General features: G+C 40.3%; 3 protein-coding genes and 1 long non-coding RNA gene across 9 annotated transcripts; 3 read left to right on the top strand and 1 right to left on the bottom strand.

Moving 5' to 3' along the window:
- Nucleotides 1-49291: 49291 nt before the first annotated feature.
- Nucleotides 49292-54057, top strand: CALHM4 (calcium homeostasis modulator family member 4). Its single transcript, XM_046004361.1, has 2 exons — nt 49292-49849; nt 53671-54057. The coding sequence occupies exons 1-2, from the start codon at nt 49292-49294 to the stop codon at nt 54055-54057; spliced, it is 945 nt and encodes a 314-aa protein (XP_045860317.1).
- Nucleotides 54058-63964: 9907 nt separating this feature from the next.
- On the top strand, nt 63965-89805 carry RWDD1 (RWD domain containing 1). Of its 5 annotated transcripts, XM_046006200.1 has the most exons (9): nt 63965-65060; nt 66269-66396; nt 71733-71832; nt 72718-72783; nt 78394-78524; nt 83008-83151; nt 83473-83605; nt 84124-84186; nt 87956-89805. In XM_046006200.1, exons 2-9 carry the CDS (start codon nt 66361-66363, stop codon nt 88075-88077), a joined length of 795 nt encoding a protein of 264 aa, XP_045862156.1. In that variant the 5' UTR covers nt 63965-65060; nt 66269-66360; the 3' UTR covers nt 88078-89805. The 5 variants fall into 5 exon arrangements, with proteins under 5 accessions (XP_045862156.1, XP_045862155.1, XP_045862158.1 ...); XM_046006199.1 differs by lacking the exon at nt 66269-66396 and having other exon boundaries at nt 63967-65060; XM_046006202.1 differs by lacking the exons at nt 66269-66396; nt 71733-71832 and adding an exon at nt 67500-67613 and having other exon boundaries at nt 64002-65060.
- Nucleotides 89806-103031: 13226 nt separating this feature from the next.
- LOC123942627 (amine sulfotransferase-like) lies at nt 103032-120136 on the top strand. Of its 2 annotated transcripts, XM_046006687.1 has the most exons (7): nt 103032-103051; nt 105650-105802; nt 110553-110761; nt 115111-115234; nt 116226-116320; nt 117826-118009; nt 119759-120136. In XM_046006687.1, exons 2-7 carry the CDS (start codon nt 105661-105663, stop codon nt 119878-119880), a joined length of 876 nt encoding a protein of 291 aa, XP_045862643.1. In that variant the 5' UTR covers nt 103032-103051; nt 105650-105660; the 3' UTR covers nt 119881-120136. The 2 variants fall into 2 exon arrangements, with proteins under 2 accessions (XP_045862643.1, XP_045862644.1); XM_046006688.1 differs by lacking the exon at nt 103032-103051 and having other exon boundaries at nt 115111-115192.
- LOC123942628 lies at nt 119795-143250 on the bottom strand. The gene is made up of 3 exons (XR_006818443.1): nt 143208-143250; nt 126101-126113; nt 119795-119915 (listed from the first exon to the last, which is right to left on the bottom strand). It is a non-coding gene; the product is annotated as an uncharacterized LOC123942628 (long non-coding RNA).
- Nucleotides 143251-144179: the final 929 nt, after the last annotated feature.

Below are 144179 nucleotides of genomic sequence, written 5' to 3'. Positions count from 1 at the left end.
AAATTAGATCTCAATAAAGCTGTTTCAAGAAAAAAAAAAGGTTTCTTTTTGGCATGACCGTTAAAGGTAGCAAAGAAGAGCATTGCTTGATATCCAAGGACAGGCTGGCAATTTAAAAACCTACATTAATGTGTCACACTGTTTCCGTTTCTTCGCCCCATTCTTTTTTTCCTCTTTTTTAAGATTTTATATATTTATTTTAGAAAGAGAGAGAGCACACACGAGTGGGGAGAGTGACAGGGGGATAGGGTTAGAGAGAATCCCAAACAGACTCCAAGCGGAATATGCATACTGACTCGGGACTCCATGCCAAGACTCTGAGATCATGACCAGACCCAAAATCAAGAGTCACATGCTTAACCCATTGAGTCACCAGGGTGCCCCCCACTCCATTCTTCTTAAGCATCACGGGACTTCTGTTTCTCCAGCTTAGGTTAAAGGGGGAAGGATTTATGGTGCCTTTGAAGAGAGGCAGCCACCTGAGCTGGGATTACCATTGTGATCTGGTGATTCTGTATCAACAGTATTTAAGAACAACAGTGCCAATTTCATTCTGATTTTCATCCTGTTCTTTATCCACCACCTGAACAGTTGACTCACCTAAACCAATTTTTTTTTCCATTTCTTTCATCATCATTTTTATGTTTCTGTTAGCCTTCTTTGTTCTTTGGAATGGTTTCTCATTACTAAAACAATACATGGCAGATATAGTAGCAAGAGGTTGTTTCCTACGTGGTTTCTTGCCCTCTGAACATGAGGTTGAAATACAGTGGCCCAGGCAGAAGGAACTGACTTTATCACAAGGTATGTGGTTGTTTGAACCAGAGGCACATTATTTTGCCTGGGTGATTGCTTGTTATCGTAAAACCAAATCTCACCTTGCTTGTACATGTAATATTTTAAGGGCTTCAGGGGATATTTCATTATTTAAAGAAGGCAAGACAATCAAGGGGTAAAATTTTCAGCATAAACTTGCTCAATTCATGACTTCATTTATTCCAAATTGGTCAATTCAATTACGTCTAAATTCTGGAGAATTTTCTGTGTGTTGAGTTCTGCTGGGACTCAGCCTGACTGGACCATTCTGTTTAATTATGTCTACCATGAAATTGTAAGTCTCCTGACCATTTAACTAACAAATCTGAGAGAATGAAGATTTATCAGGGACTTGCTAATATTTTCAAACAAAGTGTCACACTCCTTTGAACTCTATTCACAGCCTTCTATGCTCGCCTCTCTCCTGTGTCAAATGCCTGGGAGAATGGCTAGTGACTAATGACCATATCTGAATAAAATCATAACTGATTATAGTATTTCTTAAATTCCCAACAGAATCTTCATTGTACAATAACACTTTTTTTCAGTTGTCTGTCTTACTTACTATGATTGAGTCTTTTCCACTGTTTTCAGCAATTCTACTTACACTAAAAATCAATTAAGTACTAACCCAGTTATACTCCTTCTCGGTCTCCTCCTCTCAATCGTTCTTTCCTTATGAATTTATTTTGCAGTTCAATAGGAGTCAAAACTTTTCACTCATAAATAATAAGCAAACATACAAACAAATCTCTACCATAGAAGTTTTGCTGCTTCATACTGAGAGTGGGTCAGTGACTGTCCCGGCATTGAAACCTGAGCTCTTTCTTCCCTAGTCCTTGCCTAACCACAAAGTACCCTTGCCATATTGAGTTGTAGGTCTGAAAATCCTCTTCAAGATGCCAGCCTGCAAAATCTACAGTGATTAAATAGCAGCAGTGGCCTTGGGTTCTGATTGATAATCAAACTCACAAAGCACAATAGCCTTCACAAAGCACCAAGTTCATTAGCTTTCATGAAGGTTAAAGGTAAGGGAACAACATTCACAGTGGCCTAAGAGCAATTGTCTCTTGACTCTCAGAACCAGCTTCTGAATATTCCCTAAATTCCATATTAAGATTTTGGCTGAGATTTGATATTGGATTTTAAAAAAAAAATTTGTATTTATTTATTTATTTCTGTGTGCACATGAGAGGGAAAAACAGAGAGAGAGAGAGAGTGCGCAGAAGCCAGGAAAGAGGGAGAGGAAAACGGAGAAGCAGACTCCATGCTCAGTAGGGAGCCTAACGTAGGGCTCCATCCCAGGACCCTGGGATCATGACCTGAGTGGAAGGCAGATGCTTAACTGATTGAGGCACCCAGGCGCCCTGATACTGGATTGAGTAACATGGAGGCTGACTGGTTACTCTGACAAAAAAGTTCTGGTGTTATCATGGGGGTGGAAACCTGATTAGAGAGGGTTAATGAGAAATACAGGGGGCAGCATAGGCAGAAACGATAGATAACACTCTCAGCGAGATGTGCAACAGTGGAATGGGCAGAGACTTGAAGCAAAGGTCAAGTCAGAAACGGCTTTGAAATGGAAGCATTTGCTGATGGTGATAAACCAGTAGAGTAGGAAAAATAAAATACACAGAAGGAAGAGGGAAGCATCACCAGAATGATGTACTTGTGTAGGCAACAATTGAGTACTGTCCATTGTTGGAGCACTCGGAATATTTCCAGATTGTTCTCGTGTGTCATTATGCTACTTACTGTCATTTTAGGCTTCAGAAGAGATAAATAAATGCTAGCAACTCTTTGTTTTACCGCTAGGACTTTTGGTTCCTTTTTGAACATTTAGTGTTATAATTTCTTGTTGAAATGCTTTAGGGTGAATTTTCGTTCAGAGAAATGGGGAAATCCACTAACCATGTTCCTATTCCATTGTCCTGTGAAGAAATGTTTCCCAAGATTTTAATTGCTCAGAAAAAACTAACTCAGAAAAAAACTAATAAAATCAAAATCAGTGTAAAGGATCCACACATAGCTGAGATTTCCTAGGCACTTAGGCAGGAAAAAAATTGGAGCTCACACAACAATGGCACTGTAGTCAATGATTTCGGCTGAACTCTTTGCAGAGCATTCACTGGGATTGCAAGTGTGTTTAATATGCAGGAGACGGATGCAATCAGACAAATAAGGGGAAGGCCTTGCAAATAGGAGGAATGCTCTGCTCTGCTCTGGTGTGTGGTCCCCATTGTGCTAATGGTGTTGATGGAGTTTTATTTCTCCCATTTGATCTTGCCTTTGTTGTTGATGATATTAATATATTTTTTGGAGCCAAACATCCAGGGATAACCAGAGAGATGTAGCTCATATCATGCACTACTAGGTTGACAGCAGAGGTATCATTAGCTGAAAATCTGCTCTCTCAGTACAAGACCAGTGGTGGTGTGTACTAAGGAGGGCACGTATTGCATGGAGCACTGGGTGTGGTGCATAAACAGTGAGTCTTGGAACACTGAAAAAGGTAAAATTAAATTAAGATGTTAAAGAAATAAATTTAAAGGATTAAAAAATAAAAATAAATAAAAAATAAAGCAATGCAAAACGAAACAAAACAAAACAAAACATGGAAGCCATTCTTTTCATTTTCTGTTATTTGCTTACCAGCAGTCTTGTTCTTGCCTCTAACCAGATTTCTTTAAGACCAGAGCTATTTAAACATAGCCGTATTTCTTATCCTAGACACTCAAATTTGGCCTTTTCTGTTTTTAAGCCATTATATGCGAGTAAATAAATGACTGAGAGTTTTACTGATTTTAAGTTAGAGCAGAAGCAATCTGGCCACAGCTACCAGCATCTGGTATTTAAGGGAAGGGTTTGACTCCAGCATTATGTTCTTTCACTTTCCCATCACCTAGCTTAGATTTGGCTGCATGTAGCCACAGCAATGTGCATGTGACCCAATTTGAAACACACCTTTCAAGCAACTTTGACTTTCTTAGCACTCTTGCGTTCCCCAGTGATTTAAAGATAATGCTTTCCAACATGTTATTGGTAGTAACAAAATGAAATCTAATTCCAATATATATTTACCATCTTTTTGAGATTACAATCTTGTTTTCCAAATAAAAGTGAAATAAATTACAGTTTGCAATGTATCTCTCAAGATGAAATTCTGCCAGAATAGAATGTTCCGTAATTCATATGATTAGTACTGTTTTGCCATTTCTTTTCTTTGTGGCTCATTTTACAGATGATAACGTGAGGCCCAGGCCAGCTAATTGATCTCAGTGCACAGAGGTTATGGAGCATCCTGTCCTATTAATGCTTCTACACAGCTACCAGGAAAAGGCAGCATGACCAAAAAATGCCATGGAACATGAGGTCTTCTAAAAAAACCCACTGTAATTTTTCAAATTGCTGCCCAATGTCTTCTTCAGAACAGTAGCGAATGTCAGGTTTTCGTTCAGGGTAGAACCACTGTTGTTCAAACAGCAAGAGAAAAATAGGCCAGTTGCTCTCTGGTGTGGAAGAGAGGAAGAAAGAAGGGCCATTGATTCTACCAATTATTTTGGAGACAATATATCTCTTCTCTGAACTAGAAGATCAGTGTGGCATTGGCTTTGTCTAAACTAGGCTATTAGTGTGATGACAGAATTTAACAGTATGTGAGATTCTTAACTATTATCATAAAAGTGGCAGTGAGTATTACCTTGCTACCATCTGAGTAAAACAGCCTGTACCATCAGCCTTTACTGGCAGTGACAGCCCCTTTCCTTGGCAATGTTTAAATGCCTCACAGAATTCAAAAAGGAGACAAGAACTTGGATGTCTGGTTGACTTATCTGCATGCTTGTCTGGACATCATCTCATAGAAATAGTAGAACCTATGTGTTTGGAGAAAACTTTGATTTTGTGGTGGGTGCTCCGATATAAGGATCAAAAAGAAGTTTAGATCTTTTCTGTTTTTAATCATCTTTATAATTTATACAAAAATGTTCAAGACACTGATGCAAGGGTTGGGGGTAATATATAAGCAAAGGACTCAGTGCTGGTCCAAAGAGAAGAAATAGGTTCTTTTGTCTGATCTCTTCAAATGCTTCCTGGGCCCCAAATGATGGAATCTTAGGTTACACCATGAATGAAAATCACAAATATTATTATCTCTTAGTAATCTTTTTCAACCTCTGCAGACTGAGATGAAAACTGTTTCTTTTAAAACCGCGGTTTAATAGAGAGGAGAGGAGAATACAACAAAACCACACCTCCCACCTGCTTGTGGTGCCTCGTCCCACTGATCTCACTTGAGTTTTTCCAGAGCAGCAATCCCTACCTGGTACTTTACGTGATTGTTTCTCTAGTGTCTCTCTCTCTCTCTCTCTCTCTCCAAGAATCGAAGTGCCAAATGGGCACAAATTTAGTTTTGTTCACTTTAGTGTCCCCAGTAAAACTAGCATGTAATATACCCTCAGTGAACATCAGCCAAGTGAATGAATAAAGGCAGAAAAGATTATTGAGTGCCAAGAAGTGGTGGAGAAAAACACCGAACAATGAAGGCTAGAAATTATAAAGAGAAAAATGGACCTTGGTGGTTTTGTTTTACCCCTTAGACTTCTCTCAGTTTGGTAGAGAATACTGATATGGCTGTGCATATAACATATATACATATCTGTCAAATATAATTTTGGAAAGGTTTATATTGTGAGAATAAATATACATAGAATGAGAGGAAAAGGAAGATGCAAGAATACAAGACAAGTGACATAAAAAGAAAAGAAGAAGCTTTCTGCATCCAAATCCATTTTCTGCCCAACTCTTTTGCCCTCCAAGACACTGTGATTTACTAACCATCTCCTTAACTTCCTGGGGGTGGAGACCCTTCCTTGTCTTTCTGATATGCAGGTCACTATAGTAACTGTGGTTCCTTGGCTTCTGGAAGTTATAAACTCTCACCTCTTCACTGTTGCTTCAGTGTTCCATCTTTTCTATTGCTCTAAAGCCAAACTCTGTGATCGTCTTTCTTACCATCGGCCCTGGCCTACAAAAGAAAGTCTCTACAGTACAAAATGGTAGCAGTACCCCTTTCGCCGGTGGTATTCCTGGTGGCTTTGGTAAATGGATGTGCCCTCTGGGCATTCTTACAGAATATAATCCTCCATGGAGTGGTCTGGTCTCACAGAATATATTCCCTCCTGCAAAGGCACTTTTCTGAGCCATTTTGACTCCTTCTAGAACTGTATCCCACGGAAACTCAGGCATTCCCACTTTGTTTGGTGTGGACAACCATTCTCTCCAGGCTTTTAAGGGCCACTCCAGGAGTGAATTGTTCTATTTTCTGGGTCTTCACTGGTTGTTAAACTCTAAATTGGAAAAGTGTCCCCAAATCTATGAATTCTTGTTTATACAGCCTCAAGTTCTGTCCCTCTCTGCCATGAGACCCTTAAGCACCATCGTACTCCTGCTGGTACATATTAGCTCATCCCAGCACCTCCTTTGGAATGCTCATGACCAATGACTAAAGTTCTTGAGTAGTTTCAAAACATGCTTATTCTTGTTTATGCAATCCTTGTTTCCCTTATCTGTACACTCTTTCAACTTCTAACCTGGTTTGACTCTAAAGCATTATAAAGTAGAACAAAGAGGTGGAAGAAAATCATGCTCTATTTCTAATAACCAGCTGACAAGGAAGACTCATTGAGACATTTTCAGACTTACAAAGAGAAACATAATGCATGCATTAACACAGGGAGATAGCTTGCTTAAAATGGATAGAGTTACTATTTGTTTTATTTTAAAAGGGAGGCTTCATCAAATGAACAGATAGAAAGCTGATGTAGTTTTTAAAAAAATATATATTCACTTTAATTACATTCATTTGTCTTGGAGGAAAATCCTTACCCTTTTAGATAGAAGGTGAAATGAAATATCATCTTTAGGAAGAAATACAATGTTTAGAGGTAACATAGTTATGAACTAGAGGAGTCTAATAAATGGAGATTTTCTATTGATAGTATTTCAACAAAAATATTACTGAATGTTGACCTTTAAATTTTCTCTTCAGTATTGCTTTGAATTTGAGTTGCTAGCATTCTTTACTTGTAATATTATTAGAAATGTACATAAATTTTGGAAAGTTGAAAGAGAACCCTGCCCCTGTTGAAACACTCATGCTTTGCTTTCTCATTTGGAAACAGTAAATTGCAAAACACATTGAAGCAGCTAATTTCCTGCTTGAAAATACTAAATCACTTTTTCTGATTTCCACTTTGTGCTTTGCTAAAAGGAACTTTTATCTTGTGCTCTAGTAATGACAAAGTTGATACTTTGTGTATTTCTGTTAGGTCCTCTCATTAACATCACTTATAACCTTATATAACAAAGACCATCACCCACAAGACAAAACAGATTGGAAGAATGAAAAACAACATGTGGGGTGTCTGGGTGGCTCAGTGGGTTAAGCCTCTGCCTTCGGCTCAGGTCATGATCCCAGGGTCCTGGAATAGAGCCCCACATCGGGCTCTCTGCTCAGCAGGGAACCTGCTTCCTCCTCTCTCTCCCTCTCTGTGATCTCTGTCTGTCAAATAAGTTAATTAAAAAATCTTAAAAAAAATGAAAAACAACATGAAATTTTCAAAATACATACATATATACATACATACATACATACAAAAACTTATTGTCAGCCAGCCCTGAGTGATGGTACCAATTACCCAATGCAAATGGCATACATTCAGGCTTTAGTTTTTAGAGCAATCTTGTCAAAATTTTGTTATTGTTTCATAAAAATCTTTTTTTTTTACTTGTATATGTGCTACTTGTTTTATGTAGCCTGCTGGTTTTGTATAATCACTTTTAAGTACTTTATATTAAATATTTTTGGTCTATATATAAATACTTGAATATATGGATGAACAAATTAAAAAAAGATATAATTATTCTAATCACCATGTTCTATGAATGAGAGATTTATTTTATTATTTAATCATGCCCCATAAGATACTCTCCAAAGGTTTTCTACCTTTTTTCTTGGAGAGGGGAGGGGTTGATAAGGTTGTTCAGTTGACATAACAATAGATTTATGGCAGCTATAATCCACTTAAATGATGTCATAATCTCTCCTTACCAAAAGGCATCTGAAGTTTTTGATGTCATTTCTTCAATAAACCGTCCTATAGTTTGGAGTTTTGGAGAGTAGTGATGTGAATTTAAAAATATTTTTAATGAATACAATGTATTTTTTCTCAAGCTGGAAGCTCAATCTGCCCTTTTAGCTTTAAGTATCTTTCCTAGCTCATCAGTATGAGGTAAGATTGAAAACCATAGTGTATAAACTGAAACGCATCATTAAATAAAAAACAGAAAGTAAGTCAACGATTACCTTCCCTGTTGTATAAATATGTGAAGAAACATATTGAGCACACATCAGTCCCATCAACAATATCATTGAGTAATCTCTACCTGTATGTTTACCCAAATATTTTATATATTTAACTTATCATACTTTGATTTAATTTGAAGTACAATGACTGACTCTCCCCCAAAGAATAAAAGAAAGTCTGTGATAATCTTAATTTCAACATGTCAAGTCCTGTTTATTGATAATCTTGAAATTTTAGCTTATGTTCTAATAGCAAAAATGCATTATTTATAAGGTGAATTTGTAATTAATTTCCCAAACAAGGAAAATTCAAGAATAAAAGAAGACCTATTAATTGTAATAAAAGAAGCCCTATTAATTGTAATAAAAGAAGAGAGGGAATAATCCAGGACAATCCTGATCCCTACTGTAGAGTCTAATTTAGACAAAATAGAATGAAGTTGAACAGCAAAGAGTCTGTACCCAGACTGCATTAGTTCCTCAGTTCTTCCACTTACTATTTGTGATGTCTGGGGAAATTTACCTAAACTCTCAATGACTTATTTTCTTTACCTTTAAGTGGCATTGAAGATTTCAGTAAATATTTCATATACTTGTGAGGACTGATTAGGATATAAGATATTTAAAACTGTGCCTAGCACATAGTAAATGATCAATAAATATAAATCACTGTTATTGGTTGAAATATACTACAGTCAGTGCTGTATATAAAAATCGGAGGGGAGGAAGCCCAAATTGTATTTTCTTATTATATTATCTTACTTTTCATAAACAGAAGAATTAATGGTAAATTAAGTATATACAATGAAGAATGAAGTTTTGGTGACTAGATATGAGGAAGAATCTCAATTTTGCTCCAGCTTACATCCCTGCAGATTTGTGTGTGCACATTGTAAGAGATTATTTATTTCCAAAGAATTTTTAAATTGCTTTTTAAAAAATTAACATATAATGTATTATTTGCCCCAGGGAAATCTGTCTGTGGATCATCAGGTTTACACATTTCACAGCACTGACCATAGCACATACCCTCCCTAGTGTCCATTACCCAGCCACTCTATCCTACCCCCCACCTCCCAGCAACCTTCAGTTTGTTTTGTGAGATTAAGAGTCTTATAGTTTGTCTCCCTCCCGATCCCATCTTGTTTCATTTTTTCCCTCCCTACCCCCGAGATCCCCTGACCTGCCTCTCAAATTTGTCATATGAGAGAGGGCATATGATGATTGTCTTTCTCTGACTGACTTATTTCACTCAGCATAATACCTGTAGTTCCATCCACGACTTTGCAAATGGCAAGATTTCAGGGTTTTTGATGGCTTCATAGTATTCCATTGTATATATGTACCACATCTTCTTTATCCATCCATCTGTTGATGGACATCTAGGTTCTTTCCATAGTTCGACTATTGTGGACATTGCTGCTATAAACATTTGGATGCAGTGCCCCTTTGGATCCCTACATTCGTATCTTTAGGGTAAATACCCAGTAGTGCAATTGCTGGGTCGTAGGGTAGCTCTATTTTCAACTTTTTGAGGAACCTCCATGCTCTTTTCCAGAGTGGCTGCACCAGCTTGCATATTACACCAACAGTGTAGGAGGGTTCCCCTTTCTCCACATCCTTGCCAACATCTGTCATTTCTTGACTTGTTAATTTTAGCCATTCTGACTATTGTGAGGTGGTATCTTACTGTGGTTTTGATTTGTATTTCCCTGATGCCAAGAGATGTTGAACACTTTTTCATGTGTCTGTTGGCCATTTGGATGTCTTCTTTGCTGAAATGTCTGTTCATGTCTTAGGCCTATTTCTTGATTGGATTATTTGTTCTGTGGGTATTGAGTTTGGTAAGTTCTTTCTAGATTTTGGATATGAGCTCTTTATCTGATATGTCATTTGAAAATATCTTCTCTCATTCTTTTTGTTGTCTTTTGGTTTTGTTGACTATTTCTTTTGCTGTGTAAAAACTTGTTATCTTGATGAAATCCCAACACTTCATTTTTGCTTTTATTTCCCTCACCTTTGGAGACATGTGTAGCAAGAAGTTGCTGTGGCTGAAGTCAAAGAGGTTGCTGGCTCTGTTCTCCTCAAGGATCTGGATGAATTCCTGTATCACACTGAGATCTTTCAACCAGTCGGAGTCTATATTTTGTGTATGGCATAAGGAAATGGTCCAGTTTCATTATTCTGCATATGGCTGTCCCGAGTTCCCAGCACCATTTATTGAAGACACTTTTTTTTTTTTCCAATTGGATATTCCTTCCGCCTTTGAGGAAGATTAGTTGGCCCTAGAGTTGAGGGTCCATTTTTGGTTTCTCTATATTGTTCCATTGATCTGTGTGTCTGTTTTTGTGCCAGGACCATACTGTCTTGATATTACAGCTTGAAGTCTGCAATTGCATTGCCATCAGTATTGGTTTTCTTTTTCAACATCCCTTTGGATATTCAGGGTCTCTTCTGTTTCCATACAAATTTGGGGATTATTCAATCCAGTTCTGTGAAAAATGTGGATGGTATTTTGATAGGGATTGCATTGAATCTGTGGATTGTTCTGGGTAGAGTGATACTTTCACAATATTTGTTATTCCAATGACCATGGAACATTTTTCCATTTCTTTGTGTCTTCCTCCATTTCGTTCATGACTATGGTATGGTTTTCTGAGCACAAATCCTTTGCCTGTTTGGTTAGATGGAGTCCTAAGTATCTTATGGTTTGGGGTAGGATTATACATAAAATGGACTCCTGAGTTCCTCTTTCTTCTGTTGCATTTTGCTGCAGACAAATGCAAGTGATTTCTGTGTACTGATTTTATATCCTGCCGCTTTACGGAATTCCTGGATGAGTTCTAGCAATTTTGGGGTGGAGTCTTTGCGTTTTCCATAGAAAGCATCCTATTGTCTGCAAAGGGTGAGAGTTTGACTTCTTTGCCAAATCAGATGCCTTTTCTTCTTTTTGTTGTCTGATGGTTGAGGCTAAGAATTCTAATACTATGTTGAACATAGTGATGAGAAAGGGCATCCCTATCATGTTCCTGACCTGAAGAGAAAAGCTCTCAGTTTTTCTGCATTGGGAATGATATTCTCTGTGGGTTTCCCATAGATAGCCTTTATGATGTAGAGCTACCCTCTATCCTTCCACGGTGAAGAGTTTTGATTAAGAAGGGATGCATTAATTTGTTGAATGCTTCTTTTGCATCTATTGAGAGGATCCTATGGTTCTTGTTCTTTCTTCTTTTTTTTTTTTAATTTCTTTTCAGTGTAACAGTATTCATTGTTTTTGCACCACACCCAGTGCTCCATGCAATATGTGCCCTCCCTAATACTCACCACCTGGTTCCCCCAACCTCCCACCCCTGCCCCTTCAAAATCCTCAGGTTGTTTTTCAGAGTCCATAGTCTCTCATGGTTCATCTCCCCTTCCAATTTCCCTCAACTCCCTTCTCCTCTCCATCTCCCCATGTCCTCCATGTTTGTTATGCTCCACAAATAAGTGAAACCATATAATTGACTCTCTCTGCTTGACTTATTTCACTCAGCATAATCTCTTCCAGTCCCGTCCATGTTGCTACAAAAGTTGGGTATTCACCCTTTCTGATGGAGGCATAATACTCCATCGTGTGCATGGACCACATCTTCCTTATCCATTCATCCATTGAGGGCATCTTGATTCTTTCCATAGTTTGGCGACCATGGCCATTGCTGCTATAAACTTTGGGGTACAGATGGCTCTTCTTTTCACTACATCTGTATCTTTGGGGTATATGCCCAGTAGTGCAATTGCAGGGTCATAGAGAAGCTCTATTTTTAATTTCTTGAGGAATCTCCACACTATTTTCCCAAGTGCCTGCACCAACTTGCATTCCCACAAACAGTGTAAGAGGGTTCCCCTTTCCCCACATCCTCTCCAACACACGTTGTTTCCTGTCTTGCTAATTTTGGCCGTTCTAACAGGTGTAAGGTGGTATCTCAATGTGGTTTCAATTTGAATCTCCCTGATGGCTAGTGATGATGAACATTTTTTCATGTGTCTGATAGCCATTTGTATGTCTTCATTGGAGAAGTGTCTGTTCATATCTTCTGCCCATTTTTTGATATGATTATCTGTTTTGTGTGTGTTGAGTTTGAGGAGTTCTTTATAGATCCTGGATATCAATCTTTTGTTTGTACTGTCATTTGCAAATATCTTCTCCCATTCCATGGGTTGCCTCTTTGTTTGTTGACTGTTTCCTTTGCTGTACAGAAGCTTTTGATCTTGATGGTCCCAAAAGTTCATTTTTGCTTTTGTTTCCTTGGCCTTTGGAGACATATCTTGAAAGAATTTGCTGTGGCTGATATCAAAGAGGTTACTGCCTATGTTCTCCTCTAGGATTCTGAAGGTTACCTGTCTCACGTTGAGGTCTTTTATCAATTTTGAGTTTATCTTTGTGTACGGTGTAAGAGAATGGTCAAGTTTCATTCTTCTACATATAGCTGTCCAATTTTCCCAGCACCATTTATTGAAGAGACTGTTTTTTTTCCATTGTATATTTTTTCCTGTTTTGTCGAAGATTATTTGACCATAGAGTTGAAGGTCCATATCTGGGATCTCTACTCTGTTCCACTGGTCTACGTGTCTGTTTTTATGCCAGTACCATGCTGTCTTGGTGATCACAGCTTTGTAGTAAAGCTTGAAATCGGGTAACGTGATGCCGCCAGTTTTGTTTTTGTTTTTCAACATTTCCTTAGCAATTCGGGGTCTCTTCTGATTCCATACAAATTTTAGGATTATTTGCTCCAGCTCTTTGAAAAATATCGGTGGGGGGCGCCTGGGTGGCTCAGTGGATTAGGCCGCTGCCTTCGGCTCAGGTCGTGGTCTCGGGGTCCTGGGATCGAGCCCCGCGTCGGGCTCTCTGCTCCGCAGGGAGCCTGCTTCCTCCTCTCTCTCTGCCTGCCTCTCTGCCTACTTGTGATCTCTCTCTCTCACTGTCAAATAAATAAAATAAAATCTTTAAAAAAAAAAAAAAAGAAAAATATCGGTGGAATTTTGATCGGAATGGCATTAAAAGTATAGATTGCTCTAGGCAGTATAGACATTTTAACAATGTTTATTCTTCCAATCCAAGAGCATGGAATGGTCTTCCATCTTTTTGTGTCTTCTTCAATTTCTTTCATGAGTGTTCTGTAGTTCCTCGAGTACAGGTCCTTTACTTCTTTGGTTAGGTTTATGCCCAGGTATCTTATGGTTCTTGGTGCTATGGTAAGTGGAATTGATTCTCTAATTTCCCTTTCTGTATTTTCATTGTTAGTGTATAAGAAAGCCACTGATTTCTGTACATTGACTTTGTATCCTGCCACGTTACTGAATTGCTGTATGAGTTCTAGTAGTTTGGGGGTGGAGTCTTTGGGGTTTTCCATATAAAGAATCATGTCATCTGTGAAGAGAGAGAGAGTCTGACTTCTTCCTTGCCAATTTGGATACCTTTTATTTCTCTTTGTTGTCTGATTGCTGTTGCTAGGACTTCTAATACTATGTTGAACAAGAGTGGTGAGAGTGGGCATCCTTGTCGTGTTCCTGATCTCAACGGGAAGGCTGCAAGCTTTTTCCCATTGAGGATGATATTTGCTGTGGGTCTTTCATAGATAGATTTTATGAAGTTCAGGAATGTTCCCTCTATCCCTATACTTTGAAGCGTTTTCATCAGGAACGGATGCTGGATTTTGTCAAATGCTTTTTCTGCATCAATTGAGAGGACCATGTGGTTCTTCTTTCTTCTCTTATTGATTTGTTCTATCACATTGATTGATTTGCGAATGTTGAGACATCCTTGTAACCCAGGGATGAATCCCACCTGGTCATGGTGGATAATCTTTTTAATGTGCTGCTGGATCCCGTTTGCTAGGATCTTGTTGAGAATCTTTGCATCCATATTCATCAGTGAAATTGGTCTGAAATTCTCCTTTTTGGTAGGGTCTTTGCCTGGTTTGAGGATCAGGGTAATGCTGGCTTCATAAAAAGAGTCTGGAAGTTTTCCTTCTGCTTCAATTTTTTGAAACAGCTTCAGGAGAATTGGTGTTATTTCTTCTTTGAAAGTTTGGTAGAATTCCCTGGGGAATCCATCAGGTCCTGGGCTCTTGTTTTTTGGGAGGTTTTTGATCACTGCTTCAATCTCGTTACTAGATATTGGTCTATTCAGGTTGTCAGTTTCTTCCTGCTTCAATTTTGGGAGTTTATAGTTTTCCAGAAATGCATCCATTTCATCTAAGTTGCTTAGCTTATTCGCATATAACTGTTGATAATAACTTCTGATGATTGTTTCTATTTCCTTGGTGTTAGTTGTGATCTCTCCCTTTTCATTCATAATTTTATTAATTTGGGCTTTCTCTCTTTTCTTTTGGATTAGTGTGGCCAGTGTTTTATCGATCTTATTGATTCTTTCAAAAAACCAGCTTCTAGTTTCATTGATACATTCTACTGTATCTCTGGTTCCTACCTCACTGATCTCTGCTCTAATCTTGATTATTTCCCTTCTTTTTTTTTTTTTTTAAAGATTTTATTTATTTATTTGACGGAGAGAAATCACAAGAGAGGCAGGCAGAGAGAGAGGAAGGGAAGCAGGCTCTCCGCCGAGCAGAGAGCCAGATGCGGGACTCGATCCCAGGACCCTGAGATCACGACCCGAGCTGAAGGCAGCGGCTTAACCCACTGAGCCACCCAGGCGCCCCTTGATTATTTCCCTTCTTATGTGTGGATTTGGTTTGGTTTGTTGTTCATTCTCCAGTTCTTTAAGGTGTAGAGACAGCTGGTGTATTCTGGATTTTTCAATTTTTTTGAGGGAGGCTTGGATGGCTATGAATTTCCCCCTTAGAACCACCTTTGCTGTATCCCATAGGTTTTGGACCAAAGTGTCTTCATTCTCATTGGTTTCCATGAATTGTTTAAGTTCTTCTTTGATCTCCTGGTTGATCCAAGCATTCTTAAGCAAGGTGGTCTTTAGCTTCCAGGTATTTGAGTTCCTTCCAAGCTTTTCCTTGTGACTGAGCTCCAGTTTCAAAGCACTGGGGTCTGAGAATATGCAGGGAATAATATCAGTCTTTTGTAATCGGTTGAGTCCTGCTTTTTGACTGAGTATGTGGTCTATTCTGGAAAAGGTTCTGTGTGCATTTGAGAAGAATGAGTATTCTGTTGTTTTACGATGGAATGTTCTGTATATATCTATGGGGTCCATCTGGTCCAATGTTTCATTCAATGCTCTTGTTTCTTTTTTTTTTTTTTTTAATTTGCTTAGAAGTCAGTCGGGCAGGTTTAATAATATTTAAAAATATTATTGCTAATAATATTACCAATTAAAATAGTTACGATTTTTGCATAACTATTTTCATGATTTTTTTTGGTTTTTTTTTGGTTTTGTTTTGTTTTTTTTTTTTAATTTATTTTTATTTGTTTATTTCCAGCATAACAGTGTTCATTGTTTTGGCATCACACCCAGTGCTCCATGCAGTATGTGCCCTCCCTATTACCCACCACCTGGTTCCTCAACCTCCCACCCCCCCCACCCCCCCGCCACCCCTTCATAACCCTCTGGTTGTTTTTCAGAGTCCATAGTCTCTCATGGTTCATCTCCCCTTCCAGTTTCCCTCAACTCCCTCTCCTCTCCATCTCCCCATGTCCTCCATGTTCTTTGTTATGCTCCACAAATAAGTGAGACCATATGATACTTGACTCTCTCTGCTTGACTTATTTCGCTCAGCATAATTTCTTCCAGTCCCGTCCATGTTGCTACAAAAGTTGGGTATTCGTCCTTTCTGATGGAGGCATAATACTCCATTGTGTATATGGACCACATCTTCCTTATCCATTCATCCGTTGAAGGGCATCTTGGTTCTTTCCACAGTTTGGCGACCGTAGCCATTGCTGCAATAAACATTGGGGTACAAATGGCCCTTCTTTTCACTACATCTGTATCTTTGGGGTAAATACCCAGCAGCACAATTGCAGGGTCATAGGGAAGCTCTATTTTTAATTTCTTCAGGAATCTCCACACTGTTCTCCAAAGTGGCTGCACTAACTTGCATTCCCACCAACAGTGTAAGAGGGTTCCCCTTTCTCCACATCCTCTCCAACACACGTTGTTTCCTGTCTTGCTCATTTTGGCCATTCTAACTGGTGTTAGGTGGTATCTCAATGTTGTTTTAATTTGAATCTCCCTGATGGCTAGTGATGATGAACATTTTTTCATGTGTCTGATAGCCATTTGTATGTCTTCGTTGGAGAAGTGTCTGTTCATATCTTCTGCCCATTTTTGATATGATTATCTGTTTTGCATGTGTTGAGTTTGAGAAGTTCTTTATAGATCCTGGATATCAATCTTTTGTCTGTACTGTCATTTGCAAATATCTTCTCCCATTCCGTGGGTTGCCTCTTTGTTTTGTTGACTGTTTCCTTTGCTGTGCAGAAGCTTTTGATCTTGATGAAGTCCCAAAAGTTCATTTTTGCTTTTGTTTCCTTGGCCTTTGGAGACATATCTTGAAAGAAGTTGCTGTGGCTGATATTGAAGAGGTTACTGCCTATGTTCTCCTCTAGGATTCTGATAGATTCCTGTCTCACGTTGAGGTCTTTTATCCATTTCGAGTTTATCTTTGTGTGTGGTGTAAGAGAATGGTCGAGTTTCATTCTTCTACATATCGCTGTCCAGTTTTCCCAGCACCATTTATTGAAGAGACTGTCTTTTTTCCATTGAATATTTTTTCCTGTTTTGTCGAAGATTATTTGACCATAGAGTTGAGGGTCCATATCTAGGCTCTCCACTCTGTTCCACTGTTCTATGTGTCTGTTTTTATGCCAGTACCACGCTGTCTTGGTGATCACAGCTTTGTAGTAAAGCTTGAAATCGGGTAACGTGATGCCGCCAGTTTTGTTTTTGTTTTTCAACATTTCCTTAGCAATTCGGGGTCTCTTCTGATTCCATACAAATTTTAGGATTATTTGCTCCAGCTCTTTGAAAAATATCGGTGGAATTTTGATCGGAATGGCATTAAAAGTATAGATTGCTCTAGGCAGTATAGACATTTTAACAATGTTTATTCTTCCAATCCAAGAGCATGGAATGGTCTTCCATCTTTTTGTGTCTTCTTCAATTTCTTTCATGAGTGTTCTGTAGTTCCTCGAGTACAGGTCCTTTACTTCTTTGGTTAGGTTTATGCCCAGGTATCTTATGGTTCTTGGTGCTATGGTAAGTGGAATTGATTCTCTAATTTCCCTTTCTGTATTTTCATTGTTAGTGTATAAGAAAGCCACTGATTTCTGTACATTGACTTTGTATCCTGCCACGTTACTGAATTGCTGTATGAGTTCTAGTAGTTTGGGGGTGGAGTCTTTGGGGTTTTCCATATAAAGAATCATGTCATCTGTGAAGAGAGAGAGAGTCTGACTTCTTCCTTGCCAATTTGGATACCTTTTATTTCTCTTTGTTGTCTGATTGCTGTTGCTAGGACTTCTAATACTATGTTGAACAAGAGTGGTGAGAGTGGGCATCCTTGTCGTGTTCCTGATCTCAACGGGAAGGCTGCAAGCTTTTTCCCATTGAGGATGATATTTGCTGTGGGTCTTTCATAGATAGATTTTATGAAGTTCAGGAATGTTCCCTCTATCCCTATACTTTGAAGCGTTTTCATCAGGAACGGATGCTGGATTTTGTCAAATGCTTTTTCTGCATCAATTGAGAGGACCATGTGGTTCTTCTCTCTTCTCTTATTGATGTGTTCTATCACATTGATTGATTTGCGAATGTTGAGACATCCTTGTAACCCAGGGATGAATCCCACCTGGTCATGGTGGATAATCTTTTTAATGTGCTGCTAGATCCTGTTTGCTAGGATCTTGTTGAGAATCTTTGCATCCATATTCATCAGTGATATTGGTCTGAAATTCTACTTTTTGGTAGGGTCTTTGCCTGGTTTGGGGATCAGGGTAATGCTGGCTTCATAAAAAGAGTCTGGAAGTTTTCCTTCTGCTTCAATTTTTTGAAACAGCTTCAGGAGAATTGGTGTTATTTCTTCTTTGAAAGTTTGGTAGAATTCCCCAGGGAATCCGTCAGGTCCTGGGCTCTTGTTTTTTGGGAGGTTTTTGATCACTGCTTCAATCTCATTACTAGATATCGGTCTATTCAGGTTGTCAATTTCTTCCTGGTTCAATTTTGGGAGTTTGTACCTTTCCAGGAATGCATCCATTTCATCTAGGTTGCTTAGCTTATTGGCATATAACTGTTGGTAATAATTTCTGATGATTGTTTCTATTTCCTTGGTGTTAGTTGTGATCTCTCCCTTTTCATTCATAATTTTATTAATTTGGGCTTTCTCTCTTTTCTTTTGGATTAGTGTGGCCAATGGTTTATCGATCTTATTGATTCTTTCAAAAAACCAGCTTCTAGTTTCATTGATACGTTCTACTGTATCTCTGGTTTCTAACTCATTGATCTGTGCTCTAATCTTGATTATTTCCCTTCTTGCATGTGGAGTTGGTTTGATTTGTTGTTGATTCTCCAGTTCTTTAAGGTGTAGAGACAGCTGGTGTATTCTGTGTTTTTCAATGTTTTTGAGGGAGGCTTGGATGGCTATGTATTTCCCCCTTAGAACCGCCTTTGCTGTATCCCATAGGTTTTGGACCGAGGTGTCTTCATTCTCATTGGTTTCCATGAATTGTTTAAGTTCGTCTTTGATCTCCTGGTTGATCCAAGCATTCTTAAGCAAGGTGGTCTTTAGCTTCCAGGTGTTTGAGTTCCTTCTGAACTTTTCCTTGTGATTGAGCTCCAGTTTCAAAGCATTGTGATCAGAGAATATGCAGGGAATAATGTCAGTCTTTTGGTATTGGTTGAGTCCTGCTTTGTGACCCAGTATGTGGTCTATTCTGGAGAAGGTTCCATGTGCACTTGAGAAGAATGAGTATTCTGTTGTTTTAGGGTGGAATGTTCTGTATATGTCAATGAGGTCCATCTGGTCCAATGTTTCATTCAATGCTCTTATTTCTTTATTAATTTTCTGCTTCGATGATCTGTCTATTTCTGAGAGAGGCGTATTAAGATCTCCTACTATTATTGTATTTGTATCAATATGACTCTTTATCTTGATTAATAGTTTTCTTATGTAATTGGGTGCTCCCATATTGGGGGCATAGATATTCACAATTGTTAGATCGTCTTGCCGGATAGTCCCTTTAAGAATTATGTAGTGTCCTTCTGTATCTCTGACTACAGTCATAGTTTAAAATCTAATTTATCTGATATGAGAATCGCTACTCCGGCCTTCTTTTGAGGCCCATTGGCATGAAAGATGCTTCTCCATCCCTTCACTTTCAGTCTGGGTGTATCCTTAGGTTCAAAATGGGTCTCTTGTAGACAACATATGGATGGGTCCTGTCGTTTTATCCAATCTGCAACCCTGTGTCGTTTTATGGGCGCATTTAGGCCATTCACATTGAGAGTGATTATTGAGAGATAGGTTTTTATTGACATCGTGTTGCCTTTGAAGTCTTTCTGTCTATAGATTGTTTCTATATTTCTGTTCAATGATATTCTTAGGATTTTTTCTCTCTTATAGGACCCCCCTTAATATTTCCTGCAGTGTTGGCTTGGTGGTTGCATAGTCTTTTAAGCCTTACCGGTCTTGGAAACTCTTTACCTCTCCATCCATTTTAAATGTCAGTCTTGCTGGATAGAGTATTCTTGGTTGCATGTTCTTCTCATTTAGTACTCTGAATATATTTTTCCAGCCCTTCCCGGCTTTCCAGGTCTCTATGGAAAGGTCTGACGTTATTCTAATGGGCTTTCCTCTGTATGTAAGAAGCTTCTTTGTCCTAGCTGCTTTTAAAAGGGTCTCTCTTGAAACAAAATTCCCCATTCTAACGATAAGGTGCCGTGAGGACTTTCGAGAATCTAAAATCTTGGGAGGAAATCTTTCTGCCTCTAGTACATGAACGTTGTTTCCATTCGTGAGATTGGGAAAATTTTCATAGACAACTTCTTCCACTATATCTTCTAGACTTCTTTCTTTTTCTTCCCCTTCAGGGATTCCAATAATTCTGACGTTGGAACGTTTCATGGCATCATTTATTTCCCTGATTCTGTTTTCGTGGCTTCTGAGCTGTTTGTTCCAGGCTTCCTCCTGATCCTTTCTCTCTATCTGTTTGTCCTCCAGATCACTAATTCTATCTTCTGTCTCAGTTACCCTAGCTTTTAGAGAATTTAGATTGGATTGGAACTCATTGAGAGCATTTTGAACATCATCCCTGGTGGCTTTCAGTTCTGCCCTAACATTGTGAACATCATCCCTGGTGGCTTTCAGTTCTGCCCTAATCAATTCTGTTTGGTCATCCATGGCTTTCTCCAACCTAGCTATTGCCTGGATAATTGTTAGTCTGAATTCCTTTTCTGACATATTGTCTATGTCGATAGCCATTAGCTCTGTTGCAGAAGGCCCATCCTCTGTATTTTTCTTCTGTTGGGTATTCCTCCTCCTAGTCATTTTGGTAAGAGATGACTAAACAGATGCAGCTGGACTTATCGATTGTGGTGCAGTCAATGTGCACCTTGGAACGCTTCTGTGCAATCAGGATTCCCCACCCAAATGAGAGAAAAAAGAAAAGAAAAAGAAATAGAGAAGAAGAAAGAAAAAAAAAGGGGGGAAAGAAAAAAGGAAAAAAAAAGAGAGAGAGAGAGATAGGAAAAAAAGGGAAGATAAAAGAGAAGGCTCAGCCCAAATGGGCCACAAGGTAAGATTTGTGGAGTATATAAACAAAAACAGACAGACAAAAAGAGTGATAAAAGTATATGACAAGAGAAAAAAATATGTATATATAAGCAAAAAAAAAAAGAGGGAAGAACCTCATCAGAAAGAACCCCAAGTATAAGGTTATATATTATCAGGACAAACACAAATTCACAGAAACACTGACAGAAGGAAAATTGGGAGAATGGTTATAGATTCTCAGTGTGGGTGAGGAAGGTTATTTTGATTCTTCCTGAAGGTATCTTGATGTTTTTGTTAAGGGACTCAACTTTCCTAAGTTACAGGGGGATTAGAAACTGGTTTGCCTATAGGGGTAGCATTGATTGGGGAAAGGGGATTACCTTGAAGTTTAACTCTATATGTATAGTAGAAAATAAAAATTATAAAAGAATAAACTAGACTAAACTAAGTTAAAATTAAAAAGAATTAAAAAATAGAAAAACAAAAGAAAAACACGGGTATATGTATCAAAAAGTTCAGGTTAGAAGGTTATTAAAGAATCTGATGTACTGGACATCTCAGTGTGATGGTAAATAGGTTAAAAAATTATCTGTATGTATAAAAAAAAAGAACCAGAATATTGGTAGAGAGTTAAAAATAAAAGTTGTATTTATGAAGTAGTGGTGATTGTTCTCTTGTAGTCTTTTTTTTTTTTCCTTCCTTCCTGGTTGGTTTTCTGGGGGAGGGGCCTGCCACGTGGGTTTTCAGACAATGATGTTCCCTGAGTTAGGTCCTCCCGCTCCCCTCAAGGGGGTGAGCTCTTTTTTTTCCCAGGAAACTGTTTTTTTCAGCCTTTTGTTCTCTGGGGGTTTTTATGTCCTTTCATCTGCTTTCTCTCGCCTTGACAGCTTTTGATGGTTTTTGGAGGTTTAGAGGAGAGCAAACAGCACCCCAACCTCCCTCTCAGAGAGAAACCTCAGACTGTTTTGCAAAAGCTGCTGGCAGAGTCGGTTCTGAGTCACTGTCCCTGGGGATGAAGGAGCTCCTCGTTGTACCCAAAACCAGGGCAGCAGTGGCTGTCTAGGCAGCTCCCGACTGCCAGAGAGGTTCCAAGCAGAGATCGCACACTGAGATTTTCCCGCTGTCCCGGGCTGGGAATGTCTGGTTTTTCTGGCTGCCAGAGCTCCAGGCTAGCGCCTATGAGCACCTATCTCAAGGGAGGGTGTGGGACATGCGCGTTTCAGGATTGCCGTCTGGCCAGGCTCCCAGCCCCTCACAGGAGCCAGACCCCACTCGTTCTCGGGCGCGCTGGCGGGTCAGGTGCACTGGTGGCTCAGGGACGGAGACCTGATTTCTCCGCCGCACTCTCTCTGGCTCCGCGCCAGGGGAGGCTGTCCTGGGTCTGGGGACTTAGGTCCCTGACCCTAACCGCCCAGGTTCCCACTATTACCCCCCATGATCCTTTGCTGTTTGTTTTTTGAGTGCTTTCAACCAGACTCCAAGTTAATGCTGGTCCCCAGACGCAGAGCACTCTCGTGTTGGGGTGTTACTTTCCGATCTGTCACCTCTGGTGGCTCCCTCCCACTTTTGTTTATCTTCCGATATCAGTCGGACGTTCCCAGTCTGCTTTACCTGCCACTGGCATCTTCTGCTCCTGTAGAGATCCAGACGTGTATAATTCTGATCTCAGGCTGATTTCATGGGTGGTCGGAGTTCTTTGGTAGGTAATTAGCTCACTTTAGGGTACAGGTTGAAATGGTGCCTCCTCCTACTTCCCCGCCATCTTGACTCCCCCCAATGCTCTTGTTTCTTTATTGATTTTCTGCTTTGATGATCTGTCTACTACTGAGAGAGGTGTGTTAGGATCTCCTACTATTAATGTATTCATATCAATATGACTCTTTATCTTGATTAATAGTTTTCTTATGTAATTGGTTGTTCTCATATTGGGGCCATAGATATTTACAATTGTTAGATCATCTTGGTGGATAGTCCCTTTAAGAATGATGTAGTGTCCTTCTGTATCTCTGACTACAGTCTTTAGTTTAAAATCTAATTTATCTGATATGAGAATTGCTACCCTGGCTTTCTTTTGAGGCCCATTGGCATGAAAGATGCTTCTCCATCCCTTTACTTTCAGTCTGGGTGTATCTTTAGGTTCAAAATGGGTCTCTTGCAGACAACATATGGATGGGTCCTGTCGTTTTATCCAATCTGCAACCCTGTGTCATTTTATGGGCGCATTTAGGCCTTTCACATTGAGAGTGATTATTGAGAGAGACATTTTTATTGACATCGTGTTACCTTTGAAGTCTTTCTTTCTGTAGATTGTCTCTATATTTCGGTTCAATGGTATTTTTAGGATTTTTTTCTCTTTTATAAAACCCCCTTTAATATTTCCTGCAGTGTCGCTTGGTGGTTGCATAGTCTTTTAAGCCTTGCTGATCTTGGAAACTCTTTATCTCTCCATCCATTCTGAACATCAGTCTTGCTGGATAGAGTATTCTTGGCTGCATGTTCTTCTCATTTAGTGCCCTGAATATATCTTGCCTGCCCTTTCTGGCTTGCCAGGTCTCTGTGGACAGTTTGACGTTATTCTGATGGACTTTCCTCTGTACGTAAGGAGCTTCTTTGTCCTAGCTGCTTTCAAGAGGGTCTGCATACAATTATAATTCTTCATTCTTACTATTAGGTGTCTCAAGGACTTTCAAGAATCTATAATTGGGGGGAAACCGTTCTGCTTCTAGTACTTGAATGCTGGTTTCATTCGTGAGATTGGGAAAATTTTCATGGACAAGTTGTTCCACTATATCTTCTAGACTTCTTTCTTTCTCCTCCCCTTCAGGGATTCCAACTATTCTGATGTTGGAACGTTTCATGATATCATTTATTTCCCTGGTTCTGTTTATGGCTTCTAAGCTGTTTTTTCCAGGCTTCCTCCTGATCCTTTTTCTCTATCTGTTTGTCCTCCAGATCACTAATTCTATCTTTTGTCTCAGTTACCCTAGTTTTTAGAGAATTTAGATTAGATTGGAACTCACTGAGAGCATTTTGAACATCATCCCTGGTGGCTTATGTTCTGCCCTAATCAATTCGGTTTGGTTATCCATGGCTTTCTCCAACCTAGCTATTGCCTGGATCATTGTTAGCCTGAATTTCCTTTCTGACATATCGTCTATGTCAATAGCCATTAGCTCTGTTGTAGAAAGCCCATCCTCTGTATTTTTCTTCTGTTGGGCATTCCTTCTCCTAGTCATTTTGGTGAGAGATGACTGAACGGTCGTAGCTGGATGTATCAACCATGGTGCAGTCAAGGTGTACCCTGGAACACTTATGAGCAATCAGGATTCCCCACCCAAATGAGAGAAAAAAGAAAAGAAAAAGAAAAAAGAGAGAGAGAGGAAAAAAAGGGAAGTTAAAAGAGAAAGCTCAGCCCAAATGGGCCCCAAGGTAAGATTTATGAAGTATACAAACAAAAACAGACAAACAAAAAGACTGATAAAAGTATATGACAAGGGGAAAAAAATATATATATATAAAAGCAAAAAAAGGAAGAACCTCATCAAAAAGAACCCCAAGTATAAGATTTATATACTATCAGGACAAACACAAATACACAGAAACACTGGCAGATGAAAACGATGGGAGAGTGGTTATAAATTCTCAGTGTGGGTGAGGAAGGTCATTTTGATTCTTCCTGGATGTATCTTGATATCTTTGTTAAAGGAGTCAACTTTCCCAAGATAAAGGGGGATTAAAAATTGGTTTACCTATATGGGTAGCATTGATTGGGGGAAGGGGATTACCTTGAAGTTTAACTCTATATGAATATTAGAAAATAAAAATAAAGAATAATCTAACTAAACTAAATTAAAAAAATTTAAAAAATAGAATAGCAAAAGAAAAACATGGGTGTATGTATCAAAAAGTTCAGGTTAGAAGGTTATTATGGAATTTGATGTACTGGACATCTCACTGTGATGGTAAATAGGTTAAAAAATTATCTATATATAAAAAAAGAATCAGTATAGTGGGAACGAGTTAAAAATAAAAGTTGTATCTATGAAGGAGTGGTGGTTGTTCTCTTGTTGTCTTTTTTTTTTTTTTTCTTTCCTGGCTGGTTTTCTGGGAGAGGCCTGCCACGTGGGTTTTCAGTCAATGATGTTCTCTGAGTTATGTCCTCCCACCACCCTCAAGGGGGTGGGCTCTGAGGAAACCAGTTTTTCAAGCTTTTGTTCTCTGGAGGTTTTTATGTTTGTTCATTTGTTTTCTCTCGCCTTGACAGCTTTTGATGGTTTTTGGAGGTTTAGAGGAAAGCAAACTGCACTCCGACCTCCCTCTCAGAGAGAAGCCTCAGTCTGCTCCCCTGTGGGTGCTGCAGAGCACATAAGTTCCCCCTCGGCTGCTGGTAGAGCAGGTTCCGAGTCGGAGTCCCTGGGGATGCAGCATCTCCTGCTTGTACCTAAAACCATGGCAGCGGTCACTGTCTGGGTAGCTCCGGACCGCCAGAGAGGTTCCAACCAGTGATTGCACACTGAGATTTTCCCACTGGCCAGGGCTGGGAGTGCCTGGTCTTTCCAGTCTGAGAGCACTGGGCTGGCGCCTGTGCGCACCTCTCCCAGGGGAGTGTGTGGGGCATGCGCATCTCAGGCTCTGATAGCATGGTGTGGCATTCTGCTGGTTGGCTAGGCTCCCAGCCCCTCACAGGAGCTGACACCCAGGCATTCTCGGGCGCGCTGGTGGCTCAGGGACCAAGACCTGTTTTCTCCACCACACTTTCTCTGGCTCAACACCAAGAGAGGCTGTCCTGGGTCCGGGGACTTAAGCCTCTGTCCCTAACCGCCCCAATTCCCACAATTTCCCCTAACAAACCTTTGCTCTTTTTGAGTGCTTTCAACCAGACTCCAAGTTAATGCTGGTCCCCAGATGCAGGGCACTCTCGTATTGGGCTATTACTTTCCAATCGGTCGCATCTGGTGGCTTCCTTCCCCTTTTGTTTATCTTCTGATATCAGTCCGTTGTTTCCACTCCGCTTTACCTGCCCACTGGCGTCTTCTGCCCCTGTAGGGATCCAGACATGTATAATTCTGATCTCAGGCTGATTTCATGGCTGATCAGAGTTCTTTGGTAGGTAATCAGCTCACTTTAGGGTACAGGTTGAAATGGTGCCTCCTCCTACGTCCCCGCCATCTTGTATCCCATCTTGTTCTTTCTTCTATTAAGGCAGTGGATTCCATTGATTGATTTGCAGTTGATGAACCACCCTTGCAGCCCAGGAATAAATTTGACTTGGTCATGGTAAATATATTTGGTAAATATGACCATATAATTGGGCTGTTGGATTCTATTGGCTAATATGTTGGTGAGAATTTTTCCATCCATATTCATCAGGGATAGTGGTCCATAATTCTCCTTTGGGTGGGGTTGTTGTCCGGTTTTAGGATCAAGGTAATGGTGGCCTTATCAAAAGGATTTGGAAGTTATCCTTCCAGTTCTATTGTTTGGAAAAGTTTCAGAAGAAGAGGTATTAAATTTTCTTTAAATGTTTAGAAGAATTCCCCTGGGAAGCCATCTGGTGCTGGGCTCTTATTTCCTGGAGGATTTTTGATGACTGCTTCAATTTTATTGCTGATTATGAGTCTCTTCAGTTTTCCTTTTCTTCCCAGTTCAGTTTTGGTCATTTTGTTTCTGGGAATGTGTCCATTTTTTCAAGACTGCCTGGTTGGTTGACATAGGGCTGGCATCCCATGTTCCTATACTTGTTTGTATTTCCTTGGTGTTGGGTGTGATCTCTCCTTCTTGATTCATGATTTTATTTATTTGGGTCCTTTCTGTGTTCTTTTTGAGAAATTTGACCAAGGGTGTATCAATCTTATTAATTCTCCCAATGAAGCAGCTCCTAGTTTCACTGATGTGTTCTACTGTTCTTTTGGTTTCTACTTCATTGATTTCTGCTCTGATCTTTATTATTTCTCTTCTTCTTCTGGATTTAGGCTTTTGATGCTCCTCTTTCTCCAGCTCCTTTAGGTGTAGGGTTAGGTTGTATACTTGAGACATTTCTTGGTTCTTGAGAAACGCTTGTAGTGCTAATATACTTCCCTCCTAGGACCGCTTTTGCTGCTTCCCAAAGATATTGAACAGTTCTGTTTTCATTCTCTTGTGTTTCCATGAATTTTTAAAATTCATCTTTAATTGACTGGTTGACCCATATATTCTTTAGTAGAATGCTCTCTAGTCTCCATGAATGCTCTCTAGCCTCCATGTATTTGAGTTCTTTCTACCTTTCCTCTTGTGATTGAGTTTCATTTTCAAAGCATTGTGTTTTGAAAATATGCCAGGAATGGTCCCAATGTTTTGGGATGAGAATGAACATGGCGGCCTACCTATCTCTGGGCCCAGAGCTGAGAGCTCGGGGCCCCACTCCCCAGTGCGCCCTCACAGAAAAACAGTCAATCCTCTGTTTCTCTCTGGTCTCTGTCCACACTCTGTGCTCACCAGACCTGTGACCAGGCATTTCTGCCTCTGGCACACCACCCTGTTTGAAGTCTCCAAACCCAGGAGACTCCTGCAGCATACTAGGGCACCACTCCTCCTGGGGGAGGAAGGGGGATCTGTCTAGGTGTGCCGCTCTTGGGCCCCTTCTCAAAAAGGAGTGTCCAGACTGTGCTGTGGATCACAGCTTATGGCAACCCCCAGCTTAGAGCCCACTCCTGGGCTCACTTTTTGCAGCTGTCTTCCCTGCTCCAATACCAGGGAGCTCTGCTGCCCTCAATAGCCCCTGGTCTTTCTGGGACCCCGAGGATCCTGAGACCACACTGTCCCATCGACTGTTTCACCCCCTGCCTAGCTGCCAGAGCGACATCCCCTACCAGAGCAGACTTCTAAAAGCTCTGATTTTGTGCTCTGTTGCCCCTAGCACTTGACAGTAGCTGGCTGACAGAGGCTCTCTCCCCCCAGGTTTTATATTCCTGCCTATCAGCTTAGACTCACTTTTCTCTACTTTCTACCTTGTGGAAAGTGGTCGCTTTTTTGTTTGTAGCATTGCTGTTATTTTCTTGGATCTATGCTTGAATTTGCAGGTGTTAGAATGGTTTGATAGTTATCTAGCTAAATTCCTTGTGCCAGATGAAATGAAGTTGTCCTACACCTCTGTCATCTTAGACTCTCTCTCTCTTCTATGATTAAGAGTCTCTGATGTGGGGCGCCTGGGTGACTGAGTGGGTTAAAGCCTCTCCTTTGACTCAGGTCGTGATCCCAGGTTCCTGGGATCAAGCCCTGCATTGGGCTATCTGCTCAGCAGGGAGCCTGCTTCCTCCTCTCTCTCTGCCTGCCTCTCTGCCTACTTGTGATCTCTGTCTGTCAAATAAATAAATAAAATCTTTAAAAAAAGAGTTTCTGATGGTTTGTCTCCCTCTCTGATTTCTTCCCATTCAGTTTTCTCTCCCTTCCCCTGTGGTCCTCCACACTATTCTTTGTGTTCCACATATGAGTGACACCATATGATTATTGTCGTTCTCGGCTTGATTGATTTCACTTAGCATAACCCCCTCCAATTCCATCCATGTTGATGCAAATGGTGGGCCATCGTCCTTTCTGATGGCTGAGTAAAATTCTATGATATGTATATACCACATCTTCTTTATCCATTCATCTGTTGAAGGACATCTCAGCTCCTCCCACAGTTTGGCTCTTGTGAACATTGCTGCTATGAACATTGGAGAGCATGTGCCCCTTCATTTCACTGCATCTGTATCTTTGGGGTAGATACCCAGGAATGCAGTTGCTGGGTCATAGGGTAGCTCTACTTTTAACTTTTTAGGGACCTCCATGCTGTTTTCCAGAGTGACAGCACCAGCTTGCTTTCCACCAACAGTGTAAGAGGATTCTTCTTTCTCCACATCCTTAACAACTGTTGTTCTTTCCTGTCCTGTTAATTTTAGCCATCCTAACTGCTGGAAGGTGGTAGCTCATTGTGGTATTGAATTCCCTGATGACAATTGATGTGGAGCATTTTTTCATGGACTGTTGGCCATTTATGTGTCTTCTTTGGAGAAGTGTCTCTTTCTGTCTTCTGCCCATTTCTTGAGTGATTTCTTTGTTTCTTGGGTGTTGAATTTGAACAGTTCTTTGTAGGTCTGGGATACCAGACCTTTATCTGTCATGCCATTTGCAAATATCTTCTCCCATTCTGTAGGTTGCCTTTAGTTTTGTTAATTGTTTCCTTTGCTGTGCATAAGCTTTTTACCTGATGAAGTCCCAATAGTTCATTTTTGCTTTTGTTTCCCTGGCCTTTAGAGACATGTCTTGCAAGAAGTTGTAGTGCCCAGGTTGAAGAGGTTGTTGTCTGTGTTCTCCTCTAGGATTTTGATGTGAAACAGGATTCAGTGATCTTTCTTTCCTCATTATATATATATTTTTAAAAAAGATTTATTTATTTATTTGACAGAGAGAGATCACAAGTAGGCAGAGAGGCAGGCAGAGGGGAGGGGGGAAGCAGGCCCTCCGCTGAGCAGAGAGCCCAATGCGGGGCTCGATCCCAGGACCGTGAGATCATGACCTGAACCGAAGGCAGAGGCTTAACACACTGAGCCACCCAGGTGCCTCTTTCCTTATTATATTTGAGCCCTCTCATTTTCTAGCTAAAAGTATGTCAGTTGGGTTTAACTTTCCAAAAAAGGCAGCTCATATTTTCATTGATCTTTTGTCTTTTTCGTCTCCATTGGATTTATTTCCACTTTCCTTTTTGTTAGTTCCTTCTATCTACCGATTTGTGGCTTTGCTTATTATTTTTTTCCACTTCTTTCCCGTGTATATTAGGTTGGTTATTGGAGAGTTTTCAGGTGGACTGAGATGGATTTTCTGAGAGGAGACCATGACTTCCATGGGGACAGAGGAAGTTTTTGTAGGACTGGGGGTGGGGAAGGTGGTCCATCCACCCTTCTTAGAATTTTTGATTACTACCATGCCAGCTGTGTACCACTCTTCACACTGTAGCCCTGGTGGACAAGTACTTCCTTAGAAACATTTTCCAGGAGGTGCAGGGTGGCCTTCTCTAACAGAAAGGTGCTATGTGGGCTCATGGCATGGCCCCAGGTCATAAACCAGGATGTAGAGTGAATTGGGGCAACAGAATCCATCGTTCTGTTGGAAGTGACAGGAACAGGGCATGGTGAGTTTCATGACAATAGCCAAGGTCCTGAGTGACTCACTGGGTGTTGGTAGTGGGTGGGGAAGTGGGGCCTGTGGTCTGTCTCATTAGAACCTGTGGAATTCAGGGACACCCTCCTGTCTGTTGAGTTGTGTGGAGAAAGGTAGACAGCAGTCTCTGGCCATGCACGAGGGTCACACCGGGGGGGTGGGCAGGTATAATGGGAGCCAGTGTTCTGCTTCCATGAAAACCAATTGGGATCTGGTGACTGCGATTCCTAGCAGCAGCACTGGGAGAGGAGGGTGGTGGTGGTGCCCACTTCCTAGGGTTGTGGACAGCACTAACCTGGAGTCCACTGATGTGAACCGTGCCTGGCACAGAAGGCACACAGTCACTGTAGCCATGGGCATTGTGCCCATGGCACTTTCATGCCAGGGGCTCCCATGCTGCTGCTTCCTACTTTTCATCATCTTCATGGTCATGGGCCTCTGCTCTTGCCCCATGTCCCCCCAGGGTACTGCCCTCCCTCCATCTGGCCCTCATCCTTTGCCTTGTGCAAGCCCTCTCAAGAGGCAGCTCTGTCAGTCTCCTGATGGAACTTCCATTGGTCCCCTGTGAGGTGAGGACAATGCCCTACCCTTCCATGGAAGGAAGCTGCAGGTGCCCAATTAGGAGACCCACATCTTCCTTTTCAGCCTGGCCTGCCCTCCCTTCCCCTCAGTCCTCCTCAGGGAAACTGTCATACTTCCTCAGGTAACAGCTGTGACCTTAAAAACCAATACTGCTTTGTGTTTCTCCGTTCCTTAGTTCATCCATGGCATGTCTTTCAAACCTCTCCATGGGTTTTCAGCAGTCCTTCAGGGCTGTCTGCTCAAAGAGGGGATGACCTTGGAGGGCCAGCCTTTCCTGCCAATGCCCTCTGCTTGGCCCTGAGCCCTGGAGCCAGCCCATCCTGAGCCCAGGTTGTGTCAGCAGTGTAGACTGATGTGTGTCAGGAGTGGTGGGCAGGTGTCATGGGTCAGGGGCAGGCAGTTTCTCTCTCTTACTCCTTCCCCCCTCCCTCCCAGAGGTAGCGCAGAGCAGCTTCTATGCCCCACATCATGAAATGCCTTGACCTGTGCCTTCTGCATTCAGCTGGTGAGCCTGGTGGCTTCCCGTTGCTTCTGTCTCCCATACCAGCACCCATGGCAGTTCCTGGATCAGGGGAGGGATCGTACCCTTGTCTGTACTTGACCCTCTTTCTATCCCGCATGGAGCCCACCCACCTTTGTGTCTTCCATGGATGCACCTGGAAGCAAGCTCATCCACAGGAAATCTAGTAGCCAAAAGGATCCAAGTCATGACCACTGAATTAGTGATCTAGGATAGAGAACAAACCAGCTCTGGAACCTGTCCCACACTCTGTGACCATCTCGTACGAAAACAGACACAGTAATAGCTTTCTGGATTATGACATGGCATCTTTCTCTACTTATACTCTCTTGAATGCATGGATGCTGATCCTGGATGAAAGGGACCATGGCTCCTGTGGGCTAGGATTAACAGGTAAAGTATAAGAATTTACTGAAATTTGAATTGGAGGCATAGAATGAATGAATAAATATTGATGAGAAAATACTCCCAAGTAGGGCATATGAACATTGTGTATCAAAGCTTTTTCAGATAGGTTACTGAAAGAAAAATCTTTTTTATTTTTTATTTTAATTCCAGTTGAGCTAGCATACAGTGTTATATTAGTTTCAGGTGTGCAATAGCATGAGTCAGTAATTCTATATATTACTCATTGCTCATCAAGAGAAGTGTACTCTTAGTCCCCTTCATCGATTTTACTCATCTCTCCACCCACATCCTCTTTGGTAACCATCAGTTTGTTCTCTGCTGTTAAGAATCTGTATTTTGGTTTGTCTCTTTTTTCTCCTTTATTTATGTGTGTTTGTTTCTTCAATCCTACACAAGAATGACATCATATGGTATTGTCTTTCTCTGACTGACTGATTTCACTTAGGGTAATCCTCTCTAGATCCACCCATGTGGCTGCAAATGGCAAGATTTCATTTTTTTTATGGCTGAGTAAATTTCCATTTTGTGTGTGTGTGTGTGTACATCTCTCAGCTCATTTAGCACTTTATCAATGGACACTTGGGTTGCTTCCATATTGTGATCTTATAAATAACGCTGCAAGAAATATAGGGGTGCATGTATGTTTTTGTGTTATTGTTTTTGTATACTTTGGGTAAATACCCAGTAGTGTGGTTGCTGGATCCTAGGGTAGCTCTACTTGTAACGTCTGGAGGACTCTCCATACTGATTTCCAGAGTGGATGCAGCAGGTTGCTTTCCCACCAACAGTGCACGAGGGTCCCCTTTTTCCACACCCTCCCATCACCTGCTGTTCCTTATGCTGTTGATGGGAGCCATTCTGGCAGTATGTGCTAATATCTCATTACACTTCTGATTTGCATTTTCCTGAGCTTAGGTGATGGTGAATATCTTTTCCTGGGACCATTGGCCATCTGTATTTCTCCTTTGGAGAAATGTCTGTTCGTGTCTTTGGACTATTTTTTAAATGGATTGTTTGTTTTTTGGTGTTGAGTTGTATCCATTCCACATATTTTGGACACCATACCTTTACTGCATAGGATATTTGCAAATATCATCTCCCTTTTAGTAGGTTGTCTTATTATTATTACTTCTTTGTTTCTAGTTCTTCTGCTGTGTGGAAACTTTTTTTTTTTTAATATAGTCCCAGTTGTTCATTTTTGCTTTTATTTCCTTTGCCTCAGGAGACAGTCTAGAAAAATGTTGCTTTGGTCCATGTCAAGAAGTTACTGTCTGTGCCCTCTTGTAGGATTTTATGGTTTTAGGTCTTCTACTGAGGTTTTGAAACTATTTTGAGTTTATGGGTCTATATGGCATAAGGAAGCAGAGTAATTGCATTCTTCTCTGAGTACATGTCCAGTTTTCCCAGCACTGTTTGTTGGAGAGACTGTCCTTTTCCTTTTCAATATTCTCGCTTGCTTTGTGGGAGACTAATTGGCCACACCATTGCGGGTTTATATCTGAGCTTCTCTCCTGTTCCCTAGGTCACTGTGTGTATTTCTGTGCCAGTGCCATGCTGTTAGAATGACTACAGCTTTGTAGTATAACTTGAAATCTGGATATTTCAAGCTGGAGGAGTTATTGTGACTTCTCCAGCTTTTTCTTTCTCAACATTGCTTTGGCTGTTCAGTATGTTTGGTGGTTCCCCACAGATTTTTAGGAGTGTTTGCTTGAATACTTTTTGTTTAACTGAACATCAATGAACCAACCTATACTACATCATTAGTTTCAGATGTAGTGTTCAATAATAGATCAGGTGTGTATAACCCCCAGTGCTCATTGCACCATGTGCCCTTCCTAATGCCCATGACCCAGTTACCTCATCCCCCATCCACCTACCCTCCAGCACCCCTCAGTTTTTTTCTCGTGGTTTTTCTCTCTCTCTGATGACTTCCCATTCAGTTTTCCCTCCCTTACCCTCTGATCCTCTGTGGTGTTTCTCCTGTTTCACAGATGAATGAACCCATGTCCCAATTGTCTTTCTCTGATAGACTTATTTCACTGACCATAATACCCTCCAGTTCCAGCCAGGTGGATGTGATAGTTAGTCTTCATCCTCTCTGATGGATGAATAATATTCCATTGTAGATATGAACCACATCTTCTTTATCCATTCATCTGTCCATGAACACCTGGGCTCTTTCCATAGTTGGCTAGAGTGGATAATACTGCACTGAACATGGTGTGGGGGGGCAGGTGTCACTACTTTTCACTCAGTCTGTATCTTTGGGGTAAATACCTAGGAGTGCGAATGCTGGGTCATAGGGTAGCACTATTTTTAAATGTTTTTAAGTTCTGGGCAGTCTCCACGATAGATTCTATCTCAGGAGTTCTGACTCTCATCGGCCCTGCTCCTATAGAGTTCCCCCATTGGACACAAAGGCTGTTCCATGGAGATTCCCCAGGGAAACACTGGACTAGCCAGTGTCTTCAGGGTGTGCCCACCCCCAAGCCATCTGATGTGGCTGAGGGGCCATGAGCAATTCTGAACCCAAACCAAGGTTTTGGCTGTGCTGCCTTAGTTGCACACAACATAGCAGTGCCTGGGGCAGGCTTCACTGCAACCACTGAGCCAGCTTAGTGAGGACCTTGCCCAGAACAGTAGCCCCATGACACTGTGAGGCCACTCGGAGTCCACAGTGAAGTCATGCAATGCGACAAGGGATTCTACGTCAGGGTAGATGATGAAAGGTATCGTTTCCCACCAAACAATCCAAAAAACATTTAAATGACACAATAGTAAGTAGTTCAATGTACTCTGTATAATGGCTGTGATGGGAAAAGTGAATGATGGCATCAAAAAGGGGAATGGGAGTTCTAAGAAGCAGGTGGAGTTGTCAAGGGGTAAGCGGTGTCTTGTGGAAGAAGGGACAAGAAGACTTTCATGGGTTCCAACAGGGTGTGCGCTCTGCGGGGGAAACTGGGACATTCCAGCCCCAGAGGATCTACAGAAATGCAAATTGGCCTGAGCAGAGACTTCCTGGTTTCTCTTCTTTGTTCCTGGGTATGGTTCTTTCTCTGCTTCTGGAGGCTGTTGATTCTCCTTTGTTTTCCTCTGAGCTGCACTATTTTGTGTGAACTCAGTGCTGTTAGTTGACACAAATTCTTCCTGCAGAGAAGTGGAGTAGAAGCTATCTTTGTTTCCTAAGTAGACCTGAAGAGATTCCATAGTTATAGCTCTTTCACAGGCCCCTTGGCTTTCATGTGCCCTCGAAGTCTGAGATTTTGGAAAACATCTTCTATTCTTAACAGGTTGAAAGAATTAGTTCAGTTTTTAAAAAATTCAACAAAGTCACACTTTTTATCATCTCTACCATGATCTGTAAACATTGAATGAACAAGGTTTGACATGATGAAGGAAAAATGGGCTTTGCAGTGTGGGGTTTGGGACACTGTTGCCCCCGTGTGGCCACTCTGCAGATAGCACATGGCCGGATGGGTTCTGATTAACTGGATTCAAGGGAGAATAAGACCAAAGAAGGTTGGTCCCTGAATTCCTTAGCTCCTAAAAACCATCCTCTAATTTATGAGCAGTATTCTAAATCGGGTATCTCTTAGCTAGGTATTAGGATTAGGGTCAGGGTCAAGTTACGTACATTAATTATAGGACAGCTTGTATGTCAATCTTACCTGTCTGAGGTGTTTTTAAAGAATACAATAAGAGAAAATATAGTTACCAAAGCACTGAGCACATGACCTGTCCCCAGAAATAAGTCACTAAACACAATGATTATTTCATCTTAGCTGAGGACCAGGAGATGGGCCTATAGGTCCTTGGCAGGTAGCATTTGTGGCCAGCTGGCCATCTCCCCCAGACAGCCACATGCAGCTCAGCCCATCCTCTGCTCTGCTCAAGGGCAGCAAACAAAGGGACCAGTTGCAGGTGGGACTCCCTCCGGTCAGGCATGGCTTGCTTCCAACTGGTAGAGAAGTGGGCCAGCTCCCATGCACATGACGTGTTCCCTTGGTTCCTTGCTATTGGCTTCCCCTTCTGTCACCCTGGTCTTGAAACTTTCGCTCCTGTGAGAACTTGGGTTTGCAGATTTCTGCTGACTTTTCAAAGTGTAGATCTGTGTTGCCTTTGTTCCCTGTCCTGGGTTTGGAGATGAAGGTGGGAAAAGTCGTCCTACTCTGAAAGCAGCTAAAAGAAAAATCAAATGTGCTCTGCCCCTGGAACCTCAGGTTTGAAAGCCATGGCCCACTACGTACTTCATGTTCTACACAATCAGCTTTAGGGACTCACAGATGCATGTGACATGAGATCTCACTTAAAGAAATCTCGTTAGTTAATTTTGCCTTGCAGGAGATAGTTTAGGGACACTGCCCCTCGCCTGCACTATCATTTCCGGTCTGGCCAATGCCCAGTCACACTGACATGTGTAGCCACACAAGGGCACAGCTGTGACATCCTCCTGGAACACCCCTGGTCTCCCTGCCCACTGGTCTGGCCAACCCTGCACACCCCAGTCCTCCTGAGTGTCCTCGGTCATGGCACTTGTCACACAAGGCTGTCATTTATTGTCTTTCGGTCTGTCCTTTCTCCTTGGTTGGATGACAGGTGGATGAATGGTTTTGGGATCTTTTGTCCTGGAATAGCAGGTGTCCTTTAAAACCCCAGTGGGCAGGGGGAGTCTCTGTCCCTTTGTGTGCCCCCAGCCTTGGTGGATAGTGTCAAGGACAAGGGATTTGAGAGTCCTCACAGAAGAAATTTCTTCTACGAAGGTGGCTTCCTTCTGAGATCACTCTGCAGCCACATTGCGTGCTGTTCCTGTAGAACAGAAAGCACACAACTCTGTTTATTCTTCTTGCACACTGTGGCTACCAAAGAGGAAAAACACACTCACTCTCACAAGTTCACCCTTACACCTCCGTTTCTGAGCAATCACTACCATGGAAACGACAGTGAATTCCCATTGGGCTGCAGACCTGCAGACGTGCCATTCAAGGTGTCAGTAGAGGAGGACAGAGATGGCGCTATGGCTAGAAGGATGGAAGTTCTTGCCTCTGGAGGTGAAGAAATTAAATTTGACCCAGAAGGCGCTACGTTCTGCTCAAAGAAGGGACATGATCCTAGGATCTTTGAGACCAGGGATCAGCACAGACTTTTCCGGAAAGTCTTCTGTAGAGATTTTCTGTTAGATCTTGCAGTCCATGTGGTGTTTGTGACAATGATTCCACTCTTGCATTATGGCTTGAAAGCAGCCACAGACCATCCATAACTACTGTTCCAGACACACTTGATTGCAAGAATATAGGGGGAGGTCCATTTGGTCCATGGGTGGTAGTTTCCCACACCCCAGATCTGCAAAGCAATGGATGATGGGAGAGAGGGCTCTTCTTTTCCAGTGGCAGAGTGGGAAGACATTGGGATCTATCCTACCTGACCCCAGCCCCTGCACGTGAAAGGAAAAAAAATGATAGTGAGATTGGCCAACACCTAAGGCCTCAGGAATCCCCCCCCCCGCCCCATGTCTCCGGAGGACTTGAGCTTCCCACAACACATTTGTCTGTGGTTAAATTCCATGTAGGTATTGATTGGCTGAGTTCATCCCCATTGCCTGGTGGTATATCTTATGGGTTGCATACCACACAGATGCTCATCTTATTCAGACTAATACCATGAGCACAGGTAGAGTTCTCCTGAGGAAGCAGAAGATCCAGCATGTATGGGCTTCAGGATGAGTCTGATTTAGCCCTCAGCAATGTTATGGAGCACCTGGCTTCCTGGGCCCTGTGTGGCACTGGCATGGACCTGGCCTAGGTCACTTGTGCAGTCACGATGGAAAAGCCTAGCTTTTTCCATCTTCCTCTACCCTCTATCAACATGGTTTTGCACACAAACTCTGAGATGGCCCATGGCTTGGGACTCCATTGACATCACAGAATCTCATTATAACCAGTGTCAGAGGTTTCCGTGGCCCTGATATGAACTTTGTTGTCAGAATATGCCCCATGAAGAGTCCCATGAGAGTCTGGGAGTACAGGAAAGATCAGCGAGTGCTGAGGGTCACCAGGGGTCTGAGTGGTCAAAGTAGTCAAAATGGCAGGTTTGTGGCAAGGGGGCAGCCGAATTTGGTGGTGGCCTCGGGGGGCATGCTGTTTCTCCCATTCTGAGGGTTCTGCACAGTTCCAAATGGCTCGGTTTCCTCCTGGGGGGCAGGCTGTCTCCTAGGGTGTGGCTCTCGGGCCCCCAATGTGGGGGGCTTCAGGGTTAAGACTCTATGGATGGAAGCATGGGAACCTAACCCAGGGTTGGGGTTTGGGCCTAGGGGTCTGGCAGGGCTCACCTGCCGCCACTGAAGCAGGCTCCCTTTGGGGGTCAAGAGGCTGAGTGGAGGGCGTGTTTGGCCAGCATTTAGAGGCTACTGGGGCCACATGTGAACCCGCCCTTTAGAGGGCTTTCTCATAGGCTTAGGGTGACACTGTGTGGGACCCCAGGCTGGGCTCAGGTGCCTCCCACGAAGGTCTCACCGCAGGAAGCAAGTTTGCCGGGGCTTTCTGGTCAATTCTCAAGAGCTTTATGGCCAAATCGACATTGATTTGGTCATAAAGTTTGTGAGAATTGGCTGGCGTTGGGTGGTGACTCAGGCCATACACTGGCCCGTGCTGAGTGCTTTCTTGCTAGGTGCGTATTGTGGCTCTGTGAGAGTGCGAGCTGGGCCCATGGGGCTCCTGGAGGCCCCCTGCATAGGCAAGCTCCCTGGGGTGCAGAGGTGAGTTAGGGTGTGAGCCTGAGCCTCAGGCTCTGGCTTTTTTTTTGCAGAAGGAGGCACAGAAGGTGAGGGAGGCCCGAGGTGGGCATACTGGTTTCTCCTGCTCTGAGTGTTTCGCGCAGCTCCCAACAGCACAGTTTCCTCCTGGGTGGCCGGCAGGCGGAGTCCTGCGGTGTGGCTCAGGGGTCCCCAATCCGGAGGGCTTGAGGGCCAGGTCTCTGGGATCAGAAGACCGAGAACCCAACCTAGAGTTAGGGTTCAGGCCAAGGGCATGGCATACCCCACCTGCAGGAGCTGAAGCCGGCTCCCTGGGGAGCTGAGTAGAGGGCGGGTTTGGCTGGCATGGCATTTGGAGGTGACCAGGGCCACGGGTGCACACGCTCTTTAGAGCACTTTCCCGTAGGCTTCTGGCAACACCACGTGGAATCCCGGGCTGGGCCCAGGTGGCTCCAGGAAAGGCCCCCGCCACGGGATGCGAGTTCACCAGGGCTTTCTGGCCAGTTCTCAGGAGATTTCTGCCCAAATCAACATTGACAAGTATATTTCTTTAATCAGATAGAATATTTGTTATAACTAAGTAAGTTTTAAATGGATAGAATCTAAATAGTTATTGTCACAAAAGTAGGTCCACATGTGGACATCATTTATGTTGAAAATATAAATCAAAATGTGTGTGCAGAATGTACATTAGATACACTAACTGACATTACATTAAGGACTAATCTAGATGAGTCAGGTACAGGAAAATAACAAGTACATTAATATTTCTACTAGAAAACAAGAAATGTAAAGCAAGTGATTTTAACAAAAATATTGATAAGTCACTAAAGGGTGATGATGCATTCAATTTTAATTCCGTTCTTATTTAACTCAGAAAACTGAACCATACACTGCAAGAAATGTCTGTAAATTATATGGAAATATCTTCTCAACATATATGGAGCCAGCACAAAAGATAAATTACTGTTCTGTGGTAACAGCATAGCATAAAAATAAGCAACGGTTGAAGGAGAGAGACCGAAAGAACAATGTGGTTGTTGCTAATAAACAAAAACCGAAGAATTTGAAAAAGAGATAAGGTGGTGGGTAATAGGGAGGGCACGTACTACATGGAGCACTGGGTGTGATGCCAAAACAATGAACACTGTTATGCTGTAAATAAACAAACAAACAAACAAAAGAGATAAAAGGAAATGAAATTATACCTTCTTTAATATGTCAGAGCTTCAGCATTGTGCCCATTTGGCCAAACTGAAATCATGGTATTTTTTTCTTCCTCTTTCTCTCTTATTCTGATGGATGAATATTAACTACAGTTTACTTGTAGCTGAGTTTCAAGTTCAATACCCATGAGGGTCAGTTTTCTCCATTCTGAGTTCTCTGTACTTTTCCCAGTAGGTCTCAAATCTATACTATCAGTCACAGAAAATGTCAACATAAAAGTTATTCTCCACAATTTCTAAAACAATAAAAACAGTTATTTTCACATATGAAAAATAGGACACCATTAGTTATTCGAGGCTTTGGATACATTGGGATGAAAAGTGTGTGTGTGTGTGTGTGTGTTTTAAAGATTTTATTTATTTATTTGACAGACAGAGATCACAGGTAGGCACTGAGAGAGAGGGAAGCAGGCTCCCTATTGAGCAGAGAGCCCGATGCAGGACTTGATCCCAGGACCCTGAGATCATGACCTGAGCTGAAGGCAGAGGCTTAACCCACTGAGCCACCCAGGCGCCCCTGAAAAGTGTGTTTTAACTGACACCTAAATGAAGAGATTGAGAGGCAGGATGAACTCAGCAATATCCTTTAGTATTTCAGAGCCCCACATAAAAATAAATCAAGATCCCAAAATGCCAGATGGGCCATCTGCAGACATTCCCAACCGGGGTGTGACAGTTAATCATACAATTCCAAGTACCCATAACTGAAATTACTTAATTTTCTTCAATGTTTATCAATTCCCTGAAATAATTAAAAGAGCTTTAAATGTAACAATAGATTTTTCACACCTGTAACTTCTAATGAGAGGTTGAAAGAAGAATATTTATCCAAAGTTAATCTGCAAATAATTAAATTTTGAAAATAACTCTGAGCTTGGAATATATAGAAAGGATAATAGCACATACCAAATTATAATAATAGATACTTACATTTAAGACAAGGAAATATATTTCTAAAGGCAATCTTTTTTTTTTTTGTAAAAAAAAAGATTTTTATTTATTTATTTGACAGAGATCACAAGTAGGCAGAGAAGCAGGCAGAAAGAGGAGGAAGCAGGCTCCCCACTGAGCAGAGAGCCCTATGTGGTCTGGATCCCAGGACCCTGGGATCATGACCTGAGTCGAAGGCAGAGGCTTTAACCCACTGAGCCACCCAGGTGCTCCTAAAGGTAATCTTTTAATGCTGAGTTTTTGCCGATCTATCCCCATTAATTTAACACATAATCACTATTATATATATATATATTTATATACATTTCATTTCCTAGTTCATGAAGTACGAAATGTAAAGAGTTACAAGTATGAAATACAAAGAATTGCTTAATCTTTTCGTATTTTCTGTCAGACACAAGAGACAAATTTGACACTTTATGGATCTAATTAGTCACAGAAGAAAACCCTAAAATATGTATAAAGACTCAATTATTCTGTTACAGTGTGTTAGAGATCATTGCACTATTCCCAGGGGTGTGATTTCTGATCCACTCAACACTCCCTTGCTCCACTGAAAAGAAAAGTCTATGTATAGTGCCACCTTTTGAAATAAATCAGAATTTACTCAAGAAAACATTTCCTTTGAAGCAGAAGAAAGACCTCTTCGAGAATATGCTTATAAAAAGATCTTACGATTTTATGGTATTCTGGTCTTCTGTGCGCAGGGAGTGACATGGTGCTTGAGAGATGAAGAATGTGGTCTTTGATTTCTTTTAATTGGCTTTTACCTTAGAGGTGTATCCATCTCTGTCCTTCTGTTTTTGCACGTTCCTTCTTGCTTTGAGACAAGAGTGCTACTTCTGCACTCTCCTGCTGTTGTTCCTTGCTGAGTTGAAGAGGAAAGCAGTTCTGAGCAGGACAGTCTTCATGGGCACGTACCTAGCCCCAGATCAAATACTGCTTCACTTGGGAGTACAACTTGTAATCTAGAAGCATAAAAGCTAATGGGAAGTAATCTAGAGGCATAAAAGATAATGGGAAGTCAGATCAGAAGCATCAGCTACTGAAAATTCTTTAGCCCAAGGGAGTATAAGAGTGGTGTTTTGCTTTCATGCCAAGGCATTGTTCTAAAATCACAAACAGAAACCTTCATAATCCAATAGATCTAAATGTTAGCATTATTCTGTCTTTGTATTGATTGTTGTGTGAATTGGAGACAGGATCAGCAATCTGTAGGTACTACATATTGGGTTCAAACCTAATCAACAACTCTAATGGGTATCGCAGACCCCCATTTTGAGTGATTACAAAATTCAAATATATTTGATACTCTTGTTTTCATAAGCAGCAGTTTTAAGGAATGATGGATTTGGGGTGTTGGTATTTTTTTTCATAAAACTGTTGCTCAGAATGGGTGTTCTACAGTTTAATAATGTATAATGATTCTAGCAGAGAAAGCAAGTCCTTAGCTTTGTCTGGATAGTCCCTGAGATGTTAGTTATTGAAGCTTCTCTTTATTTTGGAGTATAGATATTCAAAGTTAAAATGAGAAACTCCCCCATCTTGACAACTTGCAGGATGTGGAGGATCAGAACTGTTCCAGAAATAGAAGCCTATGACTCAATTTAAGAAAGTAATTTCCTGCTTCTTGCCATCTGAGTCAATTAGCTCTGCGTGTTCTAGAAATTTCTTGCTATAAAGTGACAGACTACTTGCTACTTTGAAAGAGTGTGGTGTAGTTGAAAGAGCATAGGAGAATTTGGAAGTCTCAGACTGAGCTGCAGTTCTACCATTTACTGGCTGTGTGACTTTGGACAAGTCATTTTATTGTTCTATGACTCAGTTTCCACATTTGCAAACTGGCAAAAACAATACCCACCTCACAAAATAATTGTGAGTATCAAAGAGATAATGTGTGCTATAAAACACATTATAATGCACTATAGAAACATTAATTACTGTGGATTTTTCTCATAAGTGAGTATGTTGAATGAGGTTCTACAATATTTAGGGTATCCCTATTCGTGCCTATGTTCCATGACTCTATTCCCAGGAAAAGTCAGTTTTGCTGGGTGGTGGTGTGTATGGGGGTTGTTTTCAGTGGTTGATTAACAACACCTTATGTTTATGTAAAGTTTAAAATTTACAATATAGTTTTTATTTTATCTCACTTTAATTCAATTACCATCTGTCAAATAGTACTGTAATCACTAATCATTACCATTTCCTAGGATGAGAATCTAAAAGTCATGTTAAGAAATTTGTTCAAAGTTGCTGGATAGTCAGCAACAAAGGGGGATTTGGGCTCAAGTCGCTGACTCCAAACATTTTTTTTTTCTACTGTACACACTCTATGTTAGAGCAAAATATTTCAGAGGTAGACTCCCCATAGCTGCTAAGGTATGGTGAGAACATGTCACCGAGCCTAGTGTGGGGCAATGTTGGGTTCTGAGAAAAACAAAGAAAAGGCTTGTGTCCTTGGTAGGTGAGGAATGGTGATACTGGAATCAATTTCACTAAACTCCAGTGGCTGTGCTGTGGTGACATCAGGGCCACCATGTGGATTCAGGACATCCCGGATACTATAGGAAAAGCCAGCTCTTCCATTGGATTGACAGGCCTCCCCCTCTCTCCTGCCCCTTTATCCAGGACCATGGGGCTTAAGGAAGGAGTCCCTGCCTGGCATTCCCTCCCAAGAGCACAGCCTGCATGAAAGCAACAGCAGGTAGTGGCATGGGACCCCAGACTGTGAAACCCGCCAGCCTTCAGCAGCTCTTGGGATCTAAGGAAGTCTGCTCTGCCCCAGGCTCGCTCACTCCTTCACCTAAATAGAAGAAAATACAGAGGAAGGGATGTTTCAAACAGGTAGCTGATAGATAATATCTCTTCTGGCAGCAGACTAGGAAGATGAATGGTTTCACAATAATGCAGAATTTTGCTATTTTATTAGGAGTTCTTTCGGTAGCCTAGGCTGGAATTTGGAGCCGAAGGAAATGATGAACTGGGCCGCTCCCTGAGAGTGGTCCCCTGGCAGGTATCTGGCAGCTGCGTAGGGACCTGGGAGGTGCTAACAGAGGCCAACACCTGCTGATGTGTCAGCCCTGTTACCGTGATCTGAGAGCACCCACAAGCTCTCAGATGTGGTCATCACATCACGTCTGCACCGGGAACCTGTTCTCTCTTTGCAACTTCCCTTGTAAGGCTGCTTTTGTGTTTATTTTAACCAAACTTCTTTATGTAGAACGAGTGATGATACGCTCAGCACCCCAACCCTCTGAGGACTGCTCCAGCTGTCAGCTCTGATTTCCCCGTTGGTGCGCCAGCGTGTCCTCTGCGAATGAGCTGCTGGATGGGTCTCCGCTGACGAACAGACATTTTATATGTTGGGTAGACAGGTGACAGCAAGCTCTTTTTACAAAACCCAGGAGGAAGTTGATTAGTCAGAGGTAATCCTTGACAATCACTGATAAGTTACACACAGGTATCCCTGAGGAAGCCACTCGTTCTTTTTACCGTAAACAACAATAAACACTCCAGAATTTGTGATCAACAAATGCTTTTATGGCAAGACTTTGATGCCCCGTAGTGACTTCTCATCAATCAATGCTCCATCCTTTCCTGCCTTGTTCCCTGAGTGGCCTACAGTTTCCTTCTCTGCTTCCTCACTTCCTATGTGTTCCATGAAATGGACATTTAAAATATGAAATTATAAGCATAAGGAAGATGTGGTTCTTATTACCAAGCTCTACTGAACGAGCTGCTAGATCTTTCAGGCTCTGCTCTAAGCAATAAAGCAGTACTGACACAAGTGAGTTAGCCAGCCCCCTCCTTAATTTTAGTCTGTCCTCCTCAGTGGTCACTGCTGTTTTTATTTTATTTTATTTTATTATTTTTAAAGATTTTATTTATTTATTTGACAGAGAGAGAGAGAGATCACAAGTAGGGAGAGAGGCAGGTGGGGGGGGTGGAGAAGCTGGCTCCCTGCTGAGCAGAGAGCCGGATGTGGGGCTCAATCTCAGGACCCTGAGATCATGACCTGAGTTGAAGGCAGAGGCTTAACCCACTAAGTTACCCAGGCGCCCCCCTATTCTTGTTTTTAAATTCTACATATGTTAGTAACCACAAAGAATATGTAATTCGTTTTGTTCCAAAAACTTTACATAATTGGTCATACTGTACCTATCCTACAGCTTGCATTTTTCCTTCTTAGTTCTTTGTTACAATTTATCCATATAAATAGCTGTCACTCTAGCTAGTTTATTTTCACAGCCCCTAAAGTGGAGGTCAGCCAACTTCTTCTGTAAAGGGCCAGAGAGGAGATATTTTAAATTTTATGGACATAGGGACTCTGTCACAACCACTCAACTCTGCTATTGTGGTGGGAAAGCAGCCATAGACAATTTAGGAACAGGTGTGTCTATATGTGTTTATATGTTTATATGTGCCAATAAAACTTTATTTGTTAACATAGAGACTTGAGTTTCATGTAATTTCACGTGTTATAAAATACTGAAAAAATTTTTTCCAACCGTGTTAAGACATAAAAACCATTTTTAGCTCACAAGCCACAGAAAACCGGCAGTGGGCCAGTTTAGTCTATGAGCCCTATATGGTGCACCCCTAGTCTATAGCATTCTATTTCTGTGGCTTATTAATCTGTTTCTTTGTTATTGGATATTACTAATGAAATGGAATGGAAATACTATGATGGACTACTACTTATACTGTAGATAAAGCTTGTTTGTTGTTCATATCCTTTATATCCTAATGTTTACTTAATCATTTCTGATAAAGATATGGTTAAAATCTCTGATTATAAGAAGTCTCCTTATAACTTGACCAGATATTGCTTTATATATTTCAGAGTGATGCCGTCACAGACATATGAGCTGACAATGGCTATAGCTTCCTAATGGATTGTTCCTTTTATTATAATGGAATGTTCCAAATTAGCCCTTTTGACACTTTTTGTCTTTAGTTAAGTTTTGCCTTATTTTAATTTTATTATTCTCAGTTAAATATATTCTAATACCTTTATTTTTCAAGCTTTGTGTGTGGTCTAGTTTTAGGTGTGTCCTTTGTAGGCAGTATGACTCTATTTTTAATCACTCTGGAGGTAAGTTTACTCCAGCTTTGGTGTGATGGTGAAATGTGTGTGCCAGACAATTGGGCTCCTAATCCTGATTTTTCCAGCATCTCTGTATGACCCTGTGCAATTTCCTCTATCTCTCCACGCCTCAGTTTTCTCATATGTAAAGAAGTTGAGGATAATATTAGTATCTAATCATAGTTCTTAGAACAGTGCCTGGCATGTCATGACTTGCGGTAATTGTTAGGTATTTAAAATTTTTTGTGTGTGTGATTACTGATGTGTTTGGTCCCATTTTTATCATTATTTTGTGTTTTCTTTTACCATCATTTCCCTTTTGCTTACAATCTCTTTTCCAGTTAATATTCCTTTTTCTTTCCTGCTTTTGAATGATCTATACATCAAGATCAATTATTTGATTTATACTTAAAGTTTTACTGCTTTAACGAGATATGAATTAATTTACAATTTGATGCATTTTGGCATATGTATACACCCCTGAAGCCATCAAATCAATCAACGTAATTATTCCCACTACCCCTGTTTGAACTGTGTTATCTTATTCTTTGTCAAGTTGGCATCCATTAATTACAGGGCCGCACTAACAGCCAAAGTGGTTTGTATCTCCCGCCCAATCCAGAGCCCATACCTGGAACCACCTTCTTATTTACCTTTCATACATTAAGCCATTGTTTCCCCTGCTCTAGACCAACCCAGGACCAGGTACTGGACAAGCAGTGACAGCCTTTATGCCCCAAAGCTCACCAGAATTCTTTAAACTAGCCAATCCTAAGCTGTTTCCCATGCCTTACCTTGTCTTTACCATGGAAATCCCAATAAAAGCTCTGGCATAGAGTCTCCTGTCTTTCTTTCTGGGCCCTGACCAAACCTGGTGCTTCCTTGCATGGCCCGGCATACCCTCTTCTCTTGAGAAATGAAAGTAAGAAATCTTCTGCCAATGGCTTTGGCATCTCCGTGTCATCACTCAGTTACCTCCATAAATTAAAACCCTGTCATTATAAACTGATACAACTCTTTAAAGTCTTCTCATGCCTCTTGGTAATCACTCTCTTCTTATTCCTCCTCCTCCACTCCTTAGGCAAGTACTGGCTTATTTTCTGTCAGTATCAGTTCATTTGAATTTTTTAGAATTTTATATGGAGTCATACATTATGCACTCTTTTGCTTAAATTCTTTAATTCAGAATGTCCTTTTGAATTCATTCTTCTTGTTGCATATATCAATAGTTTATTCTTTTTATCTTGCTGAGTAGTATTCATCATATGGATATATAAAATTTTTTTGATCTACTCACCTGTTGATGGACATTTGTGTTGTTTTGATTTGCAGGTACTATAAATAAAACTACTGTGGACATTCAAGTATGAGTTTTCATATGGACTTATGCTTTCATTTCTCTTGAGCAAGTATCTAGGAGGTAAACGTATTATACACTGGGTACATAGTTACTGTTTTAGAAAAACCTGACAGTTTTCCACAGTGGTTATTCCATTTTACATTCCCACTACCTGGGTAGCTCAGTTGGTTAAGTATCTGACTCGTGATTTCGGCTCAGGTCATGATCCCAGGGTGTCAAGATCAAGCCCCAACTTGGACTCCATGCTCAGAGTGGAGTCTGCTCGAGATTTTCTTTCTCCTCCCTCCACCTCTCCCTGCCATGCTCTCTCTCTCTAAAATAAATATATCTTTTAAAAAGAGATTTTATTTATTTATCTGGGAGGGGGAGAGCAACAGAGAGAACGCAAGCAGGCAGAAGGGCGGAGGGATAGAGAGAGGAAGACTCACAGCTGAGCTGGGAGCCTGATGTGGGACTTGATCCCACGACTCTGAGATCATACCTGAGCTGAGGGCAGACGCTTAACCAACTGAGCCACCCAGGTACGCTAAAATAAATAAATCTTTAAAAAGAGAGAGAGAGAGTGTGTGTTCCAGTTACTTCGCAATCTTCACCAACATATGGTATTGTCAGTTTTCTTAATTTCAGCCATTTGCCCAGTGATATCTTATTATATCCCTGTATTGCCTTAGTTCTATCTTCTTAAAGTAAAAAAAGTAATTCTTTCTATAGCTAATAATTAAAGAAAATAACTTAAAAATATCATATTTATACTCATCATTATTTTTTGTCCTATGTCTTTCCTTAGAGTTCATTTTTCTCCTTGTTGAACTATATCCCTTAATAATGCTTTTTATGAGACCTTGTGAGTAGTAAATTCCCTTAACCTTTATATATCTTTTATTTATTTATTTTTTTAATTTTTTAATTTTTTTTATACATCTCTTTTTAAAATTAACGTATGTATCTTTATTTCATTCTGTCTTGAGTGGTATTGTATCTGATACCAAACATTCTGAAGATGTTGCCTTTTGTCTCTAGTGTTGCTAATGAGAAATATTTCCTCCTTCTAAGGTCATTCTTTTGTAGTTTATCTGTCTCTTCTTTCTGGTACTTTTTTTTATAACATCTCTTCATGCTTCACACTCTGCAGTTTTACTGTGGCGTGTTTATATGTCGATTTGTCTTTATTTACACTGTTCAGAACATCTAACACTCTTCTGATGTGAGAACTTTAGTCGATTCTGCCAAATTCTCAGTTATTTCTCTTCAAATATTGTTTCTCTGCCTATCCCTTCATTTTTTTTTTTTCCTTTTGGGACTCCTATTATGGAGTTGCTTAATCTGTCTTCTGTTTCCTTGAATTGGTTTTTAACATATGTTATTTTATACTGTAATACTTCATGGTATACTTTGGGTGAATTCCTCAGCATTATGTTTCAATTCAGTAATTATGTATTTAACCACACCCAGTTGAGAGTTTGAGAAGAGAAATTTATATCTTACTCATTTTTTATTAACCCAAACAAGCCTCGTCCAGTGCCTTCTATATAGAAGTCATACAATAAATATTTCCTGATTAAATAAATATAGAAAACACCTCATGTATTTGATTATCTTATTTCTTTTCATAGATACATAATTTTACCAATGCCTAAGTATCACATTTTCATGTAACAAAAAGATAGCATATAAACAAATTTGCAACTTAACTTACAAGGCAACACATTATTATATTACATTCTGTCAATACAAATTGCACTTATATGCAAAGTTAGAATATTTGTGTTGTGATTTGCCTTTGGGGTACTTAGGTCTTATTCTTCTTTTGGAGAAAGCTTTTGGGATCTTCTGGCAGAACTCTTAGGTTATGGACATTCCAGACAGCCCTAAAGCTTGGATTACTCTATTATTTGATATGCTTTGTGTCATAATTTTATGGTAACTAAATCCTGGTCTAGTACAGGGTAAGAATGTTCTCTGTTTTGCTTCCAATGCTCTATTTGCTGGTGCCAAACAGGTCGTGTCCCACAGAGCACCACATGGAAAGACGGCAGCAGTTTGCTTTGCAAGCAAGCCATTCTCTTCTTAGTGGAAAGATAAGCTGCAGCAGTTTTTCCTGTCACTCGTTCCAGATGAATCTCTCTTCTAGTTTTTCGTGGCTTGAATCTGAAGTGCATTAATTAGCTCAGGATTCACAAACTATGCAAGGAAAGATGCAAGAATCCTTTAAACATATGAGGATGTTGGGTCACTTGGCACAGCCAGTTAAACCAGTAAGATCCCATAAAATGGTTATAGCTGGTGGAGTGTAATGATCAGAAAGGGCCATTTGTGTCAGAGCTTCCCAACGATGAGCCCGACTCTCAACAATATCGTATCTTCCCTGCAGAGAAGTGGAACATTTATGAATTCTTTAATTGCTGCTTCAACCATTGGCGCACAACAGCTTTTCTCCTCTTTCACCTTCAGTTGTCCCTGTCAGGTTGGGAAAAATTTCTACTACGGTTCTGCTTTTCTAGTCATTCCAGCCTTGATCCTTCTGGTTGCTGGCTATGCTCTGAGAAGCCAGATGTGGACCATGACCAGTGAATACTGCTGCAGCTGTGGCCCTCCCCAGCGGAGAATCAGCCCTCTGGAGCGCAAGCTGGCCTGTCTTCGGTTCTTCAGCATCACCGGGAGGGCACTTGTTGCGCCATTAACGTGGCTGGCCGTAACCCTGCTGACAGGCACTTACTATGAATGTGCGGCAAGTGAATTCGCACCTGTGGGCCATTATTCTGTGTTTGACAATGTCAGTGTCAGCAAAAAGAAGGAGATCCTGGCTGGGTTTCCATGCGGCAAATCGGCTCCATCTGACATGATCCTGGTAAGAGATGAAGTAGCTCTCCGGCACAGATACCAGTCACAAGTAAGTTCTTGTTTGTTTTTTTTTTTTTTTCTTTTTTCTTGCTATGGTATCCCAGCTTAACCACAGCCAGTGGAAACATTTCACATTCCTAACGCTTCTCGTGTTATCTGAGTACACAAACTCAATGCCATCCATCAAAGTGATTTTTACTGAGCGGCTATATACATATGGTTAGGATGTTGGGCTTCTGAGTAAGCAGACCTGTGTTGGAATCTTGCTTTGCCATTTATTAACCTGCAAAACCTTGAGCAAGTCATATAACTTATCCATGTTTCCACTTTTCTCCACTGTAAAATGGAGATATTAACATGATCTACAACATAGGGTTGGGGTGAGTAACAAATGAGCTAATACATCTAAAGGGCTCAGGCTTGTGTCCACAATCCATACTAAAAACAAACAATTTTTGATATTTTAATAATAATACTAAATTACCTCATTCCACCTTGCATATTCTGAAATATTTATTCTTGTGTCTTAAAATTTTATCTAAAATTAGAGGAAGCTTAATTATGGTTAAAATAAATTCCAGTGATGGCTCTAAATTTAATGTCCTTAGACCAGTTTATGTGAAGGGGTGGGAGGAGTCAGGGAAAAGGCCTGTATCTACTGTACTTACAGATTAAATTTAAGAAGTATAAGTGTATTTTGTGAATACAGAGAGTCATTGGCATTCATCACTTTCTCCGAGGGATCTGGGATAAAAAGCACATTTGTAAACCACTGCAATGCAGTAAAAATACATTAATTTTAAACTCTTTATTGCAAAGGCATATATTTTTTCACTTATGTCTTTTTAACTATTAAAATTTAGAAGTGCTAGTGCTATTTTGTTGAAGAAAAATTACTATCAACGCACAGAATACCGAAGTGTTGCATGGCCCTATTTAAGCAAAATTAGAAATCTCATTATGGTAGGCTCCATTTCAACATTTTACATTAGCCCTAAAGCTCAGGCAGAGGACATGTGAAAATAGGTGAAAAGTCAAATAATCAGTGAGGCAATTTTAGCTTTCAAAAATATTCTTGCTCAAGAAAAACTAACATGTAATACACAGTGGTAAGATTTTCCTTCTTCCTTTTTTTTTTTAAGATTTTATTTATTTATTTGACAGAGGGCGAGAGAGAGATCACAAGTAGGCAGAGGGGCAGGCAGAGAGAAATGGGGAAGCAGGCTCCCTGCTGAGCAGAGAGCCTGATGCAGGGCTCAATCTCAGGACCCTGAGATCATGACCTGCACTGAAGTTGACGCTTAGCCCGCTGAGTTACTCAGGTGCCCCTGGTAAGATTTTCTTAAAGTGAAAATAAAACGTCTTATTTGATGCACACAAAGACTTGATAGTTTTATGGTTCAGAATGCCATCAGCCAGTGGGTGTTTTTGGATCAATGGCCACAAAACTAATATTTATTAAGATGTTTATCATTTACTGCATAAGCAGTTCACATTTAATTCTAGTCCTTAGACTCTTGAGAGAGAGGTATAATCAACCCCATTTTACAGATGAGGAAACAAAAGCTCAAAGAGTTTATGTAACTCTTATAAGTTCACAGAGCTAATAAATGGTTGATTGAGATAGTCAAAGTTCATACTGTTTCCATTTCACCAGGCTGCCTTTCCTTTACAACCCCCTTGGACTTCAATCTCATTTGAAGAATATACACTGTCTTTCTGTTTGATTTTTCTGAGTTGACCACAAGATCATATTAAGTTCAAACCCTTTCTCTGCCCATGCCTCATTCTAAAATAGCTTCCTCACATGAGTTTTACCCAATTTTAATTAATTTTCCACAGCCATGTCAAAATTATCCTTATAAATGCAAATTGAATGATGAGCACCACCCCTCCCAACCCCGGTATAAATTTCTTTGATGATTTTCGACCAGCCCAATCCGAAATCCAGAATCCTGTCATGAAATACAAGGTCCTTCAGTGTCTGGTTTCTGACCACTTTTCTACATGACTCCTATGACCCTGGAGGTACAAACTTGTTGAGGTTCTCCCAACTCTTCATGCTATTTTTCTTCTTCTCTTATTAGAACTCTCCTCAGCTTCTTGAATCTGGTGAACTACCCTTTAATATTTAAGTCTGAACCTCATCTCCTCTGGGAATTACTCCCTGATCCTCCTCTTCCTTAGGATGAGTTCACTTCTCTCCCATTGTGCTTACCGATACAAAAAACTATTAGATTTTACCATATTTCCTAGTTTGCTATTTTGTCTCCCTCTTTAGGCTTAAATACTGTGGAAAGAGTGAATGTATCTTAAATTATTCACATCTGAGTCCCCATCACCAACAACCATGTATAGAACATGGTGGGAGGTCAACCTGGGACTCAATAAATTATGGCTGATGAGTTAATGGGCATCTCAGATGGCCTTTCCTCCACTGTGCTGTCCTCTCTCAAATTAAATTGCTGTGAGTGTCACTTTGTAGGTTTTAGCCACCACTGAGTGCAGCAACCCTGCTGAGCTCACACTGGTAATTCCAGGCTTACTGGTGAATCACAAGCTGGGGAGAGACCCTCACCTCCCAGACTGAGGCTGCTGACTGCTGGCTTCCTTATACCTCTGGAACTTGCCTCTCTTACTTTACATAATAATAGCTAATTATTGAAAAAAGAATAATTAAAAAAAGAGTTTTAAGACTAGAAAACAGCCATTTATGTTAGTCTTTCAAAGAGAGCACTCAATGTAAGTAAAATATAGTTAATTTTCCTTTCACAGTATATTTCAAAAATGAATCATAAAACTGGTCAGCAAATAACTATTTGAAGGAGGAAGGAAAGGAAAAGGAAAATAATAAGGTGCTTTCCATTTAGGTACATAAGTGTCTTCTTTGGTTGCGAAAAATAAAAGGTAAGAGCAACTCAGGAAGAAATATCAATGGATACCTGTTAGCACATTATTAAGAAGGCACTTAGGAAGCTACCATTATTATCTATCATATCACCATTTTCATCACCATCATTATCTCATTATCAAATAGTTATTAAGCACCCAAAGGATGTTCGACCTGTCCCTAATTGTTGGGGAGAAAAGTTGAGCTAAAACCAAAGAATATAGTTTATGTATACTACACAAGAGTAATTGGTGAGTTATAGCATCTTCGAGGACAGTAGTTTTAATCCATTCCAAGTTAACAGGTCAATATCCTTTGTAGCCCCCAAACCAAACTGAAATGGTTGGGCTTATTCTCTCCATCATGCCTGTATCCATACTAAGAGATCAGTACTCTGTTATTATTTCAAAGACTAGAAAAAAAAATTTCTTTTTTTAAAAATAAGTGATCTCAATTTTTTTAAAAAAGATTTTATTTATTTATTTGACAGAGAGACAGCGAGAGGGGATACAAGCAGGGGCCTTGGGAGAGTGGGATAGGGAGAGGCAGGCTCCTGCTGAGCAGGGAACTGGATGCAGAGCTCAACCTCAGGACTCTGGAGTTATGACCTGACCCTGAAGGCAGACACTTAAGGACTGAGCCATCCGGGTGCCCCACAAATTTCTTTTCTTTTTTTTGGAAAATTTTAGTTATTTATTTATTTGACAGGGAGAGAGGGAGAGAGCGCACAAGCAGGGGGAGTGGCAGGCAGAGGGAGAAGCAGGCTTCCCGCTGAGCAAGGAGCCCGATGTGGGACTTGATTCTAGGAGCCTGGGACCAGAGCAGAAGGCAGACGATTAACTGACTGAACCACCTAGGCTTCCCTCCACCAAAATTTCTTACCCACAGTTTATTTCTCAGGAATCCTTCTTACAGTGTCTGTTCCTTCGACTCTCACTATATTGACGTTTTCTGCTTTTCTTTTAAATAACTACGTCAAGATGCTGGGCTGGATTCTGATCACTCTGGCAACCATCGCTGCCCTAGTCTCCCGCTGCTTGGCGAGGTGCTGCTCTCCCCTCACGTCTCTGCAGCACTGCTATTGGACCAACCACCTCCACAATGAGAGGGAGCTCTTTGAACAAGCCGCTGAGCAACATTCACGGCTCCTCATCATGCAGCGCATAAAGAAACTCTTCGGCTTCATTCCTGGAAAGGAAGATGTCAGACACATCCGTATTCCTTCGTGTCAGGACTGGAGAGATATTTCAGCACCCAGTCTTCTCTGCATGGGTGAGGACTTGCAAGGTCACTACAGCTTCCTTAGAGACAGGGTGGATGTAGATAATGAGGAAAGCAAATCCGAAGGGATTGAATTAAAACCTTGATTATAGCACCTCAGGTTGTTCTAACAGATTCAGGTTGCTTAACAGATACTTTACTCTCGTGATGATGGAGTTTCAGTGTATTCCCTTCATCTTTTCTGTCTCTTCTGATATTTGTTTAAATAAGTCCATTCAAGATGGTTCTTCTGAAAGCAGTTAATCTGATCATTGTGCCAATCTGTTTTTGAAATCTCCGTGGTGGTCTGGTGATGCCTATATTGGTTTAATTTAAAAGATATGGATTTTGAAGTCATATCAGAATGGGAATCTTGGTTCTGTTACTTGGTTTGCTGTGGGAAAACCAATATTTTGAATACCATTTTGTTATCTGCACATAATAGCTACTTCATAGAGCTGTGGTGAGGATTGAAGGTGATAATATAAGCAAAGTGCTCAGCACAGTGCCTTTCCTAAAATAAGTTCCAACATACGTTACTTTCTCCCTTTCTCTTTGTGTTCCATGTCTCCCATCATTATTCCCCCATCTCTAATTTCTAGTTTTCTTTATTTCTACCTCTTTAATATCCAGCAACTTTTCACTTGCTTCTGTCCCTTCTTTTGATCTTAAATATCTGATCTTTTGGGAACTAGAATAAAAAACCCTTTCTAAGCTGGTAACATGTAAGGGAGAAACCCATGCAAGAAGGTCTTGAGTCATTCTGCCATAATCAGGGGATGATGATGCATTATTCTATCATCATTAGTATCATAAAAGTTATTTATAGCACCTCACACTAGGAGCATTTTTATAGCCACAACATATAAAGTTTATTCTAGAAAGCTTCCCTTCTGTGCAGTGTGTCTCTGCAGTGTCTCTGCTATCTGTGTCTTTTCATGATCAGTTTGCACCCTTGCATTCAAAATCTGTTGGGGGATATGAGACTTCCACCTACATTTGTACATCTGTTGTCTAAAACTCCGAAAGGGGAGACCCACCTGACTCTTCTCTGTGACTTCATACTTCTAATATTTGAGTTTTCTAATTTATCCTGATTATTTCTGACATATGTAGTTTTTTAAAAAAGATTTTATTTATTTATTTGACACAGACACAAGTAGGCAGAGAGGCAGGCAGAGAGAGAGGGGGAAGCAGGCTCCCTGCTGAGGAGGGAGCCCGATGCGGGACTTGATCTCTGGACCCTGAGATCATGACCTGAGCGGAAGGCAGAGGCTTAACCTACTGAGCCACCCAGGCGCTCCCCGACATATGTAGTGTCTTGTGCCTGATGTTTGTCACATTCACTTAAGCAACTGGTTCATTGCCAAAGTCAGCAAAATGAGGGCTTTTGCTTATTTTTTAAAACCAAAACCATGGCTGCTTACTGGATAATGGACCAAATGTCAATTGTCAAGATGACCTTCAAGATTCACTTGCAAGGAGACTTGAGTAACTAAAATGCAGTCAATTACTCAGAAATCTACTTTTACACAATTGTGGAAGAAAGAGTCTAGGGGGCGCCTGGGTGGCTCAGTGGGTTAAGCCGCTGCCTTCGGCTCAGGTCACGATCTCAGGGTCCTGGGATCGAGCCCCACATCGGGCTCTCTGCTCAGCAGGGAGCCTGCTTCCCTCTCTCCTTCTCTGCCTGCCTCTCTGCCTACTTGTGATCTCTCTCTGTCGAATAAATGAATAAAATCTTAAAAAAAAAGAAAGAGTCTATTCTGTGTGAAATTATGGGTTCCACAAACTTAATGGAAACAAATAGAAAATGCATTTGAAGAAGTTCATTTAAAAAAAAATCTGAAAGAGATGTATAGTGTAGTACTTTGCTATAGCAGGAAACCTATCTCTCCCTTGTGATTACTTAGTGGGCACGTCAGTTGGTCTCTCTGAGACTCAGCTGTTTCATCTATAAAATGTAGATAATGATACCTTACCTGTTGTAGGGCAAGGAACCTAAGCAAATGTATTTTGAGGTTCCTTTTAAATCTGTTAAGATTTTGACATTCATGTTCAAATATATACAGGTCCATATGTATACAACCTTCTGGAATAGCAGTAGGCCCAGGTTGTCTCCATTAGAAGGAAAAGATCACTGTGTTCAATTCTTCTTCTAAAGACATTTGCTGGTGTTCCACTTTCAAAAGAATGTTAATGTACTGAACTTTTTTAAGTGGCCGAGGAAAGCTATTCCAACTTTATCCCATAAATCCATACACAAGACTGGCTGACATGATATTACAAGAGGGATCTTAAAAAAAAAAAAACAGAAGTTGTGGAAGGTAACTAGGGTCCTCATTTGGCTCTGATGTAAATGAGCTGTGTAAATATGGAAGGTCATGTCCACTTTCTTCTCCACAGTCTCCTCTAGCATTAAAATTCTATCACTCTGTTTGTCTGGGAGTTTTTGAAGCTCCTCTGTATTGGGACAGAATAGTTAAATCAACACTTTACACCTTGCTCAGAATTATTTTATTAGTTTTTGGGGATTATACCATAGTACATACTCTCCAATAAGATTTTCAGTTAACAGAAGGATCAAAAAGTATATAAAATTAAAGCATTACATCATTAGAAAGAAGAAAATAGTTGTTTATATATAGTAACACAAGAAAATTTTCTTTTTACTAGATTCTGAAGCCCATTTTACACCAAACTCCTTCAGAGTATGACATACACAGTTTATATTCTAAATCATGTAATCATGATCTTCTACTAGAGCTTTTTAGCAAAGGATTAAAGCAATCTTTGGCTTTTCTACATGGCTTCAGAGGCTTTATAGCCACTATGTGAGCATCTGAAGGGTGGTTCACATCCCTGATATTTCATTGTATACTACCCATTTACAATTAAATGAATAAAATTCTCATTTGTGTATGTGTGTGTGTGTATGTGTATGTACGTTTGTGTGTGTGTATATGTGTGTTTGTCCAGAATATTCTTTTGTTCCACAGCCAGTTAGACAAGACTTTTCCATTAAGAACATTGTACTTCCTCCTCTTAATGCCTAGTGGATATATGTAATTTTAAGACATATAATTAAAATCAATTATATGCTAATACTACCTTATATTTTGTTACCAAATGCTTTTGGCTACTACATCAAATGCTGTGGGTTGGCATATGTACAGACTTGCTCATTTCTTAACTTTGACTTGTCAGCTCCCCATCCCACCACCACAATCTAAGCTGCCTCCTTTCTGGAAGACAAATACAATATCAATGTTTAGATGTGTTTTATCCAGCTTTATGTTTTCCAAAGCCAAATTGCAGAATGATACTTACATTTATCTTCTTTGTTTCCTTTCTCTGTTCTCAATCTCAAATTCCATTAAAAAAATTCAAATGCAGGATTGTAATAAGAAACAACAGGGACACCTGGGTGGCTCAGTGGGTTAAAGCCTCTGCCTTCAGCTTAGGTCATGATCCCAGGGTCCTGAGATCAAGCCCTACATTAGGCTCTCTGCTCAGTGGGGAGCCTGCTTTTCCCTTTCTCTCTGTCTGCCTCTCTGCCTACTTGTGCTTTTTCTCTCTGTCAAATAAATAATTAAAAAAAAGAAACAACAAAGTGAATTTCCAAAGTGCTTTCTGCATTTTGTTTAGTGAAAAGGAAAACCACATTAACCTTAAAACTTTAAAATATCACAGCCAACAAAAGGCCTTTCAAATGCAAGACTAGTAGTTATTTGATACCTCAAAATATGAAGTGTAGCAATATAATGTTAGCTTCTAAATAAATCTACCAAAATTTAGCCCTTGTCACTAAAGAACAGATATCGGCAGGCTGTCCTCAGCTACATAGCTACACAACTTTATCCTTTAGCTGTAGGGCACACATCTATAAATGGGACTGGTGGACCAAAGAGCAATGAATGGTGTTTCCAGAGAGGTAAACTATATCATTCCTGAACTGAATTATTTTTCTTCACTAGCCACCAGGTACAATTAAACTTCTTTAATCTCAGTACATCAGAACTTTAGACAGAAATGGATTCTAAGTGTTGTTTCCTCTGCTGTCCCCAGTGGCCAAGTCAAGTATCTGCACCCATCTGTAGTAGTGATTAGTAGCTGTAAAAATAGTATGCCAGCTACTTTAAACAAATTTATCCCATTTACTCTTTGCAACAAACTGGTAAACAGAATCATATATTCTGATATGACTGGATGAAATGGCATGAATAACAGAGAATGTGAAGCAATTTTGTGTATGTGAAATTCTACACAGGAAATGCTGTCTCACTGACATAACTGGTGAACTATGGAAACATTCATAATTGGAATCCAAGACTATCTTACCCCAGTGAAGTAAGTTCCCCCATTTCACTCATGAAGCAACTGAGATACTGAAAAGTCCAGCAATTTGCCAAAGGACACAGACTCATAGTGATAGAGACCAAATCTGGCTCCAGCAGTCGGACTTCTGATCCTGCACTCCATAGTACTATGCTGGAATACAGCAACAGCAGACAGCTGATCAACCTTCCAAGGTCTTGCAGGTGTCAGGAGAATTCTCCTTCTATGTCTGAAAGTGAATAACTAAAACACCCTGAGCTCTGACAATAAGGTGCTCTATCACATCTGAGTCCCTCTCTTTCCATTTCCACTGTACCTGAAGGTAGACGGGCTCAGCTTCAAGGCACTGTACTTCTTAACAAAGTGAGATGTGCACTCTCACTGGGGCATCACTTTGGATCTGAGCTACCCTACAGCCAGTGGCACCGATTCTGTTAACCGCGGACTAACTGTGGGCTTCCCAGGAGGTTCAGGCATTCTTTCCATGCAGGGAATGGGCAGGACACTGCTATCATCTGCCGACTTGTTTTTGGTAGGCTATAGTTATGAAGGGTCAAAAATGGAGTCCGGGAAACATCTCTCATTCATATGGTTTTTGGATAAGTCAATCTCTCTGGGACTTTGATGTTCCCTTACATGAGACGGGGAGGGTGAAAAAACTGTGGGAGTGATTAAACTATATCAAGTCACAGATCTCTTTGAAAAGCCATTATGGGGCAAGCTATTTTGCAGAAAAAAACATGGAGATGGGCTCATTGGTCTCAGAGTTTACACACTAGGGTAGACTACATCGTGGCCTCCCCAAAGACGTTGATGTTAGAATCCTGGAATTTGTAAATGTTATACTGGGCTTTACATGGCAAAAGAACCATTGCAGATGTGATCAAGGATTTTGAAATGGAGATATTATCCCAGATTATCCTGGGGGGGGGCCCAAAGTCATCATAAGCCTCTTGTAAGAGGGGCATCGTCAGCAAAGGCAAAGTGAAAACTCAGAAGGAGTGTCAAGGAGCATTGGAGTGACATCTGAGAAATTAGCCATTGCTGGCTTTGAAGATGGAGGGGGTCATGAGCCAAAGGAAGGCAGACAGCCTCTAGAACCTGCAAAACACAGTAAATAGATTTTCCCCCTAAAGCCTCTGGAATATAGCCCCAATAATACCTTGACTTCAGCCTACTGAGACCGGTGTAACTGTGTCAGAACAGTCAGAATTATATACTGTTCTTATAGTTACAGAACTTTAATAAATTTGCACTGTGTAAAGCCACCAAGTTTGTGGTAATTTGTTTCAGGGGCATGAAACTAATACACCTACCAACACATTTCAGGAAATTGATGAACCCACAAGCTGGTCATGAATGACATGTCCTGGGTTTAGGACCTCTTCAAGGTAATTTCTAGCACAAGAATCCTGTGATTCTATATGCACTGTTGCTCTGCCCTAGGCAAAACTTGCTCCTGGTAAATAAATAATCTATAATATAATACTTTATAATAATAATATAAATAACGTGTTAGAACGGAAGGTATTCTATAATGCAGAAAAAACAGATGGATACACATTTTTTTAGGTATCAATAGATGTTTCAGCCTAAACTACAAATACAAAACATTTAAATATATTTTTCTTTAGTTGCCAGTGAGTGACATCAACGTAACTATGTACTGTGAATTTTTTCATAACATGGACATATTGCAGGAACTGAAATATGAGAAAACACAAACCAACAGAGGGGGAAGGCAAATCCAGATCTATGTGGTGTTTTTCGATTATATAAATTTTATAGATCAAGAAAAATGGGATTATTATTTAGTTTATGCTTCCCATAAATTTTATAGATCAAGAAAAATGGGCTTATTAGTTTATGCTTCCCATTCTTTCACTTTAACTTGACTTTGAGAAAGCCGCCTACAAAATAAGCATTTTTATTCCAATATGATTTTACAGATCCTATGAGGTCCTAGCAGACCAGAGAAAGATCTGTATTTGTTGGGACGATAAAGCCAAAGGCAAAAACGGCAGAGCAAGAATAGTATAATTCGGTATGCAATTCAGTGCTACTTGCCATCAGGGCATCGGGCACTTTGAGCTCCTTCTTGGAAATTTTCTAGATCCCCCTTGCATGGGGCTCTTGGAGATGGACCTCATTGGTTGGACCCAGGTCTTTCCTTTCTGGAGCACGGGGCACAGGGTATTCCCCACTATGTCTATGGCACCCAAAGCGGGGTGGTTGCAGGTCCCTAACTCAAGTGCACTGCACCGGCACCCAGCATAGGGGTGAGCACAAGCTACATGCCTCGGATCTGGTAGACCACTGGGGTGGTGCTTCAAGTCTCCTGAGGCTTACAACTGGCCCTTCAGATGGCTGTCCTTCCTAGCCCCAGATCACGTGGTGGCTTTGTGCTCTCCTGGACTAGTCAAATGCATTGCTTGCTGGCCAACAACTGCTGAACTGGATCCACTCACCTGGAAGGTATGGTGCTGCTGACACTGAAAGAGATCCCATTCTAGGGATGCGGTGATCCAGGCCTGAAGAAATCAAGACATGGTTGGAAGATGTGTAGTAAGTTTAGCGTGACTAGAAAACAAATGATCACTCTCATTTTCCAGCATACTTCTGGGTAAGACTTGCATTTGTGGCCATCAACAAGAGAGCACATTCTTTGAGAAAATCACTAGACTCCAGTATTCAGGAACAACATGATGGATGATGGAACTTAATGAGAAGGATATGGCCAACATTATCTTAATGGCATTAGGATACTGCAGAAGCAAGAACTGTGTTTCAGTAGAAGTTACAAAGAGTCATGGCATTCTGAGTAGTAACAGCTACTGTTACTTTTTTTCTTTTTACATGGTGGGAGATAGGCGGTTAGATAGGAGCAGTACATTTCATGATAAAGAACGTGAAGAGATGGTACGTGGGTACTACAGACAACCTTCATGCTCACTGATTAAACAAACAAATGCATACATGTCTCTACTACTTTAAATCTTTATCAGTAAATCACCATATCTTACTTTGCCCATGAATTTTTAAAATACATCTTTTAATAAAATTGTTTATATAGATAGGCCCCCACCAAAACATGTTTGCCAGGAAACTACACACCCTTAGGGGTGCCGCTGACTCAACCCTTCACTATATTTTCTCACAAGAAGCCAAAAAATAATTTGACCTTAAGTCAATTAAGTGTTTTTTAACTCTCAAGCTCATTTTCCTTTTACATTTTAAGTAATTTATACTGCATCTCCCTAACCCTATCTTCTTCTATATTTTTGCTCCTTCACTTTCTTTCCTCCTTCTCCACCCAGGCTCTTTCAAATCCAAAGCAAAGGTGTGTGTGAGTGTGTGTGTGTGAGAAAGAAAGGGGGGAGAATAATATGAATACGTATTTCTAGTGCAGTTTTAACATGCCATGAGAAAAATAAAATTAGGTAAAGAGGATAGGGCATACTGAGAAGAGTAGTTGTAATTTTAAGCCAGGTAATCAAGGTAGCCTCAGGGAGAATTACATTTGAGGAAAAACCTGAAGGAGGTGAGGGAGGGATCCATGTAGGTATGGGAGGAAGAGCATGCCAACAAGAGGGAAAGCAGGTGCAAAGACTTCAGGAAGAGAATCTGGGTTGCATGCTGCAGGACTGTAAGAGGGTAGTGTGGCAAGAGCAGAGAATAGATGGCAGAGCAGTAGGAGATAAGGTCAGAAGGGTAACAAGACGTGCAGGTGAGAGTTAAGGAAGCCAGATGGGCCTTTAATTTGTGGGGGGGCACGGTCAGTTATGAGTACAGTGACATGACCTGATTTACACTGTAGCAGGATCACTCTGACTCCTATGTTGAGTTAAAGCGGATTGTAAATGAGGGGGGAAGCAGGGAAGTGAGTTAGGCTCAAAGTGATACTGGGATCACTACCCTTCAAGGGAACACTTCAGAGTACACAAAATTAGAATTTCATATGGCTATTTGTACTTGTGACGACTGATGAGTGTTGGGACACCTGGCTAAATGAAACATTAGCCACAAGAACTAAAAGAATTAGGATTAACCTTTAAATAGGGAATTTGAAATTCTGTGCATCTGAGAGTAGTGAAGAGTGCCTAGAAAATTCATAGGCACTGACAAGTAAAAAACACCAAAACAGTTTTTAAAGACTGATAAGATTAGGAAATAGCAACTGAGAGTTTGCATTACTTGCAAAGAAATTTAGATGAACACAAATTAGTAAGACAAATATTTTAGGGACAGTATTCTTTAGTAATAAGGATGAATGGAGAACAGCAACAGAGAGGAGAGGTGCTTCAGAAGATATTCTATACATTCAAAATTATGAATAACACTAATATCCCATTTTTGAATTTGCATTATTTCATGTTCTATGAATGATCTTATAAGCTTATTTAGCTTATAAGTAGCTAAAGCTGGGCTTCTCACTTCTGGCCTGAGATCCTGTGATGTTCTCCCTACACCATTTGCCTATCTGCAGAGCTTGAAACACTCCTGTCCTCTAACACCTTTATATATTAAAAACAAAACACTAAAAGAAAGCCAATTTGCCTCTTAACAATTTCCCCATTTCAGGGAGTAAAGGGCCTTCCTGCATCTGTGAAGTGCCTTTGTCATTGTCAAAATGAAATGAAATTAGAGATTAACCAAAAAATTCTTAGTGATGTGATAAAGAAGATTTGGGCAGGGGAGGGGGTTGCTCTCTGATTACATTAGCACTGGAACTTTCTTAGGCAGTTATCTGCAGTATTGAGAAACAGAACAAAACCACCACATGAACATTCTGAAATATGAAGGCTTTGTAGTGAATATAGCTAATACGCTTGAAAAGGATTTTTTAACCAAAAATTCTATTAGTAGTGAAACATAGGAGCACTTCATTTACTAAGTTAAAACTTGCAACCAACATTAATCTTTTTCTGAATATAAACCTTAAATTTGTTTTGCTGGACCTCCTCTATTTTGATAGGTTGTTTTTATTACATAAAGAAAAGTTTTAAAATTTTACTTTTTTCTTTGATCCATTATTTAAAGGTGTTATCAACTTCTGTGCCAAACTCATTCTGTCATTAACTGTCAATTTGGTTACTAGAACTTCATCTTTCCTGTTGTTCTAGTCAAAAACAGTTTTTGACTTCTCTTTTTCACAAACCACATCAAATCCTGATCCTACAGGATCTGCAAATTCCTTCTCATCCCCCAGTTCACTGTGCATTAGTTACCTTGGCTTCCAAAATACCAAGTGGGGTCTCACCTTAGGACCTTTGAACTGACTCTTCCGTCCAGCTCTCCCCCCCCCCCCAACAAATCATTGTTTTCTGTGAACTCAGGATATCCAGAAAAATAGGCACCTTATATTTGCAAAGTTAACTCATGTATTTTATTTGATTCTCACCACTGGCAGTAGAGTTCCCAATTTTTCACCTTAAAGTCTAAAAGAATGCCCCAAACCAACTTTTTTTTTTTTAAGATTTTATTTATTTATTTGACAGACAGAGATCTCAAGTAGGCAGAAAGGCAGGCAGAGAGAGAGGAGGAAGCAGGCTCCCTGCTGAGCAGAGAGCCCGATGCGGGGCTCGATTCCAGGATACTGGGATCATGACCTGAGCGGAAGGCGTTAACCCACTGAGCCACCCAGGCGCCCCCCCAAACCAACTTTTAAAGACACAGAATCAGTACGAAAGTGTACCTGAATACGTTTAACGTATTCCTCTGCTGTAAGTAATACCTCCCAATAGAAGATCAAGATGCTTTCTGGTCCATAGTACATTATCATTTTAACAAGAGAAAACTTCAGAGACTTTTATCATTGGGGAACTTATTTAAAAATTGTTACCCCCACTACACAAGTGAAATCAGTTTAATACAGAAAACGAAAGAAAATACAATGTTAAACATCTTTTAATATGCTGGGAGTATTATATTTCCCCATGTTCTCTTTTGTCTTAACATATCCATGTTCCTTTACTGTAAACATAAAATAGAAATAGTTCGTTAACAGTCTTCTCTTTAAAAGTACCATGCTCTTTTAGCACGAGCAGAATTTCTGCTTCTCTGCCCACTGGAGTCTACCCTGGTCGGCCTTTCGCACAACTCCCTTGAGATGCCAACGAACTGGGAGACTCGACAAGCGTATAAATCACCCGGACCCCACCAGGAGCCGACTTAAGCTGCGCATCCACCACCCTCGCCGCTGCCACGGGGTCGCAAACCGGAAACCGGAAACGGCAGAGTTCCCGAACGCACCCACCGCGCGTCCCGCCCGAAGCCACCTCGTCCGCCTCGGTACGCGTGGCCAGCGTTAAGTCTAGACCCATCGAACGATGATGTCGCGCTGAGTGGCTTCTCAGGCTCAGGCCCTGAAAAGACCAGGAATCGGCCCCAGGTGTCCGTAGCGAATGCCCGGCCGGGTCCATTTCCATATTAGCAAATCCTAAGCGGCGGTGCGACTGGCAGCTACTCAGTGCTCCGCTGGCCAGGCCTAACGAGTCGAACGCGGAACTAGAGAGCAGGCTAGGCCCGTGCGGGGCTGTTGCTCAGCAGGCCCGGCCTGGCTTTGGGCCCTGGGCCTCCTAGCCGGGAACTCTGCGCCTGCGCCCGTCCGGCTACTGCCGGCTCTCCCGGTGCGGCCGCGGTCCCAGCTGCAGCGCGCCGCCTGGGTGGCTGGGCGGTCCATGGGCAGCAGCGAGGGCCAGGATGACAGATTACGGCGAGGAGCAGCGCAATGAGCTGGAGGCTCTGGAGTCCATCTACCCCGACTCCTTCACAGGTGACTTCCGCGACTGCGGGCCTAGAGCGGCCCGGGGGTGGAGTGGGATGGGCCGGAGCCCTCGGCCTCCCGGGCGAGGATGGAGAAGGGGACAGCGAGGCCGCGTGGTCACCTCGCCCGCTACTCTCTCGTCACCCTCTTTTCCCGACGTGTTCAGGCACTTAGGACTAACTCCACAGCTTTTCCCCGTTCTCCGTTTATTCCCTGAAATCTGAAAGTCCGGGAGAGACTGGCGAGGTTCCTGGAGAGTGTTAGGCCTGGAGTTGAATTGGGTGCACTTGGGTTTCTGTGTAACTTACAGCGACACGAGGTTTAATGAAAAAATACGAAAACAGATAACTCCAAGTGGGAGTAGTTTTTCTAGAGCTTTAGAGGTGTCGATTTTCACCTTGGCTAGAAGCTGTTTTCATACGTTGGTGTTTTAAAGTTTATGGGGGTTCAGAGTGCTGTTCTCAGAGTTACCCAGAAGCGGTTTTGAGAATCCCTGGGATTTGTCCTTTTTTTCTTTTTCTTCTTCTTCTTCGTCTTTTTTTTTTTTTTTTTTAAATATTCTGTGAATGTCCAGTGAATGATGTGGCACAAATTTCAGCTCCACCGCAGATTCACATGTTTGTTAGGGAGGGATATTGGCCTGGACGCGTCTTGCTACAAGCAAGGTAATGGAGGCGCAGGAAGGGGTAAGTGGCTTGCTTTGGGTCTGGCCAGCAGTTAGCGGCGGAACTGGTACTAAGAGTTAGGTCTGGACCCCCCTCTTCTTCCTTCACTTTGCAGACCTCTGGAACTTGGGATCTAGCTCCAGCTGGGATGAAGGGGAGCAGAAGATTACTGGATAGGTTGGGCTAATGTAAAATATTATTGAGAAACTCATTCGGTATATTTCAAGGGAAGAGAATTTTTCTGTATTAAGCCGTGCTTCAGATGATTTGAAAGTGCCGCAAGGTAACGCAATCAATACGGCTTTTCTTGCATGACACTCAGTGTTTGAGAAGTGATCAAATAAAGCCAATATGAGTGAGTAGAACCTAGGTTTGTGGGATTTACAGTTCCTGTCCCTTCCTTTGTTGTCCATCACTGATTGTCAGAATTCAGAATGTAAGGTACGTTCAACTCCTATCCCTTTCCCTTTCCTTGTTTAGCTTAGTTTTCTTAGCTCCACCTTTTGACCACTGCTTGCAATGGTAGCAAATTTTGTTCTGCTTTGCCAACAGGCAGATGTCTCTCAGCTACCCCTGTATAGCTCCAGTCCTGTTCATGTTCTCTCTCACCAACAGTACAGCTGTGCTGTGAGGATGTTAAGGGGATGAGTGAAGAGGGGTTTGAGAGTGTCATTAACTGGGTGAGTGTGTATGGAGTCTGGCTCCCTTCTCTATCCTTGCTTATATGTCAATGTCTAAATAAAAGAGGATATAGGGTCAGTTGCTGGATATATTCTTAACCGTGACATTTGGTCATTTCCAGTACATTGGAAATGTAATTGGCACTGTGTAGGTAGAGTTAAAGCATAAGGTGTGCTTGCTAGTCTTTTCTACGGACATAAGGTATCCCTCGTTAAATACTGTGCCTATAAGCATTTTAAAAAGTGATACATTTTTAATCCTAAACCAGTTTTATGGTTCTTTCAAATTATACTAAGCTCTGATATAGTTCAGTATGTAAAATTCTTGTCAGATGCAAAAGTGCTTGAGGGTTCTGACCTAGGGCAATAAAAGACAATTTATGAATCTTTGATGCATTCAAGTATTCTGCATTATCAGCTGAGCCCATCTGTCTCTAATTCCTACTGGTATTCCTAAAACTTTGCAATAAATAAATTAAAATAAGATGTCTTGATTTATAGTTCTTTAGGAACTTTGCCTTACTCATGATCATGTTGTTTATGAAACCTCTCAGGGAAAAGGCAGAGGAGTTTGGAATAAAACTCTTCCATGTTTGATCTTTTGGAATCATGAGGATTTGTAAGGTTTACTGTTTACAGCCTTCTTTTGTGTTGATGATTTCATACTTTCCTATTTTTGTACCAGGTTTAAGAAGAGAGCTTGCTTGTGTCAGTTTGCCAAGGAACACTAATTGACAGTTTTCTAATTTCATTTTTGATCGCATTTAATATTAGATGTGGTAAATGCTCAATGCTCTTGATGAAGGAAGTATATATATGTATATATGTTTGTGTGGGTGTATATATATATACATATATATATATTTTTTTTTTAATAGAGAGCTTGGTGCTTGACAGAGAAACCTTTGTTAAGCACATTGTGACCCCTTTGTGGATGCTCTAAGAGGCACAATCCAGCTAGCCCATAGTTGTAGCCACATAGACCTAGCCTAACCTCAGAACTGATTGCTTGACTATTTGCAAAGAACTTTTGGTCCACTGTTGAATTTGTTGTGAATTATAACAAATCATAATACAGTTTCTTCTTTTTGCCTGTTCTGTAGCTTGATTGCACATTGATCCAATCCTCCTAACAACTAGTCTTCCAAAATATAAATGGACTCTCCTGATACCACATTCTCCTTCAGTAGTGCTTCACTTGACAAGGCCCTGCTAAGGTAGTAGAATTTGGTTATTTCCATTTCTGTATCAAAATCTCTGACTATGGGGCGTTTTGTTGAAACAAATTGGTTGGCTTCGGGCTAACCAAAAGTCAAGTTCCCTTAATTCTGTTTGGTCTTACAAAGGGGGTACGTAATTCTGTATTACTTGTGTCAGTACCTCTAAGTAGCATCCATGAGCATGTAACAGAATTGCATCCTAGAGATGGGGCAGAAGTCATCTTTTACAAGCAGTTTTTCTAAGACACTCCCTGAGAACCACAGGGACTTATTTGATATGGGCTGTCTGGTTCTTTGTGAAAACCTTGATGTCATTCGTGTGTCCCTTTAGTGTACCTTTGAGCTATTACCTCCATTATGTTTGTCCTTAATTCTGTCCAGTTTGCCATCATCTGCCTCTCTATCACTTAACAATTCCCCTGCTTCCTCACTGGTTCCTTCCACTATGCCCAGCAGCCTTACTCTTCTTCTCAAAAATATTTTGATTCACTTACAGTGGTGGGAATCTGACATCTTTAGTGAAGGCTAATTTTATCCCAACTCACAGTAATGCATTGGAATGGGATTATTCCTTTATCAAAGTGCTGGTGAAACATTCATCTTTGCAAGTCCAGTTAAATAACTTCCCCATCCCTGTGTTAGCTTCCTCCAGGTTTTGGAATATTCTTTCTTTTTCTTTTCATTTCCCCTTTCCTTTCCTTTTTTCTTTCCTTTGCTTTCCCTTTCCCCTTCCCCCTTTTCCCTTTCCTTTCGAAATTTCCTTTCCTTCCTTTCCTTGGGTTAGGTTCAGCTGTGATAGAAAGCCTCCAAAAGCAACGGTTTTAAAAAGGTAAAAGTTTAGGGGCTCCTGGGTGGCTGTGCATCTGACTCTTGATGCTGACTCAGGTCATGACCTCAGGGTCATGGGATCTAGCCCTGCATTGGGCTCCACACTTAGCTCAGAGTCAGCTTGAAATTCTTTCTCCCTCTGTTCTCTGCCCCCCCCACCTCCCCCACCCGAATCCTCTGCTTATGCTCTCTCTCTAAATAAAAGTAAACTTAAAATGGTAAACTTTTTTTGTTTTGCAAATAAAAGATAGTTGCATAGCTCTAGTCCAAAAATTCCTTAGGTACCCAGGCTGCATCTTAGTTCCTTGCCATTCCTAAGATGTAGTCTCTACCTCATGGTGAAGATGGCAGTATTCCTTTCCAGAAGTAGGGTAGATAAAGGAAGGGGGGCAGGGAGAGAAGCCAAAGACAGCAGTTTCTTGAGTAAATTTCCTGGAAACTGTCAAAGAACTTGTTTGCTTCCATCTCAATAGCCGGAACTTAGTCATTTGGTGAGGCCTAACTGGAAGGGAGGCTGGGAAATATAGTCTTTATTCTGGGTGGTTAATATGCTCACTAGAGTATCACTAGAAGATGGGGTGAGTAGATAAGATAGCAGGGGATATAAGTAGTGTTTTCCAGTATCCTTTTTTGTTGTTGTTTCTGGCTCACATTTTTTTCTCTCTAACGGCAATTTGGTGTAGTGAATATGAGCTCTGTGTCTTTGCGCAACTCTTATAACCTCTCCAAGCTTTAGTTTCCGTATGTGTTTAATGGGGAGTGATACAAAGTATGCAAATACTTTATAACTGTTAAATATAAGATATTCTTTCCTAGAAATTTACCATCTTAGTTGCTGATTCTTCTAATAACACAACTTCATAATTCCTTATCTTTTTCGGTGAACAGTTTTGATTTCCATTTCCTTCAACTTCATGAGGGCATAACCACATCTTGTAAATGTCATCTTTAGAATTTTGCCATCTGAAAGTACTCTTTCTGTCCTTAAACTTTTTGCCCCACAATTCTTCATTCCAGTTATTTTTGCTGAACATGCCTCTCATCGTGATTTTTCATAGATTAAGAGTCTATCAGCTTCTTGTCTGTCTTGCCTCCCTATTCTTTATGTTTCCCAAGGTCAAGCAATTCAGTGATGTTCTTGCTAGCATCCCATGTCTCGTTTACCAAAGACATCAGATATGTAATTTACAACTTAGTGTGATGATTCTTTCATGGAGGATACAGCCAGAGCACAGGAAAAGGGGAGGGTCTTGATTGTTTTGGAGAACTGAGGGGTGATGAGGAGCTAACAAGTGAGTGAGACTAGGGGAAGGGACATAGCATGTGGAAAAGCAGGACTCTGCAAAAGCAAAATGTATTTAAAGGGAAAATGGCTTGATATGCCTAGGACATAAAATGAGTACTGAGAGTCATGAAAAATGAGGCCTGACAAGTGAGCAGGGACCAGATTACAGAGGGCCTTGTTAGGGATTTAGATCTGATCTTGCAGGCCAGTGGTTCTTCGCCAGTTTCCCCCTGACAGAGCTACACAGACCTATATAGTATACATTGTAAATGGTGCCATACCATACCTGGATCTCAATAGTTGGGATGCCTTCACAAATAAAATAGGCTTCTCTTGAGTTTGTCTTGACCTCTCATGGCTGCTGCTTTTGTTTTTCTCTCTGGCACTTTTTTCTCCTCATACTTTTTTCTCCCCAATTTAGGATTCCTTATAAAGCTGCTGTTGGCTCTATTTCTCTATTTTTTCCTCTGGTGATATCATTTGGTCTAATAGCTTTAGCTCCATTTGCCCATTTCTGATTGCATATTGCATACTCGATATCTCCAACTGAAATTTCCTTATGTCATTTAAGTGTATCATCTCAGATTTTTCTTCTGTATTTTTTGCTTTTTGTTAGTGGTGCTACCATCCTCTGCCTGCAGATTTGGAACGAAGAGTCCTTCCTGTTCCCTGTGATTCCCATGGCTCCTAACCTAGTTCAGAACCCCATTAACCTTATTGGGATGATTTTAATAGCTTTCTAGTGTCATCCTGCCTCTGGTCTTGTTTCTTTCCTTCCAATTTATGCCCTGTTGCTACACTTATCTTCCTATGTTTAGAAATACAATTCTGCTCGAAAAAGTATCATTGTCCACAACTAAACTTTCAGCATTATTTTTTCAAGTAGTTTTTTTTCTTCACCCACATATACATCCACCAAATGGAATAATTTCTTCTTCCATATATATTCCTTAAACCATTATGCCCTTGCTGCCATGTATCTGTTGCCTATATTTCTTTTCTCCATCTTTTCAATATGCCTTAATTCACAGTCTAGCTCAAGTGACTTTGCCGGAATTTCTCAGCTGGAAAAAAACATTGTCTTTTTACATGAAACGCAATATAGTTTATTCAGTTCTTTCAATTGCTAGCTGAATAACGTTGGGCAGAGTATTTAAGAGCTCTTTTATCTCAGTTTCTACATCTATGAAATTGGGATAATACTATATTTAATTGGTTCTAAGACATTTCTATGTTTTAACATCTCTGAAATAGGAATTTGTCTTATAATTGATTACATATTGAAGTTTAATTGGCAGATTTTTTTTCTTAGTACATAAAGTAGAGTGCATCTCCTACTTGATAGTATCTTAAATTTGGTATCATATGGTAACAATGTAATATCGTGGTCTTGGTGTAAGAATTAACAATCTTTGTGTAAATGTGTAGCACAACACAGGCCCAGAGTAGTGCTCAATAAATGTTAGCTGTTGTTATTAGGTATAGGTGACCCTTAAATTATGGCCTCATGGAGTCCTAAAAGTGGTAATCAGTTGGAATGTTATTGAGTTGAACCCTTATTTCTGTAGTTGCTATGTTTACATTTGATGACATATGAATGCTAAAGTTGGTCATGAAAAGAAGTAGGAATGAAATGCATCAAATATATTTTATATATATTAAAAAATAAAAAAAGGGTCAATCATATTTTTTTTTTTTGGTCAATCATATTTTAAAAGCTTTATTTTAATTACCTTTCAGGGACTTTTTTTAGCATGGGCTGGACTATCCGAGGCCTATTAAAATATGAGTCCAGTGAGTCTTACCTTCTTGACAAATACTTTCATAGTAATCTTAGATGTTCATCATGCTTCCAGTACTTATAAACTTCAATTAAAATGAAGGCATATGTCTTGAAAATTTTATTGATAATGAATATGAAAGCTTCAGAAGGTCTTAAGTAGGAAAAACTGAGTATTTTCCTTGGTGACTTCTTCAGAGATCTCCTTGCCCTTTCATTTCAGAAAGAGGTTGCTGAGCTGCTGCCAACCTTGACAGGGGCCAGTGCTTCCCAGGGCTGGAGTGAGGCACAGGCTTTTCTCAGGGGCTCAGCAGCAATCCCAGGTGGCCTGCATTTTTCTTGTTTACTCTTCTAATGGTTCTGAATATAAGTTTAATTTGTTTTTGTTTTCCTACTTTTATTCCATTGTTTTAGCTCTACCATTTAGCTAGAATTTGTGGAATTTCTAGATACTGCCAGGCACTGATCTAGGAGCTCTTATAATTTTTATAGTATTCTTGTGGGGGAAGAGATATAAACATATATACTGTCAGGCATCAGGCTGTAAAGTGGTATATATGCTTTCTTATTTATATAAGTGTTGATTTGCATGTCTTGACTTGCTTAACAAATTGTAAGCAATTTGATATTGGGATTCATAGCTAATTTTGTAATTCCATGAAAGATGGTAGAGACTTAATAATTGGTGAAAGAATAAAGTTTGGTTCTAGGGATGATGTGGGAGAAAGAGACAGAAGACACAACTCTAAGAAATTAATATTTACTGCTTGTCATGGAGATTCTGAATTATAGCTTAGAATATATAAGTTTACAAATTAGTGATAATACTGTCAGTGGATAGTTTCTGATGAAACAAAACTTTTTTTGTCATTCTCTTTGGGAATTTTTTGGAATGTAATTTTCCATGTATAGATGGAAATTATGAATTAAAAGATAAATTACTTAATTAGTTTAATTGATTTGATAAAACTCCCAAGAGTCTACTATAGATATATATACTTTTTCTAAATTAAAGATAACCCTTGGTTTAAATAGAAAATTGATAAGTGTTTTATCATTTGAATGTGCAGTCAGTCTGTATTTGTGGAAATGGAAATACAGACTAGGGATCAGTTTCCAGGACTGGGTAATGGTATTTTGGTAATAAGAAAAGCATTTGCCTTAAGAAGCATCTTAATAACTTAAAACCTGTGTATATTTTCTTGCAGTATTATCAGAAAATCCACCCAGTTTCACCATTACTGTGACATCTGAGGCTGGAGAAAATGATGAAAGTAAGTCCAATCGAAAATACTTGTGGTTTTTCTAAGTTGCTCTCAGGAATGTTACTCCTGCAGCCATTATGTTGGGCATTGAAGATGTGGAGGTGCTAATAAGTATGGTGCTGTTAGGAATCTAGCATGAATGTTGTGTATTCCCTAATTAGCATTTACTGTGTATACATGACTTACAGAGAAACAGGAAGTCACTGAGATGTATTCTGACACAATGAATTTAGTTTTTAAAAAGTGAAAAAGAAACATTAACAATATAGCAAATGGAGAAAAGTTAGAAGATGACTCTGTAAAATGAGACTTTGAAGCCTATTTCAGTGACTATGTTGGGATATTCCATTGAGTGTTATTTTCCCATGGTTGTTTTTATTTTTTACTCTTTGGGCATTTAGATTGCTTATTGGACATTTGCTGTTATTTATAAATTAAACTGAATAAATGTCTTTCTTTATGATTTTCTCTCTCTCTTTAGGATGGATATTGTACTGTTGTTTAAATACATATATACATAAAACCAGGTAAAAGGCACTATTATACAACTCTTGAACCAAGATAAATATACTGATGGAAATAAAACAGTTATAAAACCAATAATTTAAAATTAAACAGATTGATTTAAATGTGGCAGATGTTGGGGGAGGATCTGAAGTTCATTTCCACCATTTGTCCAGTTCAGTTAATTTTGGAATTTGATAAAATGTTACCTAAGTTGGTGTTAACCGCAAGGGTTTTTTTTTTTTTAACGTTAAGCTAGTCAACTAAAATTCGCTATGAGCAATCAATAATGCAGATTTTAGTGGTATCACCTGATAACTCTAACTCTGTCTTGTACAACTAAAAAAGAGATTAGCAGAGAGATATTACTAAAATCTGAATTAAAAAGATGTTGGACACAGTCATTTACTTCTATATGTATTTATATATTTACGTAGGTTTTATACGTAGAATCTCAAATACAACCAGAGTATCCTTTTATACTTTGAAATGTAAATAAATGTATAGAAGATACTTTAAAATATCCTTTAAAAAATATTTTTATGATGTTTTAAATATCCCAAAATAGTAACAGTGATCTTTTCCTGGTGGTGGGATTATTACTGATTTTGTTTTCCCCTTAATATATTTCCATATTTTCTCTATTGAATGTCTATTACCTCAAACAGTAAAATCAGTAAATTTATTAAAGAATTCTTTTCCTAGCAATAAAATTAGAAGTGTGTTAATTAAAAAAGAAAGAATATGCCAGAAGACACTATGTATCCTTATTGGCCTGACAGTCTTTTTTTTAAATTTAAATTTTACTTGGTTAACATACAGTGTAATATTGATTTTAGGAATAGAATTCAGTGGTTCATCACTTACTTACAACACCCAGTGCGCACCATAACGAGTGCCTTCTTTAATACCCATCACCCATTTAACCCACCCCCCACCCACCTTCCTCCATCAATTCTCTGTTTGTTCTCTATAGTTAGGAGTCTCTTATGGCTTGTTTCCCTCTTCTTTTTTTCTTTTCCCCCTTCCCATATGTTCATCTATTTTCTTTTTTAAATTCCATATATCAGTGAGTTTATATTTTTCTTTCTCTGACTTATTTCACTTAGTATTCTATCCACATCATTGTGAATGGCAAGATTTCATTTTTTTGATGGCTGAGTAACATTCCATTGTGTATATATACCACATCTTAATCCATTCATCAGTTGATGGACATTTGGGCTCTTTCCAGAGTTTGGCTGTTGCTGATAATGCTGCTATAAACATCAGGATGCATGTACCCCTTTGAATCTGTATTTTTGTATCTTATGGGTGAATACCTAGTAGTATAATTGCTGGGTTTTAGGGTAGTTCTGTTTCTTATTTTTAAAAAATTTATTTATTTTTAATATTTATTTTAGAAAGAGAGAGAGGAGAGAGAGTGTGTGGGGGGGGGGGTGGAGGGGATGGCAGAAGGAGAGGAGAGAGAATTTCAAGCAGGCTCCACACTGAGTACAGAGCCTGATGTAGGGCTGTCCTATAACCCATAAGATCTTAACCTGAGCCCAAACCAAGAGGATGCTTAACTAACTGAGCCATGTAGGCACCCCTAATTTTTAACTTTTTGAGGAACCTCCAAACTGTTCTCCAGAATGGCTGAACCAGTTTGCATTCCTACCAATGGTGCAAGAATGTTCCCCTTTCTCTGCATCCTCACCAACATCTGTTGTTTCTTATGTTGTTAATTTTAGCCATTCTGATAGGTGTGACATGGTATCTCATTGTGGTTTTGATGTGTGTGTATTTCCCTGACGATGAGTGATGTTGAGCTTCTTTTCATGTGTCTGTTAGCCATCTCTCTGTCATCTTTAGAAAAGTGTCTGATCATGTCTAATGCCCATTTCTTAACCTGGATTTTTTGAGTGTGAAGTTTGATAAGTTCTTTATAGATTTTGAATACTAACCCTTTATCAGATAATGTCATTTGCAAATATCTTCTCCCATTCCATAGGTTGCCTTTTAGTTGTTGTTTCCTTCACTGTGCAGAAGATTTTTATCTTGATGAAGTAACAGTAGTTCATTTTTTGCTTTTTTTCCCCTTGCTTCCAGAGACATGTCTAGTAAGAAGTTGCTATGGCTGAGGTTGAAGAGGTTGCTTCCTATGTTCTCCTCTAGGATTTTGATGGTTTTCTGTCTCATATTTAGGTCTTTCATCCATTTTGAATTTATTTTTGTGTATGGTGTAAGAAAGTGGTCCTTTCTTCTGCATGCTGTTCAGTTTCATTCTTCTGTATGTTGTTGTCCAGTTTTTCCACACCATTTGTTGAAGAGATTATCTTTTTTTCCATTGGATATTCTTTCCTGCTTTGTCAAAGATTAGTTGACCATATAGTTGTGGGTCCATTTCTGGGTTTTCTGTTCTGTTCTGTTCCTTTGATCAACGTGTCTGTTTTTGTGCCAGTGCCATACTGTCTTGATGACTACAGCTTTGTGATAGAGCTTGCAGTCCAGAATTGTGGTGCCTCCAGTTTTGTTTTTCTTTTTCAAGATTGTTTTGGCTATTTGGGGCCTTTTTGTGGTTCCATACAGATTTTAGGATTGTTTGGTCTAGCTCTGTGAAAAATGCTGGTGGTATTGTATTTTGATAGGGATTGTATTGAATGTATAGATTGCTTTGGGTGGTATAGACATTTGAACAATGTTTGTTCTTGCAGTCCATGAGCTTGGAATATTTTTCTATTTCTTTGTGCCCTTTCCAATGCCCTTTTCAATTTCTTTCATAACTGTTCTTCAGTTTTCGAAGTATAAATCTTTTATATCTTTAGTTAGGTTTATTCCTAGGTAGCGTTGTTTTTGGTGCAGTTGCAAATGGGATTGATTCCTTGATTTCTTTTTCTGCTGTTTCATTATTGGTACCTAGAAATGCAACAGATATCTGCATATTGATTTTATGTCCTGCAACTTTGCTGAATTCCTGTATTAGTTCTAGAACTTTTTTGGTTTTCTACATAGAGTGTCATGTTGTCTGCAAATAGTGAAAGTTTGACTTCTTCCTTGCTAATTTGGATGCCTTTTATTTCTTTTTTTGTATAATTGTTGAGGCTAAGACTTTCAGTACTATGTTAAATAGTAATGGTGAGCGTGGACATCCTTATCTTTTTCCTGACCGTAGAGGAAAGGCTCCAGTTTCCCCATTGAGGGTGATATTAGCTGTGGGTCTTTTTGTATATGGCTTTTATGATGTTGAGATATGTTTCCTCTATCCCTACTTTGTTGAAGGTCTTTATCAAAAATGGATGCTGCATTTTGTCAAATACTTTATCTGCAACTATTGAGAGGATCATATGGTTCTTGTCCTTTCTTTTATTAATGTGGTGTGTCATATGCATTGATTTACAAATATTGAACCATCCTTGCAGTCCAAGAATAAATCCCACTTGATTATGGTGAATGATTCCTTTAATGTACAGTTGGATTCAATTTGCTAGTATTTTGTTGAGAATTTTTACATCTGTGTTCATCCTCTGATGGCCTGTTTCTCCTTTTTAGTGGAGTCTTTGGTTTTGGATTCAAGGTGGCTTTGGAGAATGAGTTTGGAAGTTTTCCTTCCATTTTTATTTTTGGAATAGTTTGAGGAAAATAGGTATTAACTCTCCTTTAAATGTCTGGTAGAATTCCCCTGAGAGCCATCTAGCCCTGGACTTCCATTTTGGGGGAGATTTTTGATTATTGATTTAATGTCTTTGCTGGTTATGGTTCTGTTCAAATTTTCTATTTCTTCCTGTTTCAGTTTTGGTAGTTTGTAGGTTTCTAGGAATTTATTCATTTGCTTCCTGGTTGCCCAATTTGTTGGCGTATAATTTTCCATAGTATTCTCTTATAATTGTATTTCTATGATGTTGGTTTTGATCTCTCTTTCATTCATGATTTTATCTTTTTGGGTTAACAGTCTTTTTGTTTTTATTTAAGAGTTTATTTATTTATTTGACAGACAGAGATCACAAGTAGGCAGAGAGGCAGGCGGGGGTAGGGGGGGAGCAGGCTCCCTGCTGAGAGAGAGCCTGATAATGGGGCTCGATCCCAGGACCCTGAGATCATGACCTGAGCTGAAGGCAGAGGCTTTAACGCACTGAGCCACCCAGGCACCCCCAGTCTTTCTTATATCCATTGACTCATAAAATTCCTTATTGATATCATACACAAAAATTAAAATATCAAACTCACACATTTTAAGGTTTTTTTCCCCCTCTTATGGGGAGGGATCTAGATTTGAGTTAAAATTATCAAGATCAGGAGTTTTTAGTAATTAAAATGTGAGTTTTTATAAGAAAGGTGAAGTTTTAAGCAAAGGATCATTGTGATTAATAAGTTTTATTTATTTATGTATTTGTGAATATTAAGTTTTAATAGAAAATGTTTAGCACTGCTGCTTAGTTCAGATTTCCTGGTGGAACTGAGTTCACCAGGTTGGTCTGTAAGGAGATACCTTGCATTGATCTGCCTATAAGGATCTCATTCCTACACAAATGTCAGATGTATGCATTGATACGGCTAAAAGAGTGAGTGAGAATGTATAATGAGTCAAGCTAAAAGTTTCTCAGACAACCTCTTAAACCCTATTTCCAAACCCTGTCATCTAGCAACCCCTTAGCAGTCCCTTGCTGGCACTGTGCATATAGATATACAGACTCCAGGGCTGACGCAGATCTTCCTCACTGGGAGCTGGCTCTGGTAGAGGCCTGAAAATAAGCCTAAGGTAGTATTTTTTTCTATGTGTTGTATTCTTTGCCTTTTGTTCATCTTGAGGGTCTTAAAAAAAGTGGCTTTTATCCATCCTCTTTCTCAGACACACAGTATGGTAAAATACTCATAAGTAACAAATGTATTTCATGTGTTTGAGGTGATTTTTGGTATTCCCATGATTTGTTTTCACTTATCTTTGTGGTATGTGTTACTTATCTTAGTGATTATCTGTCTGATCTCATAGTAACCTTGTTTTTCTTTGCAGGAAAATTTGTTGTGCTACTTTTCATTGACACATTGTAAATTAATTACTGATTCAACAAAAATGTTGACCTCTCTATACTTTACATTTTAAAATATTCATATCAAATTCTTATCTTATGTCTTTAGCTGTCCAGACTACCCTCAAGTTTACATACAGTGAAAAGTATCCAGATGAAGCCCCTCTTTATGAAATATTCTCCCAGGAAAATCTAGAAGATAGTGATGTCTCAGACATTTTAAAACTATTAGCATTACAGGTAAGGAAATAAATTTTGTAATGGCATTTTTATTGGCCTTAAATAGTATGCAATAATTTCAAGAGTCAGAAAAATGCTAGTAAATATGTATAACCAGTACACTGAACAAGGAGAATTCATGATGTATCTCTCTCCCTTTATCTCTCTCTATATATGTATGTACAGATATAGGTATTCACAAACCATAGTTTTTTGTTTCCCATTGTACATTTAAAATTTGAGTAACTGAAGTTCCTATATCCCTTCTTGGAACTCAGTCAGCCTCAGGACTTTTAGTTAATAAAATGTCTGGTAAGTACTTTAAGTTTAAACACAGTTTTGATCTGGTTCTCAAAATGTCTAGCCCCATGTGCAGTTAAAAATTCTGACTTAAAAAATAAAAAAATTCAGACTTTAAAAAAAAATTAAAACTCCTAACCCTCTTACCTGTTGTAGGCTAGTTGCCTGCAATCTGGGAAGAGGACTGGTGATTGTTTTTTTTTTTTTTTTTTTAAATATTTTATTTATTTGACAGAGAGAAATCACAACTAGGCAGAGAGGCAGGCAGAGAGAGAGGAGGACGCAGGCTCCCCACGGAGCAGAGAGCCCGATGTGGGGCTCGATCCCAGGACCCTGGGATCATGACCTGAGCCGAAGGCAGAGGCTTTAACTCACTGAGCCACCCAGGCGCCCCTGTTTTGTTTTTCTTATCTTTCGTCTCTTGAAGCTTACAAGAAGCAGCCAGGGTTTATGATCCTCTGAGAGCCGGGGGTTGTGAAGAAAAAGTGGGTATTGGAAAACTCTTGGCTAGTTCTGTGGTAGGAAAAGTTCCCCATAGTTTGTGCTTAGCCCGAATTTAAAGTTCTGTCTTGCTTTGGTTGAGAGTTTTCAGGGTTCTTCAGAGTAGGGAGTAGGGAGGACAAGTAAAATCTTTATTCCACCATGTTATAAAAAGAAGTCCTAGTTTTGTTTATTTGTTCTAAGAACAATTGACAGAAAACATATCTACACCTTAAATGTGACTGGTATATTTCAAGGAGTATTGGTCCTCTGACTGCTGATATTTTAAAAATATCTGGAGCTATTAGAGAATGAAGAGTGAAATAGATCAAACATGAATTTATGCTTATCTTCGGCTCTGTTCATTCTGCTACCCAGTATGAAGTTATACTAATTCTAATATTTGACTTAAAATGCTTCATTTTAATACATTGCAGAGAACCTGAGGCAATATGCTAATTCAGTTAGTCATTTATTAATGTAAGTTATTTATTAATGTAAGTTATTAATGTAAGTTAGTTAATGTAAGTGATTACTTTCTATGTGTTTTATATTTTGTTTGTACTCAAGCTCCTTCATTTCAGAAAAGAAGTTTTGATTTCTTTCTCATACTTACCTAAGATCGTATATCTATTGAGGGAATATTTATACTTTTTCTTCCAAAGTAGTATTGATTTTCAATATCAGAATAGTTAATATTATAAAAAACTCAGAAAGTACAGAAACTCATGAAAAAGAAAATTAAAATTACTCTTAATCTCACCAACCACGTATAACTGCCTATTAACATTTTGGTATGATATGGTTCCAGACTTTTTTTCTTATGCTTATACTCATAGTATTCCTCTTCTACCCCAAATTAGATCATTCTATATATAATGTCTTATAACATCCCAGATGTGGGCATCTGTCCATTTTAGTAAACATGCATATGAATCATTTTTGATAACTGTGTAGAATTTCACTGTTTTTGTAATTACACATATTCTTTTTGCAACAATTATTTATCATTTTTACCTGATTTAATATGTAATTCTTTTAACATGCTCCTTTTTTTGTGGGGGAAGGAAGGGGCAGGGGCAGAGGGAGTGAGAGAATCCCAAGCAGGCTCCACACCCGTGCGGAGCCCAACGTGGGGCCTGACCCCACAACCCCAAGATCATGCCTGAGCTGAAATCAAGAGTCAGACATTCCACCGACTGAACCACCCAGGTGTCCCTTTGCACATTCTTATATATCACTATTCGTAAATCCTTAGAGCAGAGTCTCCATTGAATCCCTAGTGCCTGGCATATGGTAGACACTCAGATATTTTTTTGAATAAATGAAGAAAGTATATTATTGATGAGTATATAGTCCAGTGTTTTCTATAAGTAAGATTACTGGGTTAAAGGTTGTGCATACTTAATTTCATACACATTGCCAAATGGACCTTCAAAATGGTTGTGCCAGGTTATGATCTCACTATAGCCATTGAGGTGTCTGCCCACCTCTGCTAACATTAGATTTTTTTCATTTAGAAAGAAAAAAAAAGATAAGATGAAAATAGTATATAATCATAATTTGAAATTCTTTAATTAGTAGTGATGTGGAAATCTCTTGTGTGACTTCTCATTGTCTAGTTTCATATAACTGATTCTTTTTTTGCTTTTCTTATTGGAACCCTGGAATACTTAAGTTGTTAAAAAAGAGAGCATACTGGGATTTGATTTTGAAATGTATCAAGCATTAAGTTAAGTGACCAGGACAGACACCACCCCCCTTTCCTAAGTTTTATATTCTGGTGAGGAATGTGGACTAGCGAATTGGAAATTGTTGTTCTGTGTGGAAAAGTGCTGTGAGTGGACATAGACTTGAGGCGCCAGAGAAGCTTTCAAGAGAAAGAATTTGCCAGGCAATGAAGAGAAGAGATTCAGGGCAGAGGAGCAAGCTTGTTCAGAGTCATGGAAATGAGAGGGATCAATGTTTCCTTCCAGAGCTTCTAGTCATACTGAATTTCTTGAGCTTAGAATTTGAGGTTACTGATCTTATGTGACAGAACTAAAAAGATTAATTCCCAAAGGATCTTCTGAACTATTTTAAAAGTATGGTCTTGCTCTGGTTGATTTGGGAGGCTGTCAGGAATTTTAAGTGAGAGACTGACTAGATCACTTATGTGTGTGTATTGAGTGGCTAGAGAAGTTGATGTTGGGGTGACAAGACCACAGGTTTTAAGAAAACTGGTTAGGAGTTTCTTGTAATATTTGAAGATGACGGTGCCCTGGATTAGGGTAATAACAATGTTGATAGAGAACAATAGGCAGATTGAAAGACATTTAAGAATAGATTAGAGGCAGTGGTAGAGCTTATGATAGGATGTTGAGTGTTCATGCTGGGTAGTTGGTGGTTTGGTTCTCTGAGTTGGGGAACATAGAAATAGGTGTTGTGGAGAAGATGATGATTTTAGTGTTCACATGCCTGCGGACATCATATTGCTGTCCACTGGGGAGTTTTAATATGGGTTTTGCACTCAGGAGAGATGTTTATGTAGTCAGATTTAGGAAGGTTAGCATGGAGACACCACAGAGAAACCCCCAGAAGAGAATCATAGGAGCTAGCTTGAAACCTTGTATTCAGAGAAGGCCAAGGAGATAAAATACCTACTTGAATGCCACTGAGGCCAGCTCTGTCAAAGTAGTGGCTGGAAATCTCTTCTGCTTCTAAGATGGAGAGTCTGGCTTGTATATTTGGGATTTTTTTGGGTTTTTTTTTGTTTAGTTTTTTTGGTCTGTTTCCTTCAGACTTTATCTTGTTTCTATGGATAAGCAAGATACCTTGTTTTACTTCAATCTGCTTTCAAATGACCAACTTCCAAATAGCTTTTGAATTACAGTTGATCCTTGAATAACATAGAGGCTAAGTGACAGTGACCTTCCACACAGTCTAAAATCTGTGTGTAAGTTTTGATTGCCCCAAAACTACTACTAACTGGCAGGAAGCTTTACCCATAACATAAACAGTTGATTAATGCATATTTTATATGATATATGTACTGTATACTGTATTCTTAAAATAAGCGAGAAAATGTTATTAAAAAGTCATAAGAGAGAGAAAATACATTTACAGTACTATACTGTGTTTATTCGGGGGGGGAATGGATGTAAGTGGACCTTTGCATTTCAAACCTATATTGTTCAAGGGTCAACTGTCTATCCCTTTCATGAGTTGGAGAGCTTTTATATTTGATTTTAAGCCATTTCAAATTGACGAAAAAAGATAGGTAAAGATAAATCACAAAAGTATCTATATTCTTTATTATTGTATATTAGAAAGTCACTTTGGCCTCAAAGTTCAGTTCATTGTCATAGCTCTTAAAATATCCCAAAAGATCTCAATCGTGAAAATTTGGTGGAGAGCTCATGTTGCTAGCTGCTGTAGGACAAAGTTTTCTGAATTCTGGTTATTAAACAGAATTTAGTAAAATAGGTATCTCTTTCAGGTTGGAGGTAGCAAATTACATGTCTTTTAAAATTTAACATATAGTTATATATATGTATGTATGTATGTGCTCAATTCTTAAATGATCATTTATCCAGGTGTCTGAACTTACACTGTAGCTGAAATAGTAACCGTATTATAAATGTCTGGAATTTAGTGATTATGATGAAACACTTACTCATTGGTTAGTTTTTTTGTTTTTCTGAGAAGTATGTTTCTCATCATAATCTTCTTTTTGTTTACATAGGCAGAAGAAAACCTTGGTATGGTGATGATCTTTACTTTAGTGACAGCTGTACAAGAAAAATTAAATGAAATAGTAGATCAAATAAAAACTAGAAGAGAAGAAGAAAAGAAACAAAAAGAAAAAGAGGCAGAGGAGGCTGAAAAGGTATATTATAAAGCTGGGTTTTCTTTCATTATTTTTTACATCTTTTTTTCTTTTTAATTGTTTGGTGGGGTTTTTTGTTTTTGGAAATTTCAGTAATTTTGGCAATTACAAAATAAATAAGAGTAAAATTTACTTAAATTTTGCTACATAAAATGTTAGAAGTCACTTACTGCATTGGTCACATAGCATGGGTAATAATAAAGGTTAGTGGAGCTCATGCAGGTAAGATTGAGAAATATACATTATTTCTTTATAAATTATTAATTTTTTAATAAATTTCAATTGTCTCATTTATGTAATCACATGTCTTTTATTTCTAAGCAATTATTTCATGGCACTCCTGTTACAATTGAGAATTTCTTAAGCTGGAAGGCCAAGTTTGATGCAGAACTCTTGGAAATTAAAAAGAAACGAATGAAAGAAGAAGAACAAGCAGGAAAAAATAAATTAAGTGGTATGACTCCCTTCTCTGCTGCCCAGGCTGTTCTATATTCTTGCACAGCAGGAGGATCATTTGGACAGATTTCTATTAAAAAAATAACATATTTGGGCATCTAGGACAAAAAGAGAAAGCATTCTATCGACATGATGACATTTCTTCATTCATAATTATAATTAATTTTTATGGCTTACCTCTGATCAAAAATATCGCAATGGATAGATCTTGAGATATGGCTCCCGCAACATTCTGAATCACAGTGGTTAGAAGTGGTAGAGACAAATGCATTTGGCTTTCCAGGACTCTGAGGCAGACTGGGTTTTCACTTGTTCGATTTTAATGCAGATACATATCACATGCCTCTTAACTACTTACTAAATTGATAACTTTATTGAAGTTCACAGAAAAATAGGTTTTCTTGGATTATTATACTTTTTAAAGGATTGTAGGGAAGATGGAGGAAAACTGGAGAGGTGGGAAACTGGAACATACAGGAAAAATACCTTTGAATTAAATATATATGTTTCTTTTAGGGAAACAGCTCTTTGAAACAGATCATAATCTTGACACATCTGATATCCAGTTTCTGGAAGATGGTAAGATAATATTAAGATTCCGTGTACATAATGCACTGTTCTTAATATCAAACCATGAAAATCAGAGAGATAATGTAAAATTTTCCTCCCAAGGCTAAAAACACACACATTTTGAAGAATAGATTTTAATGTTCGATTAATTTATACACTAAACTATAGCAATATGTTTTTTAAAGTTTTCTGATAACCTGAGCAACATCAAAGATAGCAGTAAACCATGTCCTCATATCAGGGAGATCATATGATAGTTGTCTTTCTCCGATTGACTTATTTCACTAAGCATGATACGCTCTAGTTCCATCCACGTCGTCGCAAATGGCAAGATTTCATTTCTTTTGATGGCTACATAGTATTCCATTGTGTATATATACCACATCTTCTTTATCCATTCATCTGTTGATGGACATCTAGGTTCTTTCCATAGTCTGGCTATTGTAGACATTGCTGCTATAAACATTCGGGTACACGTGCCCCTTCGGATCACTATGTTTGTATCTTTAGGGTAAATACCCAGTAGTGCAATTGCTGGGTCATAGGGTAGTTCTATTTTCAACATTTTGAGGAACCTCCATGCTGTTTTCCAGAGTGGTTGGACCAGCTTGCATTCCCACCAACAGTGGAGGAGGGTTCCCCTTTCTCCACATCCTCTCCAGCATCTGTGGGGGGGTAGGAGATAGGAGAAGAATAAATGAAACAAGATGGGATTGGGAGGGAGACAAACCATAAATGACTCTTAATCTCACAAAACAAACTGGGGGTTGCTGCGGGGAGGTGGGATTGGGGGAGGGGGAGCGGGCTATGGACATTGGGGAGGGGAAGCGAACCATAAGAGACTATGGACTCTGAAAAACAACCTGAGGGTTTTGAAGGGTCAGGGGTGGGAGGTTGGGGCAACCTGAGGGTTTTGAAGGGTCAGGGGTGGGAGGTTGGGGGAACAGGTGGTGGGTAATGGAGAGGGCACGTTTTGCATGGAGCACTGGGTGTTGTGCAAAAAGAATGAATACTGTTACGCTGAAAAAATAAATAAAATGAGAAAAAAAAAAAAAAAAGATAGCAGTAAACAACTGTGGTCACATTAGTCTCTGATAACTAGTAAACCAGGCCACTGTAACTCAGGTGACCTGGTTTACTTAAATTTCTAGTATCAGAAATCTCTGGAAAATATTTCATGGTCATGGAACTTTATAAAGTTTATAAAGAGTCTTCATGCCCTCTAACTGAAAATCTTATGTTTCATACTAATCTTACTGTCTGGAACATCTATTTCCCTGTACTTTCCTTCTCCTTTTTATCTTAAACTTTATCCTTTTTCAGTCGTCTTCTGTCCATCCATTATTCATCCATCTATAGATATTTTGCACCCCTAGGATAAGCCAAGCGTTTCCCTGGTTGCTGATGATACAGCAGCAGAGAACAGTATAGACAAATTCCCTGCTCTGGCCTATGTGTGTTCTTAAACTGGGCTCCATATTCAGTCACACTTGTGATAGCACCCTAGAATTCTGCTTCATTAGTGTTTTTTCATGCTCATCTTGCCAGTTGGGGATCCTGTAGCATCTGGCCTTTCAGCTTTGTTCCTGGATTATCTCCTGGAAAAGGTTAAGAAACAACGCTGATGTGGCCTCACTGCCAAATCGTGCTTCTTAACTTGAGCTAGGCCCTTATGGACACTCACCATTTTATTTTATATATCTTACTGAATTTTTGCTCCAAGACATTTATTAGTCTCAAACAAAAACACCCCAAACAGACAGACATACCGACCCAGCAAGGTTATCCTTGTGCATCGCCCCCCCCCCCCTCACTTTTCTAGCTTGTTTTTCTCCTATTTTATTGAGAAATTCTGGAACCAGAAAGCTGTGTCTTATTCTCTCTTGCACTTTAGAAGTTTTACTGTCTCCCCTCATCCCGGACTCCTTACCCTGTCTAATGGATCAAGTATCTCTTCATATCCACTACTCACCAAGAGCTCTCCATTGATTCTGCGTCAGAAATAACTTTTCCAGACATTTACAACTCTTTCCTCCTAACTTGAGCGTTTTATCATTTTTTGCCCCCTCGGTGTTTGTGGTGGCTTCTTACATTGTCTCCTTGCTTCAGTCCCTTCCTCTTTTTGGTGCCTTTGGTCACCACCCCTGAGGTGGCATTCCTAAAACTTATGTTTAATCATGACACTTCTCTCCGTAAAATCTTTCTGATTTTTTTTTTTTTTTTTTTTGCAGTTTGATTTCAGTTTATTTTGGAGACAAAGCAGTGCAAGAGGCCATTCGCGCTTTCCTGCTTCCCTGGGGCTCAGGGTTGGGCTAGGAAAGGCGCCGTACAGACATTATAATCGGGGTTCAACACTCAAGTCGTGTAAACGCGGTCAGTTGGTAGGCCCTCGGGTTCCAAGCCAGCCGGGCAGCTCCGATGGCACCAGCTCTCCCCCTAGGCCCAGCCCCGGCTCGGTGGCGGCCACCACCCAGCCCTTCCTTTCCTGACGGTGGGTGACCCCCACGTCCCTGTTGAGCCAGGCCTGAAGTTACTTCCAAACGCCCAGGCCAACAGTTCTCTGTTCCTTAGAGGAAAAGGTTGGCCTACATAGTCCTTCAATTTGGACTTCATCTATGATTATCTCTAGATATTTTTTCTAAAGAATCTTGTGTTCCAGTTGGAAATAGTCAGTCTTATTTTTTCTTTCTCCCTTTGTGTGTACCTCTACCTATAATTGCTTTACCCTGTCCCCTTTTTTCTTGGATTAAAATTTATTGTAAAGATATTTTAGATGTCATCTGTTTTGGGAAGCCTTCTGTGTCTCTCCCAGAGACAGTGAGTTATTCTTTGGCCTGCACTTAGCAAAAGTGTATTTTATTACTTAACAGCTCATAGGCATGAAGCAAGACTCATTCTCATTGAATTGAATGTCAGTGGGCTGGAGTTTCCCAGGAAGGGAGTTCCCCAGGAAGGGAAGATGAACAATTTTTCGTGATTTAAGAGTACTGCACTATCCCATGTTTAGGTACTTGAGACAAACTGAAGAGTAAAGATGTTTAATGCAAGGCCAAGGTATTGTTTCCTATAGTGCTCAGATATTTGGAATCTGAGAAAGGCATACCTTTCTTTCCCCTTATGAGGGGAACTACGTGAGAGTAAGGGTCAGGTTATATCTAACAATGAAATAACAAGTATAGTTGAGCTTTAATGACGTACATATCTGCCAGTACTGGAAGAGATAAACTCCTGGTTCGGGCCCCATGGTCAGTGACAGTGAACTTTGTATAACCAGAATATACCATCGTCCTCCACTTAGAACATGCCTTGTCATAAATAATTCATTCTAGGAAAGCTTTTTTTAATAACTGGATTTTTTTTTTTTTTAAACTGGAAGCATGAAGTTGCTCCTAAAATGTGTGTCTGGGGCGCCTGGGTGGCTCAGTGGTTTAAGCCGCTGCCTTTAGCTCGGGTCGTGATCTCGGGGTCCTGGGATCGGGTCCCGCATCGGGCTCTCTGCTCGGCGGGGAGCCTGCTTCCCTCTCACTCTCTCTGCCTGCCTCTCTGCCTACTTCTATCTCTCTCTGTCAAATAAATAAATAAAATCTTAAAAAAAAAAAAAAAGTGTGTCTGTGCTAACCAATGCAGATCACTGTTGCTTTGAATTGCAGTAGTAGTTTAGGATTTCATCACGGGCACCTCACTTGCACATTTAGAAGTTTGTATGTGGTGTTGCCAGTGAGTTATGTTGTTTATTCCTGAGTGTAAGACTAAAAGTGAAATCTTTTGTCTTTTGCAGCTGGAAACAATGTGGAGGTAGATGAATCTCTGTTCCAAGAAATGGATGACTTGGAGCTAGAGGATGATGAGGATGATCCAGACTATAATCCTGCTGACCCAGAAAGTGATTTGACTGACTAATGGACTGTCCCCAGCTGCAGAGAAGTGTGACTGCCACAGCATCTGTGGCTGTGCTGAGGTGTTGATTTTTCTTTCTTTTTTTCTAAGAAAAAATAATTCTCGGGAGAATATTCTTCTGATAGCTTTCATCATTGAACTTAATAAACTGACCTTAAAGTTTCAAATATAAAATGTTTAGTTCCTCTTCTTGGTAGGAATAAGGTCACGTATTTAAAATAATTTACTGTTAGAGAGAGATCCAGCCTGTAACACTAAGACTTGAAGATAGAGTGCAGCAGTGCACAGGTGAGGGTTCATATATAAGGAATTGTAATAACTTGGAATTCCCATGCTGGAGACACTGACGGCTTTATGCTTCTGAGTGCTATCATTAATATAAAATACTAGCAGACAGAGGTAAAGAGCACATTAAACCTACTGAATTCTAGCCTTTGGTCTTGATAGATTTAAGTCTTTACAAAAACAGAAGTCTAATTTATATTCAGGATTAAAGTGGACTTTAGTCTTATGTAGTATTTGAGTCAGCATCCTCTGTGGAGTTATTAAAAGGTGTGCACTCCTAGGCTCTTCTCAGTTTAGTTTATTAAACACTGACTTTAATCTGAATTTTGAAACAGTGAAATCTCATGCCAGTTGACACAGGTTACACCGTTGCATAATCCTTATCCTGCAGTCGTGAAATATATGTATTTGTGATGTTCCCTTACTTTTCTAATTTAACCAGTTCTGAAAAGATCTGAGTTGTTGAGGTCATATGCTGTCTGTAGGAGAACACATACCCACATTAATGCACATATGAGACCTTTTCTGTAATGATTTGGAATGACTGACTTGGGGACTTCAGGTAGGAGAGCCAGGCTTCATGCAGGTTAGCCAGTCACTGTAGTTTTGGAGAACCGAATCTTAATCCTAATAGGAAGTTGCTTGTGCTATTACAGATCACTGCCTCCTTTCAAAAGGACATATACTACATATCCACAAGCACCTCAGTCCCATGTTTATTTTTGGAGTTAGAACTCTTGGCTAAAATCATGCTATTTAAGACAAAACTATCATTGAGGAATGTAATACTTTGTTACTAGCTTTGGTTCTGACCAATAAAAGGGAATACCAGTAATGTTCAGCATTTCTCTGCAGAGACAAGTCTGAAAGTTTCTTTTGTTTGAGAATTAACTTTTTCTAAGGAAAGATCCTTTCTGAAGATGCATTAAGAACTCAAGAGCAGTTTAATAAAGGGTAAAACAAGCAATGATGAACAATATAGTGCTATGGTCAATGAAGATTTGACCTTCGAGTGTCAAGAGTGATTCCACCTCCTCCTCACTCCTGATTTTCTTTTAAAGTATAAGTTTTTTATGTTTTCTGTAGGCATTGAAGTGGATTCTACCTTTGTCATTTCAGAATGTAGGCAGAACTTAATGGTATGGAAATGAAGACAAAGAGTTAGTTCTAATGTTACTCTGAAGTATTTTCATTCAGAGTAAATACTAATATTTCCTTTGTTTTCTGAGTTAAACAAGGACTGTACTTTTCAAACTGGAGCACACATAATCCCAGGATGTACAAAAGCATGACTGGTGGTATTTGAAGCAATCACTGGCCACCTCAGATTATCAGTTTGGCTCTTGGATTTGGGATAGTTTTTGCTTTTGTTTCTCTACATATGCTAAGTTGTATAAAATATTATAAGATTAAAAACAAATACAAGTATGTGTATCCTTTGCTGTATCCCTGTGACAATATCTGGCACCGAGTAGGCATCTAATATTTGTTGAATGAGTGAATTACGGAATAGAATGAAAAATTGGCATGCATTTTTTAAAGATAAAACATGACAGTTCAGTGTTCTATTTGCCGTCTTCAGTTTTGCATAACTGGATTCTGCATTACTTCATACTCTTCTGCCGGCAGAGGTGCCTTAGGGAAGAGGTGGATAAATACTGATCTAAGGCAAACACATCTAAAAGGTTACAGGAACATTTCCTAGTTGAGGTAAGACCAGGAAGAGGATGAATAACAGCTCTTATGGATGCACAAGATGAGTTCATGGCTTGTACTGTCACAAACTCCAAAGATATGTGTGCTAAGAAGCAAAGAGATGCCTTCTTGGAGTCCAGGAGAGAGGGGAGTGTGGGTTTTCAGTATTTATGTGCTAGCACTGGTTCGTGTTACAACACAAAGTAGTAAACAACCTCCAGTATCTCACCGTGTTTGTCTTTCAGAGAACATACATATCAGGCAGCAAAGGTAGACATTGTATGATATATTAAATGGGTTGACACTTCCAGAACTGTAGAGAGTAATTTTGGAGAGACCATCAATATCTAATGTGGTAGGGAAAGGTTTTTGCAAATGATACGTGGAATATGAGTCCATATAAATATATAAACAGCAATGGCGTTAGGTTCTTTGCTGCATTAGGACCTGTGTCAGAGTAAGAGATGCAGAATGTTGCCAAAAGGTAAATTATGTTGATAGCCTTCTGTTTCTTACCACTTCAGTTGGGCAAAGGACTTGGAAAGAAAACGGGTGAGGTAGTTTGGGAATGCACAATGTAGTGTACCTTCCATTAATAAAAAATGGAAAAATGCTCAAAAATGTTCAAGAACATTATAAGGGATAGCAAAACAAAATTTTAAATAATAACTGCTGTGCAGAGCCTGAGGCTTGGCACCTGAGGTAAAAGGATAAACCAGTAATTACTTAAAATTTGGATATTTTATTTATTTTGAATTTTACGTTAATCTATTTTTTAAAATACTGCATTAAATAGTATTTAGCTTAATAACTGAGTTTTTGGTGCCTCCTTAAAATTTCAACCAATATCAGTGCCACTTACCTTACCATAGTCCTTGATAGTTCCAAAAGGCTTTCAGGGTTCTCTGGTCTCTATCCTAAGAATATTGAGACAGGTCTGGAGGTGAAACCATGTGGAGGGGGGCTCCCTTATGTAAATGCAGATGCTCAGAAAACAAAGAATGAATCATACCAGCTTCAAGCAAGGTTAATTCAAGGTTAATTGCTTTAACCTAAAGCAATTAAGGGTCTGGAAATTACTAGACTATGTACTACTGCCACATGCCTAAGACATCCCAAACAATAGGTTATAGCTGGGAACCTGGGTGGCTTAGTTGGTTAAACGTCTGCCTTTGGCTCAGGTCATGATCCCACAATGAGGATGGAGCCACACATCAGGCTCCCTTCTCAGCGGGGAGTCTATTTCTCCTTCTTCCTCTACTCCCCTCTGATTGTGCTCCCTCAAATCAATAAATAAAATCTTTTAAAAAATAGGTTATAAAAGAAGGGCCATCTGTACCCCAAAGTTCATAGCAGCAGTGGCTACAGTTGCCAAAATGTGAAAAGAGCCAAGATGCCCTTCAACAGACGAATGGACAAAGAAGATATGGTCCATATATACAATGGAATATTCTGCAGCTTTCAGAAAGGATGAATACCCAACATGGGCGGTACTGGAGGAGATTATGCTGAGTGAAATAAGTTAAGCAGAGAAAGTTAATTATCATATGGTTTCACTTATTTGTGGAACATAAGGAATAATGTGGAGGACATTAGAAGAAGGAAAGGAAAAGTGAATTGGGGAAATCAGAGGGAGAGATGAACCATGAGAGACTCTGGACTCAGAAATAAACTGAGGGTTTTGGAAGGGAGGGAGGTGGGCGGATGAGTGAGCCTGGTGGTGGGCATTAAGGAGGGCACGTATTGCATGGAGCATGGAGTGTGGTGCATACACAATGAATCTTGAAACACTGGAAAAATAAAAAAATACGATATAGCTTTGACTATATCAATCCAAACATAGGTGTGATATAATCTTTAGTAAAATGAATTATACTCCAAATTTGGTGGTATCTTTAATAGATTGATTCTTGTGGAACTCACTGTCTAGAAATTACAGATCTGGAACATTTTCCACCTAGAGTTTTGGGATATTTTTAAAAGAACTTGATATTTGGATGTATCTTCTGATATTTAAGTTTTGTGTTAAAGGTCAGACTGATTCATCTCTGTTGTTTGAAATGGCCCTGAGCCATTAGGATCTGTTACCAAGAGTGTTTTAAAATGGAAATATTGATGCTAAGGCCCTTGAAAAACAACATTAAAGGAGAGTCTTAGGCACATTCTCTAAGGTATGCATTTAGTGTCCCTTTTTTTTTTGTTTTTTTCCCTATCATCAACTTATTTTATTGGATTCTTATTGAGATAGGAAGTGTCTGTGTCCATGTATTTTATGAAGGGAGGTTGAAATGTCTCTCGTCCTCACATTGGTACTCAATTGATAAAGAAACAGGACACGTTGAGCTAGCCCCAGAGAGCTTGAACTCAAAGGAAAAAATGATTTTAATGTTTAATACTTCATATTTTAGTTCACCACCAAAAATTAATGCATGTGTAGTATAAAAATATGTAAGATAGCTCTGGTGGAAAGAGTGAGAATTGGAGTAATAGGCTCTTCTAATAACTGAGAGTTTGCACATAATTAACAATCTCTGATACTTGATTTCCTCTGTAAGATGGGGATTACAATAATTTCTGAATATGAAAAAATAACTTAAAAATGACAACTAATAAATGTGTTCAAATTGGTGAGTTTAACAATGCAGTTATTCACAGGGCTTTGTTTCCAAATCTCCCATTTCCTCTCCACCTTGTCCTCCTGCTCCACACAATGAAATTGTAGGGCAGAGGTGTACTGTGTGGGCTGAATGTTTCCTATATTGAAATCCTGAGCCCCATGGTGATGAGGTGAGGAGGTGGACTCTGGGAGGGGACGACTGGGATTAGTGCCCTTGTCAAAGCCTTAAGCTCCCTTGCCACTTCTGCCATGTGAGGTCACAGTGAGAAGACCAAGAAGGAAGGGGATTCTCTCCAGACAAGAAATCCTGGCGGCATTGCCTTGGACTTCCCAGCCTCTGAACTGTGAGAAGTGTGTGTGTGCTGTTAAAAGCCACCCAGTCTGTGCTGTCCTGTGATGGCAGCCTGAATGGACTCTTCTTTTGACTTTGTTTCATCAAAAAAGCGAATCCAAGAACAAACAAACTATGTAGCAGTGCAGGTGGTGTGTCCTTCCGCTGTGAGGCCACAGCTGACGCCCTGCATTCCAACTCTAGCAGCAAAACTGCCTCAAGTTAAAGCAACTTGAAGGTCAACCCAGCTCCTTAGCTCCCTGTTTGATCACTTGTGGGTCTTATTGCTCTGTCATTGCAGTTCAACTTCCTCCTCTGCCCAGAGTAGCTGCCATCACTCCCTCACAGGTGGTGTTCCTGAGGGCCCTTCCCAGTCCCCATGCAAATCTCAGTCTGTGTCCTCAGAGGATCCCAAAGGAAAACATCCTATGAAATGATTTCAATTAAAGCAGACTGGTGACCCGATGGCAGGACAGCAGTGGAACAGAACCCGCTGAGGACAGTTTGGTGGGATGGGTGTTGAGCCAGGGTCCTTGCTCCCCACAGACCCCAAGTGGTGCTAGGAAACCGGTTGTGGGTGTGGCCTGGAAATATGTGGGTGCATTTCTGTTTGTCACAAGCTATCAGAGTGGGAAGAAGCCTGGGATCCTAAACATGTTCTGTGAGGTATGAGGACAGCCCCACAATTGGAAGAGCTGTTGCAGAAACAAAAGGCACAAAAATAAATAGAAACCTGGAAACCTTGTTCCCTTTGCTGGCCCCTTGTTCATGTTTTGTCTCCCATACACTCTTTGGTGTCTGGCTAGTCGTGGGGTTTTTGGTATTTGTCCAGATTTTATAGATATGTGAAAGATGGACTGGAGGGGGTTTGTGCTATTATACCGGGACCAGAGCTAGAGTAATAGAGTTATGATTCCAAGAGGTTAAATGGAGTTTGGGCAATTATGGGTGTCTAAAGTTGCTCTAGGATAGATTGATCTCAAATAAAGTTGTGCTTATTAAGTTGTGATCTCAAATAAAGGCGTCTTGGAAGGGTTCTCACTGTTGTGGTGTGAGTCATATATTTGTAGAGGAAAACAAGTACCTGTGGTTGTCCTTGGAGCCTGGGCTTTCTCAGGTTCTTCCCCACCCTTTCGTATATGCCTGTTTTTCCCAGGTAACACCTGTACTGCATTTCAAATGCAATCTCTGTCCTCATTTGTAAAACACCAGACAGAAGAAATTCCTCATTCAACATTCCTCATTCAATTCTATTGAAATGACCAAGAGGTGTCCCATCAGCATCTTGGCAGTGTGAGTTGCATGTTTTCTCTCCCTTTCCATTTACATCTAATTGGACATCTGTGACTGGTGAAAGTACCCCTGCAGAGCATTAAAGAACACTGAGAGATTCTTGCACCTGCTTCCCAAAGTGGGTGGATTTGCAATCAGAGAGGTTGTGGGGCCAAGAGGTAGAGCTTGCCAGTGCTGGTCCTAGCAGAGGAGGCTGAGGAGGCAGAAAGCAAAGGGTAAGTTGAAGTCTCCCTGGCTGCTCAGATGCACTGAGGGACCTGTTGTTCTTCAGCAGCACCTAAATTCCCAAGGAGAGCTCTGTGACTGGCACAAGGGAAGGAAAGGGAAGAAAGACTAAAAGAATTGAAGGAAGGTGTTTCCTGCTGTGTGCCTTGGGATTTCAAGAAGTCTGGGAGGTCTGAAACCCCACTCACCCATCCCACTGGCCTTGGGCACACCCACAACCCAAGTGCTAAAGCCCACAACGGCCCTGCCACTCTGCCACCAACTTTTTTTTTTTTTTTTAAATGTTAGGTCTTTTAGGTGTGCTCCTAATTTTAGCAATGAATTAGCTCCAGCAAGAGAAAATGAAATATTCCAATAAGAAAAAGGAAAATTTTGTGATATCATGACCTTCTGGGAAACAAGTAAAATTTCTGATTGCCAATGTGCTTAATTATTACAATCAAGATCAACAAAGACTTTCTTAAATAAGAAAGATGCTTGAACATTCAAGTGAGTTGACAAAGGCACATTTCATCTGGTATGAAAAATTATAGCATTATGGCATCATAAAATGATGACAACTAAATTCAAAGACAATATCGTGATCCTATTCGTATATAATTAAAAACAGATTTCATGATGAAACTCAGCTACAGTACATTTAGAAGGCAGTTCTGAGAACTCAGGCATAAAATTAATGAACAGGAGTACTTTACCAACGAGATTGAAATTATATAAAGGAACCAAACAAATTCTGGATCTGAGGAACTCAACAAGTGAGATGAAAATGAATTAGAAAGCACTGGAAATATAGCAGGTCAGATGGAAGGAAAATAGGCTATCTGTATGAAAGGAATTTAAAAATGATTCAAGGAGAAGACAAAGATTTTCAGCATGTCAAGAAACCTTATGTGAGTTATCAGACACTGAAAAAAGCAATATAAGAATAATGAGTATACCAGAAGAAGAAAAAAAGGAGACAGCATTTATTTAAAGAAATAATTGCTGAGAGCTTCCCAAATCTGCAGAAGGAACTTAACATACAAGCCCACAGAGCTAATAGAACACTTTATTATCTTAATGCCAAAAAGTCTTTCCCAATGAGATATTCTAAGTGTCCAAAACCAAGGGTAAAGACTTAGAGTCAGGGGGAAAAGAATTGGTGCACAAAGAACACTTCACCCCTTAGCCCCTTGGGCAGATTTCTCAGCAGGAACACTACAGACCAGGAGACAAAGGAGAGACAGATTCAAGTTACTGAAAGATACAAATGGCAGTCATGAATACTCTGTCCACCAAAAATGTTAGAGATGAAGGAAAATAAGGGCTTTCCCAGACAAACAGAAGCTGAGGGTGTTTGCCACACTAGACCTGCTTTGTAAGAGAGGCTGAAAGAGCTCTTTAAGTTGAAATGAAAAGACACTAGTGACACACAAAAAATGAAATCACACAAAATTCTGATAAAGATGATATAGACCATCAATATGGGAAAATTCACTCAGTTTAAGAATAGTTTGTTAAAGAATTATAAAATAAAGTTTAAGGAAGAAGAGTATTGTAAATAATGGTGGGAAGTGCAATCAGTTAAGGAATTTACTGCATAATAAGAGGCAATTTTTGACTCAGAAACATAAAAGTGAAGGAGTAAAAGTGTGGAACTATTATAGGGAAATGAATATGAGTTCCAGCAGCAGATAGGACTAGCGTTATTTATGTAAGTCTCAATGTAAGCACAAGGCAAAACTCAGCAGACACAAATCAGTATGAAGGGCTAGCAGGAGAAAAAGGACCAGCATGTTTTATGTAATGTTCAAGGAAACCACAAAACAAAAATCTGGAGCAGACACACACACGGAAGACTGAGCAAATCATGACAAAACCCACCATTGTACAAAGGTGAACAGAAACAGAATGACAAAAGGAACAATATAGATAGAAAATAATCAGAAAGCAAAAAATAAAAGAAGACTAGAAATTCCTTATGTATTAATATAGATATCCTAATTATATACCCTAAATAATGGATGAACTCACCCATGAATAGTGCACACAGTGGCTGGAATGATAAAAAACAAACGCAAGACTCAACTATATGCTTCCTACAGGAGGCTTATATTAGCTCTAAAGACATAGAGTGAAGAGATGGAAGATTACTTTCCAAACAAATGATAACCAAAAGAAGACAGGAGCTATTTTATAGCTATTTTATAGCAAATGAAATGGATTTCAAGTCAAAAGTGGTAACAAAAGAGAAGGTCATTATATGAATGTAAAGGATTAATACATCAAGAAGGTATAAAAACCACAAGTATTTCTACTCCCAAAATTTTGCTGACTTTGTATGATACAATAAGAAAGTGAAAACATCTACAAATATATAGAAATTGAATGACACTTCTGAACAACTAGTGAGTCAAAAATAAATCATAAGGAAAAGAAAACATGATTGTGGACTCTGAGAAACAAACAGAGTCTTAGAGGGGAGGGGGCTGGGGGGGATGAGTGAGCCTAGTGGTGGGTATTAAGGAGGGCACCTATTGCATGGAGCACTGGGTGTTGTATACACATAAATAATGAATCGTGGAACACTACATCAAAAACCAATGATGTATTTTATGGTCACTAACATCACACAATAAAAAAAATAAAAAATTAAAAAAAGAAAACATGATCTCAAAACAAATGCAATGGAAATGCAACATATCAAAACTCTTTTAGAGCATCATATCAAATCTTACGGGGTGCAGAGAGAACAGTACTACATGGACATATAAATCCATTAATCACATATTACAAATTAGAAAGAGACCAAATTAATGTACTCCATTTTACAGCTTGAGGAACCAGAGAAGAACATGTTAAGCCCAAAATAAGCAGAAGAAGGAAATAATAAAGATCAAAAGATCAGAGCAGGGGGCGCCTGGGTGGCTCAGTGGGTAAAAACCTCTGCCATCGGCTCAGGACATGATCCCAGGGTCTGAGATCCAGCCCTGCATCAGGCTCTCTGCTCAGCAGGGAGCCTGCTTCCTCCTCTCTCTGCCTGCCTCTCTGTCTACTTGTGATCTCTGTCTGTCAAATAAATAAATAAAATCTTAAAAAAAAAGATTAGAGCAGAAATAAATGAAATTGAGACCAGAAAAACAATAAAAAGAATCAACAAAACTAAGACTGATCAACAAAAATGACAAAACTTTACCTTGACTAACAAAGAAGAAAGATGAGTCAAATAAAAAAGAAATAGAAAAGAAAGGAGACATTGCAGGTAATACTACAGCAATAATACGTAGAAGCATAAGAGATGACTATGAGCAATTATATGCCAGCAAATTACATAATCTAGAATAAATGGATGCATTTGTAGAATCAAACAACCTAGAAGACTGAATCAAGAAGAAATAGACAATCTGAACAGACAAGTGAGGAGTCAATAGATTGAATCAGTTATTAGCCTAACACAAAATCCCTGGGATCAGATGGCTTTACAGATGAATTCTACCAAACATTGAAGGAAACAATACCAATCCTCCACAAAGTCTTCCACAATATCCAGGGTGAAGGCCCATTTCCAAACTCATTCTGTAAGGCCACTGTTAACCCTAGTACCAAAAATCAGACAAGGACACCAAACTACCAAAATTGAAACTAAAAAGAAACAGAAAATTTAAACAGACCCAGCAACATAACCAGCAAAATGCCCCTAAATAATGGGAGTAAGGCAACCTATATAATGGGAGAATATATTTGCAAATGACACATCTGATAAAGGGCTAGTATCCAAGATGTATAAAGAACTTGTCAAACTCAACACCCCAAAGTAAATAATCTGGTCAAGAAATGGGCAGAAGACATGCACAGACATTTCTCCATAGAAGACGTACAAATGGCCAACAGACACATGAAAAAAATGCTCCGCAATCACTGGGCATCAAGGAAATACAAATCAAAACCACAATGGTGTACCACCTTACCCCAGTCAGAAAAGCTAAAATTAATAAGACAGGAAACAATAAATGCTAGCAAGAATGCCGAGAAAGGAGAATGCTCTTACACTGTTTGTGGGAATGCAAGCTAGTATAGCCACACTGGAAAACAGTATGGAGGTTACTCAAGAAGTTAAAAATCGGGGTACCTTCTGACCCAGTAATTGCATGACGAAGTATTTAGCCCAAAGATACAAAAGTAGTGCTCCAAAGGGCACCAGCACCCCAATGTTTAGAGCAGCAATGTCCACAATAGCCAAACTATAGAAGGAGCAGAGAGAATAGAAATAACACAATAGAAAGAGCACAATATTTATAGTGTATATTTACTACACACACACACAGAGACACACAGGAATATTACTCAGTCATCAAAAAGATGAAACCTTACCATTTACATCAACATGGATGGAACTGGAGGGTATTACTCTAAGTGAATTAAGTCAATCAGCAAAAGACAATTATCATATGGTTATACTCATATGTGGAATAAAAGATAGCGCAGAGTTTAATAGGGGAAGGGAGGGAAAAATTAACAGGAAGAAATTAGAGAGGGAGACAAACCATGAGAGAGTCTCAACTGTAGGGAACAAACTGAGAGTTGCTGGAAGGGAGGTGGGTGGGGGACAGGGTAAATGGGTGATGGGCTTAAGGAGGGAATGTGATGTAATGAGCACGGGGTGTTTTATGCAACTAATGAATCACTGAAGTCTACATCTGGAACTAATGATATACTACATGTTGGCTAATTGAATTTAAAATAAAAACAAACAAAAAATATAGACCAATATTCCTGATGTAAAATTCTGCACAAAAAAGCCAACCAAATTGAATAATACATTATAGTAGTATATCCTTGGGATATAGTGGGATTTATCTCTAGGATGCAAGTTTCATTCAACACACACAACTAAATAAATGTAATATAGCAATAAAATCAAAGATAATATACCATGATTACCTCAATAGATGCTGAAAAGGCAACTGAAAACAGACAACATCCTTTCATGCTAAGAACCCTTAAGAGAGTGAGTGCAAAAAAAAAAAAAAAAAAAAAGAGTGAGTGCAGAAGGAATATAGCTCAATATAATAAAGACTATCTATGAGGAGCCACAGCAAATATCATGTTCAATAGTGAAAGGCTTAAAGCTTTTCCTCCAAGATCAGGAGCAAGACATGGCTGCCCACTCTCACCACTCTTTTACTACTAAAAGCCCTAGCTAGAGTCATTAGGGAAGACAAAGAAATAAATGGCATCCAAGTCAGAAAGGGAGATGTAAAATAGCCACCACTTGCAGATGATACGACTTTATATACAGAAAACCCCAACGAAACGATAAAAAAACTGTTGAATCCATAATCAGAGAAAAGTTGTAGGATACACAATCCATATATAGAAATGTTTCAGTCCTTTATATTAATAATGAAATATCTGAAAAAGAAATACAGGTATCTCATTCATAGGAGCAACAGAACCAATGAAATCTTTGTAAATGTAACCAGGGAACTGAAGGACCTGCACAATGTAAACTACAAGACTTTGCTGAAGGAAGTCCAAGAAGAAGACATACACAAATGGAAAGACATCTCATGTTAGTGGATTGGAAGGATGCATATCATTAAATGTCCCTACTCCCCAATACTGTCTACAGATGTAACACAATCCTCCTCAAAATACCGAAAGCACACTTCCCAGAAATAAAAGGACCCTAAAATGTATGTTTCAGTGATTTAACTATGATCTGTGTAGCTTTAAATCCCTTCACATTGATCCTACTTGTTTGTAGAGCTCCATGGATGTGCAGATGTGTGTTTTTTCATCAAATTTGGGAAGATCTGGGTCATAAGTTCTTCAGAGATTCTTTTCTGCCCTTTCCTCTCCTTGCACTTACGTTGGCATGCTTGACATTTTCTCCAGGTCTCTGAGGCTATGTTCAGTTTTCTTCATTCTTTGTCTTTCTCTTCTTTTTATTGTTTGTAATTATTTTCTCCATTGATTGTCTTCATGTTTCCTAATTCTTTCTTCTGTCAGATCAAGTATTTTTTTAAGATGTAGTGATTCAACAAATAGGACATATTTTTTATAGCTGATTTGTTTGCTAAGTCCAGCATCTAGGTCCATTCAGACAGTTTTTATTAATTGCTTTTTTTTCTGCATGTATATCATACTTTTTTGGTTTTTGGCATATGGTACTTTTTTTTTGAAAACTAGATATTTTAGGATTCTGATCTTATCTTGGAAGTGATAGTTCGGTCTACTTGTTTTATTTTAATTTTTTTGTATAGTGACTTACTAAAACTAATTCAATGGAGTCTACCCCCATTCTGATGTTACTACTCAGATATATATTTTTTCTTAATTCTTGTGTTCCATTTAAGACAAGGCCAACACGGCTTAGCAGTCAGTCAATAATAGGTCAGGGGTTGTGCATAAAACCCTTAAGCAGGAAATTTTTCCAGTTTTCACCCTCAAATATGGCAAATAATGAAAATTAACTTAACCAGAAGTTTCAGTTTACTTTCCTCAAGTTATTTATTTATTTATATTGTGTTATGTTACTCACCATATAGTATATCATAAGTTTTAAATGAAGTGTTTTAAGATACATTGTTTATGTATAATGCCCAGTGCTCCATGCAATACGTGCCCTCCTTAGTACCCATCACCGGGCTCACCCATCCCCTCATCCCCTGCCCTCCAAAACCCTCAGTTTGTTTCTCGGAGTCCACGGTCTCTCAGGATTCATCATCCCCTCAGATTTCCTCTTCTTCACTTTTCCTTTCCTTCTCCTAATGTCCTCCATGTTATTCCATATGTTCTACAGTGTTCTACAAGTAAGTGAAACCATATGATAATTGACTTTCTCTGCTTGACTTATTTTACTCAGCATAATCTCCTCTGGTCCCATCCATATTGATGCAATAGTTGGGTATTCCTCCTTTCTGATGGCTGAGTAGTATTCCATAGTATATATGGACCACATATTCTTTGTCCATTCGTCTGTTGAAGGGCATCCAGGCTCTTTCCACAGTCTGGCTCTTGTGGATATTGTTGCTTTGAACACTGGGGTACATATGGCCCTTCTTTTCACTACATCGGTATCCTTTGGGTAAATCCCCAGTAGTGCAATTGCCGGGTCATAGGGTAGTTCTATTTTTAATTTTTTGAAGAATCTCCACACTGTTTTCCAAAGTTGTGCACCAACTTGCATTCCCACCAACCTCAAGTTATTTACTTCAGGGAATCTCAATTATTCCTTTCTAGGAATTGACAACTTTTGCTTCATGGAATGTGCTACATTTTAATCAGAGATCACTGTGAGGAAAAGGTTTTCTGAATAACTGCCAATTCAAATTTCTGTCACATTAAACACTTATTTTCTGAACAGTAAAAGTTCTCCAACAAGGGATTAAAGCCTTCCTTAGATCAAATTTCTTTTTAATGAAAGGTGACAATAGGAAAGATGAAACCAAAGATGAACTCTAAAGTTCCTGAGAGTTGTTCAAAGTGAGAAACACAGCTACCTTTGCCTGGTGAAGTGTTTACAGAAGATGAGTGAGAGGAGATGCGTTAGGAAGGGCCCGAGTCATGTTCCAAATCTGATAGTGTGCATGCCATGGCATCAACAAACTACCAGCGAGTGGTATTTATCTGAGCGCATGTGAAGAGATGCTGGTTGTTCAGGAAGAAGTAACAATAGAAGAGAAGAGCATGTAAGGTCAATAATCCAAGTACATAGAGAGGGAATTTGAGTAAACCTTTGAATGTTTATCCTTTATGACCATTCTATTTGGAAAACAAACTAACTGGAGAGAGTATGGAACCCATGACAAAGAGGACACAAGACAGTTCTTGAGGAGCCAACCCCAGGACCTATCTCTCACTCTGTGATATAGTGGTATGAAGATTTGCCAATAAGAACACAATCGAGGGGTTTAATGGCAGGTAAACAGTGCTTGGTAGTTAAGTGAGTATTATGTCTGTGTCCAGCATATTGGAGAATTTGGAAAAGTGTCTAAACCCTCAAAATACATGTACTTTCTTCTTGCAGATGTGGATGTTTTCCCTCAACTTCAGATTGTTCACACTTTAGACTTACTCTCCATTCTGTTCTGTAAGAAACAACACAAAGATTCAAAGAGACCAATACTGGTGCTATTGAAGAAGAAGTAACTCAATCATTGTACTACTGGTTTCTGGCCATTAGAGTATCATGAGTGGGATAGTAAGAGAATACACGTGTATTTTCTGCTATAGTTCAAAAGCAGAGACTTTGAACCCTACCCAGCATCTCTGAGTAGCACCAAGTTGCTTGAAGCATTTATCTCCTATTATTTATAGTAAACGCCTCTGTGCTTTTCATTAGACCTTTTGATGATCTACTGGTTGACATCAGCCTAATCCCTCCTCCTTAATGAGTTCTGATTCTGGGAGCTCTAATTGGTGAATCGCTAAATCTCTTAGGGGAAAACTTAGTTTTTATCTGTGTCTTTCTCCTTCAACAGCACACAATTATTCTTCTCACTTGCCTTCATATCAGAAGTTCATACTTCATTTCAAAGAACTCCAAGGTGAGTAGCTTCATTCTAGTTTGGGGATGAAAAATGTTTCCTTTTTCCTTTCTAGGTTCTCTGGCTGATCTAATAATTAAACTGACAAAAGACAGATAGATTCACAGAAGAGAAATGTAACTACATGTATGTGGGAGACCCACAAAGTCATGATGAGTCAAAGGCAGTCTGACAACTTAGTCTTATTAACCATCCTAAGCTAAGGAGGAGGGGATGAAATGCTTCAGAAATGAAAGAGGAGAAAGACAATTCACAGGTAGATGAGGAGAGCCTAGATGTGGTAGAGATGTGTACCATGCCACCCAAAGAGTCATTCTAATAGAAAAAGTTACATGTGGTAGGAGAGCTCTATTCCTGGTGTAGCTCCCTATCTACATCTTTTAAGCTCCCTATCCCTATCTTTTAAGCAGAAGGTAGAAAGCTGTTGTGAGTCTGCTGGGTCTTAATTGCTTTCAACTAAAACACCATCCACATGCCAAATTGATACTTTTTGGGATAACATACTCTCTGCTTCCTTTCTCTTGTCTGTACTCACTAGTTATGCAGTTTTAGGTGTTTGGTGTTTTTGTAAACACTAGGCTACAAATGTGTAAGATATCAGCTCCTCTGCAGGAAACAAGACTATGCTGTACTTCTTTTACTTTGATTTCCAATGAACTGGGCCATTTTCTGATTCTAAATATTTATTTAGACATTTAAGAACATACACTAAAAGAAATATTTAATTCACCACGAGTGTAGTAATTTTGCTAGGATCTAATATAAGTAGAGGGTAAGGTAGTAGAATTATGTTTCCTTCAGGAAAAAGTCAAGATGTTAAGGCTCATTGGTATTGTTTTGATCCTAAGACATGGAACTGGCTTCTGTTAGGGAGCCAGTGCTCCTTGATAACGGAAGTTAACATTAGAGCCCAATGGGTATGGAGTCAAAAATTAGGTTGTTTCTTAGGACAGCAAGGATGAAGAGCCTTAAATAACTCTAGTGGCAGGGGCACCTGGGTGGCTCAGTGGGTTAAAGCCGGGCCTTCGGCCTGGGTCATGGTCCCAGGGTCCTGGGATTGAGCCCCGCATCGTGCTCTCTGTTCAGCGGGGAGCCTGCTTCCCCTCCTCTCTCTCTCTGCCTGCCTCTCTGCCTACCTGTGATCTCTGTCTGTCAAATAAATAAATAAAATCTTAAAAAAAAAAAAAACTCTAGTGGCAGAATAACTTATCTCTTCTCTCTTCCTCTACCCTTCCCTGTCTGGTCCCCCTTTCTTCCCTGGCTACCAGTTCATCATGATTCCAACTACTTTGCAGCTTTCCCAAATCTCCTTTGTAAAGAGAGTCTTCAGTCCACAGTCTTTTATTAACAGTGTGACTGTTACAATATATTTTAAAGATTTCTCATTTCCCTTTGTCTTATAATGACCTTTCCTGGGTCATCCTGGAATTGCTTTCAAATTGTGGGATGCTGAAGCTCTGATTTTCTCCGCTGTTCCTATGTCCAACTACTTTGGGAATCAGAAAAAAGTCATCTGAAGAACCCCCAAGTCCACTGGAACCTCAGGATTCATAGCCTTAAAGATTATCTTCCATATGGTCAGTGAGGGGTAATAATGAATGGCGAAAAGTACACATAAATGATGACTCTTGAGACTACATTTGCACTTTCTGTGTGTCAACCATTATTTGAGTGTTTTCTCTCAGACTTTGACTTTGTGCCCTTGTTTACTTTGTCATAATGGAGAGCTGAACTGCTCACATGCAGTTTGTCAGACTTCTTGGATGACAGTCACGTTTGTTAACTCATGCTTACACTACCCCAATTATTCTAAACAAGTGGCATGTGAAGAAAGAAGACAAAATTTAAAGTTACCAAAGAGATCATGAATAGACAACTCCCACCCAGAAAATATATAAAGAAAAGCTTCTAGAAACCTGCTGAAAGTTACCAATTGTACTTCAGTTATGGGGGGAAAAATGCCCAGGTATTGAAGGAGTGCTGGTAGACAAGTGTGTCTGAAGCCTGTTCAAGTCCAACTTGTTTGTTCATTTGTATGTGTGTGTGTATACATATATGTATGCTTTCTGATTAAAGTATCATTTTGCAACTACAAATATTATTTTCAAATCATTTTCTCTGTAGCTATAAAAATGGAGCACATACCCATAAAACTAACCTCTCGCACGTGAACAGCTGGCTCCTGGCATTGGAGCAAACTCACACTCAGAACCCAGGACAGTAACTTTCAGAGCCAGCCAGTTTTCAGTGACTGTGAAGAAAAGAAGATACCGGGGCGCCTGGGTGGCTCAGTGGATTAAGCTGCTGCCTTCGGCTCAGGTCATGATCTCAGGGTCCTGGGATCGAGCCCCGCATCAGGCTCTCTGCTCCGCAGGGAGCCTGCTTCCTCCTCTCTCTGCCGGCCTCTCTGCCTACTTGTGATCTCTCTCTCTGTCTCTCTCAAATAAATAAAATCTTTAAAAAAAAAAAAAAAAAAAACAAGAAAAGAAGATACCAGTTTCTTTTCTCAGCATATGGTCAACAACTGAGAAGAGGTGGTTTTAAGAAAACATAAAATGTTACCAATTTCTTTCCAATCGTTTTGTCTCTCTTTTGCAGGTGACTGAAGTATGGAAGACATGGAGAAATTCTTATTCAAATTTAAAGGATATCATTTTAATCGTTCACTAGTTGATATTGGCTTTATAGAAAATTTAGATAATTTTGAAATCAGAGAAAATGATGTCTTCATAGTCACATACCCCAAATCTGGTGAGTTCTCTATTCTAATAGTTAATCTAAGAAGTAACATGATACTTTTATAATGTGGGAACTCTGTTTTTGTAGTAGTATTCTATATGGACATATCACCTTATCTATTGGATATTATAGTGTCACCTGAATATCTTCTGAAGTAGGTCTTTTACAATGTAGCTAGAAGTTATTATTTTAAGATTTATTTATTTATTTATCTGTCAGAGAGACTGAGACAGCAAGAGAGCACACAAGCAGAGGGCGCGGCAGGCAGAGGGAGTGGCAGGGCCCTGGGATCATGACCTGACCTGAAGGCAGATGCTTAACTGACTGAGCCCCCCAGGTGTCCCTAGAAGTTATTTTTGATGTGAACAAGAAAACGGAGAAAATGCTGAAGTAACTATGTTGAAGACACCCTGTCAAACACTAAGGTGCTAAAGAGGGCTTGGAGAGGTTGCAGAAACATTTACCATTTAGGCAGCTACTTTGGACAGAGGGTTGAAATTATATCTAATAACCAAGTGCATGGGAAGAAGGAAATTAACTTAGACTATTTCCAAAGTTTGTAATAATCCCCAACTATTTGGGGGTACTTTTGCTATAGCACTCAGATCAGACTGAAACATATGGACATGTGTAAAATGCATACGTTCATCGTTGTGCGTGTATATATACATGCACGTCTATTCAGAGCCTTTGCTCATGTTTTAATTGTCTTTGTTATATTTGCTATTGTGTCGTATGAGTTCTTGATTTGTTTTTATATTAACCCCAATCATAAATGATTTCCAAATATTTTTCCCTTTCAATAGGCTGCCTTTTCATTTTGTGGATAGTTCTCTTTGCTGTACAGAAAACTTTTTCCAGTTATGCCTTTCCATATGTATAAGAAAAATATATGATTAGCACATCAAATCCGTGGGTTTACAGATGTCACTAGGTAGGATGAATCTAAAGGAGATAACAATGTTACACTTAGGACAAGCTCAAGCAAAATATAAGTCACAGTACAAGGGAGCAATTTAGAAGTATCTGTTTAAAACAAAAGTATGAGTAGCCTATGACTCTGCATTGAACTTCAAGGAAGCAACCCTTGGTAAACACACACACACACACAAGGTTCCTGTGTCACATTTTGTAATACCAAAAGTGGAAAACTGTCTTAACTAGTTATCACAAAAGAAAGGGGGAAGGTGCGTTAGAGTCATATAATCACACTCTATTAGGCAGTTGCAAAGGATGAGTTGAAGCTCCGTTTAGCGAAAACAACATGCATAGATCTCAGAAACAATGTTAAGTGAAGAAAGCAAATTGCAGAATGACTCAATATACCATTTGTATTAAATACACCGTAATAGTTTCAATGAACTCATATATATATCAAAGTCTTAAAAGAGTCTAGCATATGTAACAGCAGTTTGAGAGGGACGGCCAATGGTAGTCGAAAGGGGCTGGATGTTTTATAAATCTATGTCTTAGAGAATGGATTTATCTGACACTTGAGTAATTAGATCTGGTTGAACATTTACAAAACAAGAATGCAGTAGTCAGTTAGGACAAGGTGACGGTCTGACAGTGTACGTGAACAAGCAAATGCTGACCTCATGGCAGCAGGCTGTGCTTCCTCTGCACAGTCCCTGCAGCTGACACACTTAGTTCCCAGAGGGAGCGTCACACACATTCGGCCAGGATGTGGCGCAGGCTACCTCTCCTCCACTTCCTCACAACCAGGTTGGAGCCCAGGCACCTGGATACCATACATGATTGAAGCTAGAGGCTTCCTTAGGCCCTTCCCTTACCAGGTAAATCCCAGGTGGGTCCTGGAACTTTCTCAGTAACCAAGGCATTTAGCATGTCCCAGATTTGGAGGCTCCTTCTGTCCCCAGCAATTGGGATCAGAGCCCTCAGGGGTCTAGGAATGAGAAGGCTTGTCTTCTGATGGGTCAGCGCATACTAGGCTCCAAGCACAGATAAGGCCCCCAGCAAGGAGCTTGACATCATTGAATCCTATGGGGTAGGTCGTGTTGTTAGCTCCATTTTTACAGATGAGGAAATGGAGGCACAAAAAGTCGAAAGACTTGCTTGCCCAACATCAAACTAGTAAGTGATTTTTTTTAACTTTTATTTATTTATTTATTTACTTTTTATTTCTTTTCAGCATACCAGGATTCATTGTTTTTGCACCACACCCAGTGCTCCATGCAATACGTGTCCTCCTTAATACCCACCACCTGGCTCCCCAACCTCCCAACCCTCCCCTCTTCAAAACGCTCAGGTTGTTTTTCAGAGTCCATACTAGTAAGTGATTTAAAAAAGGGACTAGAACTCATAGCTGTCTGTCCTTGGACCCCAGGCTCTGCTCCTAGTGCCCAACCAAATCCTATCAATTCATCAAGCTTCAGCTCAGGAAGCCTGGAAGTGATCATCCTCTTCTGTCATTCAAAGCATGTATGAATATGATTCCACTGACCTGAGAAATCAGGAACCCACTGCATCTCCTCAGTAGGAGGGTAGAGATCATATCTGATTCAGCTCTGTATTTTGAGAAAAGAGTCTGACAAAGAATGCTCAGGATATGCCTGGTCAATACACAGATGAATGAAAACACGAATGAGTGAAGGAGGGCAGTTTCACCTGACTGATTTCAGTGAGGTCCTGAATACCTCTGCCCAGCACTGGGGTGCTGTCACATAGAGCTCTCTTCAAATCAGATTCAGCCTGGACTCCTTCTAAGATGGGTCCCCAGTATCTTTACTGTTTTGCAAACACATTCATATATGCACACGTGGACACATATATACACACATACATACCCACAAACAAGTAAGATGCAAGGGACCCAAGAGACCCATGATTATGGGTGATGGGGGGGAGGTCGAGGAGACGGGATGGGGTTAATGGACAGATGGCCCTATTCAGCTCAGTTCAGCTCAGCACCTCCTTCCAAAGGCCTGGGTGCTCCTTGTAGCTGAGGAATTTTTGCTCCAGACCTAATACCACCTCTGTTCCACTTGATACTTGTCAGCAGTGCCTGAATCCCATGATTATACCAGTTACGGACAAGAAGAAGGGGAAGGTTGGGGCTAAATATCCAGAGGTTGGGAGAGGCGTAGCTTAGGGCCAGAGACAGGGCAGGAGGGCAGAATTATTGCTACTGTTCTTTGGGGTTGGCGGTGGCATCTGGGTACATGGTGAGGTGGAAGGTCAGGACTTGGCTGCTCATATAATTCCCTTGCTCAGGGTAGACAGCAAGAAAGCTCTCAGCCTCCTTGATAGAGATGACAGTGGCCTGGAAGTGGCAAGTTCATTGCTCCTTGAGGTAATTTGCCACCCTGGCAATGCTGGTGTCATCCAGGGCAGCATCGGTCTCACCCAGGTTGAAGAAGGAGGCTGGCTTCTAGTGTAGTTGTGGCAAGGCCTGAGCTGCCCCTGTTCTACCCACTGACAAGTTGTCCATAGACCAGAAGCATTTGCCAGGAGCCACATAGTTGTAGCTGGTGCCATCCCAGTAGGGCTCCTCAGGGTTCTATGGGCTCAGAAATGCCTGGACACTCTGTTGCCAGATAAGGCTTGTAGATCTCATTAGTGTTGGTGGCCACAGATTCAAGGCAAGCATTGAAGCAGTCAAGGAGCTCCTTCTTGATCTGTTCAAATGCCTGCTTGGCTTTCCTGGCTTGCTTTTGGGCTTCCCCCAACGGATCTGAGGTCTCCTGGAACTTGTCTCAGACACTTCCTAGGTTTTCCACGGCTCTCATGTCAGGGGCAGCTAAATGCTGGAGTACACTCGCTGCTCATTCAGTTTCTGCTGCAGTGTACTCACCTCCTGTTTGATCCCCAAAGCCTGGGTGGGCATCCTCGGATCTTCACTCAGGTCTCTGTAGTCAGTCTCAATGAGGGCTTCTCACACAGAGAACTGGAGGTTCTCTGGGAACCACTCACTGAATCCTCCCCCATTAGCTTTCCCTCACTAATGCCTTCCATAGTGCCCTTAGACAGTGCCCACCTGATGTCCTGCATCTGGCAGGCCTGTAGCAGGTTGTGCTGGTCACTGCTTCTCTGTTCAAGCTTGGTCTCAATGGCTGTGACCTCCTCCTGTAAATGGGTCATTTCCTTGTTGGTGCTCCAGTTTCTTATGGATCTCCTCCATCTCAAGATTCTTGTCATTTACCTCTGTTCTTTGTAGTTGTTTTCTGAGTTAAGAGACTGTTTTTTGGTTTCCCTTTCTCTCTTTCTTCCCTCTCTATGTTAACCTGTTTTGTTTCTTAAATTCCTTCTTGTCTCCACGTGGGTGTCCCGGGGCCTCTTTAGGGATTTATAATGAACACTGTGCCCTGAAGTGGAGATCATGGGTACGGAAGGAAATGCGGGGAAGTGCAGAAAGGTGGGAAGTGCCTCCTTACATGGAGTTCCTTTTCCTTGGCTTCTTTTGGCTCATGTTCTAGCAGTGGGATTGGGGAAGGAAGTAGAGAGGCAGGCATAGAAGATCCTTTAAAAGATCCCATATATGAAGCAGAAGAAAACACAGAAGAGTCAGTGAATAAATTCGTGGGACAAATGTCCACAGAGTTTCATATGGAGCATCTCCTGAAACAGGAAAGAAAGGCCATGTTTGTTTTCTTTCTCCCACACTGCACTTTACATATATTAACAATTCCATTCAGATGAAATTACATTGTACTTCTTATAGTAACAAACTCTGATTACCAAAATTAATGATCCATCACCTCCATTTTGAATCATCATTGAAAGCAAAATTATTTCTTTACAGGAACCATCTGGTGCCAGCAATTATTAAGTCTGATTTATTCTGAGGAACATCGCAAAGGCACTGGAAAACTGGAAACCATGGATCGAGTCCCCTTCTTTGAGTACAACATTCGAAAAGTGGATTTTGGGGAAAGACCATCCCCTCGTCTCTTCTCTACTCACCTCCCCTACTACTTGGTTCCCAGTGCGCTGAAGAGCAAAACAGCCAAAGTAGGAAATGGACTTTGACTGCTGAGAGCTAACTGCTCTTTTTCATTATTTCATTTCATTTCTTGACATCAACACTGTGCACTCATCCAGCTGTTCGCAGATGTAGCATTTTACACACTTTAGTTTTCTTTTTTGTTTTAAAGACTTTATTTACTTGAAAGAGAGAGAGAGAAGGAGAGAACAAACTGGGAAGGTTGAGGGAGAAGCAGGCTCCCTGCTGCTCAGGGACCCCCTACCCCCACCATACCCAGGCTGGGCTTGATCTCAGGACCCTGGGATCATAACCTTGATTGAAGGCAGATGCTAAACCAACTAAGCCACTCAGTCACCCCTTTACTTCATTTTTCAAAAGCCTTCTGTTTTTCTTATACTATCAGATTTGTATCTTGCACCCTTTGTTTTCTGACTATACAAGGAATGCAGCCATTAAAAAAATGAAAGTATATATATATGTGCATTTAATTTACCTTATAGAGTGTGTTATATTATCACATATAATATATATTCTTTCATTTTTTTATGTTTCAAATATGCATTTGTTTTATCACTGCTATGTTCAATTACAAGGTAAACTGCTATTATTTCTTTCTTGCGTCTAAAATGTTATTTGAAATGTATGCTTTACCATCAATAATATTTCATATTAATTTTTAAATCTTTTTAACATTTTTAAATGGTATATTTATTTAGAAACGTATAGACATTGACTTTGCAATTCGTAGCACAATTTATTTAGTTCTTGAAGTTCTATTCAAAATTCTTTTTTCTTACGTTTTTACATCTGAATTTTACTTTACTTTTTTCAGTGTTCCAAGATTCATTGTTTATGCACCACATCCAGTGCTCCATGCAATTCGAGCCCTCCTTAATACCCACCACCAGGCTCACCCATCCATCCACCGCCCTCTCCTCCAAAACCCTCAGTTTGTTTCTTGGAGTCCACAGTCTCTCATGCTTATTCTTCCCCTCCGATTTCTCCCACTTCACTTTTCCTTTCCTTCTCCTAGTGTTATTCCTTATGTTCCACAAATAAGTGAAACCATATGATAATTGACTTTCTCTGCTTGACTTATTTCACTCAGCATAATCTCCTCCAGTCTCATTCATGTTGATACAAGAGTTAGGTATTCACTCTTTCTGATGGCTGCATAATATTCCATTGTAGATATGTACCATATTTTCTTTATCCATTTATCTGTTGAAGGGCATCTTTGCTCAGACAACAAAATGAAATAAAAGGTATTCAAATTGGCAGAGAAGGCAAACTCTCTGTCTTCACAGATGACATGGTACTTTACATGGAAACCCCAAAAGACTCCACACCCAAACTACTAGAACTCATACAGCAATTCAGTAATGTGGCACGATAAAAGATCAATACACAGAAATCAGTTGCTTTGTTATACACTGACAATGAAAATATAGAAAGGGAAATTAGAGAATCTATTCCATTTAGTACAGCACTAAGAACTGTAAGACACCTTGGAATAAACCTAACCAAAGAGGTAAAGGATCTGTACTCAAAGAACTACAAAACACTCATGAGAGAGAAATTGAAGAAGACACAAAAGAGATGGAAGAGCATTCCATGCTCATGGATTGGAAGAATAAACATTGTTAAAATGTCTATGCTGCCCAGAGCAATCTATACGTTCAATTGCATCCCAATCAGAATTCCACCAGCATTTTTCACAGTGCTGGAACAAGCAATCCTAAAACTTATTTGGAACCAAAGGAGACCCCGGACCAATAAGCAAATGTTGAAAAGGAAAAACAAAGCTGGAGGCATCACGTTGCCTGATTTCAAACTCCTACAAAGCTGTGATCACCAAGACAGCGTGGTACTGGGACAAAAGCAGACACATAGACCAATGGGACAGAGTAGAGAGACCAGATATGGACCCTCAACTCTCTGGTCAAATAATCTTTGACAAAGCAGGAAAAAAAATATCCAGTGGAAAAAAGAAAGTCTCTTCATTAAATGGTGCTGGGAAAATTGGACAACTATGTACGGAAGAATGAAACTCGACCATTCCCTCACACCATACACAAAGAAACTCAAGATGGATGAAAGACCTCACTGCGAGGCAGGAATCTATCAAAATCCTTGAGGAGAACATAGGTAGCAACCACTTTGACATCAGCCACAGCAATTTCTTTCAAGACACATCTCCAAAGACAAAGGAAACAAAAGGGAAAATGAACTTTTGGGACTTCATCAAGAGAAAAAGCTCAGCCCAGCAAAGGAAACAGTCAACAAAACAAAGAAGAAACCCACGCAATGGGAGAAGATATTTGCAAATGCCACTACAGACAAAGGGCTGCTATCCAAGATCTGTAAAGAACTCTTCAAACTCAACACCCTAAAAATAGATAATCGTGTCAAAAAATGGCCATGAACAGGACATGAACAGATACTTCTCCAAAAGACGTTCTTTTGTACTTGAATCAAGCTGTAGTAGCAATGATATATACGATGCTAACAATTCTTTCTCTTTGCTCTGTGTGCCCTCTCTCTTTCTTTTTCACACTTCCCCTATTTTGCCTATTTTCTCTTCAAGTGTACCTAGTTCCTTGGAATTCCAAGGACACCTCAGAGGAAATCCTTCATCTCTGACTGAGGGATTTTCTCTCCCTCTCCCTGGATCATCACCTCTACCCATTGGTAATTTCAGCTCTTGACTCATTACCTTCCTCCCTACTAGCACTCCTGTCATTCATGGGATTATTTCCAACTTGATGTGAGTGGTGTTCTGTGAGCGCCAGACAAGGGTGAGCAAAATTGCTCCAGCGGGGTCAACGGGAAGGAGGCCCTCATTCTCAGGGTCATGCAAGGGCAGGGTTGCCTCCTTGACATTAACCCCTCAGAATCTGCACTGGCCTCCCAAACGCCTAGCTCTGCCACAACTCCCAGTGTTGATGTCACCTGCAGGGACCTTTTCCTCCACCAACCTCTGGAGTTTATAATGGGTGATAAGCCTGCCTTTCTTATGACACCATCTGCCATCTGCTTACCTATTTATTTATTGTCCATTTCTAGCCAGAGTGTAAACCCATGAGAGAGATGGAGTTTGCAGTACACAGAACAGTGTCCAGAGGGTAGTAGAGTTGAGTGAATGAACAAAGGCATCACCAGTAATTATCCTAACTTGAATCCTGACTTGAAGCACCTTGTTCTCTGAGAGCTGCCTCCTTTGCCTCCCACTCCTTTCAGGTATCCCTGTGGTGACCAGTCACCACGTACAGATCTCCAGTCCCCTCCCCCCTCCACTTCTCCATTCCCTCTCCACACTCTCTCATCCATCTCTTCCACTTCTCCGCGTCCACCAATGGTTCCATATTTGACATTCAAATCACTTTTGTCTCAATTCCCTTGCTGTAGTCAACTCTATTAGGATCATCTGTCAACCCCTAATTCTGGTGAAACCCAATACGTGTATATTTGTACCTGTGTTCATGAATCTGGGAGTGTGCTAGGAAAAAAACCAATACACTTAAAAGTTGTATCTTCGTTTTTTACTTTTATGGCTTCAAGTCTCAAATTTTACTTTTTAAATGTTTTGCTCCCTCTGCCTTCCTAAAACGACTCCTTGCTATTGTCTTCTGTCTTCTCAAACCTCAATAGCATTCTGCTCCACCTGTCCCAGTAAATGGCTCCCAAAAAACCATTGCCAATCATAGATCTCCACAATGGAGACTTCCGCTCACTGCCTTCCCTCCTTAAGAAGAAAAGAGGGATGCATTGATCATTTCTGTTCTCATTACATAGCTGCCCCTCCATTCATGGGTTGGATCCCTTTTTGGATTGCTTTTATCTACCACACTGTTTGACAAATGGAAGACGTTTTGCCCCACAGGATATTTGGAGTGCTCGGAGCATTTTTGGTTAGGTTGGTGATGCTGCTGGTCTTTAGTGGGCTGAGGTCCATGAATATGTTAAATGCCCTATGATGCTCAAGGTTGCCCTTACAGCAGATTATCTGGGGGAAAATAACTTAGCACATTTTTCCTATTGTTATATAATTTTATACTTACAAGTCATTGTCGCATGTATTAGCTTGTTGCTCTAGGGACAAAAGACTATTGTTGCTCTCTGACAGGGGGAGTTGAGAAGGGGTACCATGGGAGGTGTGTCTTGAGGAGTAATTGAGAGTCCCTAGGCCAACTGTAAAGGAAGAGGCATGGCTGAGAAGGGGAAACCCAAAATACAAAGAGGGCTGAGTATATACATAACATAATTAGGAAAGTATGGAGTTAAGACAATAGCCTTCATCTGACTGGAAGGTGGTAGGGTAAAAATATGAGAGAATGAAAGCCTCAGAAATAATGAATACCTCCTTTCTTTCCAGATTATTTATGTATACAGAAACCCTAAGGATGTTATGTGCTCATATTTTCACTTTGCAAAGAATGTGATGTCACATTTTACAGGTACCTTTGAGGAATTCGTGAAACAATTTCTCGAAGGAAAAGGTAACGATAATTTATAGCATAAGCAACATGTAAATATTTACACTTAGTGAATTTGGCAGGGAGAAGATGACAAGATAGAGTCAAATGGGGGTCAGTAATCAATGTATCAAGCCAGTTGGTAGGGTTGTCGTGGATGACCATCACCAGCCATTGTTACAAATCTTGCTTACTCCTGCTCCCTCTCAGGGGACCATCAAGTTCCAGTTATATCATGAGAAAATATTTACATCTAACCATGGCCAAGGGGATTCATGAGCTTAGAGTTTTCCGTTCTAGCTCAGAGAGAAGCATCTCAATTTAGATCACAGGACTGGGCTGTGCACAGCATATTTCATGGGAAGCTCTATTTGACAAAGTTCTGTTCCACATTCCTTTCTCTTTTTTTTAATTTTTATTAAATTTTTATTTATTTTTTAAGAGTTCTCTGTGCCCAGTGTGGGGCTCCAACTCACAACCCCATGCTCAAGAGTTGCATACTCTATCCTGGGAGGCAGCATGTGCCCCCTGCGTTCTTTTCTGAGGTGCCAGTGTGGCTGTTTGTGCAGGGGAAGGGCCTGTGGAGGTAGAGATGATGATCTGGAACAGGAGAGTGAACTAACATTAGTCTCTGTGCAGAGCTCAAGTGACCCACCAGGGAGACTTCATGTTGCATGCAGCAGGGAAATAGCTCTGTGTGTCTTTGGGGACAGGGGGAGGAGCAAAAAGGAGAAGATTCCTTTCTCTGATTTCCAGTTTCAGTTTTTCTCTCCCCTTGGGAAGATGATTTTCTGTCTATATGAAATGCATTTTTAAGGGACCAATTGCTCATGTAATTGTTTCCTAGGGGAAGGTGGCTAGCTCTCCCATTACCAGGTGCTAGGCAAAATCTGAAGTGTAGCCATAGACTTCCTTTTCCTTCTTTGTTACTGAAGATTCCTGCACCTCCACAACTGTAGCTTCTTTTCAACCTATCCAACGTATTTACCTAAATACGTATCTGTTTCTCCCACAGTGATAGGAAGCCTTTGGTTTGACCACATCAAAGGTTGGTATGAGCACAGAAGCCTCTTCAACATTCAGTTCATGACCTATGAGGAGATGAAGAAGGTGAGAAACATGACGTCAGAGGCTTCATGGCAGCTGAAAGTCACCCTGAACGAATGAATTGATGGCTCATGGGTAGAAGATCCAAAAACAATATCAAATTTGAGATCCGGATTAGGTGCACAGGAGACATTTTTTTCCTATCACTCCTGTACTTTGATTACCAGGTGGCCATTTACAATTAGTGACCTGGACCTTTCTTTTCAAAAACTGCCTGTGTGTGAGGCATTGTCTGTTTATCGTTGTGGGCATGCAAGTTTGCCAGATTATTGGTCACCCTTCCATGGATTCTGAAATCTACTTTTTGCATTATTGATTCTAGTAACATTCTTTTTCTTTAAGATTTTATATATTTGGGGCGCCTGGGTGGCTCAGCGGGTTAAAGCCTCTGCCTTCAGCTCAGGTCATGATCCCAGGGTCCTGGGATCGAGCCCCGCATCGGGCTCTCTGCTTGGCTGGGAGCCTGCTTCCTCCTCTCTCTCTCTGCCTGCCTCTCTGCCTACTTGTAATCTCTATCTGTCAAATAAATAAATCTAAAAAAAAAAAAAAAAGATTTTATATATTTGCTTGAGAGAGAGAGCATGAGAGGAGAGAAGGTCAGAGGTAGAAGGAGACTCTCTGTTGAGCAGGTAGCCTGATGTGGGACTTGATCCTGGGACTCCTGGATCATGACCTGAGCTGAAGGCAGTTTCTTAATCAACTGAGCTACCCAAGGGCCCTCTCAGAGGTGGAAGCCAGGCAAGATTAAGGGCTGCCACCTGCTGAGTCTTTGTCCCTGGTTTCTGTTACCCCTGCCCCCAGCTCGTGACACCATGCCTAGACTCTCTTCTTGAGTCTGTAATACCTACCAAAGGGAGACTCAGGTCCATGATCGGCCTTGTAACCTCCCCATATTATGGCCTCTCCACTGCCTCCGGCCTCATCTTCTCACTTTCTCACCCAAGCCGTGTGCTTGTGAAGCTCCACCAGGGAAACTGATATTCTGATAGTCCCGTGACCTGCTATCTCATACCTTCCATGCAACCCCAACACTGCATTTATTCTTTCTTTCATCTGGACTCCACCCTTTCAGTGTGACTATCTAGAAAATGCCTGTTTTTGCTTTAATTCTCAGAACAAATTTTTCATCTCTGTTGAGACTTTCTCTGAATTATGTTAGGTCTGCGTACTGATTTCCCAGCTCCGATTCCCTGTTGTGCCTCTATGCCCTTGCGCCTTCGAACAGGCAGTGTCTGGTGTCGGTGTCTGCTCCCCAACACTTGCTGAGTTAACGCAGATAAAATGAACATGAGTGTTCCTAAACGAACCCAAATGTGCTCTAAAACAGTGCACAGTGAAAGATGAATTTACCAAAAGGAATAAGCAAGTCACTTCTCATGGTCCAACTCCATTTTTCTAGCCAGCATAAGCACATACCTTGTTCCCTCCCATAATAATACTTAGCTGTGAGTTTTGTTGAAGTCTTCCTTCTTAGAATAGCATAATTATCATACTCTGATTTATTTCAGGATCTCAGAGTTTCTGTGTCAAAAATCTGCAAGTTTCTGGGGAAAGAATTGAGTGAGGAGGATATGGATGCGGTTGTGAGACAGGCCACATTTGAGAACATGAAGTATGACCCACTGGCAAATTATGACAACGTGATAGCCACTGTATTTGGGCCGAATGTAAAAGGTCATTTCCTTCGCAAAGGTGAGGGTGAACGGTGAGCGGCCGTGTTGCACTGTGGTAGCAATGGGCCAGAGTGTAGCTTCAAGTTTGTTGGGGGACTGTCCTAACGTCATGGGTCCTCATGCGTCTGTTCATTTGGCTAGAAAGATGATTTCCTATAATTTCTTCTGGTGCTCTACAAGGAGACTCTAGTATTTGTTCTCTGAATGAATCTAATGAGTAACTTACAGTCACAAGGTCTTCCCCATGGCCCCCTGACCATTTACCGATTCCTAGCAAAATGACTCCACAAAATGGTTGTCCATTTAGTGTTAGACTGCCTCCCTTCATTAGCGTGCGCTCAGCTTGTGGTGGAAAGGTAATGACCGGTCTGTGGCCCTTCTCACTGGCTGCTCTTCCTTCTCCGTGCTTTACCCTCAAGCTCCTCCAGGGATGACTTAAGAACCCACATTCACTGCACTTTTGTTCCTGGGCAGGACTGTCATGTGTCCTCTAGGAAACCAGAATTTTACATCATAAAAAGGTATAGGTATATCTCATTTGTCTCAATACCTCACACTTCTGGTGACTGAGATTTTTTTTATTTATTTTATTTTTTTTTTTAAAGATTTTTATTTATTTATTTGACAGACAGATATCACAAGTAGGCAGAGAGGCAGGCAGAGAGAGAGGAAGGGAAGCAGGCTCCCTGGAGCCTGACTCAGGGCTCCATCCCAGGACCCTGGGATAGTGACCTGAGCCCAACGCATAGACTTTAACCCACTGAACCACCCAGGCGCCCCTGGTGACTGGGATTTTAAATGAATAACTCCTTATATAACTAATTCATTTGAACATGTTAAAATATTTCTTTTATTTTATACCATCATTCTAAGTGATATTTTTCTGATTTTAGTACACAGAAAATGTATAATACAGAATTAAAGACGTAAATTTTGCACTCAATCATAGGGTTCTATGCCTCTATGTCAAGTAGCAAGAAATATTCGCTTTGATTTCTCTAAATTAGGATTTCCTTCACTTAATCTCTTCCTATGCCTTTTCCTGTTCAACTTGAAAATATGACCACTGGTACCTGGAAGCGCGCCTGAGGTGGGGACTTGCCTTCCTGTTACGCCCCGCACACCCTACCGTGTCGTCGATCCTAAGGCCCTTCTCTACTGCCCCTGTCCTTGCACCTGTGACTTGTTTCTCTTTGAAAAGAGAAAGTGTTCTGTGTTCCTCTGTCTTTCACACGCCTGCAAATGACAAACTGCGATGGCTAAGAGGAAAACTAGGAGAAGTCAAACCGCCTGTGGCAGTGACTCAGATCCCCTTGTGTTTACTGTGGGCTCACAAGCACTCTTCTCTTAGATGACGTGCAGCGGGGCAGGACGTCATTTGCACTAGCTTGAGCGTCCTGCACTGTTGTGGTTTGTGTTTCCGGTTTCCTTAGTGTTTCCGTTTGTTTCAGTTATTGGTTTACAGTGCAGTGTTCTTGAAGATCAGTGTCTCTTTCCTTGCCTCTGCTCTGTCAGCCTCTGTGTGTCATCAGGACTCCGTCGTCTAGAAGTTTAAAGTAAGACTGTTGTGAACCTAAAGTGTGTAAAGAAGGAGTAACTGTAGGTGAGCAGGTCCAGAGTGTAGGACCTTGGGCAGCAGGAGTCAGTGGGGGGCATTATGGGGAGAAAACTGAAAGTGCCAACAATGCTTCTCCCAACACCACTAAGGTATCGTGTCCCCTCTTCCCTGGAATCTTCACTGATGCAATCGACTTGTTTTTCATCTCAGGTACCATCGGAGACTGGAAAAATCACATGACAGTTGAGCAGAATGAGAGGTTTGACAAGATTTTCCAAAGGGAGATGAACGATTTTCCCTTGGAGTTCATCTGGGACGTGAACGAAGACTAGAATGCGAAGCAAGGCACAGATCCTTTAAGAAAGCACTTTCAGTAGGAAACATATTGAATTGTACACTTTCATCTTTGACTGTCACTGAATCATTATTGCAAAGCCTGAATGATGAATAACTATGAATATACCAACTCTACGTCATTTGCCATCTGTGGCCTGTTTTCCACTGGCGGGGATCCCCCAGTTTCTGTTCAGCAGGGGGTTTCCACACCATAATTTCTCAAAGAAGTTAATAAACTGTCATGACGATGTGTGTTGGGATGTTGCTGAGTACTGCTTTATTCCTAAAAAGTCATTTAAAAATCGGCATCACCACTAATTGAGTCTTCCCATTCAGAGATATTGTACCCTCAGCATCAATTTGTGTTTTCCTTCCTGTCACTTGAAACAGATGCATGGGCCTAATATGAGCTGCGCTTATTTCCTGTGGAGTTTATCCTAAGCAAGACTCTGTGACGTTTGTAGCAATTCGGAGGAGGAAATTTTTGAGTTACGTTTTCCAACTGTTGATCGCTACTCCCAGAGTTTTGCCTGCTCACGCACTCCTGGGTTTCTGGTAGTAAGGCTGGCTGAGTGGAAGCAGGGCAGTCAGTGCAGGCCCGCAGGGGTGTGGGGGTGTGGGTGCGGCCATCCAGCAGATTCTGCAGACCCGCTGACATATGTCTGTGTGTTTGTGCCCAGCTTGGGGGTGCTGGCTACCTCGCGTGCCTTGACTTCCGCTGACCATCGCTCTGTTTATTGTTCCTAAGAAACACACCTCATTTCTTTCCTGAGCTGCAGCTTTGCACAAGGATATAAAGGGCCCTGGTCCTTGCATTGGGAGGGATTTCTCCTCTTCCAGGGCAGCTCCTGGTATACCACTTCTTGCCTTCTTGAATCCTTTCTTCCGAGGGCTTGAAAATTCCACAGCTATGGGGCTTAGGAGGGGGATATGTGACTGGAGAGAGACCTCCCTTTTCTCCTCCTTTCTCCTTATTTCTTCTCAAACTAGGATTTGTGTGGGGGAAAGGGAAGGAAATCTTGTGCTTACAAGTAAATGAATATCGACACCTTCTGCATGCAAGATGTTGCCTTTAGAATTACATATGGATTATCTCCTTTATGATTAGCAAAACCCTGATGAGGGAGGTGCTCTTTCAGAACTGGGAAAGCAAGAGGTGTGGAGTAGAAAGGGAATTTCCCCTGGGCGACTAGCTAGTGTTAGCACTCTGATTCAGAACCTGCTCTGTCTCACGTTAGAAGTGAAAAATCCTTAATACCCCTCTTTCAGCTTGTAATTTCCCAATAGGGATTGAACTGGGTTGAAACTGAGTCGTCAATTTAACATGACTGGAGTCTGTCTGCTTCATCCCCATTCCACTAAGACACCAGGAGATCTGTTTCTCCTTAGCCCTTAGATATGCAACTGTGTGAAGGAAAGACCTCAGTGTGAGAGAGGAATCCTCCAAAATCCTTGAGGACAACAGAGGCAGCAACCTCTTTGACCTCAGCCCAAACAACCAAGGAATGCAAGGGCAAACAAGAGTGAACTACTGGGACTTCATCAAGATCAAAAGCTTTTGCACAACAAAGGAAACAGTCAACAAAACCAAAAGACACCTGGCAGAATGGGAGAAATCCTTGGCAAATGACATATCACATAAAGAGCTAGTATCTAAAATCTGTAAAGAACTTATCAAACTCAATACCCAAAGAACAAATAATCCAATCAAGAAATGGGCAGAAGACGAAAGCAGACATTTCTGCAAAGAAGACATGCAGACGACCAACAGACACAGGAGAAAGTGCTCAACATCACTGGGCATTAGGGAAATACAAATCAAAACCACAGGGAGATACCGCCTCATACCAGTCAGAATGGCTAAAGTTAACAAGTCAGGGAAATGACAGATCTTGGTGAGGCTGTGGAGAAAGGGGACCCTCCTACACCGTTGCTGGGAATGCAACCTGGTGTAGCCACTCTTGGAAACGGTACAGAGGTTCCTCAAAAAGTTGAAAATAGAGGTTCCCTACGACCCAGTAATCGCACTATTAGGTATTTACCCTAATGATACAAATGTAGTGATCCAAAGGGGCACGTGCACCTAAATGTTTATAGCAGAAATGTCCACAGTAGCCAAACTATGGAAAGAACCTAGATGTCCATCAACAGATGAATGGATAAAGAAGATGTGGTATAGACATACAATGGAATTCTATGCAGTCATCAAAACCCCGAAGTCTTGCCATTGGCAATGACGTGATTGGAACTAGAGGGTGTTATGCTGAGTGAAATAAGTCAATTAGAGAAAGACAATTATCATATGATCACTCTGATATGAGGAATTTGAGAGGCAGGGTGGGGGGTCATGGGGGGTAGGGAGGGAAAACATGAAACAAGACAGGCTCAGGGAGAGACAAACCATAAGAAGACCAAACCTTAATCTCACAAAACAAACTGAGGGTTGCTGGAGGGTGAGGGGTAGGGTTAGGGTGGCTGGGTTACGGTCACTCAGGAGGGTATGTGCGATGGTGAGTGCTGTGAAATGTTTAAGCCTGATGATTCACAGCCCTGCACCCCTGGGTCAAATAATACATTATATGCTAAAAAAAATTAGAATGACTTTAAATCACTGTAAGATTTGCTCCTTTAAACATATGAATTTTTAAAAAGATTTTATTTATTTATTTGAGAGAGAGCGAGAGCGAGAGAGAGATCAAGCATGAGCCGGAGGGAGGGGCAGAGTAATAGGAAGAAGAAGAATCCTTGCTGAGCAGGGAGCCCAACCCTGAGGTCATGACCTGAGCTCAAAGCAGACGCTGGGTGGCTCAGACACACCTTAAACATATTGATTATATAAGAGCTAGCCATTTTCAGCTATATAGTCAATATGTGCCATGCTCAAGCATGAATCCTTCCATGTGCTTTGCTGTCCTTGTACCTTCTAAGTCCATAACTTCTACTTTTGGCTACTCTGAATGATAACGCTTGAACGTTCATGAACAAGTCGTTGAAGGCACATAGGGTTTCATTTCTTTTTGGTAGACACCTCCAAATTGAAATGCCAAACTGCTTTCCAAAGAATCTACCTTTACATCAGCACCATTGGGAAGGATTCCCAATACTCCATGTCCTCACTAATGCGAGTTACTTCCAGTCTTTGTGATATAGCCATTCAGTATAGTAGGAAGTGAGATACCATTTTGCTGGAGGAAGTTCAAGAATATTAGAGGGGCGCCTGGGTGGCACAGTCAGAGGAGTGTCAGCTTCCTGGTTTTAGCTTGGGTTTTGATCTCAGGTGGTGAGATGGAGCCCCATATGGGCTCTCTGCTCAGCAGGGAGTCTGCTTCAGATTCTCTCTCCCTCTGCCCCTCCCCAACATGCTCTCTCTCAAATAAATAAGTAAATCTTAAAAAAAATATACTGGAGAAGGATACCAAGTTAGAATTGCAAATCATAGTGACAAAGGATATTGTCTCCTGAATCAAACGCACTGTCCAATCTAATATGTAGACATTTTATTTACCATGGATTTTATCTACATTAATTTTTATTTTTTTAAGGCCTGCATTAAAACATTATTTATCCCAGTTACTGAGAAATGGGTGCCCCCTTACATTTGGCACCAGATATAGGTGACTCAATCCCTTCACCACAGTCCTTGGGAGTTCAACAGGGCTTTCCAAGTTTCCTGGCCTCTACCTCCCAAAGTATTTGGTATTTGCCACCAGCAGCTTTGCCCGATGCCTCTAGATTCTGCATTACCTCATATTTTTGTGCCAGCAAGGATGCCATAGGAAAAAAGTGGATACATACTCACCTAAGGCAAACCCAAGGAAAGGGTTACATGAACATTTCCTACTGGAGGTAAAACCAGGAAGAGTGATGCATAACAGCTCTTATGGATACCAATTATGAGTTCATGGATTGTACTGTCCCAAAGTCCAAAGATATCTTTGCCAAGAAGCAAAGTGATGCATTCTTGGATTCAGGAAAAAGGATTATGTGGGTTTTCAATATTTATGTGCTAGCCCATTATTAGTGTTGCAACACAAGGTCGGCGAACGACCTCCAGTAGCTCACAGTGTTGTCCTTCAGAGATCATACATATCTCGCAGTTTCTTCTAACAAACAGACCAAAATATACCCAGGATACAGTGTATTGCTCTGTTCTGTTCACCTGTCCATTTAAAGTCCTTCTTTTTTTTTCTTTTTTGTCTTTTAATCTTCAGTTTTACAGTTGCGTTCTTTCCAATCACCATATTTAATTTTACTTTTGTACATATCTACTTTTCTCTTTCTTTACAATTTTGGGATCAAAATAGATCAAAATACACATAGGATCCAGTGTATTTCTCTGGATGATTCAACAATTTGATTGTATTTTTTTTCCAGTTTTGATCTCCACTGGTCTGTTTAGTGTATATTTCTCTGGTGTATTTACTCTTGCCATTTTAATGTTTCGTTCTGTCATTCATCTGTTCTTCTCTGGACAGAATGACAAGATAGAAATACTCACCTCGAACAACAGAACAAGAGGCGGTCCTGCTTTGCCAGGGACCTAATCAGTATACAAGTGCGAGATTCCAGAACTAGAGTTCAAAACAACGATTATAAAGATACAGGCCAGACTTGAAAAAAGCCCATAGAAGGCAATAGGGAATCCTTTTCTGAGGCAATAAAAGAACTAAAATCTAATACCTATGCTTCTGAAGCAGTTTGTAAAAATAAAAATGGGAGAAACCCTCCCATACTCTTCCTATATAAGGCCAGCATTACCTTGATGCCAAAACCAGACAAAGACCCCTCCAAAAAGGAGAATTACAGACCAGTATCTCTGATGAACATGGATGCAAAAATTCTCACCAGGATCCTAGCCAATAGGATCCAACTGTACATTAAAAGGATTATTCATCAGGACCAAGTGGGATTTATTCTTGGGAGGCAAGCATGGGTCAACATCTGCAAATCAATCAAGGTGATACACTATATTAGTAAAAGAAAGGACAAGAACCATACGATTCTCTCAATAGATGCAGAAAAAGCATTTGACAAATTATAGTTTACTTTCTTCATCAAAACTGGAAGTCCTAACCTCAGCAATCAGACAACAAAAAGAAATAAAAAGCATCTGAATCGGCACAGATTCAAACTCCCACTCTTTGCAGATGACATGATACACTATGTGGAAAACCCAAAAGACTCCACCCCAAAATTGTGAGAACTCATACAGGAATTCAGCAAAGTGGCAGGATATAAAATCAATGCCATACAAATCAGTTGCATTTCCACACACTAACAATGAGACCGAAGAAAGAGAAATTAGGGAGTCAGTCCCATTTACAATTGTGCCAAAGAAACCCACAAGATACCTGGAAACAAACCTAACAGAGGAGCAAAGGATCTATATTCAGAAAACTATAGAACATCCGTGAAAGAAATTGAGGAAAAAACAAAGAAACAGAAAAATGTTCCATGTTCACCTACTGAAAGAACAAATATTGTTAAAATGTCCACACTACCTAGGGCAATCTATACATTCAAAGAAATCCCTGTAAAATACCAACAACTTTTTTCACAGAGCTGAGCAAATAACCCTAACATTTGTATGGAAGCAGAAAAGACCCCTGGAAAGCCAAAGGAATGTTGCAAAGGAAAACCACAGCTGGTGGCCTCACAATTCCAGACTTCAAGCTCCATTACAAAGCTGTCATCATCAAGACTCTATGGCACTGGCACAAAAACAGACACAGAGATCAGTGGAACAAAATAAGGAACCCAGAAATGGATCCCCCAACTCTATGGTCAACTGACCTTTGACAAAGCAGGAAAGAATGTCCAATAGAAAAGAGACCATCTCTTCAACAAATGGTGTAAGGAAAATTGGACAGAGACATGCAGAACAATGAAACCAGACCACTTTCTTACACCATACACAAATTTAGACTCGGAATGGATGAAAGACCTAAATGTGAGACAGGAATCCATCAAAATCCTGGAGGAGAACACAGGCAGCAACCTCTGTGACCTTGGCCGCAGCCACTTCTTGCTAGACACGTCTCCAAAGGCAAGGGAAACAAAGCCAAAAATGAACTATTGGGACTTCATCCAGATCAAAAGCTTTAGCACAGCAAAGGGAACAGTGGAGAAAAACAAAAGACAACCAACAGAATGGGAGAAGATATTTGCAAATGTCCCATCAGATAAAGGGCTACTATCGCAAACTATATAAAGAACTTATCAGGGGCGCCTGGGTGACTCAGGGTTAAGCGCTGGCCTTTTCTCAGGTCATGATCCCAGGAGCTTGGGATTGAGCCTCTCATTGCACCAGGCTCCCTGCTCAGTGGGGAGCTTCTTCCTCTGACCTTCCTGGTGCTCGTTCTCCCCCATCCCCACCTCTCTCTTAAATAAATACATAAAATCTTAAAACAAGAAAGAACGTATCAAACTCAACACCCAAAAATAATCAAGTCAAGACCTGAGCAGAAGACGTGCACAGACATTTCTCCAAAAAAGACATACAAATGGCCAACGGACACATGAAAAAAATGCTCAACGTCACTCAGCATCAGCAAAACACAAATCAAAACCACAGTGAGATACCACTTCACACAGGTCAGAAGTCAAAAGTGAACTACTGGAACTCCACCCAGATAAGCAGCTTTTGCTCAGCAAAGAAAACCGTGGACAAAACCAAAAGACAACCAGGGCACCTGGGTGGCTGGTAGGTTAAAGCCTCTGCCTTCGGCTTTGGTCATGATCCCAGGATCCTGGGATCGAGTCCCTCTCAGCAGGGAGCCTGCTTCTCTCTCTCTCTCTCTCTGCCTGCCTCTCTGCCTACTTGTGATCTCTGTCTGTCAAATAAAGAAATAAAAATTAAAAAAAAAAAAAAAAGACAACCAACAGAATGGAAGAAGATATTTCCAAATGTCTTACCAGATAAAGGGCTGGTAATCTAAATCTATAAAGAGTTTTTCAAATTCAACACCCCCAAAACAAATAATCCAGTAAAGAAATGGGCAGAATACATGACAGAGACTTCCCCAAGGAAGACACAGAAATGGCCAACAGACCCATGAAAAAATGCTCCACACCACTGCGCATCAGGGAAACACAAATAAAAAACACAATGAGATTTCACCTCCCGTCATCAGAATGACTCAAACTAGTAAGTCAGGAAATGACAGGTGTTGGTGAGGGTGAGGGGAGAGGGGGACCCTCTCACACTGGTGGTGCTAATGCAAGGTGGTGCAGCCACTCTGGAAAACAGGATGGAGGTTACTTGCAAATTTGAAAAAGGAGTTATCTTCTGACCCAGTAATTGCCCTACAAGATATTTACCTGAAGAATACAAATAGCGATTCGAAGGGACACCTACACCCCAATGTTAATAGTAGCAATGTCCACAATAGCCAAACCATGGAAAGAACCCAGATGTCCATTGACTGTTGAATGGCTAAAGAAGAGGTGGTATATATGTATGCAGTGGAGTACTACTCAGCCACCAAAAATGAAATCTTGTCCCGTGAAAGAACATGGAGAGAACTAGAGGGTATTGTGCTAAGTGAAATAAGTCAATCAGTGGAAGACAATTATCCTAGGACCTCATTCATCTGTGGAATTTAAGTAACAAAACAGAGGATCATAGGGGAAGGGAGGGAAAAAGAAAATAAGACAAAACCAGAGAGGGAGACAAACTATAAGAAACTTCTAACTGAAGGAAACAAACTGAGGGTTGCTGGAGGGGAGGAGCTTGGGAGGATGGGGTAACTGGGTGAGGGACATTAAGGAAGGCACTTGATGTAATGAGCTCTGGTAATATATAAGACTGATGAGTCACTGAACTCTTCCTCTGAAACTAATAATACATCATATGTTAATTGACTGAATTTAAATTTTAAAAATCTGTTGAGGGTAAATTATATTTTAGAGCGATTTGAACTTAAGTTTTAAATAACAGTGCTGTGCAATGTCACCTTGGCATTGGAGGTAAAAGAAAAAAATCAGTAATATTTTAAAGTTTAGACATTGTATCTGTCACAGATTTTATGTTAATATAAATATTTTTGCTACCGTATTACAATATTATTCATCCTAATAACTGAACTTGGTCCCTCCTTCAATTGTGCACCCAAGATCAGTGTCTCACTCACAGTACTGTAGTCCTTGGTAGAGCCAAAAGGCTTTCAGTGTTCCCTGGCCTCCATGTTAAGAATACCGGGAAGAAATCTCTGGAGGTGGAACCATGTGGAGTTGTAGGTAAGGGGGGCTTCTTTGTGCAAAGGAATGTGCTCAGGGGATAAAGAAAATGAAGACATCTTATGGCCCCAAGCAGACAGTTAAGCCAAAACAATTAAAGACCTAGAAATTACTGGACTGGGGGCTAATGCCACATGTCAGAGATGTTAAATAAAATAACTGGTATGAGTTGGACCATACCACTCCAAACATATCTCAACCCAGTATAATCATTAAATCAAAATGATTTGTACTTTAAGTTTGGTGATATGGTTAATAGAATGATTCTTGTGGAACTCGGAGTGTTGAGAAGTGTGGCTCTAGAATATTTTCCACCTATATATTTGGGAAAATGTTTTTTAAAAGAACCTCTTTACATTAATTTGGATCTATCTTCTTCAACTTTTTAATTTTTCTCAATGGTCAGACAGATCCATCTGTATTTATTAAAAGGTTTTTGAACATTACCATCTGTTACTAAAGGTGTTTGTTTTAAAAAGTAAATGTTGACGTTACGCCCTTGAAAACGACATTAACATGTTAGGCACATTCTCAAAGGTACCCATTAATGTCTGTACTTTTCCTTGTCGTTATGAGCTAATATGGAGGTTCCTTTTGAGATAGACGCATCCCTCTCTGTACGTTTTAGGAAAGGAGCTTGGGATTCTCTCTGACCTTGGTGCTCCTTTGATCATGAACCAACACACATTGCTCAGCCCTAGGAGCTGGAACACCAGAGGATAAAAACGAAGATTTAATGTTTAATACTTCATATTTTAGTTTGCCACTGAAAGTTAATGTCTTGCATAGTATGAAACATGTGAGATGGTTCTGCTGGAAAGCATGAGAACTGGAATGATAGTTTCTTTTCCTAACTGGGAGCCTGGGAAATCATGCACTTAGCCTCGGATCCTCAGTTTCCTCATTTCAAAGGTGAGGATTACAATACTTCCTGAAGATGAAAAATTTACTGAAATATGACAACTAATAAACATGTTCAAATTGGTGAGTTAACACTGCAGCTGTTCATGGGTCCTTGTCTCCAAATCTCCCCACATTTCCCATTCCACCTTGTCCTCCTGTCACACAAATGAAATTATAGGGGAGAATTGTACTGCCATGGGCTGATCTTTGTGTCCCCCAGAAATTCATATGTTGAAATCCTGAGCCCCGTGGTGATGATGCTAGGGGGTGCGCACTGGGAGGGAACGACTGGGATTAGTGCCCTTGTCAAAGCTGCCTTGAGTTCCCTTGCCACTTCTGCCATATGAGGTCACAGTGAGAAGACCAAGAAGAAAGGGGATTCTCTCCAGACACGAAATCCTGGTGGCATTGTCTTGGACTTCCCAGCCTCTGAACTGTGAGAAGTGTGTGTCTGCTGTCATAAGCCACCCATCTGCCCTCTTGTGATTGCAGCCTGAATGGACTCAGACAAATGCTCCTCATCTTCCCTTTGCCTTTATTTCATAAAAAAAAAAAAAAAAAAAAAAAAAGATCCAGGAACAAACAGAACATGTAGCAGTGCAGGTGGTGAGTCCTTCAGCTACGGGGCCACAGCTGACGCCCTGCATTCCAACTCTAGCAGCAAAACTGCCTCAAGTTAAAGCAACTTCAAGGGCAACCTAGCTCCTTAGCTCCCTCTTTGACCACTTGTGGGTGTTACTGCTTTGTCATTGTACTTCAACTTCCTCCTCTGTCCAGAGTAGCTGCCATCACTCCCTCACAGGTGGTGTACCCAAGGGTCCTTCCTTGTCCCCATGCAAATCTCAGTCTGTGTCCTCAGAGGATCCCATAGGAAAGCATCCTATGAAATGATTTCAATTAAAGCAGCCTATTGACCCGATGGTGGGACAGCACTGGAATGGAGCCCACTGAGGACTGAGTTTGGTGGGATGGGTGTTGAGCCAGGGTCCTTGCTCCTCAGAGATCCCAGATCTAGGTGCTAGGAAACTGGTTCTGGGTATGGACAGGAAATATGTGGGTGCATTTCTGTTTGTCACACCCTATCAGGATGGGAAGAACCCAGGGATCCTAAACACATTCTGGTGTGAGAACAGCCCCAAAACTTGAAGGGCTGTTGCAGAAACAAAAGACACAAAAATAAAGACACAGAAACCTGGAAACCTTATTTCCTTTGCTGGCCAAGTGTTCAAGTTTTGTCTCCCGCACAGTCTTTGGTATCTGTGGCTAGTTGTGGAGCTCTTTTGCATTTGTCAAGAATCTAGGGATGAAAGATGGACGGGAGGGGGTTTGTGCCATTATTCTGGAACCAGAGCTAAAGTGACAGAGTTATGATTCCAGGAGGTTAAATGGAGTTTGGGCAATTATGGGTTGCTCTAGAATGGATTGATCTCAGATAAAGTCATGGTGTCCTGGAAAGGTTCTCACTGTTCCAGTGTTAGTCATATATTTGTAGAGAAAAACAAGCACCTGTGGTTGTCCTTGGAACCTGGCCTTTCTCGGGTTCTTTCCTACATTTCCTGTATGCCTTTTTTTCCCAAGTAACACCGGTATTGCATTTCAAACTCATCTCAGTTCTCATTTAGATAAAACACCAGACAGAAGAAATTCCTCATCCAACATTTCTCATTCCAGTCTATTGAAATGAGAATAAGAGGGGTGCCATCAGCATCTTGGCAGTGTGAGTTGTGCATTTTCTTTCCCTTTCCATCTGCATCTTTTTTTTTTAATTGTGTTATGTTAGTCACCATTAAATACATCATTAGTTTTTGATGCAGTGTTCCAAGATTCATTGTTTATCTACAACACCCAGTACTCTATGCAATATGTGCCCCCCTTAATATCCACCAGCAGACTCACCCATTCCCCCACCCCCACCCTTCTACACTCTCAGTTTGTTTCTCAGAATCCACAGTCTCTCGTGGTTCTCTCTCCCTCTGATTTCCCCCAATTCACTTTTTCTTTCCTTCTCCTAATGTCCTCCACTTTATTCCTTATGTTCCACATGTAAGTGAAACCATGTGATAATTGACTTTCTCTGCTTGACTTATTTCACTCACCATAATCTCCTCCAGTCCCATCCATGTTGATGCAAAAGTTGGGTATTCATCTTTTTTGAAGGCCATCTTGGCTCTTTTGGGGTACAGATGACCCTTCTCTTCACTACATCTGTATCTTCGGGGTAAATACCCAGTAATGCAATTACTGGGTCATAGGGTAGCTCTATTTTTAATTTTTTGAGGAATCTCCATACTGTTTTCCAATGTGGCTGCACCAACTTGCACTTCCACCAACAGTGTAAGAAGGTTCCCCTTTTCCCACATCCTCTCCAACATTTGTTGCTTCTTGTCATGTTAATCTTTGCCACTCTGACTAGTGTAAGGTGGTATCTCAATGTGGTTTTGATTTGTATTTCCCTGATGGCTAATGATGATGAACCTTTTCTTATGTGTCTGCTAGGTATTTGTATATCTTCATTGGAGACGTGTCTGTTCATGTCTTCTGCCCATTTTTTGACTTGATTATCTGTTTTGTGTGTGTTGAGTTTGAGAAGTTCTTTATAGATCTTGGATATCAGCCCTTTGTCTCTAGTGTCTTTTGTGAATACCTTCTCCCACTCTGTGGGTTGCCTCTTTGTTTTTCTTTGACTATTTCCTTTGCTGTGCAGAAGCTTTTGATCTTGATGAAGTCTCAAAAGTTCATTTTTGCTTTTGTTTCCTTCACCTTTTGAGACATGTCTTAGAAGATGTTGGTGTGGCCAGTGTCAAAGAGGTTACATCCCACTGACATCAAGAACACGGCAAGGATGCCCACTCTCACCACTGTTGTTCAACATAGTACCAGAAGTCCTAGCAACAGCAATCAGACAAAAAAAAAAAAAAAAAAAAAAAAAAGAAGTAATAGTAATTCAAATTGGCAAAGAGTGAAATTCTCTCTCTCTTCACAGATGACATGATATTTTAAGTGGAAAACCCAAAAGATTCCACTCCCAGATTACTAGAACTCATACAGCAATGTGGCAAGATACAAATCAATGCAAAGAAATCAGTTGCTTTCTTGTACACTAACAAGGAAACTGTAGAAAGGGCAATTAGAGAATCGAATCTATTTACAATAGCGCCAAAAGCCATAAGATACCTTGGAATAAACCTAACCAAAAGTGGTAAGGAACTATAGTCAAGGAACTAGAGAACACTCAAGAAAGAAATTGAAGAAGACACAAAAAGTGGGAAAACATTCCGTGCTCATGGATTGGAAAAGTAAATATTGTTAAAATGTCTACGCTGCCCAGAGCACTCTGTACTTTCAATGCCATCCTGCTCAAAATACCAGTGGCCTTTTTCAAAATGTTGGAACAAACAATCTTAAAATTTGTATGGAACCAGAAAAGACTCCAAATCACTAAGGAAATGTCGAAAAATAAAAATAAAACTGGGGGTGTCATGTTGCGTGATTTCAAGCTTTATTACAAAGCTATGATCACCAAGACAGCATTGTACTGGCACAAAAACAGACACATAGACCAGAGGAACAGAGTAGAAAGTCTAGATATGGACCCTCATCTCTATTGTCAAATGATCTTTGACAAGGCAAGAAAAAATATCCAGTAGAAAAAAGACTGTCGGGACGCCTGGATGGCTCAGTTGGTTGGATGACTGTCTTCAGCTCAGGTCATGATCCCGGAATGCCGGGATCAAGTCCCGCATCGGGCTCCCAGCTCCATGGGGAGTCTGCTTCTCTCTCTGACCTTCTCTTTGCTCATGCTCTCTCTCACTGTCTCTCTCAAAAAAAAAAACAAAAAAAAAAACAAAAAAAAAACACACAAACCCAAAAACCCCCAGTCTCTACAATAAGTGATGCTGGGAAAATTGAATAGCTATGTATAGAAGAATGAAGCTCAACCATTCTCTTACACCATACACAAAGATAAACTCAAAATGGACAAAAGACCTCAACAAGGGACAGGAATCCATTTACATCTAACTGGACATTCGTGATGATGAAAGTGTCCCTACAGAGCATTAAAGGACACTGAGAGATCTTCCATCTGCATCCCAAAGTGGGTATACTGGGGATCAGAGAGGCTGTGGGGCCAAGGAAGTTACAGCAGCAACAGTGGTAGTGCTGGTCCTGGCAGAAGAGACTGAGGAGGCAGAAAGCAGGGTAAGTTGAAGTCCCCCTGGCTGCTCAGGTGCATGTGAGGACCTATTGCTCTTCAGCAGCACCTGTATTTCTGAGGAGAGCTCTGTGACTGGCGCAAAGGAAGAAAAGAGAAGAAGGAAGACTAAGAGAATTGAAGGAAGGTGTTTTCTGCTGTGTGCCTTGGGATTTCAAGAAGTCTAGGACTTGTGAGACCCCACCCTCCCATCCCACTGGCCTTGAGCACTTCCATGACTCAAGTGCAAAAACCCACAACTCTCCTGCCACTCTACCACCAACACTTTCCCCCCCTTAATGTCAGGTCTCTTAGGTGTGCTCCTAATTTCTGTGGTGAGTCAGCTCTAGCAAGAGAAAATGAAATATTGTGCAATATCATGACTTTCTGGGAACCAAAAGCAAAGTTTCTGATTGCCAGTGTGCTTAATTCTTTTTTTTATTTAATTCTTACAATCAAAATCAACAAAGACTTTCCTAAATAAGAAAGATGCTTGAACATTCAAGTGAGTTGACAAAGGCACATTTCATCTGGTATGGAAAATTATAGCATGATGGCATCATAAAGAAAATGATGACAACTAAATTCAAAGACAAAGAATATTGTGATCCTTTTCATATATAATTAAAAACAGATTTCATGATGAAACTCAGTGAGCTACAGAAAATTTAGAAGGCAGTTCTGAGAACTCAGGCATTAAATTAATGACAGGAATACTTTACTAAAGAGACTGAAATTATGTAAAGGAACTTAGCAAATTCTGGATCTGATGGACTCAACAAATGAGATGAAAAGTGAATTAGCACTGGAAATATAGCAGGTCAGATGGAAGGAAAATTGGCTATCTGGATGATAGGAATTTAAAAATGATTCAAGGAGAAGAGGAGAGAGACTAAAATTTTCAACATGTCAAGAAACCTTTCGTGAGTTATCAGGCACTGAAAAAAGCCAATATAAGAATAATGAGTATACCAGAAGAAGAAAAGAAGGAGACAGCATTTATTTAAAGAAATAATTGCTGGAGGAAAGACAAGATGGCAGGGAACTAGGAGGAGGCACCATTTCAACCTGTACCCTAAAGTGAGCTGATTACGAACCAAGGAACTCTGATCACCCATGAAACCAGCCTGAGATTAGAATTATACACTTATGGATCTCTACAGGGGTAGAAGATGCCAGTGGGCAGGTAAAGCAGAGTGGGAACTTTGGACTGATACCGGAAGATAAACAAAAGGGGGAGGGAGCCACCAGAAGCCACCCATTGGAAAGTAATACCCCAATACGAGAATGCCCTGCGACTGGGGACCAGCACTAACTTGGAGTCTGGTTGAAAGCACTCAAAAAGAGCAAAGGATCATGGGGGGAAATTGTGGGAATCAGGGTAGTTTGGGACAGGAGCTTAAGTCCCCAGACCCAGGACAACCACCCCTGGTGCTGAGCCAGAGAGAGTGCGGCGAAGAAACCAGGTCTTGGTCCCTGAGCAGTGAGTGTGCCTGAGAGCGCCTGGGTGTCAGCTCCTGTGAGGGGCTGGGAGCCTTGCCAGCCAGCAGAACCACAGCCCTTGGCACTCTCCATGCATGCAGGCTGCACGACCAGAGTCTGAGTCGCACCCCACACCCACCCTGAGACAGCTTCCGCTGTTGTGGTTTTGGGTACAAGCAGGAGTTCCTATGTCCCCAGGGACCACACGACTGGGAACATGCTCTGCCTGCCAGCAGGAAGGGGGCAATTTATGTGCTCTGGAACACCCAGAGGGGAACAGACTGAGGCTTCTCTCTGAGAGGGAGGTCTGGGTGCAGTTTGCTTTCCTCTAAACCTCCAAAAACCATCCAAAGCCAACAAGGCAAGAGAAAACAAATGAACAAACAAATTAAAAAACCTCCAGAGGACAAAAGCCTGAAAAACCAGTTTCCTCAGAGCCCACCCCCTTGATTAGGTGGGAGGACGTAACTCAGGGAACATCACTGACTGAAAACACACACAGCAGGCCCCTCGCCCAGAAAGTCAACCGGGGGGAAGAAAAAAAGACAAGAGAACAACCACCACTACTTCATAGATACAACCTTTATTTTTAATTCATTCCCACAATTCTAGTTCATTTTTTTAAAGATTTTTTATTTATTTATTTGACAGACAGAGATCACAAGTAGGCAGAGAGGCAAGCAGAGAGAGAGGAAGGGAAGCAGGCTTCCCGCTGAGCAGAGAGCCTGATGCAGGGCTCAATCCCAGGACCCTGGGATCATGACCTGAGCTGAAGGCAGAGGCTTTAACCCACTGAGCCACCCAGGTGCCCCTCAGGTTCATTTTTTTTATATAGATAATTTTTTAACTTATTTACCATCACAGTGAGATGTCCAGTCATCAAATTCCTTAACAACCTTCTAACCTGAACTTTTTGATACATATACCTGTGTTTTTCTTTTGCTTTTCTATTTTTTAATTTTTTTAATTTTATTTTATTTTAGTTTAGTTTATTCTTTTTTTTATTTTTATTTTTTATCTTCATATAGAGTTAAATTCAAGGTAATCCCCTTTCCCCAATCAATGCTACCCCTATAAGTAAACCAATTTTTAATTCCCCTCTATCTTAGGAAAGTTGAGTCCTTTAACAAAGATATCAAGATACATCCAGGAAGAATCAAAATAACCGTCCTTGCCCACGCTGAGAATTTTAACCACTCTCCCATCTTTTTCTTCCGCCAGTGTTTCTGTGTATTTGTGTTTGTCCTGGTAGTATATAAATCTTATACTTAAGTATACTTGTATACTTATACAAGTATAAGAGATATATAGATATATATATATATCTATATATATATAGAGATATATAGAGATATATATAGAGATATATAGATATATAGATATATAGATAAGATAAGAGATATATAGATATATAGATATATAGATATAAGTAGATTGTCATCTACTTTTATCAGCCTTTTTGTTTGTTTTTGTTTGTATACTTCATAAATCTTACCTTGGGGCCCATTTGGGCTGAGCCTCTCTTTTATCTTTCTTTTTATTCCTGTCCCTCTCTCTCTCTCTCTTTTCTTTTCTTTCTTTCTTTTTTCTTTCGTTTGGGTGGGGACTCTTGATTGCTCAGAAACTTTCCAGGGTGCACCTTGCATGCACCACAGTCAACACATTCAGCTACATCCGTTCATTCATCTCTCACCAAAACGACTAGGAAGGGGAATGCCCAACAGAAGAAAAATTCAGAGGCTGGGCCTCTTGCAACAGAGCTAATGGCTATCAACAGAGACAATATGTCAGAAAGGGAATTCAGGCTGACAATTATCCAGGCAATAGCTAGGTTGGAGAAAGCCATGGAAGACAAAATGGAATTGATTAGAGCAGAACTGAAAGCAACCAGGGATGATGTTCACAATGTTCTCAATGAGTTCCAATCTAATCTAAATTCTCTAAAAACTAGGGTAACTGAGACAGAAGATAGAATTAGTGATCTGGAGGACAAACAGATAGAGAGAAAGGATCAGGAGGAAGCCTGGAACAAACAGCTTAGAAACCACAAAAACAGAATTAGGGAAATAAATGATGCCATGAAATGTTCCAATGTCAGAATTATTGGAATTCCTGAGGAGGGGGGGAAAGAAAGAGGACTAGAAGATATAATGGAACAAATTCTCCATGAAAATTTTCCCAGTCTTGTGAATAGAACCAGCATTCATGTACGAGAGGCAGAACAGTTTCCCCCAAAATTATAACATCTAGAAAAACCTCAAGGCACCTGATATAAAAACGAGAAATCATAATTGTAGACAGGATCCCTTGAAAGCAGCTGGGACAAAGAAGCTCCTTATGTACAGAGGAAAGTCCATCAGAATAACGTCAGACCTGTTCACAGAAGCCTGGCAAGCCAGAAAGGGCTGGCAAGATGTATTCAGGGCACTAAATAAAAACATGCAGACAAGAATACTTTATCCAGAAAGACTGACATTCAAAATGGATGGAGAGATAAAGAGTTTCCAAGACCAGCAAGGCTTAAAAGAATATGCGATCACCAAGCCAACACTGCAGGAAATATTAAGGGGGGTTCTATAAAAGAGGAAAAATCCCAAGAATGTCTTTGAACAGAACTATATGGAGACAATCTACAGAAAGAAAGACTTCAAAGGTAACACGATGTCAATAAAAACATATCTCTCAATAATCACTCTCAATGTGAATGGCCTAAATGCACCCATAAAACGACACAGGGTTGCAGATTGGATAAAACGACAGGACCCATCCATATGCTGTCTAAAAGAGATCCATTTCGAACCTAAGGATACACCCAGACTGAAAGTGAAGGGATGGAGAACTATCTTTCATGCTAATGGACCTCAAAAGAAGGCCGGGGTGGCAATTCTCATATCAGATATATTAGATTTTAAACTAAAGACTGTAGTCAGAGATACAGAAGGACACTGCATAATTCTTAAAGGGACTATCCACCAAGAAGATCTAACACTTGTAAATATTTATGTCCCCAATATGGGAGCAGCCAATTACATAAGAAAAGTATTAATCAAGATAAAGAGTCATATTGATATGAATACATTAATAGCAGGAGATCTCAACACACCTCTCTCAGTAATAGACAGATCATCGAAGCAGAAAATCAATAAAGTAACAAATCATTGAATGACACATTGGACCAGATGGACCTCGTAGATATATACAGAACATTCCACCCTAAAACAACAGAATACTCATTCTTCTCAAGTGCACATGGAACCTTCTCCAGAATAGACCACATACTGGGTCACAAATCAGGGCTCAACCTGTACCAAAAGACTGAGATTATTCCCTGCATATTCTCAGATCACAATGACTTAAAAATGAAGCTTAACCACAAGGAAAACTTTGGAAGGAACTCAAACACCTGGAAGCTAAAGACCACCTTGCTTAAGAATGCTTGGATCAACCAGGAGATCAAAGAACTTAAACAATTCATAGAAACCAATGCAAATGAAGACACTTCTGCCCAAAACCTATGGGATACAGCAAAGGCGGTCCTAAGAGGGAAATACATAGCCATCCAGGCCTCCCTCAAAAAAATTGAAAAATCCAGAATACACCAGCTATCTCTACACCTTAAAGAACTGGAGAATCAACAACAAATTAAGCCAACTCCACACACAAGAAGGGAAATAATCAAGACTAGAGCAGAGATCAATGAGGTAGAAACCAGAGATACAGTAGAATGTATCAATGAAACTAGAAGCTGGTTTTTTGAAAGAATCAATAAGATTGATAAACCATTGGCCACACTAACCCAAAAGAAAAGAGAGAAGGCTCAAATTAATAAAGTTATGAAGGAAAAGGGAGAGAACACAACTAACATCAAGGAAATAGAAATAATCATCAGAAGTTATTATCAACAGTTATATGCCAATAAGTTAAGCAACCTAGATGAAATGGATGCATTCCTGGAAAACTATAAACTCCCAAAATTGAACCAGGAAGAAACTGACAACCTGAATAGACCAATATCTAGTACAAGATTGAAGCAGTGATCAAAAACCTCCCAAAACACAAGAGCCCGGGACCTGATGGATTCCCTGGAGAATTCCACCAAACTTTCAAAGAAGAAATAACACCTATTCTCCTGAAGCTGTTCCAAAAAATTGAAACAGAAGGAAAACTTCCAGATTCTTTTTTTTTTTTTCTTTTTGGCATAACAGTATTCATTGTTTTGCATCACAACCAGTGCTCCATGCAATACGTGCCCTCCCTAATACCCACCACCTTGTTCCCCCAACTGCCCACCTCCTGCCTCTTCAAGACCCTCAGGTTATTTTTCAGAGTCCATAGTCTCTCATGGTTCACCTCCCCTTCCAATTTCCCTCAACTCCCTTCTCCTCCCCATCTCCCCATGTCCTCCATGTTCTTTGTTATGCTCCACAAATAAGTGAAACCATATGATAATTGACTCTCTCTGCTTGACTTATTTCACTCAGCATAATCTCTTCCCGTCCCATCCGTGTTGCTACAAAAGTTGGGTATTCATCCTTTCTGATGGAGGCAAAAAAACTCCGTAGTGTATATGGACCACATCTTCCTTATCCATTCATCCGTGGAAGGGCATCTTGGTTCTTTCCACAGTTTGGAAAAAAGGGCCATCTGTACCCCAATGTTTATAGCATCAATGGCCATGATTGCCAAACTGTGGAAAGAACCAAGATGCCCTTCCACGGATGAATGGATAAGGAAGATGTGGTCCATATACACTACGGAGTTTTTTTGCCTCCATCAGAAAGGATGAATACCCAACTTTTGTAGCAACACGGATGGGACGGGAAGAGATTATGCTGAGTGAAATAAGTCAAGCAGAGAGAGTCAATTATCATATGGTTTCACTTATTTGTGGAGCATAACAAAGAACATGGAGGACATGGGGAGATGGGGAGGAGAAGGGAGTTGAGGGAAATTGGAAGGGGAGGTGAACCATGAGAGACTATGGACTCTGAAAAATAACCTGAGGGTCTTGAAGAGGCAGGAGGTGGGCAGTTGGGGGAACAAGGTGGTGGGTATTAGGGAGGGCACGTATTGCATGGAGCACTGGTTGTGATGCAAAACAATGAATACTGTTATGCCAAAAAGAAAAAAAAAAAAAGAATCTGGAAGTTTTCCTTCTGTTTCAATTTTTTGGAACAGCTTCAGGAGAATAGGTGTTATTTCTTCTTTGAAAGTTTGGTGGAATTCTCCAGGGAATCCATCAGGTCCCGGGCTCTTGTGTTTTGGGAGGTTTTTGATCACTGCTTCAATCTTGTACTAGATATTGGTCTATTCAGGTTGTCAGTTTCTTCCTGGTTCAATTTTGGGAGTTTATAGTTTTCCAGGAATGCATCCATTTCATCTAGGTTGCTTAACTTATTGGCATATAACTGTTGATAATAACTTCTGATGATTATTTCTATTTCCTTGATGTTAGTTGTGTTCTCTCCCTTTTCCTTCATAACTTTATTAATTTGAGCCTTCTCTCTTTTCTTTTGGGTTAGTGTGGCCAATGGTTTATCAATCTTATTGATTCTTTCAAAAAACCAGCTTCTAGTTTCATTGATACATTCTACTGTATCTCTGGTTTCTACCTCATTGATCTCTGCTCTAGTCTTGATTATTTCCCTTCTTGTGTGTGGAGTTGGCTTAATTTGTTGTTGATTCTCCAGTTCTTTAAGGTGTAGAGATAGCTGGTGTATTCTGGATTTTTCAATTTTTTTGAGGGAGGCCTGGATGGCTATGTATTTCCCTCTTAGGACCGCCTTTGCTGTATCCCATAGGTTTTGGGCAGAAGTGTCTTCATTTGCATTGGTTTCTATGAATTGTTTAAGTTCTTTGATCTCCTGGTTGATCCAAGCATTCTTAAGCAAGGTGGTCTTTAGCTTCCAGGTGTTTGAGTTCCTTCCAAAGTTTTCCTTGTGGTTAAGCTTCATTTTTAAGTCATTGTGATCTGAGAATATGCAGGGAATAATCTCAGTCTTTTGGTACAGGTTGAGCCCTGATTTGTGACCCAGTATGTGGTCTATTCTGGAGAAGGTTCCATGTGCACTTGAGAAGAATGAGTATTCTGTTGTTTTAGGGTGGAATGTTCTGTATATATCTACGAGGTCCATCTGGTCCAATGTGTCATTCAATGATTTGTTACTTTATTGATTTTCTGCTTCGATGATCTGTCTATTACTGAGAGAGGTGTGTTGAGATCTCCTGCTATTAATGTATTCATATCAATATGACTCTTTATCTTGATTAATACTTTTCTTATGTAATTGGCTGCTCCCATATTGGGGACATAAATATTTACAAGTGTTAGATCTTCTTGGTGGATAGTCCCTTTAAGAATTATGCAGTGTCCTTCTGTATCTCTGACTACAGTCTTTAGTTTAAAATCTAATATATCTGATATGAGAATTGCCACCCCGGCCTTCTTTTGAGGTCCATTAGCATGAAAGATAGTTCTCCATCCCTTCACTTTCAGTCTGGGTGTATCCTTAGGTTCGAAATGGATCTCTTTTAGACAGCATATGGATGGGTCCTGTCGTTTTATCCAATCTGCAACCCTGTGTCGTTTTATGGGTGCATTTAGGCCATTCACATTGAGAGTGATTATTGAGAGATATGTTTTTATTGACATCGTGTTACCTTTGAAGTCTTTCTTTCTGTAGATTGTCTCCATATAGTTCTGTTCAAAGACATTCTTGGGATTTTTCCTCTTTTATAGAACCCCCCTTAATATTTCCTGCAGTGTTGGCTTGGTGATCGCATATTCTTTTAAGCCTTGCTGGTCTTGGAAACTCTTTATCTCTCCATCCATTTTGAATGTCAGTCTTTCTGGATAAAGTATTCTTGTCTGCATGTTTTTATTTAGTGCCCTGAATACATCTTGCCAGCCCTTTCTGGCTTGCCAGGCTTCTGTGAACAGGTCTGACGTTATTCTGATGGACTTTCCTCTGTACATAAGGAGCTTCTTTGTCCCAGCTGCTTTCAAGGGATCCTGTCTACAATTATGATTTCTCGTTTTTATATCAGGTGCCTTGAGGTTTTTCTAGATGTTATAATTTTGGGGGAAACTGTTCTGCCTCTCGTACATGAATGCTGGTTCTATTCACAAGACTGGGAAAATTTTCATGGAGAATTTGTTCCATTATATCTTCTAGTCCTCTTTCTTTCCCCCCCTCCTCAGGAATTCCAATAATTCTGACATTGGAACATTTCATGGCATCATTTATTTCCCTAATTCTGTTTTTGTGGTTTCTAAGCTGTTTGTTCCAGGCTTCCTCCTGATCCTTTCTCTCTATCTGTTTGTCCTCCAGATCACTAATTCTATCTTCTGTCTCAGTTACCCTAGTTTTTAGAGAATTTAGATTAGATTGGAACTCATTGAGAACATTGTGAACATCATCCCTGGTTGCTTTCAGTTCTGCTCTAATCAATTCCATTTTGTCTTCCATGGCTTTCTCCAACCTAGCTATTGCCTGGATAATTGTCAGCCTGAATTCCCTTTCTGACATATTGTCTCTGTTGATAGCCATTAGCTCTGTTGCAAGAGGCCCAGCCTCTGAATTTTTCTTCTGTTGGGCATTCCCCTTCCTAGTCGTTTTGGTGAGAGATGAATGAACGGATGTAGCTGAATGTGTTGACTGTGGTGCATGCAAGGTGCACCCTGGAAAGTTTCTGAGCAATCAAGAGTCCCCACCCAAACGAAAGAAAAAAGAAAGAAAGAAAAGAAAAGAGAGAGAGAGAGAGGGACAGGAATAAAAAGAAAGATAAAAGAGAGGCTCAGCCCAAATGGGCCCCCAAGGTAAGATTTATGAAGTATACAAACAAAAACAAACAAAAAGGCTGATAAAAGTAGATGACAATCTACTTATATCTATATATCTATATATCTATATATCTCTTATCTTATCTATATATCTATATATCTATATATCTCTATATATATCTCTATATATCTCTATATATATATAGATATATATATATATCTATATATCTCTTATACTTGTATAAGTATACAAGTATACTTAAGTATAAGATTTATATACTACCAGGACAAACACAAATACACAGAAACACTGGCGGAAGAAAAAGATGGGAGAGTGGTTAAAATTCTCAGCGTGGGCAAGGACGGTTATTTTGATTCTTCCTGGATGTATCTTGATATCTTTGTTAAAGGACTCAACTTTCCTAAGATAGAGGGGAATTAAAAATTGGTTTACTTATAGGGGTAGCATTGATTGGGGAAAGGGGATTACCTTGAATTTAACTCTATATGAAGATAAAAAATAAAAATAAAAAAAAGAATAAACTAAACTAAAATAAAATAAATTAAAAAAATTAAAAAATAGAAAAGCAAAAGAAAAACACAGGTATATGTATCAAAAAGTTCAGGTTAGAAGGTTGTTAAGGAATTTGATGACTGGACATCTCACTGTGATGGTAAATAAGTTAAAAAATTATCTATATAAAAAAAATGAACCTGAGGGGCACCTGGGTGGCTCAGTGGGTTAAAGCCTCTGCCTTCAGCTCAGGTCATGATCCCAGGGTCCTGGGATTGAGCCCTGCATCAGGCTCTCTGCTCAGCGGGAAGCCTGCTTCCCTTCCTCTCTCTCTGCTTGCCTCTCTGCCTACTTGTGATCTCTGTCTGTCAAATAAATAAATAAAAAATCTTTAAAAAAATGAACTAGAATTGTGGGAATGAATTAAAAATAAAGGTTGTATCTATGAAGTAGTGGTGGTTGTTCTCTTGTCTTTTTTTCTTCCCCCCGGTTGACTTTCTGGGCGAGGGGCCTGCTGTGTGTGTTTTCAGTCAGTGATGTTCCCTGAGTTACGTCCTCCCACCTAATCAAGGGGGTGGGCTCTGAGGAAACTGGTTTTTCAGGCTTTTGTCCTCTGGAGGTTTTTTAATTTGTTTGTTCATTTGTTTTCTCTTGCCTTGTTGGCTTTGGATGGTTTTTGGAGGTTTAGAGGAAAGCAAACTGCACCCAGACCTCCCTCTCAGAGAGAAGCCTCAGTCTGTTCCCCTCTGGGTGTTCCAGAGCACATAAATTGCCCCCTTCCTGCTGGCAGGCAGAGCATGTTCCCAGTCGTGTGGTCCCTGGGGACATAGGAACTCCTGCTTGTACCCAAAACCACAACAGCGGAAGCTGTCTCAGGGTGGGTGTGGGGTGCGACTCAGACTCTGGTCGTGCAGCCTGCATGCATGGAGAGTGCCAAGGGCTGTGGTTCTGCTGGCTGGCAAGGCTCCCAGCCCCTCACAGGAGCTGACACCCAGGCGCTCTCAGGCACACTCACTGCTCAGGGACCAAGACCTGGTTTCTTCGCCGCACTCTCTCTGGCTCAGCACCAGGGGTGGTTGTCCTGGGTCTGGGGACTTAAGCTCCTGTCCCAAACTACCCTGATTCCCACAATTTCCCCCCATGATCCTTTGCTCTTTTTGAGTGCTTTCAACCAGACTCCAAG

This window comes from Meles meles, chromosome 5 (genome assembly GCF_922984935.1).
Source record: "Meles meles chromosome 5, mMelMel3.1 paternal haplotype, whole genome shotgun sequence".
Taxonomy (NCBI): domain Eukaryota; kingdom Metazoa; phylum Chordata; class Mammalia; order Carnivora; family Mustelidae; genus Meles; species Meles meles.
Note: the sequence above shows the minus strand (reverse complement) of the source record. Positions and strands in the feature narration are given on the sequence as shown.

Excerpts from the sequence above, each read along its gene's own strand:
- CALHM4 (XM_046004361.1), top strand. The coding sequence starts at position 49,292 with ATGAGCCCGACTCTCAACAATATCGTATCTTCCCTGCAGAGAAGTGGA. Across the intron at positions 49,850-53,670 it reads GGCACAGATACCAGTCACAA|ATGCTGGGCTGGATTCTGAT; the intron begins GTAAGTTCTTGT and ends AACTACGTCAAG.
- LOC123942627 (XM_046006687.1), top strand. The coding sequence starts at position 105,661 with ATGGAAGACATGGAGAAATTCTTATTCAAATTTAAAGGATATCATTTT. Across the intron at positions 110,762-115,110 it reads TGAAGAGCAAAACAGCCAAA|ATTATTTATGTATACAGAAA; the intron begins GTAGGAAATGGA and ends CTTTCTTTCCAG. Across the intron at positions 115,235-116,225 it reads ACAATTTCTCGAAGGAAAAG|TGATAGGAAGCCTTTGGTTT; the intron begins GTAACGATAATT and ends TTTCTCCCACAG.
- RWDD1 (XM_046006199.1), top strand. The coding sequence starts at position 65,016 with ATGAGCTGGAGGCTCTGGAGTCCATCTACCCCGACTCCTTCACAG. Across the intron at positions 72,784-78,393 it reads GGCTGGAGAAAATGATGAAA|CTGTCCAGACTACCCTCAAG; the intron begins GTAAGTCCAATC and ends TTATGTCTTTAG. Across the intron at positions 84,187-87,955 it reads TATCCAGTTTCTGGAAGATG|CTGGAAACAATGTGGAGGTA; the intron begins GTAAGATAATAT and ends TGTCTTTTGCAG.